This window comes from Borostomias antarcticus (assembly GCF_949987555.1).
Source record: "Borostomias antarcticus genome assembly, chromosome: 21".
Classification (NCBI taxonomy): Eukaryota; Metazoa; Chordata; class Actinopteri; order Stomiiformes; family Stomiidae; genus Borostomias; species Borostomias antarcticus.
Window position 1 is genome coordinate 6501214 of NC_140254.1, and position 110641 is coordinate 6611854.

A 110641-nucleotide genomic window follows, 5' to 3' on the forward strand; every position below is an offset into this window, starting at 1 on the left:
TAATCCCCTCTGGAGGACACTAATCCCCTCTGGAGGACACTGTAGACTAGATGCTTGAGAGGGTAAATGATTGCAGACAAACTAAACCTGCATAATCTAGAAGTTTTGTTGCAGCATAGTTTTCCACTTTGGTGGAATAGCGTAGACACCGTAAGCATCAGCTCTTGGGTATTAAGACTCCTTGCAGACGGGCCATGTTTTTTTTAAATATATATAGAGCGTATGATACTTTGATTGTCCTCGCAAAAACATGGCATCTGATCTGTGTTTGAAGCACACTAAGAGAGATCATGAAAACCCTTGTCTATACATGAACAATAAAGATCTGTCATCTGGCTTTGGTGCTTTATATTGTTTTAGTGAGTTAAAGCACATGCAAAATAGCATTGTGAGACCATCCTAATGTTGCGAGCTCAATTCAGTCTGGATACTCTTTTGAGCCTGATCGGAAAACAACCCTTTACCAAACAGTTTCCAACAGAGGGATCACAGATAGCTATGCATAGCAAACATGCCTTTCAGTGATACCAGAGAGCAGTATGAAGTATTGATATAATCCCTATATCAATCCAGATCTTGTAAAGACTGTACACACTATATTCACTCTCAATAATGGGCAGAGGGTGGTACCTGTGCCTAATTAAAGGTCAAGTTAACAGTGGTTACAACAAACAGTGGTTACAATCAGCCAGAGAAGACTGACGCCATTCAGCATACTCAAAGTGATTGATTGGCTTGGACCCTATTTCCGCCTCTCTTTTGTCAGATACTGTAGACAAAGAGGGGGAGAGGGTGTGTGACACATCCAACGAAAAACTTGAATGGTTTGTTTCCGATGATGGCGGAATTATTGTTGAAAATCAATGCGTACTTGAAAGGGGCTTATTGAATCAGCTTGACAGAAGGGGGCGGGCAGGGGTTAATGGCTCATGGTTCTGAAAAGGAGAACTTAGCTACACATCTATACCATGATTATTCTGCCAATTATGCCTGTCTGTATGGGAGAAATAAAAGCATAATTGCGCCTAGACAATACCTTTACTTCTCTGACTGACGAATGTCAATGGCGGCGGCTTAAGAACATGGTCTCTTGAGCTCAGTTCCCTGGAGGCTGTCAGCACTGGAGGAGGGCTTAATTGGCGCGACTATTGACAGCTAGAAGACCAGTGATGGGTGTCGATGGAAAAGCTCATGAGGAATTGTTTCATTCAATAGCTGTTCAAACTACTACAAGGATACACAGAGGTAGATGAATGATTGACTGAATGAGGAGATTTTCCAGTGGTGGGACATTTCCATTAGTTTAGTTGTGTCACTGAATCCCAAAAACACCTGCCACTCTCTAGGTCGTCCTCGGGCGAATCCTCCATTGGTGTTTCCAGTCATCCCGATCCTCCATGCTTAGTGTAGGACGCCCTTGTGATCGATGTCCATGTGTTGGTTCCCACAGTACCAGTTTGCTGGCTGGCAGCTCCTGGTGTCTCTGGCAGTGGCCAGCCAGTCTCATTCTTCTGGATGCTATTTTCTCACTCACTCTTGGTAACCCCCCATACAGATGCTTGTTGGTTGGTTGATACAGATGCTCGTTCTGGTTGATGTTTAGTACTGCATGTAGCATTCTGGTGTAACACCCAGCAGGGTGGGCTTTAAGGTCCAGCATTCACAGCCATATAGGAGAACTTCATTTGTCAAGGGAGGCTGGATTTCCACACACGGGCCATGCTGTTCAGAGCTTTCCATGCACATTAAGTAACAAAATCCTTGAACCTGGAGGTGTCCTAACTACACGACCACGGCACAGGGGCAAGGGGGGGCTGCCTCGGCACAATCAGAAAGTCCCAGGGACAGAGAGGGGCAAGGACCAGGATTAGAGATAGGCTCCGGCAAAGGCTGAGGTTGGGCAGCTAGGTGTGGATGTGCAATCCCGTGGGCAGGAGCAGGCTGTCTTCCAGTCCTGGTAGGCACGTAAGGGGGGGTAGGAGGGCAACAGGGCAAGGCTCCAGATAATGCAGTGAAAGGGAGTAAGCTAGGGGCTCCAGCGCTATAACGATCAACCTGCGCCAGTGACTGGGGAGAGTCGGCAGGTAGTGAGCCTTTGAGTCTGATAGTGAGCCTTTGTACGTCTTCAGGCAATTGTGGTGAACAACCCACTTTCGTGACTGAGCCCTGCTTGGGTCTGTGATCTCATAGGTCACACCTGGACTGTCGTCCTTGTCCATCCATTGTACTGAACCAACATGCACCCGACAAGCTACCCAATGCCTCTGCTGGGCGTACCCAATGCCTCTACTGGCCTGACAGTGACTGCATTCAGTTTCCTAAAGTCCACACAGTCTGTAACTGTTGTCTTTCTTTTTAACTAAAACGACAGGGGCGACCATGGGCTACAACTTTCTTCAATGAGGTCTTGAGAAAGGAGCTGTTCAACTTGCCTGTCTAGTTCAGCTTTCATGCGGGGCGATGTTCGGTAAGCACGTTGTTTGATAGGCTGAGCATCTCCTGTACAAATGCTATGCTTGACTACATCAGTATGGCCATAATCCTGGTCATGGGCACTGGACACATCAGAATACTGGCAAATCAGAGTTTCCGACTGTTGTCGTTGTTCACTGTCCAGCACTGACTTAAATCCACCTTAGGTAGTGACTGGGGCTCCCTCTGTGTCTGCACTTGAGCTACTGTAGGCTCCACCATAGAGAACTCCTCACCTTCCTGACTGACTAACAAATGAACCTCTCCTAGCCTAGTGTGACATGGCACATGACAATCAGCATTTGTGGGATTCATGACACGAATATAAACTAGACATTTCTTTACAGGGATCACTGTGCGTGCTACAAGAAGACCGGGCACAGTTTGGGTTTCAGGCTCTAGGAGACCAGTGTAGTTGCATGTGAGCTCTGGCTCACCAACAGGGGACTGAACTTTGGCCACAATGTTCATCAGGGACATGAATGGGTGCTAATGTCACAGCGCTACATTTCAGTGGGGCAGTGTGCTGTAAGCATAACAGGGGGACAGTCCAGTTCCAAAGTTTCAGATGCTTCTCTCTTAGGTCGATTACAGCATGATGTTTGTGGAGAAAATCCCAACCTAGGATAAATGACTGAGTAGCATTCCAAACTACATGGACATCATGGTTAAAGACTTCTTCCCCAAGTCTAACGGTAATGGTAAGCATACCAAGAGTGTCAAGATATTCACCAGTGACTGACTTTGCTAGGAGGTAAGACTTTTGAATGGGCTTGTTCATGAGGGAAGAGATTGACATTCACTTATCAATGAAATTCCTGAGCCTGTGTCTAGGAAAGCTTGGACTGCAGTATTCTCAATGACAGCAAATACATAGGATACAGCAGTGTCAGTAGTTACCAGTTCAGTATGTTGTTTGGGCAAGTTCTCAGAAGCAGCAGACACTTGGCCCTCAGTACCTGCTACCAGTCGTTTCCCTCCTCATCATGGAAGCTGACATGATGAGGCAGCCACTCTCGCGAAGAACCAGTGCTGTGTGATCTGCAGGCATGCTGGTGTGGCGGGGTGCCTGTCGATGATCTGGATGACGGTAGGAAGAGCTGTCATCATAGACATTATAAAGAACTAGACTGGCCACGTCCCCTTTAGACTCGTCCGACGAGACCGCCATGTTATGCAGGGCGTCATTTGGAACATGTTGCTGTTGGGCTTCAGAGCTGCTCATCGTTTTGTTCGGTAAGTGACTAGTGACTCTTATTATATTTTAGTATCAGCCTAAATACAGTTAGACTAGCCTTTTAAGGTTTTATGAATACTCAGGCGTTTGCGGGAAGAGAATGGTAGCCTAATATGAGTATTGTAATGGTAATTATTTACTTATCTCACAATTAAATTGCATAGTTAACTGGTTAGGATAACAGACTAGTCTAGCTGCCCTAAGCTAACATTACACGGATAACGTAATTTATTCCACTCACATCGACTATTAACAGTTTTATATAATGTAGTATCTTGACTTGTTTTATGTGGGTATATAGAGATAGTTCCTCATATAATTAGCTAATTGTCAAACTTGTATTTTGCGGCTTAAGTCACTTGTTTAGAAGTTATTAAGTCAAGTTAGAATATATTAGTCAAGACCACTCTATATTATTCACAACATCTACAGTACTAGCCCTAAATCACTAGATGCTTTCATAGAATCACAACACTGAGAAACTCATTCCTTCCTCTAAAAAAGCACTGTCACCCAGTTAGTTTAATGGGCTTTACAATAAATTGCTTGTTGAGTTCTCTCTTGGTTTCAAACATCTAGAATCAAATGACGTACAGAGATGGTGTAATAATAATCAAGTGTTTGACCCTGGTTCGCAGGTGAGGAGACCCAGCATCCACCTCAAGTCTAAGACACTGGTCTGATCTTCATGTTGACAGCTTTCAGAGAGTAGTGAAGACCCTTCCAGTGGTACCAGATAATACCAGTTCCATAGCGATCAGTTTGACCCCACAGATACAGTGCATTGATTCTGTTCACAACTTTGCGATCGTACAGCCAGGCTACAGAGCTCCAGAACCCCCTATGCCAAGCCGAGCTGCATCGCATTGTGGCCGGCCCAGAGAGCTCCTGTTGCGGGTACAAGCACAGGGCTAATAGCTCAGTTTGTGGTGCTATTTTCCATTCGCCCTTGATCAATCCTAACAGACTTATATCTATAACATATTCATTCTGATTTATGAATCCTAACACAGACCCATATCTATAACATATTCATTAGGTGGGATAGCTTGCAAAAGCTAGCCCAACTTGTGATATTCCCACTATTTCTTTCTTTCTTTCTTTATTATTATTCTCCCATTTTGTCTTCTTAACTACTTCTTCATACTTTGTGCTAGAAACTAACTCGTCACCATGCCTACAGTTTTTAAGCTACACGGACATATCATGACCTTTATACTTTTTGAGAGAGAGTTGTCTGAAGCCAACATGCCTTTCCATTGAAGTGAATGAGAGGATGCTCACAGTGTCAGTTGGGATTTGAATTTGGGGACACGTGCAGGCTCTCTGTACAGGCACCTTTTTATGACTACTGTTGTAGCATTCATATTAATTCCTTCCTTTTCTTTCTTTCTTTCTTTCTTTCTTTCTTTCTTTCTTTCTTTCTTTCTTTCTTTCTTTCTTTCTTTCTTTCTTTCTTTCTTTCTTTCCTTCCTTCCTTCCTGGGCAGCTGTCTGTGCACTGTATGGATTTCGAATTTATAGCATTTATTTAATCTATACAAACATTATATTGTGTATAATAATATATGTGTTGTGTGTAATAGTACATGTCACCACGCCACTGTCCCCACATCTCAGCCCCTGAGTGAACTACAGACACACGGTCTTCATTATTGGGTGCATGGAGATTGCCCGGATGTCAGTGCACTGTCCCCGACCTGCTCTGACCGGAGGGGGCGGAGTCTCGCCACGGTCTTCACTGGTGAAGGCAGGTGGATAGCCCGGTGCGGCCTACACTGTTAACGCCTGGCTCTGAACCAAGCGGGCGGAGTCTCGCCACCATGCCACAGACCCCACAACTCAGCCCCTGATTGAGCTAGAGACACACAGTCTTCACCAGTGGGTGCAAGGAGACTGCCCGGAGGTCTTCATGGTGGAGTCAGGTAGGTGGCCCGGAGAGGGGTACACTGTCCCCGACTGGCTCTGACCTGAGGGGGTGGAGTCTCACCACCACGCCACAATCCACGCCACGGGCCCCACAACTCAACCCCTGAGTGGGCTAGAGACACACAGTCTTCATTGGTGGATGCATGGAAATTGCCCAGAGGTCACTGTACTGTCCCCGATAGCTGTGACCCAAGGGGGCGGGGCCTAACCAGCACGCCACGGGCCCCACAACTCAGCCCCTGAGTGGGCTAGAGACACACGGTCTTCACCGGTTGAGTCAGGTAGGTGGCCCGGAGAGAGAGAGAGAGAGAGAGAGAGAGAGAGAGAGATAGATAGATAGATATCAACTTCATTTATCCCTTAATGGAAATTATTTTGTCGCAGCAAAAAATACACACAACACACAACTATAGGCCACAATACAAAACACTATTCTACATTTTACTCATACTGTTTGTATTCCTTGTTCTCGCTTATGTATATTCGCTCCTATGTTTACTCTTATTGTTCCAACCTATGCTGTCATTTCCCACTGCTGAAATGTCCAAATTTCCTCCCACAAGGTTTATTTAAGTACCTACCTACCTACCTACCTACCTAACAAAAGGAACGGTGGGTACATAAATCTAACTAATAACTGTCCTGGGAAGAAAACAATTGGCACCAGAGCATGCCGTCTTTGCTCCCTCCAAGCTGGCTCAGGTGAGGTCCATAGGGTCCAGCCAGTGAGGGGATGCATTGAGCAGTCTGATGGCGGCCGGTAGGTAGGACAGAAACATTAACCTATAACTCTAACCATACACGTTCTACCCTTTTAAAGTGGCTTCCATGTTCAATTGGATGTCTTATAAAAGAAAATGTTACTGGAGGGAAATATATATTACCATTTCAATACACTAGGCCTAAGACCTAGCCTACATACTGTATTAAGGCAGCATATAGATTAATGGATTGAACCTCTGCACATCACACAACACCTTGGTTTAAAAGCTCAATCAAAATCCTTCACCACAAGGCTGAAAGCACAAAGGTGAACATGCTTTTTAGACGAGAGGGTTGTTTCAAGCACTCAACGAGGCACACTGATGCACTGCAGAAAAGACCTTGATTATGAATGTTTCATAGAGCAAGCTGTAGCTGACTGCAGACTCAAATCCTGATAAGTAAAAGCTGACAATGCGAGGTTTTTTACCTTAAAATTAGATTCCATAAACCTCAAAAAAGAAGCACAACAATTGGAAAAAACAAACAAACAGACATATCTAATGCATTGAACTAGCCTCTGAGAGCAAATATCTCATACAGGGGTAAATTGTAGCTCATATTGAAAGCATGACCTTACTTTGTCTTTGCTCAGGTTTGTGCTGTTGCCAGGATACCATTTCCTATGGCAACACTTGAGCTGGCAAAGTGAACAGAGCAGACGCAGGTAACTGCTCCAGTCTCCTTCACACCGGAAGCCTATATATGTCCAGACACAGGAAAAAAGGAACAATTTGATCTCAAAGTTATTTAAGTATTCACTAGTTTGTAGCAACAGTGTAAGTTGCCATTTATTATAATAGATGGCCCAGAGACCTGTACATTCTCTGTTTTGTCCTGAAATTAATTAGCAATTAAATTATCTGTCTGAAAGTATCATTCTATTCATCACTAAGAGATGTACCATAACAAGAGTGTGACCATTGTCATGCCATTTCCTATTAATGAGGTATCATTAGTACAAACAAATAACCAAAACAAAGGAAAACATTGATAAAGATAAATTGATAAAGATGATTAGGCTATTAAAATATTGATGAGGGTAGTTGCATTTGATCCCAACTTCCGGTGTATCATAATTTAGATCACGTTGTTGTTTTGCTTGAGCTATGGAGTGGAAACATCCCCAAATACTCAGTCTGCCTGGTGACAACGCTTGTTGAATTGAATTTTGTTAAGTCGTACTGCCACCATTTGTTTCTTAGGTGTTACTGCAATTCTCTATTATCTAAACTTTAGATTAAAGGGGAATAGCAACATATGAAATAGAATAACATCATTCTGGAATAAAGCAATGCAAACATCAGCTTGCTTCTTGATAAAATTACAACTTCTACTACCTATTGATATGCTTCAACCGGGAAGGCATGGACCACCACCAGTCAAGGCAGGCTATTTTCCATTGATGAGATTAACCATATGACCATCTATCCTACATTGCTTCAAGGAAGGTTAGATATATAACCCCAGAAGCGTCATGCCTATAGAACTTGAGGGGGCATGTGCCCCCTCAGATTTGAGGGAGTTTTTTTAAATTTTTTTTACATTTCTGTTATTGTTTGTTTACCATTACATTTTACAATGCGAAGCTATGATTATTTTCTCTACTGAGCTGACTGTATTATTTTAATTATGTCACAGACCACCTCGAAAAGCCACCATTACCTCTTTCAAAAAGCCAAACACACTCTTTCCCGGTGGATTTGTTTTTTTTCCAAATCAACACTGGACCTGGAAGCCCCCCCCCCCCCCCCCCCCGCCTCGTCTCAGATAAACACATTTTCATGGTCTGCTTGCATACATTTAGATGAAGGTTGTCCTTAACTGATGAACAGGTCCTCCAAATATTAGGCTATTCAGTATATCAGATTCAATATACTTCATAAGTACTTCAGTATACAGTATATCATTCGGACGAATGCCAAGAGTAAAAAAAAGTAGATTTGTTTTCCCTTACTGTTATTTTTAAAGTCCTTGAAAGAACGCTACCGGTAAGTTTAATTTCACACCGCTTGAGTGGCAACTGGTAGTGTGCTGTGTCCTGATTTTAAACAGCGAAAATGCACACAAAAAATCGAATCTTATCTCGTGCCCCCTCGTTTTTTTTGGTTGCATGACGCCCCTGTATAACCCTACCCTAGATTTACTGATTTGAATGCTGTGTGTTGGCTTCTTTGTCTGGTTGGGTCTATTGTGTTGCCTCCTACAAATCATTGTAGAAAGTTTCGGATGGAGAGGAGGCATCACAATAGAGCCATGCTGATGATGAAGAGAGTGGGTTCACTCGGCACTGCTCTGCTATGAGCGTTGTCATTCAGAGACAGAGCTCTTTTCAGTGCTTCCATGACTCATCCTTGTGAAACACCCACCATCTCATGAACAATTTCCGATCATGCAGCTTCTCATCCAGCAGCTCAAGAAGAATACTATGTCCCATTTTTCTCAGAGTAAATGTCCTGGCCTCAATAGGAACTTCCGATTGTAGGCGGCCAATTAAATGTAACTACATCATGCTGTGGCCCTAGGTGATTGTACGGTGGTTGAATGGTTATTGTTGTGGAGTTTGTGAACTGAAAAATAAAGTTTTACAGGATCAAACATTTAGGCCAAGGAAGCTTGGTTCTATTTCGTGGAACTCCGCCCCACAGGGCTCTGCTCCTAATGGTTTTCCCTATCGTAGCTACGCCCACTGAAAGGGAAAAACAAGTTTACAGGTGCTAACACCGCTGTAGCCAGCGATCGTCTCACAAAAACCTTCATCTCGACAGCGACCTGAGGAAGAAGAACAAGAACGAAGATGAGAAAGTTCGCCAGAAAGACAGCGATCCCGGCAGTTTCTTTGCCCCGGCCAACCATTCACCTTCAAGACATCTGCTCTTATGATGACCTGGATGAAGGCAACGGTCACGACTTCTGCTTCACCTGCCTAGGGCAGCAGCATACCCATGAGGGCCTCCGTCCACCCCCACCTGCCCAGCGTGCGTGCAGCTGCCTGCAGCTGAGAGGATGTACTGGGCCCACTTCTTTGCCTGATTCTCTCTGCGCCTCGAAGACACCTTGTCCGTCCACGCTTCAGAGGATTTTGACTTCGCTGGAGAAGAAGACGGTGCTAGAGATGTTGCCAGCGGGTGATCCTTACGCCGAGATTTCCCAAGAATCCTGGAAAGATCTGCGCGGTGCCTGGAGGTTCCTATTCTGCCAGAGGAAGTCGAAGATGGCATCTCGACTTGGAACCATGGATGTTTCATTCGTCAGGCGAAAAAATCACAACGGATTCTCCCTGCCATGCCCAGCCTAGAGGACTACATGAAGGCATCATGGGAAGACCCAGTGTTTCCCACAGGATTTTGAGCAGCTATGGGGGGGTGGACCTCCAAGCCTCTAGGGGGATCGGGGGGCATGCCCCCCCGGGAGAAAATTTTTAACATTGTTAATTTAAATCAAGCCCCCAGGAATCGAAATCTAAAGTGAAGGCCTATTGAACCGCGCCATCTTGGCTAGATTTGTAGTCACTTGGCTATTTCCGGTTACTTTTGACTTGCGCAGTTGAGCTTCTCTGGCCGACGCGCGTCCACGAAAAAGTTCACATTTCTCTGAAATGTAGACGCGCGTTCCCGGCTCTCCCCGCTTTGATTTAGCAATGAAAACCGGCTTGCATATTAACCTGTTTTTGTCAAATATATCAATTGGAGAAATTATTTTTTGATCCTGGCATCTTAGTTTTAACAAGTTAAATATAATTGAACATGTTTTGTTTGCTAGTAGATGGTATTCATTCCGTTCGCGATAACGTTATTGCAGCCAGGCTAAATTCCTCCAGGGAGCCAGTGACAGGCGAGTTGAAGAGCTTCACTCCCCGCCAGCAGGAGCTCTGGCCGCGGCTACCGCATCTCGGAAAACCCGCTGAGTTCGTGGCTGCTATTTCACACTCGCCCATGATCAATCCCAATACCGATCCATGGTAATAATGAATCAATCGTTCAGATCAGATCGGCAGTGCTGCATGCATGTTACAACATCATTGTTAGCTTTATTAACATAACCATAGCCTACATTTATCTCTCTAACGTTAGGCTATCCATCACACCAGTCGGCCATTCGATAGCTGGAAGCGGTGAACGCCAACGTTGACTGAAAACACCCAAACTCAGTGTATCGTTTCATCTTCATGCTACACATCAACTCCTTTACATTGTATGTGAATAAATTCCTGTTATTCTAAAAATATCCCATTTCTGTCCATTCTTGGAAAAGGCTAATAATTGCTGTCAAATGATCACTCCAGTTTATCACCGTATCCCACTACCATTTCAACTATGCACAGGAGGTTGTCTTGTGGTCATTTTCATTAAAAAATGATTAGCCTGATCAGTTTTTTTTATGTATTAAGCCCTTTTTGAGCGGTATGCTTGTATTAATAGCTTATAGCTTGCCATACTCACCAACCTTGGGACCTCAGAAATAGGGAGCATTTCCAAACCAAATTGCGGGGGGGGGGGGCATTAAAAGCATTACAAATTAGACATTAAAAGCATTAAAACGAAATGTGAAACATTATATATATATATATATGTGTGTATGGAGCAATTGTTTTTAATGTCCGACTTTTGTCTGTGCTGTTCAGTAAATGTGCATCTGTCCTAATTTATTGTAGCCTATCTACTACACAACCTAGTTCAAATTTATGAATCTCCCGCGGAAGTCAGGAGGGTTGGCAAGTAGGCTATGGTCACTGCTCCCCAGTAAAATTGAATAATTGAGGGGTTACTTACAGTACAAAAAAGTACAGCATTTGTAGAACTCGGATGATACTACATAAATTGCCATGCAAAGCCAGAGACTGTTGCTTGTAGACGACAAGACTGCTGTAACCATTCAAATGTGGAGGCTACACTGCATTGAAGGTGGGTTGGCTTACTTGACACAGAACACAGAAAACGGACACCACAAAAAAGGGCTTAAAGCAGGTCCTAAACAGCAGCAGGTCTGGTTGAGGTGTGAACTGGTCTCCTAAAAATGGCTTGAGCTGTGAGGATAAGAGGAGGCACACTGTTTCTGTTATTACATTTCAATAATAGAATATGACACACAAAACACAAACCACATACATACACACATACACATACAAAGGCCCGTCTTGGTTTAAAGCCCACTCACCAACGTCAAGGTGCAAGCCTATCGAGTGGGAACACGAGACCAATCACGAACAGGACAAACTCAGACGGGACAACACAGCATACAAATAATCGAGGAATATACACAACATCTAAATATAAGACCAAATTTTCTTAAACTATTGGAGACTTGGAAATAACAACTAGGCCTACATGAAGACTTTCACAGTTTCAGACTGCTGTAACCATTAAAGTTTGGAGTAGGCTGCATAAGCTTACACTTAACAATGCACACACACAAAACGCTCAAAAAGGGCTTAATACATACAACAAACTGATCAGGCTAATCATTTTTTAATGAAAATGACCACAAGACAACCTCCTGTGCATAGTTGAAATGGTAGTGGGATACGGTGATAAACTGGAGTGATCTTTTGACAGCAATTATTAGCCTTTTCCAAGAATGGACAGAAATGGGATATTTTTAGAATAACAGGAATTTATTCACATACAATGTAAAGGAGTTGATGTGTAGCATGAAGATGAAACGATACACTGAGTTTGGGTGTTTTCAGTCAACGTTGGCGTTCACCGCTTCCAGCTATCGAATGGCCGACTGGTGTGATGGATAGCCTAACGTTAGAGAGATAAATGTAGGCTATGGTTATGTTAATAAAGCTAACAATGATGTTGTAACATGCATGCAGCACTGCCGATCTGATCTGAACGATTGATTCATTATTACCATGGATCGGTATTGGGATTGATCAAGGGCGAATGTGAAATAGCAGCCACGAACTCAGCGGGTTTTCCGAGATGCGGTAGCCGCGGCCAGAGCTCCTGCTGGCGGGGAGGGAAGCTCTTCAACTCGCCGGTCACTGACTCCCTGGAGGAATTTAGCCTGGCTGCAATAACGTTATCGCGAACGGAATGAATACCATCTACTAGCAAACAAAACATGTTAAATTATATTTAACCTGTTAAAACTAAGATGCCAGGATCAAAAAATAATTTCTCCAATTGATATATTTGACAAAAACAGGTTAATATGCAAGCCGGTTTTCATTGCTAAATCAAAGCGGGGAGAGCCGGGAACGCGCGTCTACATTTCAGAGAAATGTGAACTTTTTCGTGGACGCGCGTCGGCCAGAGAAGCTCAACTGCGCAAGTCAAAAGTAACCGGAAGGCCAGAAAAGCACAACTGCGCAAGTCAAAAGTAACCGGAAATAGTCAAATGACTACAAATTTTGCCAAGATGGCGCGGTTCAATAGGGCTTCATTGTTGATAGCGGCCAGTGAATGGAGTGGCTGTATCCAGTTTATATAATACATCCATGCAAAATTTGTAGTCATTTGACTATTTCCGGTTACTTTTGACTTGCGCAGTTGTGCTTTTCTGGCCTTCCGGTTACTTTTGACTTGCGCAGTTGAGCTTCTCTGGCCGACGCGCGTCCACGAAAAAGTTCACATTTCTCTGAAATGTAGACGCGCGTTCCCGGCTCTCCCCGCTTTGATTTAGCAATGAAAACCGGCTTGCATATTAACCTGTTTTTGTCAAATATATCAATTGGAGAAATTATTTTTTGATCCTGGCATCTTAGTTTTAACAGGTTAAATATAATTTAACATGTTTTGTTTGCTAGTAGATGGTATTCATTCCGTTCGCGATAACGTTATTGCAGCCAGGCTAAATTCCTCCAGGGAGTCAGTGACCGGCGAGTTGAAGAGCTTCCCTCCCCGCCAGCAGGAGCTCTGGCCGCGGCTACCGCATCTCGGAAAACCCGCTGAGTTCGTGGCTGCTATTTCACATTCGCCCTTGATCAATCCCAATACCGATCCATGGTAATAATGAATCAATCGTTCAGATCAGATCGGCAGTGCTGCATGCATGTTACAACATCATTGTTAGCTTTATTAACATAACCATAGCCTACATTTATCTCTCTAACGTTAGGCTATCCATCACACCAGTCGGCCATTCGATAGCTGGAAGCGGTGAACGCCAACGTTGACTGAAAACACCCAAACTCAGTGTATCGTTTCATCTTCATGCTACACATCAACTCCTTTACATTGTATGTGAATAAATTCCTGTTATTCTAAAAATATCCCATTTCTGTCCATTCTTGGAAAAGGCTAATAATTGCTGTCAAAAGATCACTCCAGTTTATCACCGTATCCCACTACCATTTCAACTATGCACAGGAGGTTGTCTTGTGGTCATTTTCATTAAAAAATGATTAGCCTGATCAGTTTGTTGTATGTATTAAGCCTTTTTTGAGCGTTTTGTGTGTGTGCATTGTTAAGTGTAAGCTTATGCAGCCTACTCCAAACTTTAATGGTTACAGCAGTCTGAAACTGTGAAAGTCTTCATGTAGGCCTAGTTGTTATTTCCAAGTCTCCAATAGTTTAAGAAAATTTGGTCTTATATTTAGATGTTGTGTATATTCCTCGATTATTTGTATGCTGTGTTGTCCCGTCTGAGTTTGTCCTGTTCGTGATTGGTCTCGTGTTCCCACTCGATAGGCTTGCACCTTGACGTTGGTGAGTGGGCTTTAAACCAAGACGGGCCTTTGTATGTGTATGTGTGTATGTATGTGGTTTGTGTTTTGTGTGTCATATTCTATTATTGAAATGTAATAACAGAAACAGTGTGCCTCCTCTTATCCTCACAGCTCAAGCCATTTTTAGGAGACCAGTTCACACCTCAACCAGACCTGCTGCTGTTTAGGACCTGCTTTAAGCCCTTTTTTGTGGTGTCCGTTTTCTGTGTTCTGTGTCAAGTAAGCCAACCCACCTTCAATGCAGTGTAGCCTCCACATTTGAATGGTTACAGCAGTCTTGTCGTCTACAAGCAACAGTCTCTGGCTTTGCATGGCAATTTATGTAGTATCATCCGAGTTCTACAAATGCTGTACTTTTTTGTACTGTAAGTAACCCCTCAATTATTCAATTTTACTGGGGAGCAGTGACCATAGCCTACTTGCCAACCCTCCTGACTTCCGCGGGAGATTCATAAATTTGAACTAGGTTGTGTAGTAGATAGGCTACAATAAATTAGGACAGATGCACATTTACTGAACAGCACAGACAAAAGTCGGACATTAAAAACAATTGCTCCATACACACATATATATATATATATAATGTTTCACATTTCGTTTTAATGCTTTTAATGTCTAATTTGTAATGCTTTTAATGCCCCCCCCCCCCCGCAATTTGGTTTGGAAATGCTCCCTATTTCTGAGGTCCCAAGGTTGGTGAGTATGGCAAGCTATAAGCTATTAATACAAGCATACCGCTCAAAAAGGGCTTAATACATACAACAAACTGATCAGGCTAATCATTTTTTAATGAAAATGACCACAAGACAACCTCCTGTGCATAGTTGAAATGGTAGTGGGATACGGTGATAAACTGGAGTGATCATTTGACAGCAATTATTAGCCTTTTCCAAGAATGGACAGAAATGGGATATTTTTAGAATAACAGGAATTTATTCACATACAATGTAAAGGAGTTGATGTGTAGCATGAAGATGAAACGATACACTGAGTTTGGGTGTTTTCAGTCAACGTTGGCGTTCACCGCTTCCAGCTATCGAATGGCCGACTGGTGTGATGGATAGCCTAACGTTAGAGAGATAAATGTAGGCTATGGTTATGTTAATAAAGCTAACAATGATGTTGTAACATGCATGCAGCACTGCCGATCTGATCTGAACGATTGATTCATTATTACCATGGATCGGTATTGGGATTGATCATGGGCGAGTGTGAAATAGCAGCCACGAACTCAGCGGGTTTTCCGAGATGCGGTAGCCGCGGCCAGAGCTCCTGCTGGCGGGGAGTGAAGCTCTTCAACTCGCCTGTCACTGGCTCCCTGGAGGAATTTAGCCTGGCTGCAATAACGTTATCGCGAACGGAATGAATACCATCTACTAGCAAACAAAACATGTTCAATTATATTTAACTTGTTAAAACTAAGATGCCAGGATCAAAAAATAATTTCTCCAATTGATATATTTGACAAAAACAGGTTAATATGCAAGCCGGTTTTCATTGCTAAATCAAAGCGGGGAGAGCCGGGAACGCGCGTCTACATTTCAGAGAAATGTGAACTTTTTCGTGGACGCGCGTCGGCCAGAGAAGCTCAACTGCGCAAGTCAAAAGTAACCGGAAATAGCCAAGTGACTACAAATCTAGCCAAGATGGCGCGGTTCAATAGGCCTTCACTTTAGATTTCGATTCCTGGGGGCTTGAAATTTTGCCAAGATGGCGCGGTTCAATAGGGCTTCATTGTTGATAGCGGCCAGTGAATGGAGTGGCTGTATCCAGTTTATATAATACATCCATGATTTAAATGCATCAATTTGGCGCACTTTGAGAGCAAAATCAAGAAGCCATAGCAATTTAATCATCAGACCACATTTGGTTATGAAAGGGGATGGCAAAGAAGTAGTCATACACAAAACCATGGTAAACGAGACGGCCTTTAATAAATATAAATCAATATTAAATAACATCCAGTGTCATGCCCAGTCTTTTTTTTTTATTAAAATACAGGTAACACCCTGACAAACAACTCAATGTGCCAAAGACCACATTTCCATCTACTGTACAAAAGACTTTAATGCAACACTGCAGAACATGAGTTCTGAAAAAGAAAAATCTGGGGGGGGAATGACTGCAGTTGCTAAAAAGAGCCAGCTGACCATCATCTAATTCAATTCAATATGCAAAGTGGCAATGCAATTTGAAAATGCATTTTACAATTTGCAATTCAATATGCAAAGTGCCAATGCAATCCTCAATTCACTTTGAAGAAAAAATAGAATGAAAACTGAATGAATTGCATGTCATATTGCAGTGGTTTTCACTTTGAAGAAAAAATAGAATGAAAGCTGAATCAATGGCATGTCATATTGCCGTGGTTTTTGGGTGTCTTTATTCAAATGACCATTCAGTGTGCAGACCCGCCCCATACTCTGCCCCTGATATATATTATATCTGTCTGTAACACGGCCTAGTAGTATATAAAAGCCTGCTGATTCACAATACAATAATATTGTGACACTTTGGTTGGTTTGGGGTGTTAGGGTTCTACCTGTAGACAATCTGTGGAAATATAAAGTAAATCCAACCAGTAGATGGGAAATGATGCAGGATTACCTTGGAACTCCTTTTTCAGGGCAGGCCTGGAGTATTTGGCTCTTTTTTGCAAATGTGGTGAATCACTTTATTGAAGAATTTCATGGCTTTTTCAAAACAAGTAAAAAGTCTGATCATTCATTTTATGAAGGGGATAAGTCAAAGTTATGAAAAAATAAGGTCAGGTTTTGTTCTATCCCTGCTAGAAGAGTAGGACCAGGATTAAAAGTGAATATTCCTCATACAAAATAACTTTTTGCTCTTTCCGCCTATAATAAGGCCTTTAATAGAAGGCTGCTGATTCAAAATAGAACCAAATATTGGCATCATGGTTGTTTTGGGATGTAGGGACACTACCTGTAGACCATCTTTGCAAGTATCATGTAAAAACAACCATCTGGTAGAAAATGACAATCTTGGAATTCCCTCTTTCAGGTTAGGTGTTTTTTTGCACTTTTTTGGCCTATGGGGTAAGTCACTTCATGGATGAATTTCATGACTTTTGCAGTAAAAGTAAAACTTGGGACAATCCATTTCATGAAGGGGACATATTAAAGATATGAAAAAACAATGTCCCGTTTTGTTCTACCCCGGGGAGGGGTATCTCAAAAACTAAGGCTCTCTAAAGGGGAGAGGAACTACTGAGTGACCCGGAAGGAGCTGCTGGCGGCAGTACGGGCGGTGAAACACTTCAAGTCCTACCTGTATGGGAAAGCCTTCCTACTGTAAACAGTCTTTATTGTCCTCAAACAATCAACTCTTTGTAAAGATATGTACAAAGTTGTCTTTTGGAGTTTAGCTATAGCTACACAAAATCATTGACATCAGACTGAGAAACACACGGAACTACAGTGGAACTTTGTGGGATACTGCAACAGCAGCAAAACAACAAGTCTTTGCAACCGCAGCAAAACACATGCCAGTAAATTGAGCAATGAGATGTTTCTCGGCTGGCTCTTACAACATGCACACGAAGCTTAAGCAAGGTGGAAAAAAACAATACAAAATGACAATAGAAAATAAGACGCTATATGGACTTTTAATACAAAATGCAAAATATATAGCCTACATGAAAGGGATGGTGTGTGCTGAGAGCAGATTCAATTGTACAGTTTAGTTAAATGCACAAATAGGCTATGTGTGGATCATGATAGGCCCTATCTATATTATGTAGGCCCATATGATATATTTTAGTTAGCCGATCACCCTCTCAGCGGAGCGGATGATGCTGATGGTGATTAGGAGCGGAGCCCTCTACTCCACTCATAGAACTGGGGTAACAATGTGTAACCATCGTTCTTTAGTGGTGCCAACTTGTGACAAGATAATCACCATTAAGCACTACATGACAAGGCTGTGGAATTAATCCTGCGTGGTTCTCATCAATGCCCTATTGTAATGCTCAGATACATCCCTCTTGTTTCACTGTGCACTCTCATAGTTGTGAGAATGAATTAAGTTAGGGTTTAGAGGATATTACACTCTGCCCCTTCAAATCAGGTCAAACTCGGATGGCATACATGGGAAAATAAAACTGTTCTTCTTCCTCAATACTGCAGAGGGCAGTAGAGAGTCATCAAACGCTGATCGATTTTTTTTCCCACACCCATGAAAATGCCCATTTCCGCATTCAAAAGTGCACAGAACCTCTGCACAACTTTGTAGCGTACACTCCGCTGAGTTAAAATCGAGAATGGCTAGGTTTCTAACTAGATACCACTTCAGGGGTTACTTTGCCAGCCAGATCAGGATGGCATCCGATCAGGTAGTGTGTGGCGACTAATTACATTTTAGTGCTGATAAGAAAGCAACCGTTTGAATCCGAGTCTGAGCAAGCTAATAACTAGCTAGTGCTAGCTAGCAAAGGCTAGAGCTGGCACGCCTTAGTTTTATCTGCTTCACTTCCCCCAACGAACACCAACCAACAACGTTGTACTGGTGCGCCATGTTTGTTGGTGACTGTTGCCCATGGATGTATTATTATTAGAACTGTTGCCGTTGGTTGGTCGATTTTTGGAGCACACTGCGCTCGGAGATCTCGAAAGTCTGGCATCGCGAGACTGACTGACCTAGGCTGTGTAGCATACATCTACTAGCTTTTCTGTTGACCTCTCTTTCTGTCTCCTTTTCATTCTCTCATAGCTTGGTGAACTGGGAAAAGGAGCAGGAAAAGGAGGAGGTGGAGGTGGTTCCGTGAGAGAGGCAGGTGGAGCCTTTGGGAAGAAGCAGGCTGCAGAAGAGGAGCGGTATTTCAAGTAAGTGTTCCTGTTATTTTATTAGGTGTTCAAAGGTTCCTGTCCCATTGAGCTTATTGCAGCTAGATGATAACATAGAAGAGTTCCAAATAACAAACCCCTGTATTTTATGCAAATGAATACAATTTATGGACATGTTACTTTATAATCCTCTTGCCTCTCTTTTTGAATTCTCAGACAGAAAGAGAAGGAGCAGTTGGCTGTCCTACGCAAGCACCATGAAGATGAGATAGACCACCACAAGAAAGAGATTGAGAGACTGCAGAAAGAGATTGATCGTCACAAGGGAAAGATCAGGAAACTGAAACATGACGACTGAGCTGATTCTTTCTTCCCAAACACAGCATTATCCTTGGCAAGCCAAATATAACATTGCCTAATATGCTACCTCTTGGCAGTTGTTGAATGATATTTGTATATGAGTATAATCAAATGATTAATAAATTTTAAAAAACTAAATGTTTTCTTGTAGTCTGTAGTTACTTAAGTTATATATCTTACTGAGGACAATTTTAAGTTTGTATTGTTTTTTTCTCTGTACACTAGGGTGGCAGTTACTTGCCTCACTTTTTTCATAGCATCAAATCCAATCCTCCTCCACAGTGGCCAGGATAACTCTAAGCTTGTTGCCATAATGTCTGAAATGTTACAATTTGAGCATTTCTGTCTGAACATGGTCTGAAAGCAAGAAGCTCTATTGGAGAAAAGTGATGTCAGTCACCTTTAAACCTGTTTGATTGGTTAAAATGATACGTACGCACTACATGGAGGCGTTTACCTCAGGATCTGGGTTCGTTGCCAAGCGGTGGCGTTGTGGCTATCGACTGGGCCGTCTCGAGATCTGTCTCGTGGGTAGACCCAAACATATTATTCATATCAGCAGTTTTGGACAAGTCTTACGGGTTACTTGTTAGGAAATATTATTACCGTCAGTGTTATTTTCCTGGAATAGATAGGTAAGCTCTTGATAACTATCTATGTGCACCCATTTGGGCGCGTACTTTATTGGAATTCTGGAAGGTGTGCACACAAGGCCTTGGTCCTGCGATTAGCTAGTTAACGTTAGCTGTCTAGATTTTGCATGATTTGAATCGTCGCCGCATTCGAAACCTTTCAATATTTGGCTTTTTTGCAGTTGTCTTGACGTTACGCTTAATGTAGTAGCACGATTTGTGTATTCAGTCTTGGTTTATGTACCTAGCAAGCTAGCGAAGTGATTTGATGTTAGCCATTTAGCAAGCTAGCTACATGCGAAGGGGGCGGGACGGTGCCGTTTTACCACGAGAGAAAGAAAGAACACAGTCGAGTTCGCTAATATTGAGCTCGCCGGTTACCAATAATCATGCAATAAAGGTTATTGATGATCAAGCTGTAGATAACTTCTGGCTGTTGTTGCACCTGTTTCCATAGCACTGAAATCGAACAAGGTTCATCATGGCTCTAACGTTACACTCATGAATGATGTGATAATGCCAGAATCTTTCATAAGATGCACTTTAACGTTGGTAAAACATATATCTCCCTTGTTGATCCTTGAGCGGAGAAGTTGATTCTATCTTATAACTGTATCTCTAGCCTACGTGTAGTCATTGAACCCTAATTTAACTCCTTTTGAGCGGTGCAGCCGCTTCTATATGTGACGTATCTGTGCGTGTCCGTTTGTAGCATGGATACCGTCGCAGACCAACAGGGGGCAGTAGAGCCTGCACCACTTACTTCATCATCTTGGTGTGATTTATTTCTATTCTTTTCTTCCTCATCTTCAGGAGAATGGCCACCGCCGAGGTGAATGGTAGTTCGGCCCCGGCGAAAGAGGAGGAAGAGCCGATGGACATCAGCACCACACACACAGAGAACTACCAGACACTCATTGACGCCGGACTGCCACAGAAGGTGGCCGAGAGCCTCGACAACATCTTCCAGACAGGTGGGGAACCACACCGTGGATCCAAATATACAAGCGTATATACCAGTAGATAACTTAGGGACGTTTTTTACTCAATCCAGGCATCCTAAAATGTGCTACATTGTAAGTGAGCAGCTCCTTGTTGGTAGTTAAACGAAGCGTTAAAATGTGCTGTCCAAAGAGTCCTGGCACCAGAGTCTTAGCACTCTCCAAGCTGGCTCAGGTCCATAGTGTCCAGCCCGTCACATATGCACGGTCAGCAGCTGTGCTGGAGCTTACCGAGTATCCAGACATGCTTAAGTGAGGTATTAGTTGGGCCCGGGCCAGATTATAATATGTGAGGTATGTGTCTGGCTGCCGTAGGCTTGGTGGCCTACGCTGACCTTGACGAGAGGGCCATTGACGCGTTGAGGGAGTTCAACGAGGAAGGGGCCCTGTCAGTGCTTCTACAATTCAAAGAGAGTGACCTGTCCCATGTGCAGGTGAGAAAATGTCTAAACGCATCAGTGTATAACCTAAATTAGACTAATTGAATGGTCTGGCAACCCAAAATAGGGGAGATTAAAGGTTTTGTGATGCGTTTCCCCAGAACAAAAGCGCTTTTCTTTGTGGAGTCATGAAGACGTATAGACAGAGGGAAAAGCAAGGAAGTAAAGTACAAGAATCCACCAAAGGTCCCGATGAGTCTAAAATAAAGGTAACATGTTGATTTAGTGGCTTAGTTGGAACCTGCTTTGTGGGAATATATGCCTGCCAAGGTGCAGTTGTGTTGACGGTTTTGCTGTCTAATCATGTTCCCCAGGCTTTGCTGGAGAGGACGGGATACACCTTGGACGTCACCACTGGACAGAGGAAGTACGGAGGGCCCCCACCTGAGGAGGTGTTCAAGGGAATACAGCCTGGAATCGGAACTGAGGTAAAGTTGGACGCCACTCTCTTCATCCCGAACAGCGCCAATCAGGGTTCGAAATTAACACCCACCAAGCACCAAATGCGGGTATATTTTTCATTTGACGTGTATGTTTTGGAAGCCACCTGACACTTTGGCAGGTGATGTTTTTTGCAACAAAATATCAGCATTGATGGTTCAGTGCTTAACAAAATATCAGCCTTTGTGGATCATAGCACGGACAACATTTTTGCAATAAATATCAGCATTGACGCAGCGCAAGTAAGATCAGCCTTGGTGGCTCATACAGCGCAGTGAGCGCACAAGTGAATGAACGACGCTTGAAAAGAGCACTCGGTGGATCTGCTTGTTGTGCATCGAATGAAACGAGCTGTAAAATTATTTCGGGGCCTATCTCTAGCCTGCAAGGTAAAGCTTCTAGGCTACTAATTGGCTAACATTTCTGTTTTGTTAACAGGTGAAGCAACGTACGTAGGCTATTCACAGCCAGCAAACTTGTCATCTAAAGCTATGCTACGTTAGCTGATTGGGACTGGCTTGTGACTAGCTAAAGTTAGCTAGCTAATGTAGCTAACTATATTGTGCCAGACAGCCAAAACAAGCGTCACATATATTTGACATTGCTGGCTAGAATAACCAGTGTTGTGAAATACGTTTTAACAACTGGTCAGTTGATATGTTGCACAGGAATCGAGCAGGACAATGTCATTAGGGCTAGGTTAGGTAGCTAGCAAAGTCAGCTTGCCCAGCTGGTATGGTTATAGGCTCATTCCTATGGAATAGCTTAGTAGTTTGTTATTTAACAATAGGTTGGCTACTCACTAGTGCTGTGGCACCAGGAATCTGCTCTGACCACTGTTTTATTTCACCACCATATCATGTTAATATGCAGATTAAATGTACTGTATGTCTACACGACATAAAAAGGCTTTATATAAATGTTATTTTTTGGCTGGTAAAAAAAAGGTTTGGCGGGTAAAATTTTTCTTCCACCATACAAAAATCCACCCCTGGCGCAAATTGATCACTGTGAAGAGGATGTCTTCAGAGCTTTTCGGCACTCGCCCTCCTACCATTTCCATGTGAGGAGCAGGTCCAAGCACTTGCATAGTGGTTCCCTCCCTGACCCATGTGCTGTTTCTACCCTCAGGTATTTGTGGGGAAGATCCCCAGAGACCTGTACGAGGACGAGCTGGTGCCACTGTTTGAAAAGGCAGGTCCGATCTGGGACCTGAGGCTAATGATGGACCCTCTGTCAGGCCAGAACCGGGGCTATGCCTTCATCACCTTCTGCAGCAAGGATGCGGCACAGGAGGCTGTCAAACTAGTAAGGCCCTGTTGTCTTTCTGGCGGGGGAGAAGCCTCTCTCCCCTCTCAGCAGCATAAGCTGTGTCAAAACTTACTCATGTCTTGGTAATGGATATTTGAGGCACTATTGATTGTCTGTTTCACATCTGTGTCTTGCACTTTCATGCCTGCCGGTTGACTGCGTACTAAAAATGTTTGCACCATTAAGCAATAATTTATTCATTCTCTTGTCTCCAGTGTGACAACTATGAAATCCGGGCAGGGAAGTACCTGGGAGTGTGCATATCTGTGGCAAACAACCGCCTGTTTGTCGGATCAATCCCAAAGAACAAGACCAGAGAGAGCATACTGGAGGACTTTGGCAAAGTCACAGGTGAGCTGAAAGTCCAGATGCCCTACTGTTAGTTTTCAAAGTTTCTCTGGTCCTTTGCAACAGTTACTCTACCTTGGGTCCGCAAAATCAAAATACAAGAAACAGGTCAAAATGCGTCAAACAAAAGACCAGATGCCGCTTCATGGCGCTTGCTGATCATCGTTCCCTTCTCTACCCCAGAGGGTCTCCAAGAGGTGATCCTGTACCACCAGCCTGACGACAAGAAGAAGAACCGAGGCTTCTGCTTCCTGGAGTACGAGGACCACAAGTCCGCCGCCCAGGCCCGCCGCCGCCTGATGAGCGGCAAGGTGAAGGTGTGGGGGAACCCCGTCACCGTGGAGTGGGCGGACCCCGTTGCCGAGCCCGACGCTGAGGTCATGGCCAAGGTCGGTCTTTATTCATTCCTCTGTCCCCTCACTCCCGATCCCCTCTTGGTGTGTTCTCACTTGTGCACGCTCTCTCTCTCTTTCTCCTCCTCCGGTGGAGAAACATGCCCACGGTCTATCCTTTTTGACGTCGCTCGAAAGGAACGTTTAATTTTCGTTTGTTTCTTTTCAGGTGAAGGTGCTGTTTGTGAGGAAGCTGGCCACCCCGGTCACAGAGGAACTCCTGGAGAAGACGTTCTCCCAGTTCGGGAAGCTGGAGCGAGTGAAGAAGCTGAAAGACTACGCTTTCGTTCACTTTGAGGAGAGGGACGCAGCGGTGAAGGTGGGTGATGACCCCCCCCCCCCCAGACTACTGTACACTTATTCACACCATTTTTTCCCCCCTTTAATTTTCTCTTTATCTTTCTCTTGAATATTTTGTGATGACCCTATTTGTGGTGCTTTGTTCAGGCCATGGCGGAGATGAATGGGAAGGAGCTGGGGGGAGAGGAGATTGAGATAGTCCTGGCCAAGCCTCCAGACAAGAAAAGGAAAGAGCGTCAGGCCCAAAGGCAGACCACCAGGAACACAGGGTGAGTCTGCAGAGAGAGAGAGAGAGAGAGAGAGAGAGAGACTAGGCTTGACTTGGATCCGGTAGATAGGAGAGACAAGAGACGGATGGAGAGATTAAACTCCCTGATAGACGGCTTATATTACTGAAAGTGCCTTTAAAGTTGACTTGTTTATTTGTTTCCTCGCTTGCTTTCTGCAGGTATGATGACTATTACTACTACCCGCCTCCACGCATGCCCCCGCCAGGTAGGGGGAGGGGCCGTGGCGGACGAGGGGGCTATGCCGCCTACCCCCCAGAGTACTACAGCTACGAGGACTACTACGATGATTACTACGGCGGCTACAGCGACTATCACGACTACCGCGGGGGTTACGAAGACCCTTACTACGGCTACGACGACATCTACACCATGAGGGGGCGTGGCAGCCGGCCCAGCAGGGGAGGCCCACCCCCGCCCAGGGCCCGTGGGGCACCGCCCACCCGAGGGCGGGGCGGCTATGCCCAGAGAGGGCCACCGATCGGAGGTCCGCGGGGTGGCCGAGGGGGCCGCGGTGCTCCCTTCCAGCCCCAGAGGGGGCGTGGTGCCCGGGGCACCAGGGGGAACCGTGGGGGCAACGTGGGCGGGAAGAGGAAGGCAGACGTGTTCAACCAGCCTGATTCCAAACGCCGGCAGACCAACAACCAACAGAACTGGGGGTCCCAGCCCATCGCCCAGCAGCCCCTGCAGCAAGGGGCCGACTATTCCGGTAACTATGGTTACAGTAATGACACCCTGGAGTTTTCACAGGATTCTTATGGGCAGCAGTGGAAGTAGACGCAACCAAAAGGTATTTGGCAGAAAGTAGAAAAAGAGAAAAAAAAAGAGAGGAAAAAAGGAGATTGGCTGCAATTTTTGATTGACTTTTTATTCATCACCTCTCATGAAACAAACAAAAAATAATGACACTGAAAAAAAAATGGACAGACCCCAGAATTGGCTGAAGTTGATTGGCTGGAATTTGCATTTTGGCTGAAGAAGTGAATGTAACCGTTATGCTGAATCATTTCTTACTCTTTACGGTTACATGGGACATATGTCTTAAAAAACACACACAAAACACTTTTACTCCTACTTTTTGTTTGTGATTCTTTTAAAGCCAACAATGAACATTTTAAAAAGTGGACATTCATTTTCAAAAGTCTGAGAGGACATTAAAATCATGAGATTGCCTTGCAGGAAGTTTGTGACCACCACCCCCTACCTGTACTCCCCCTATTCCTGGTTTCTACTAGTGGCTTAGGGACTTGCTTGTAAATATTTGCATATGGCTAGAGCTTCATATTCATTTTTTGCAGTGGTGGAGAAAAGAATCCACAGGAAGGAGGAAAAAAGTTTTGTAACGTTAAAAGTGTATGTCTAGCATTTCTAGAGGTAGATCGGTTGTGTTTTTTAAATCTGATATTATTATCATAACTTCCTATGTTTTCTTTGAACTTGCCCGTTAGAACAAGGTTGGCTTACCTTAAGAGCCATAGGAGTTTGTTCTTTGATGTTTGTATTTATAACTTTTACGTTTGTTCCGTTTCAATAAAACTCAGTTGAGCATCAATTCAATTGTCAGATACCTCAAATTCAATGGTGTCATTCAGTATTTTGAGTCAATTCCTACCTCAAATTTCACATTTGGGCTGCGATTTTTCAATTGTTATCAAACAAGATGAGACAGGACAAGAGAAAGTATATACTGGAGTGTTTGAATGATGAGTATTACTGAAAAAGGATTTTAACCCTTTATTTTCCAGGATATGTCACCCATAGTAACCACAGTAGCACTGTTTGGGCAATAATCCATTTCTCCCTTCACTATCATATGTATTCAACATTACAAACCAGTACAATAACATGCACTGGCTGAGTGGTAATTCACCTTTACTCTGTGGAACAATTGTGATTCTAGAGTCGAGAGAAACACTTGATGGAGGTGATCCATATGAAGACGTTGGATCAGTCTATCCCAAGGGTTAAAATTCTTAGCTGTGCTGTTGTCTCTTTTGTTGTAGCCATGAAGCTTCAAGACCCGTTTCCTTTTCCATAGCAAAGTGCTAAGAGCAGATAGGCTGTGGTCCCCTGATGCTGCTGTATGTTTCATGTTCTGTCCTTTTATTCCAACCTACCCAGGTGGTGGAGCAAGAGCAGCATCGCTTGAGTGAGGAACTCACCTGAACTGTGTTCTTGCAAGAGGGTGAGCTAGTTTACAGAGTACCGTCTCCTCAACGACTATCTGCTAATCAAGGGGAAATTTCCAGCCGCTATCATGCCATACCTGTGCTGTTCTAACTAATAGGCCTATACTATGAGCCAACGCTACATTGAAATTGATTCTTTTTATGGTTGGTCAGTGCAGAATGCCTTGAAGTCTCTGCAGATGCAATTTTAGTATTATATGTCTAGTTCTGTAAAATACTGTTCATCGTTATGAACTGTAGAGGATAAACCTCAAGTGTGAAGATTTGGAAGTTACTGTAACCAACCTGACTGGACGAAGTCAGTTGGTGACGCTCAGAAGCCGATTGTTCTCTATTTCAGTTTGGATTAAAGAGTCCACAACTCAGACAAGGATTTATTAAGGAAGTAAACCCCGCCCCCACCCCCCAACCCTGCAAACACCTGTCATTTTTGATCCCCGCTGTGTTAATCGCCTGCCTTGACGGTCACAATTCCCCTTGTCAAATCAAATCCTGTGAAAAGAAAACAATTCTCCTCTCTGACCACTAGAGAGAGACATTTCAAAAGGAGACGCTTAGAACATGGATTTAATCTTTTCCCTGAGAGGAAGGCAACGTTACTGTCTCATTGTCCATTATGAAACTGATAAATACTGACTGTGGTGGATGCCTGTAATTGTCATCATTATTTAGATTTACCCAGATTTTAGTGCTCTCATATATTACTATTCAAGCTTCAAGACGAGCAAATATTGTAACAAGGAGGTGCCTGGAAATTAATGTAATCTCTTTTAGACTCCACTAGATGGCAGAGTACATGGCAGAGTACATGATGTTCTTTTACAGGCATTTAGTTCTAAATGAGCTCTTTTATTGAACCAATCGACCACAATTTGGGTTTGTATTGATTTATTTGTGTCAAATTTAAGGTGCTATAGAAGATCATATAACTCTATCCAACGTCTCGATAAACACAATTGTGTGTGTTTTCACATGTTGCCTTTGTTACCAGACTGCAGCAGAACTGCCCTCAAGGTGGCGCCTGTCCTGCCCTCCATCCCTGTGAACAGTATGTGAGGCTCACAGATGGAGTGAACATATGGGTAAGGTTAAATCTTTCAACAAGTTTTCCTTACTGCCCGTTTTTTGCCCTTAGATCTGTGACACCTAGAATGTGTGAGAATCACACTTTGATGTGATATCCAACCACACTTTGTCATCATATTCATAGAACATACAAACAAAATTGTTCGCCTTGTCTGCTATTCTCCGCAATCAAAACACCATGATGGTGTTGCTGACAGACAAGATTTAACAGAGATTCTGAGTTGGAGATGATTGAAGTAACATGGCCCCGCCTGTATGGCCTTTTTCCAGCTCTCCCCCCAAGGAGACCTCCTCTCCTATCCTATCCTGTCCAAGCCAAGGTGCCTGTGTGGGCCACGGTAGGCATAGACATCCCCCATGAAGAGCTGCTGGCTTACCTGAGGACTCAGGCGGAGGAGAAGACTCCAGAACTGTCCCGCGTCGTTGTGGAGTTCCTGTTCCCAGTCGTTGCGTTGCTCCTCTTGGTCCTCCTGGTGGTGGCCGGCTACCATGCTTAGAGAAACACAGAAAAGAAAGGTAAACCAGTACGAGCAGCATCTTGATCTTTGGCACAAGTTTTGCCTCTGTGACACTTGAGATCAATTACATTACACAACCTCAATTTTAGTCCATCTCTGTATGTCACCGTAGAGTTCTCTAGTTTGTATTCTAGCTCTCTAGTGTCTTTTCTGGGTCCCTAATTCACTGTCTATAGCTAACACTGACACGATATCCATACCTGGATCAGACCTAGAATCAACTAGCTACCTCTCACATAACCTGCTGGCTTGTCTGGCTGACAGCAGTAGGGTGTCACTGACTTCAGTGGCTTGATTATCACCATCTGAGAAGTCCAAGTGTAAGATGTCAATGAATTTAACACATGAGTTGAAATGGGAAAGGACAGACACTTATAAAGCCAAATCATTTTATCAATGTAAAAAATATTAATTGCAGGATATCATTTGAGAAAACTAACTCTCAGCCTGGCCTCTCTCTTTGCTGTTAACTAGTCTTTACATGTTCGTTAGCTAGTTAGGAGTTATCATAGCCTCAAGCAAGCTAGCCTTACTTGAGTCCTGCACTCTAATAAGTGAATTGCTGCTTACTTTATCAACATTGATGCTCTTGTTAATGTTCTTAATGAAAGCGTATTAGCAATAACATATATTTTACTTAACCATTTTATACTTCATATCATTACCTAAGTTTATCCTAACTATTCTAAATCTAAAACTATCAAGTGTCAACTGATTCCAGGAAATGCTTTATAGTGGCACCTTTGTTCTCACTTGCTGCAGCAGTCTCCTGTCTGAAGAGCAGGTCCTGTGTTCCATCTGTCTGTCTGGATGTGTTCTTGGAACCTGTTTATTCCTTGTGAACACAACTACTGCAAGGCCTGTATGAGTAACAACTGGGGCAGCACTGACACTGACTGCCAGTGTCCCAGGTGTAAGGACAAGTTCGACAGAAGACCCAAGCTTTGTGCCAACATGACATTAAGAGATGTTGTTGAAAATGTTAAACGGTTGAAGGTCAGAGATGAAGAGGAGTCCCCTGCCAGACCTGGAGAAGTGCCCTGTGTTGTCTGCACAGGGAGGAAGCTCAAGGCCCTGATGTCCTGCCTGGTATGTCAGATCTCTTACTGTGAGACTTACCTGGAACCTCACCTGAGAGTCACAGCCACAGAGGACAGGATGTGTAAGAAGCATGACAAGCTGTTAGAGCTTTTCTGTAGGAAGGGGCAGATGTGTGTGCGTTTCATGTGCATGAACACAGACCATAAGAATCAAGATGCTGTCCATCCAAGAGGAGTGTGGACCGAGGAAGGCTTCACTGGGAAATATGATGGCTGATATTGATCAGATGATGAAAACTAGATCTACAAAGGCTCAGCAGATCTACAAAGGCTCAGCAGATCAAACTCTTAGTACAGATCAGCCAGAGAGATGAAGAGAGATACATGCATATCAGACAGTGTGGAGGTCTTCACTGCTCTGTTGTGCTCCATTGAGAGAAGCCAGGCTGAGCTTATTCCGGTGATTGAAGAGAAACAGAAGCAGAGAATCAAGCTCTGTGGTTCATTAAAGGGTTGGAAGAGGAAATCACTGAGCTGAAGAGGAGAAGTTCTTAGCTTTAGCAGCTCTCACACACTGAGAACCACCTCCATGTCCTTCAAAGCTATCCATCCCGGAGCACCCTTCAGTAAAACAAGGACTGGTCTCGGATCAGTGTCCATAGTGGTCTGAGTGTCTACCCTGAGAACATGTATTAATAAGCAATTATCTTACTATTTTCAACTTCAATTTAAGTGGTTGAAAGTTATACGTTCCTCGACTTTTAATGTTGAATTAATGTAGAACAACAAACACTTAAGCTAAGTTGCTTGTAAAATTAGGCTAGATGGCAAACTAGCTAGCTGCTAGACACATGCAATAAAAAGCAATCGACTAGTTGTAACTGGTTAAGGTAAAAATAAAAACTTAACAAAGACAAAGAGCCTTAATTTGAAACAATGTCCACTGCCAGGTGGGGTTTGATGGAGCTGTGAAAACATGTTATGAACATTTTCCCATGCAAACAGGAAACGGTAGTTTGCAAAATATTGTTGTGACTTAGTTCTCAAGAACTTAGAAATACCTGTATACTGTCGTGTTCTTACCTCAAAGGTGCACGAAGAACTGTCTTCATCAATGACACATTCAACGGCTTTTGTGTTCGAAGCACACAATGATTGACGTCACTAAGAGCCAATGAAAAGTGGGGAGGGGCAAACCTGGTGGCCCATCAGAGCATACGGGGGCGGGTGCCACCACGGTAAATACACCCCTGGTGCACAGAGACACGAAATGCATTTGCGGGTGGAGGTCTGTGCTCGCCGAGCACCAATTCTAGTTTACATTGTTATGAGAGGGGAAATGTTTGGAGGAAATATGATACATTTTATTGCTGTGATTAAGGAATATTTATATGATTTTTGTTAATTGAATCTGTATATTGCATTTTAAAGATTTAAACACCCCATGTTGTCCAGCAGCAGCGTTGTGTGACGGAGGCCCTGTCAGATTAGCAGGTGGCCCTGAAGGACAGAACTGAATTTTTATGTGTTCTCATTTTTCAGTAGGAGAAATCATATGTTATTTTGTCACGTAAGAGTTAACAGATTCTGTATCGTTCTTTGTGATTTCATAAGTCTGCTTTGGAATGAAATGTGGGATATGTTTCAACATTGTTTCGGAATTTGCTTTAGTAGGGGCAGAAGCAACCTGCTGTCAGTTCTGTTTAGATTGACCCACTGACTAGTATTTTTATTTGCACATGTCCATTAATTAACCCATCTTGTTAAGAAAGCTTTTTGTTTTTAAGAAATCCTTTTAAGACAGCTTTTTGTTAAGGTTCTTTGTATGCTAGCTGTAGCCCTATGAAGCATTATTTTTTTTCTAAATGTTTTTACGATCTGTAGCACTTTGAGATTGTTAATTTGATGTTAAGTGCCTTTACAAATAAAATGTATTATTATTAATAATTATTTGAATACATGTGTTCATATTCATAATATGTCTGATATTGCTCTATCCTGTAAAGCATTGTGACCTCTAACCTTACAGTATATGATATCTATGACATCACAATAGAGAATTGGAGAATATGTGTCTAGAACTGGTTTCTCCCAACTATACCGCAGACAAAAACAGACCAGAGGGAGAATTTATCAGAGATTTGTATGAAAGTCTGTGAAATGCAGACAATGAAGCCTTTATGGTCCCAGGTTGGAATAGAGTTCCCTCCTGCAGTAGGGGACCACACTGTGCCTTTCTATGGGGGTTACAGTGATCTGGTATACTGGATGCTAGTGTGGGCAACGGTCATCTGTGTACTGGTGGCCTTCTCCATCTTCCTTCACAGACTCAAGAAGAGGATCGAGGTAACCTACATTAGTTGTTCAATACTTTATTGAAATATTGTAGGGGGGAATACAAATATGTGTGCGTTAAAATATTAAAGTGATTTCTTTCTCAAAATAATGAATTGATGAATTTCCATAACTGCTCCTAAAATAGGCTACCCATCCAGCCGATGTGCCAACGGGGATTCTGCAGGAGACAATCCTGCAGAAGGTGAACGGCCTAGAAAGGAGGCTGACCATCCTTGAGGACTTTTACAGAATTGGGAAACACAAGGAAGGTTTGATCCCGGGATGTGAGGCAATTCTCAGATGTGTCCGATGCGAAAAACTAACCGGCCCATGATGGAAACTATATATTGCCAAGAGTAAAAGTGTTCTTAAGATCTGGTTGTGTTCAGCACTGTCTGTCATGATAGAGATCATGGCCTATTTTAAGTTCTGGTAGGCTATAACTGAATAATAAGCCCGATATTGGTTTTGGATGCTTATTTATTATGAACCTTTATACAGGCGTAGGTCAGTTGAGAACAATTTAATTTCACTTGGGCAAAAAACGGGGGGTTTAGTTAACTGTGAACTCACAAGATCAGGATGGTCTCACTTTATAGTAGCTATGGACCTATGATTTCTGCGAAGCGGATAACACGGACGGAATCACGGAAGACAACCAGGCCATGTCAAGCCTGGCTTATGTGTGTTGGCTGGCTTGTTTCTGTGTGGGACTGGTAGGATGGTAATGTCTGATAAATAAAGATGGGTCTTGTCACCTGGGCACATCAGTTCCAATGCTTCCAATGCTAATCCAGCACAATGAGAGCGGGATAGCCAGTAAGCTCATGGGCTCACAACAACTAGCAGCAGCTTCCATAACATTAATGGTAGCAGTCAGTGGCTAAATCAGTTACACTGATGAATCCTGTAATGTTAGCTATTTTGCTGCAATGGGTTCAACTTTTGTTTATGGAAAAGGTCATGACTTGCTGTTTTGCACTTCCCTTTAAGTGGTGAATAAGTAGACCCAGGACACGGTGGGTTATTTGGACATCTATACTAGGATCTTGATATTATATTGATATGAAAGTAAAGTATTTGCCCTTAAGTAAATTGTAATTAAAATGGTTCTTAGCTAAGTAACCTAAGTGTAGGCAGACTTGAAAGGTCAATTGTAATATCATGTATGAACAATTGTAAACATAGTACTCAACAGAATAGGTAATACTCAAGTCTTGATTTAAATTTTTCCTAAATGCTTTATTAAACATACATACATGCACATTAAAAGTAGTTATACGTTGTTATTTTGCATGTGCTCTCGGGACATGTTGTGGTTGTCAATCAATCAATGCTTTATTTGTATAGCACATTTCATACCCAGAGGCAACACAATGCGCTTTACAGAGAACAAGGTGTTCATAGGTGGGCATACGTCCCACCCCTACATATTCCAGAGGGAAGCAAAAAACAGTATCACCCAGGGGCCAGATAAGTGAGCTGTAAAAATTCTTCCCTGACCCCTCTCAACAAGGCGATCGAGCAAGCTCCTGGAGTATGTTTGTCTACCGGCTAAGAACATTTATAAAGCAATAAATGACATTAAATTACATTTACATTACAAATAACATTAAATTACATAAGACAGGCTAAAAACATCATAGGAGAGACATGGCAAACTGGTGTATGTCTGTGTGTGCGTGAATGTGTCTGGGCCCAGATAGAGGCAGGGGTTGGGGTAGGGAGGGGGTAGGAAAAGGATACGGACCCGGGTTAGGGTGAGGGGAAGGGGATCTGAGCCCAGGACTGGTGTATGTCTGTGTGTGGTTGAATGTGCCTGGGTCCAGGTAGAGGCAGGGGTCAGGGGTAGGGTGGGGGTAGGAAGAGGATACGGACCCGGATTAGGGTGAGGGGAAGGGGGGACTAGGTCCAGGCCTAAAGCCGGAAGTGGACTGGTGTATGTCTGTGTGTGTGTGTTTAACTAATTGCTACGACATCCACAGCAGACACAGGGGTATCTATCTATCTGTCTCTTTAACCATTTGCAGACACACAATGGGAGGTGTGACACGTCTTATTTGGTTGTGCTGAGGTGCTGGCCCGAGGAGTTGTGGATCTGGCCTGAGGAGCTGAGGTGCTGGTCTGAGGAGTTGTGGAGCTGGCCTGGGGAGCTGAGGTGCTGGTCTGAGGAGTTGTGGAGCTGGCCTGAGGAGCTGAGGTGCTGGTCTGAGGAGTTGTGGAGCTGGCCTGAGGTGCTGGTCTGAGGAGTTGTGGAGCTGGCCTGAGGAGCTGAGGTGCTGGTCTGAGGAGTTGTGGAGCTGGCCTGAGGTGCTGGTCTGAGGAGTTGTGGATCTGGCCTGAGGAGCTGAGGTGCTAGTCTGAGGAGTTGTGGAGCTGGCCTGAGGAGCTGAGGTGCTGGTCTGAGGAGTTGTGGAGCTGGCCTGAGGTGCTGGTCTGAGGAGTTGTGGAGCTGGCCCGAGGTGCTGGTCTGAGGAGTTGAGGTGCTAGCCTGTGATGCTGTGGTGTTGGCCTGAGGAGCTGAGGTGCTGGAGCTAGCCTGAGGAGCTGTGGTCAATTCAATTCAAACAACTTTATTAGTCCCACTAGAGGCAATTGGTTTAGAGCAGCATGTAAATATAAGAACATAACATCTCACCACATACACAATCAACAAAAAGTGGCCTACACCAGGAGCTAAGAAGGTCATTGATGATCTCGATCACCTTGAAAATAGTACGACAATTAATCAATAAATAACACCTACAGGGAGTTTAACAGTCTGAACGCCAAAGGGATAAAGGATTTGCTAGAGCAGTTCGTTCTTCGATGGCCTGAGGAGCTGAGGTGCTGGAGCTGGCCTGAGGAGCTGAGGTGCTGGAGTTGTGGTGCTGGTCTGAGGAGCTGTGGTGCTAAGCAGCTGTGGAGCATGTTATTAATTAATACAAATCTAAGGATAGAATGTTTACACTGAGAAGCGTTTTAAAATGTTAGATGATATTTATTCAGAGATATCAGTACTTACCAATGCCTGAGCTGTGATGGGCGAAGGCTCGGTAGGACAGCAGGTGGTGCACGGCTGTGGACCTGGACAACCGCTGCTGGATGAACGGAGCTGGACAGCTGTGGTTGTGGACAACAGTTGACTGGAGGTGGATGGCTGTAGAGTGGACATGCAGCCATAAATGACACTGCACTGCTTGTTGCTAGACACAGATATCAACCAATATATATAATATATCAATCAATATTAGTCTCTCATTAGTATGATCGAGTATGATAACTAGCAAACTTAGAAACATGACAACCAGGTAGCTATTCAGAAACAACCCAGCTGGCATTTCAATGTTGATTCACGGGTGATTCAACGTAATGTGACTGTGAATCAAAGTTGGATTAGGTTTTGATTTTGAAAGGTGAATTAACGTTGATATCGCGACGTTGTTCCAACATCTTACTCTTCAACATGGGTGAATTAAGGTCTTACAATCACTGCTGAATATGTGTTGAATTTGAAAGGTTAATCAACTTTGAAATCAACATGGGTAAATTAAGGTCTTTGAGTCAACTTTGCATCACTTTTGAAACTGCAACTTTGTTTCAACTTATTACTTTTCAATCATGTAGCCACAGATAAAGGCGTGAACTTTTTATAATTTTATTTTACATTAGAATCAAGATGCACATGTAGGCCTACAACAGCAGTGAATGGGGTTGCAACACTGACAACTGTGCAAATAGCAACAACATCAATCCAACAATAATGTGAAAAATAAGTGTTTGTGGCACACACACAAACACATTTTGTGACATACTTCTATACAGCAATGCTACAGAAAAAGGCTTTCACAGTCAATCTGCCGGCTGGTAACAGCTTTTAGCTTTCTGAACATACAACCTCTGCAGCACAATACGACCCAGGATGTAGCCTATGTTAAAACGTGAAAGCAAAACCAACTTAGTTAGCAAGCTAAACAATATATTAACCTTACAATCTACAAGTAGCGGCAAAAGTTGGACAACAAGGGAATGACTGGCATATTGCTCAGCTTGTATTTAAGTAGATACTAGCTACGTCCAGCTAGTGAGACAAACATTTCACACGATGCACCGCAACAAAATTTCCAAAGAAACTACGGTGTCCATAATAGGACATCCTCGGAGGTCCACAAAAAGAAATTCGAATCTCATTCTTTGTGCAAGCGCAAAATAAGGATTTGTGACCAATAAAATTAATATATTGCAAAGAAATATAAAGCAAAAACTTAGTTGGGCCACTTTTTACACATATTGTGCATTTAAGGGCTATAGGTTGAAGACATGTTGAGGTTGTTGTACATCAATGTACAGATCTTCAACAGAATTGCAACATTGATTTATAAGTATTTTATCAACCTTTTTCAACCATTGAGCATTCAATATTGTTTCAAGGTTGAAACGACGACTGACATTAATCCAACTATATTTCAAAGTTGAAGGTCGGTCGTGTGCCAGCTGGGAAGTCTCTCATCACAAAATCCGATCGCTAGCTTCGTTTTCTCAGTGTGCAAATCGTGATTGTAAACACATAACATTAAACACTTGTATGACAACTAGCTAGTATACTTCGAAAATATATTAAATGAGAAGTGATATCACCAGATTATGAACCGTGAAGTGGAATGGAGTGAATGCGGGCGACAATGACAAAAGACTAGCGGCGAAAAGAAGACAGTTGAGCCCACACGAATGCCGCGCGGAACGACGTTAGCTGAAGGGAGAAGCGGTGACTAGCGCTCGAATGCCGCGCACGCGCAGTTACGGGGACTTTCTCAGCAACGCCTGTCATTATGAAAAGAGTCAACATGAAATAAATAAATGTGACATGAAATAAAGTGTCCTTCGGAAAAGTACCATTATGAAATAAATAAAAAGGGCAATTTGAAAATAAAATGTGAAATATGAAATAAAACACATTATTAAATAATATTTAATATTAATTGTTTGCATTTTATGTAATTATTTAGCGATTTCACAATGTATCTATTTATTTATTTATATTCCTGTATTTATACATATGATTATTTATATAATGAAGGGATATTTATTTATTTAATATTGGCACATTTGGTATTCCATAGTAAAATGGTCTATAATTAACAAATATGACCCACGCTCGTTACATAACTTCTATAACATCCAGTGACAAAATATGTCATGGCACCTTTGTATGTCCACACCAAGGATTGAACTCACAACCTGATAGGCAGCGCACTATCCACTCGGCCACCACTGACCTTGGAAATCTGTGGAGTCTTTTTCTTTTGATGTTCTGGGACCATTGCCTCTTGTGGTAGCAACATAGAATTGCAGGTCAACAACTCGCCGGAAGTTGAGGCAGGAAGGGAGCGACAAAAAGGGATTCCCTCTTCTTGGTGTGTCGGCTTATGGTGCGTTCGTTTATAACTGGGAGGTGGCAAATTGCGACTTGCTACTATAGGAATTATTAAATAAAACACCGCATGAACTCGCACTTCCTCGTCGCAAATTCGGATATGTTTCTCAGCCCCCAGTTGCTCGAATGCACTAGATATAACTAGGTAACTGTGATATAATGGTATATAGCTCGAATGTACACAGGTCGGAGGTAGGTATTTTGCCACTTGCGACTTGCCACCTCAGACCACAAACGAACACACCATTACAGCCAACACACAAAAACGAAAGGATCTAATTCTGCGTTCTGTAAAGGTGCATTAAATTCTGTCATAATGCTAGCAATTTGAAGAATCATAAGACACCCTCGCGTTGCCACATAAATGTTGATTACTGACACATTAGCTTAAACTTTATGGTTATTAAAATTGTCTAAAATGCGTTTAGTCAATATAATTTATTTGGAGGCCACTGCATTGAGGATCACGTGGTAAAACACTGTGACGTCACGTCACGTAAGAACCCCGAGCCAAGATGGCGGCTGCAGGAGGAGAGCCTTCTTCCAAAAGTGGTTCAGAAGATTTATTCCAAAACTTCTACTCGGAGGTAAGCGAAATTTAGCTGACATATGTAAAAAGGATTCATCTTTAATCTACCGCAAACGATTGTCAAAGGCTGCTCAATTACTCTGGTCACGTCTTGTGGGGCCTAGCTAACATGAGCATCATCTTAGCTAGCTAGCCTGCTAACGTTAGCTGAAAACATAGTGTTAAGCTAACGCTATGTGTGTGTGTAAGAGAGGGGGGGGGTGCGTAATGTACAGTGCCTTGGCCGAGCTCCTCATGCTGTTGTCATAGCTAACTGTAATGTTTAGCATTTAAGAATTGATGCATCTGTGTTGCCTAGACCCTACCGGATTTAATGATCTAGCTAGCTATCTAGTTCCATGAATATGTTACAATGACTGGGTAGCTAATGTTCCCACAATACGACATTCTGCAATAGTCCTGGATCCAAGAAGAACAAGGCATACACATTAACGTTTTGGGTGGTTAGTTAAGTGATCACCAAATTTGATTATCTTAACTTGCGAGCATTGCAATGGTAACACTAGTATTATGGTTGACTCACGGTGACATGGAATATTGTCTTGTCCCACAGGTAAAGCAAATAGAGAAACGTGACTCAGTGTTGACCTCGAAGCAGCAGATTGACAGGTTGCTGAGACCAGGGTCTTCCTACTTCAATCTGAACCCATTTGAGGTAAGTGGCTCTCCTGTAACCCTGGTTGCCTGGCTGTCAGACATTGTCTCAGTTCAGGTCCACAGGTTTTGGACCTCTTTGATAGTGTCAAATTCATAGTTATTGTAGCCTTGTTATATCATTGTTTATACCAGCCGATCAACTGTTTAATGACAGTTAGCATTTGGGATATATTAGGTGTTGCAGATTGACCCGGAAGCCACAGACGAGGAGCTGAAGAAGAGGTTTCGACAGGTCAGCACTTTGCAGCCTGGTCTGAATACAGAACAAATGCCATTTAAGTTTTTTATTTATTTATTTATTTATTTAAAGGTGCAAGTCTTTCCCTCTCTCCCTCAGTTGTCCATCTTGGTCCATCCAGACAAGAACCAGGGTGATCCAGAGAGAGCACAGCTATCCTTTGAAGGTGCAAATTACGCCCCAAACTCCATAATTACTTCATACATTGAAAGTTTCAAGTCATTAATTTGTCACACTGTGTGTCTAGCTGTGGACAAAGCGTACAAGCTGCTACTGGATGGTGAGCAGAAAAAGAGAGCTGTGGATGTCATCCATGCGGGAAAGGAGTATGTTGAACATATGGTGAGTGATGCTTCTCACTGTTCCTCTTTACACACTCTGATTTGCTAGAACAGTGATTCTCAGACCTTTGTTGCTTTTTAGAGGGGTAGTGTGCTATTTTGGACATTTAGCCCTATTTGTGGTCTGTCTACCTGAAACATATTCTGATATTTTTACGTGCTTGGCATGACTTGCACATAGTCCTCCATGGGAGCAGTGAGAACAAGCGCCAGGGGATCGCTTATGGCCAAGCCATGCCAAGCACATAAAAATATTTGAATTGCGATAAATTTCACAGGAGAGCATACTGAGACTGGTAAGATTACACCCTGTGCTTACGATTACAAACTGCAGCTAGCCCAATACTGGAACGGTCAGTGAAATGTTGGCCTCTGTTTCACCTGCTGTCATCCCTCGCTTTATACAGATGAAAGAAAAGAGGAAACAGCTGAAGAAGGAAGGGAAGCCCCAGTTTGTTGAAGAAGATGACCCTGAAATGGTAGTTAGACTGCATCATCATCAGGCATGATCGAAGTAAACCCTGTTTAACAGAATACATTTTCATGCACAAGCTTCTTGTGGCAATATGAGGCGCATTGTCACTGATTCACCTAACATATCTTCTTGTCTTGATCTGGCCCCAGTTCAGGCAGGCAGTGTACAAGCAGACCATGAAGCTGTTTGCAGAGCTGGAAATCAAGAGGAAGGAGAGGGAAACCAAGGACATGCATGAAAGGTAAAGTTATTTCTCAGTCAACCATCTGATCCCTCAAGATTCTTCATGGACTTCGTGATGTCAGCAAAGTTAACTTGCTTGAAAGTTGCTTGCTTGCTTGCTTTATGGACATATCAACAAACAATTTCTTTCTCCTCAGGAAAAGGGCGAGAGAGGAAGAGATTGAGACTCACGAGAAAGCCAAGCGCGATAGGGAGTGGCAGAAAAACTTTGAGGTATGTGCCTTTTCAATGACTAAATGAGTCAGATTTGTAATTCCGGTTTGATTTATTAGGAAAAAAAAGTGCAGGTGATGCCAAATGTACCCTTTTCACTCCTTTCCAGGAAACAAGAGACGGGCGGGTGGACAGCTGGAGGAACTTCCAAGCCAAGGGCAAGACAAAGAAGGAGAAGAAGAACCGGTCGTTCCTCAAGCCCCCGAAAGTCAAGATGGAGCAGAGAGAGTGATCGGTCTGTTATGATGTGGTGGGACGTTGAAGGATTCTAACCCACAACTCCCTCCTCAGACAGCCCACCATCCCTCTGAGAAGTGTAGTTTTGTGTCCTTCATTTTTTTTATTAATGTACATATTTGTGGTCTGCATCTTCAACCTCTATGAGCCTCAATAAAAAATTAAAGCAAAAATGGGGGTATCTTCCATCTCTGTAAACGCCTTGGTTTGTCATGACTTTTTGTCCTGTAATTTTTTTGTATCTTTAAATAAAAGTTTTGTTCGTAACAAACCACTTTTGTTGTGGTCTACCAAGTCAACTTAGAACAAAGATCAAATGCCCACATTTTATCTAGAATATATGTCAACTGAAATGTCGTCACAACACACACACCTCTTTTGGGGGATTAGTCCAGAAAGCATGTCCTCTACCCCTGTGGCTATATCATCTCAGCTGCCTGAGCTTCCATTTCATCGCACTCCATCTCTACTGTAGCCAACCTACAATGTTGTAGGTTGGGGAGCCCCTACCTCAAGTTATTTATACAACAAACTGTCAACCCCACAGTACGGTGTAAATTAAAAATATTCTTAAATGGTATTTTGTATGTGTGTGTACTCATTGTCACTGTATGAATGTAAATGTAAAAAGAAAAAAGCCTTTTAACATTTAATAATTTTTTGGCAGAGGCAAATTTACAAATAGTGCAGATAATACCATGTACAAACTGTGCAAATGATACAATGTAATAGTTAAAGATCATGAGTGGTACACATCAAAAACAAGATGGCTTATGACATGCACACACTAATGAATTATTAATATAAATTATATATATATATATATTAATGAATATAGTATGACAGATCGAATACCTTGACATATACATCATACTATGTTAGGGAAAAACAACAAGCAAAGCACTAAGAACAAGACAGGTCTAATCTCATAGCAGCACTAGTAAGTAATGGTTGTGACCACAAGTTAAAAGATCGAGCAAGTACACTAGTAATTCTCTCATCTTTGACGTCAGTTCAACTTCAAGATCAACTTCATATCGTCATTATTATCACCAAAAGTGTTCTCCCCCCATGTCCTGTATGAAATGTATTGCTGTAACTTCACAGTGGTTTTCATTCTCACATGACTTTGCACTGGTCTGCACTGAAAGACACAGAGGCCTGGGTGCCTCCTGTCAGCCCATCCAGACTAAGCCCCTGGAAGGCACCAAATAAAGCGCTGTCCGCCGTCTTCCCTGCTGGCCTCCTGGCATGAGAAGTCTGTATAGACAGACAATGGGAATGTTAGATAACCTGTTACTTTGAAGTCTGTTTTGACAACACACATAAATACACACTCTCACTCTCTCTCACACACACACACACACACACACACACACACACACACACACACTTACACTACGGAGAAAGTCCTCTCCCTGGAAGGCACCAAATAAAGAGCAGTTCGCTGTCTTCCCTGCTGGTCTCCGGGCATTGGAAGTCTATATGGAGAGACAATGGGAATATTAGATGATTTGTCATCTAAGTTTGTTTTGACTACACAAACGCATAAACCTACAAACACACGCAAACTTACCCTACGGAGGCAGTGCTGGCTCCTGAAGTGCATCCTTCCGACTGCCCTCTCAGCATTCTTCTTGGCAAACCTGGCCTCTCTCAATTTCCTTTGGCACACAAGCACACACAAAAAGGCTTTAGACACGTGCAACATAATATGCTCAACCAGCTTGCCTTCAAGACTAATCCTTAGTCTGTTAGTGAAGACTACCAAAGATTATCTACGCAGGTGATGTATCCTTTATACCGCTCTGTTCAAAGAGCACCTTGTACACATTTCTATTCCCAGTTTTCTGCCTGTCAGATTTGGAACACACGAACACCTTTCCCCTAGTTTTTCCTATCTTTTACCCCACCTTTCCCTCTGAAGGTCAGCCTGGTAGACCCTGAGCCAAGAGTCGGGGACTTTCTGGCTGGTGCAGGGGGCACTCTTCCTCCGAACGATGCTCTTCCTCCTGACAACGCACTTCCTCCAGACCACGCTCTTCCTCCTCACTGCCTGGGTCTTCTTGTTGCCATCTCGCTTGGTGTCCTCGGTCCCAGAAACACAGCTGGTGAACTGCCTGATGGGAGCAGCCAGGGACTTTTTCATCATGGAATTCATCTCCGCTCCTTGTGTGTGTGTGTGTGTGTAAGAGAGCTTGTATGTGTCCGTCACCGATCTGCAAAGACAAAGAAATACAGTAGTAATGATCAGATTAACATGATTTCTCCTGAATATGAATGTCTTCACAGGCAAAAGCAAAGCACTATACTGCCTTGTCACAATCCTAGAGATTATAGTGAAACTCAATTCATCACCAAGTTCACAACAAAGTCAAAACAAAACCCTATGTAATGCAGTACCAGGTCCCACAGTGCACACCTGTCGATGGAAGCCGATGTGTCCCCGTCACTTGCTCAAACTAACCCTCACAGTTGGGAGAATGAATGCCATCAGTGTATTCCGAGTGCTGCTCCAGGTGCAGTGTTGCTTCAGGTACTCTGGCTGACGGACTAGTGTGTTTACCTGCTCAGTCTGAGGCTCCTGTAACGGGGGATGGGAGGGAGTGGTGACCCAACCCTCCTGCTCCTCCAGCAGATTAGCTGAAGACGCAAAAGCGCTGCTCATCTCATTATCGACCAGCGGGACACACACAAACCTGAAGGAGGAGATCCTTTTAGGATTAGTCCTGTCATGATTATTGGGATAATGTACTTGGCAGTCATTACAATAATGAGTTTGACTTTGTCATGAACAGACTTCATGAGAGTATTGATTTACACCTGACAGATGAGTCTGGGAAAGATGGCTAGACTGTTGCTGTTAACATTACCATGTCCAACATGCCTTCTTGTTCATTCAAACCAGTGCCAACACTACTAAAAGGCACAGCTGCAATCAAAATTATTCAACCACCATTGCAAATCAGGTGTATTGCTAAAATATACATTCATCTGTTTGCAATAAGGAAAATCTAACAAGAACAATTTAAATAGCTCAACAACTAATATTACAAGTGGTTTCTCCAAATTTTCTCCAAAAACATGCAGTCTACTACTACAACTACTGCAGTCTCAAAATTATTCAACCCCTTCGTGACAAGCGTCTTTAGTAGTAGAGCACCCTTTTGCTGTTATGACCTGCTGCAAACGTGATGCAGCCAGCCAGCTTCCGGCAGCGTTCCTGAGGAATCTTAGCCCATTCCTCATGGGCAATGGACCTTCTTCAAATCGCACCTCAGATTTTCTATGGGACTCGAAGTCAAAAGGTACTAATGGTGCTTGTCACTAAGGGGTTGAATAATTTTGAGACTGCAATAGTCATTAAAAGTGGCATTTTGTGTTGAATTTGGAGAACCCACTTGTAATATTAATTGGGTTGAGCTATTTAAATTGTTTGATTTGTTTATTGCAAATATCTGAAAGTTTGTACATTTTGCCAATAAACCTAATTCGTGATGGGGTTGAATGATTATGATTTCAACTGTAGTTCCATCATGCCCCCCTGAATAAGTGTCATATATAGTGGAGAAATCAGGGACTCAGACTGTCAGGGTATTTTAAAACAAACTGCCTCCCCTTAACTCTACCAGAGGCTAAAGCTGACGCTGATGGGGCTCTAAGCCTTGGCAGGGAGGACTTAACTTTAATTCTACACAAATCATACATATATACAGGTTTATACATTTGAATCCATACAAAACAATGTACAGGGGGGAGGAATGGCCAGCTGAAGCTTCTCATAATAAATACTGTAAACATGGGCTGTGCTGTGTGCCTGTGCCTTTTGAAGGGGTTTCCATTGCTACACTGTGTGCTTAATCTCAGACCACAGGCCTGATTCTTTCACACATGTAAAAAGGCAGTTTGCGTTGTGTTTTTGTTTGAGTTCCCAGGATGATTTAAGAGAAAGAACAGCTGAATTGTCAGTGAGCAATACATTAACATGGCAGCATCAACCCCCCCCCCACACACACAAAAAGCATAGCATAAAGTAACAGAAATTATATATATAGATCAATAAGGGGCTATACAGTCCAATATGCATGGAGTGTCAATCACTGACTAAACGTGTCATCTCATTGGCTTAAATCAGTCCACATGGGTGGGGCATGGGCCAGAGATTCCACATAAGGGCTGGTCTTTACATAGAACTAAGCACTTGAACACGACTCTACCCTCGAATACATCTTTCCTCAAGGCGAGACCACACGATCACACTTCCTCTAAAAGACAGTTCTGCCTTGCTCTTGCTATCGCGCTCCATTCGTTAGGAAAAGACTGTCCTTTCCTGTACATGCGGAAGACTGAAGCCAGTTATGGGCTTCATTATGGTTGAGCTAAAAATAATCCTTTCTTGGTCATTGTCCTCTTAACAGAGGGTGGAAAGGGACCGGACTTTATTCATATTCTGGCTGGTGACCCTCTGGACTCCTGGCTGCAGGCGCACACCTGTCTCTTCTCTGGGTGGAGAATGGCTGGGTGGGGCTGGGGGTATACTACTGGAAGCTGGAGGGAAGAGGTCCATGCTACGATGACCGGTGATTTCTTTTCAAAAGGACTCGAGACAGTGAGAGGCCCGCCAATTCAAACGGTTCCCCATAGTCCGTGGTTGGTTTCAGAGTCAGAGTGGGCGGAGTGTCACCGGCTGATGTCTCGGTTGCCCTCCCAGCTCTTCCCGCCCCCCTGCTCCCCCGACGGTCCGGCCTCGAAGAACGGGTGCTTGAGGGAGTCGGCCAGCGCCAGGCGCTTGGAGGGTTCGTACTCCAGCATGCTCTCTATCAGGTCAAACAGCTGGTGGTGCTCCTCTGCCTCCGACAGCAGGTACCTCTGATGGGAAGGGGGGGGGGGGGGGGGAGAGAAAGTGAAAGAGAGCGGTCAGTCTCAGTGGCGAAGGCGAAGATGATGTACTTTGTTCATCGTCGTCCTCCAGCCGTCTTACCCGCAGCGGCTTGCAGTTCTCCCTCACGTACTTCCCGGCAGACGAGCTCTCGTCCCAATCCAGACGGCAACGGTAGAAATACTTCTGCTTCCTGAAGGAGGGGTTCACACAGAGGAGTGTGTGTATGAGTAATGATGATATGTGTGACGTGTGAGAGTGATTCCCTGTGTGTTTGTGTGTCTCTCAATGTAAGCTCTGACCTTGTCTTGCGTATCATCCTGGAGGGTACAGGTCCCAGTATTCTCTCCATCATGGCCAGATGCTCTCTGTTGTCATGTGTCTGGCAGAGGGGGGACGTACAACAAAAGTTAGCCAAAGAGCATCTTGACAGTACAAATCATCAGTGGCATACACAGCATGCTATCACCTGCCCCCTACAACAACAACACTGATTGTTTCCTCTCTCATGTTGGTCTATAAAAGCAGAGGACTTTCAACATGGTGATGATGTGACATGATGAATGAGTGCCCAGCCTCCACATATGGTGTTACAGCTAACTAGCACACAGCCAGACCTCTTCTGGCAGGGTTCAGGGGACAGATTCAATTAAGGATTAATCCCCAATGGGGACAACAGCTGCTGCTGCTCTCTCTGTGTGCGTGTGCGATCTGTGTCAACACGTCTGCCTGTTTCTCCACTACCCGGACGGGTGAAAACAGAGTGCCTGTTCTCTGATACTCCCAGAATGAGCCATTCGGACCTGGAACAGGGTGAAGCCCAGGTAGTACTCGAACAGGATGCAGCCAATACTCCACACGTCACAGGGCTGGCTCCATCCCAGCTCTGCAGGACAAAGACAAAGCACACGGTGACTGGCGGGTAAACAAGACAAGCGGCAAGATGAACCTTGTGCTGGGAGGTGCTGCTCGACTCAGCTTAACTTTCAACAAGCAACAGCCACAAATCATCTCCTCTATGCCCTAACCAAGTGCCTGTAAACAGTATCAGCGCCACTTAGTGTAGCAGGTGTCAGAGTGTCGCTCGTCACTGTATTTCTTCCACTCTCACTTGGCCCACGCTGGGTCCAATCTCAGGTCCTCTGACTTGCCGGCGCACGACCACCTATCATAAAAAGCGCTTTAGCCAGCTACACCACCGTAAACCTAGCGATTCAATGGTGCAGGTGCAGTATTCATACTGAGGAGTTTAACAAATTCAGCTGCCCTCTGAAAGTCGACGACTCGAATCATCAATCGAAGACCCTTAAAGGAGAAGGCTCTTTTTCGACAACCTGGACCTTATTTACGACATATTATAAGAACTTTGCTCCGCCCCTGTGCCTTAAATGTACATATTATACATTTAGGCCTTCGAAATGGATTATTGCTGCTTTAAGTCGACTGTCGATTCGAGCCGTTGATTTTTGCTTTGTCATTCGTTTTAGAACCTACACATTAGTGTGTAACTGAGGAGTTGACTGGCTGGCTGGTGTGGTTCCTGTGCCAGGGACATGGTAGGATTATAACAATTGACATTCTAAATTTAGATGTTCTAGTGTTCTGGTGAAAGGATTACAATGCTCTAATGGAGGTGTTCCAACATTCTAATGGAGGTGTTCCAACGTTCTAATGGAGGTGTTCCAACGTTCTAATGGAGGTGTTCCACTGTTCTAATGGAGTTTTTCCACCATTCTAAAGGTGTTCCAGTGTTCCAGTCTGAATGGTTAAGAAGTGGGGTCACTCTGAGGGATGGTGACTGACCTAGTATGACCTCGGGGGCACGGTAGTGCCGCGTGGACACGATGGTGCTGTGGTGCTCGTGGTCGAAGGTGGCGCTGCCAAAGTCCACCATCCTCACAGCTGTATTCTTAACTGTCCGCTCATCACGCTTCTTACAGGAAGGAAGGAAATAAACAGGCTTAGGATGTTACATGGACATCAAAATAAAAGGACATACCAATAATGTGTTCTGTAAAAAATGCAAAATGGTAGCCTAGCTATTGTTGCTAGTGGCATTTGCGCAAGTCACCATTTTGAATGTGTTTGCATTCTTGCCTGCGATAGTTGCTATTTTATAAGCACCTTTGGTTCTACTTGCAAAGTAAACTTTGGCTGTAGCATTCATAATTGATTAACAATTGCACTTGGCAATAACAGAAACAATGTAAAACAGGCTTTTCAGAAAGCCTCCTGTCCTCTCCGGCCTGTGACTCTCACCTTCTCTACATTGTAGGTTATGGTGAAGTCAGAGTTTACAAACAGGATGTTCTCTGGCTTCAGGTCCGTGTGGGTCAGCTTGTTGTCGTGGAGAACTGTGGGCGAATAAAGATCACTGTAAGAAACCAAACAAATTACTCACATTCCCCAAAAAAACATAAGATAACCAGAGCAGTCATCTGACCAGTATTTGGGCCCATGATACCCTCAAGTGGCTGAAGCCTGGGTACTGCAGCAAACAATGGTGGCCTTTCATCACCCTGCCAGTCTCAAGGTCAGTGAGGGGTTGGGGCATTTAGAGACTACATAAACAGGGGTGAATGAATGAGGGTCTGTGTGTCAGCCAGAGGTTTTAGAGTGGCTACGTGGTTCAGTTGTGGTCAGGATAAAGGTTACAGAGACTCAGACCTGGGTCAAATACTATTTGGCAAATATGTTTAAATGAAAACAATTGAACGGCCTGAAACATAATATAAATAAAAACATAACATAAATCAAACGCACCTCCAATACTTTACAGGATTCGATCTATGCGCCTGACCCAGTGGGTCTATAGCGGATCTCTGAGAGAGAACTTACACTTGACGGCCAAGCAGATCTGGTAGGCCATGTGTCGGACCTGGCTGATGGAGTAAGGCAGGTAGTTGTTCTCCTTCAGGAAGTCAAAGGTGCTGAGGGCCATCAGCTCGAAGGAGATACACATGTGGCCGTGGTAATCGAACCAGTCGTACATCTGCACACACAGACTGAAGGACACAGAAGAAAAGAAGGCTTCTCAGATCAAATACTGAACAAAACTACAAAATAAATTGTGAAAAAATAAGGAGGATTAGTAATACATAATTAAATGGGTGGTGTATTGCCTACTCACTGTTTGTTCTCTGGGTCCTTCTCATTGATCCTCTCCAGAACATTGATCTCCAGACGAGCCGCCTCCTTGTACTTCTCTACATTTTTGATGATCTTCAGAGCAACGTTGGCCCCTCCCCTGTGAAACACACAATATACAACATTTAAGACAAAAACAGAAATAACACCCCTGCATGTGGGTGGTAACCCTCATATGCATCACACAGAAGGGGATTAAGCCCCCCCCAGCCCCATCAGTGCCCAGAGAGGGTAGCTAGGCTACACCTCTGTCACTCACAGGAGCTGGAAGTGAGTGATGCATCCCATATTCAACAACCTTACAAAAAAACAAACTAACAAAACAGATCATATCTGCATCTGGATAAGAAAAATGATAAAACATCAATAAAACATCCAATGGGACTTTAATCATGTGATGTATCAGTAAGGCATCAGGCAACCGTGGTGCCAGAGGGACATAATTAGAAAGGTATTTGCATCTGTGGTATCATTTGCTAAAAGCCCTAACCGCAGCGGGGCTGAACTCAAGCGGCTTGGTTTGCATTTCTAAAGCTGTCACAGCACCACAGTTCATCCATAATTGATGGGAGCCTGAGAGAGGGGCAGAGTTTACACAGGAGGCCTCAGTGAAGAGGTAATCTGCTGGGCAGCAAGCATCGAGATTGAGTTACTGTTGTCTCTTGTAACAATTTGTGAAATTTCTCCGCAGGGGATTAATAAAGCTACCTACCTACCTACCTAACAACAACAACAGCAGCTTCAGGAGCTGTTATGCAGCTAGTATGCTATGCTTGTTAGTATGCTATGGGGGATGTAGGACGCTTTTAACTACAGGAACTCAAAGTAAATCAAAGTACTGATACCAGCACTGGTGTACTGGTAGAAGCAAGATGCAGGCCAGTAGTGACTTCTATTGCAGAGGGCATTTTATGGGCATATTGCTCTACTATGTTTGAGGACAGTGGTGCTGATCTAGGCTCATGCTGCCCCCTTCTATATCCTAATTGTGTTCAAGGCAAAACTGGACCTCATACCCTGAGATGATCTATAAATACCAGGCCTGGTTTTAGTACTGAACAGCAGGATGACAGTTCATTAAAGGACAATGCTCAATGCCCGACAATGCTAGCGATTCATCAAGACAGATTGATGAAAACAACCGTTTCGCGGCAGAAAATAGATTTTTAGAAACTGCATTCTAAGTGCCCCGACCACCGCCATTACATGGATATACTGGCTCGCGCTTGATTTTTCAAAGTGATCTCGGTGAGTCAAACGTCTTATAATATGTCGTAAATAAGGTCCAGGTTGTCAAAAACGAGCATTGTCCTTTAATATTCCATTCTCTAACGGTGGCCTTATACTACAGACAAGATGGATTCCCCAGGGGGCTCTCACAAGATGAGGAACCAGCTATTGTTTAGAAGCCGTTATACACACCTGCGATGGTCAATGCATTGCATCACCCTCCCAAAGGTGCCTTCTCCCAGAGTGCTGACAATCTCATCTGCAAGACCGACATAGAGAAAGGGAGAGAAAGAGCAGGAGAAGGGAAGAGAAGAATTAGAGATGTGGACCCAACAGAGACACATAGAAACAAAGTGACAGGCGTTTCAATGCTAGCAGGGCCCATTCCCTTTTCAAGAAGCAGAGCAGACCTAAAGTGCTCTTTCTTGATAATCTATGATAATTCCAGTCCACGCACTATCAGTACACGTGGCAGAAACTATGAGAATACATTTTGAGAGAACATCCCTTGAGGTTCTTTGGCCAGCGTAAGCTGTAATATAGTGTGTGCAAAGAGTGGGTAGGGTGTTACTCGAGCGATCTAATACTAGATATTCTATGAGGCGAAGCATGAGAAAGGTGTGTGCAAACATTGAATTGATGCTCCCTATGTTGTGTTGGCTTTGAGGAGAAGGCTAACAAGGAGGGCTTGGTAGAACGTTATGCTTACAGAGGACGGGGAAACCATTGGGGGGGGGGGGGGGGGGGGATTCTAATACTATTCCTAGAATAGTATTTGAACAAATTTACTATTAAAAACTTAAAATCAAATTCTTCTGACAAAACATATCCCAGCTAAGAATCTTTCAAAACAAAATGCAGTAGTAGCCGATTAATCTAAAAAACATCTCCAACATTTCTTTGTGCAATCCACCCTGCTTTTTCAGCTAGAGCAAACAGCAATCCTAGCATGGCATCATCATCATCATCAGCATCATCATCAGGCACTCTCCCTGTCAGTGAAAGCTCTATAGTTTATACTCATATGGAGAAGGGTTACGATAGAGTAGTGGCAGTGAGTACATCTCTCTTGCAGGACGTCCCCACTCCGACAGATCAGGTGCCCTTCCTCGTCGTCCCTCACACTCAGTGCCCTCGTCCGGCTGTCGCTCCGCTGTTTTCAGCCCCCAACCGGCATCAGCAGGTCACGACACGACCGACAGGGGACAGGGGGTTTTCAGGGGCAGCCGTAGCCACGGCGACGGCGGCGGCGGGAGGCACAGGTAGAGGAGGAGGAGGGAGGAGGAGGGTGGTGTTGTAGTTGGCGTAGTGGTTGTAGGTGGGTTTGGTGGTCATAGGGCGGTTCGTATGACACCACGTGAGGAAATATATAACGATAGGGATATAGTGCAAGGGAACAAGTCAAAGATCACAATTTGTCCTCCGCTTCTCTCCCCCACTACCCTTAACCTCAGCTGCTTACAAACAGAGAAGCAACTTGCACATCCATTCATGAACGGAAAACCAGTTGATAAAGACAGTTAAAATAACTAACTCAAAAACTATCATGTTGCCCACTTAGATAAAGCAGAGTAGTACTATCCCAGGAAGCAAATGATAAAGTGAGAGGATGACAGGCAGTCAAGAAGTGAATAGTTCATGTTTATACCAGCAGAGATAAAAAAAAATCCCAGCCTCTCTCATTCATCTCTACTTAACGCAGAGAAAAAAAAAGTGTGGACAGTGCTTCAGCCACACTGTGCCCATAAGTCAGTCAATATCTCTCTACAAGACTACATTAATAAGGTGACTTGATTAAACTGAGCTTTGGCTAAGTCGTCTAGACAAAAAGAAAACAATTAAAATTCTGCAGACAGAACAAAAAAAAACAAAAAAGATTGTACTACTTACCAACCCCACGGGCTGTAAATAAGAGAATGTTAAAGAGAGGAATAGACAGAAAGACTTAGATGAAAGAGACAGAGAGAAAGAGAAAGAGAGAGATTGAGAGAGAAAGAGAGGAGCGGGAGGGTTAAACGACAAGCTCAGGTCAGGCTGTACTCACCGAGGATGATGGGCTATAGGACCTGGTTCTACGCCGCCTTCGTTTGTGCTTACGCCTGCTGCCCTTCCGCCGGTACGACTCCTCCCGTTCTCGCTCCCTCTCGCGGCCGCGCCGGTAGTCGTACATGCTCGGGGAGAAGTCGCGTGTGTAGTATCCTTGGCCTGCTCCGTGTTCCCTCTCCCGTTCACGGTCTCCTTCTCGGCTCTGTTCCAGTCGTCTGTAGCCCTCACAGAAGCGGCGGTCAAAGGGCCTGCGGTCTGCTGAGCGATTGTCGTAGCTGAAAACGAGAGATGGAAAACAAATGTACCGATCCAGGATACCATTTGGGTGTCAATGTTTTCAAACTCACTATCCACAAGATAGTAAGGCCACTAAAACAACAAGTCATTATGCAAGTCCACACACAAGCCCACCTCCTAGAGCGTGCATAGCTGCCCTCCTGTCTGTGTCCCCGTCCCCTGCGGTCTCTGTCTCTTTCCCGGTCACTGCTGGAGGAGAAGGAGGGCGATCTCCTGTGCCGCTGCTTGCGTCCCCGGTCTCTGTCCCGGTACCGGTCCTGGAAGCTGGTCCGGCTGGCCCGCTCCGAGGACGGGTACCGTCTTGAGTGAGGCATCTGTGACAAGGGATATAACAAAGACGGTTTTCATTCCAGTTGCTGTGGGGTTGGGATTGCACCTTAGGATGGGGCTTTGGTGCAGCTGCTTAGCAGAGAAATTAAGAAAATAAACTCAAACCTGTTGGGGAGAACAGCTGTTTTTTGTCTAAATTTAGCAGCAAGCAAGCTAGACGAACAACTGTACAGCAGCGAGCAGCTATGAAGTCAAATTTGTAGTCACAACAACATAAATGTAGCCAGCCATCTTGCTAGCTATAGTTAGTGCTACCTACTAGCCTAGTAGCGCTAACTACCTTGCCTGTGAGTTTTAAGTTTTGTGTATGGACTGTGTAAGCTGCAAATCAATGAACTGCCCTTCTTGGGATCAAAATTGTCTGAATCTGAATTCATCTAACGTTAGCTAGCGTTACCTAGCGAACGCACTAACTAGCTAACTAAAACAGAAGAAATTGATTCGCATTAGCTAACAAAGTTAGCTCCCTAGCAAAAAGCCAAGGGACATTGTTTGCCTGTCGCGAAAACATTAAGTCGTTTTCTACATGGTAACGTTACAATTTAGCGAAGCAGCTAGGTAGGTGCGTAACGTTAGCCAGCTACAGCCATCTGGCTAACTGGAGTGCTATCTAACCAGCAAGCTACATCGACTGTTTACGTCACCTCATTAAATCTTAGGGTGACAAAAATAATAATGCAAATTTAACTAGGCATTTCTAATACAGAGACATTGCATTCAGAAGACGGGCTGTGTGTATTCTGCGATCTAGCTAACGTCATAGCTAACTAGCTAGCTCGTCAGTGTCGACTTCAAGCTTTTGACCGCCATCTTAGCTGTGGTTCACTAGCTAGCTAACGTTACCTAGCTGGCTGCTAGGTAGCAAGCTGACAAGAATGTGATTTAGCTACTAGCTACAGGTTCTGTACAACCATCACTGAAAACCGAAGTTATTTTTACCGTTCTAGCAGCGAGGCCCGTGCGTTTGTCCCACAAGAAATCCGTGTTGGCGCTTCAATTCTTCTTTCTTTACGCTAGATAGCCAAATGTTCTCCCAATCCTAGCTAGCAAGCTAGCTGGCTGATCTACAGCGCATAGACCCTGCTTGCCTGCTCCTCCCCCGTCATAGAAAATGTGCCCTCCATGTACGTAAACAACCAACCAGCCTTCAGAAGCGCGTTTTTTGAATGAGATTATCAGCAAAATTAGTTGTTGATAAATTGCTGATATGGAACCATGAGGTATAACTCATTTCAGAATACTTATTTATTTGGGACAGTAAATGTTAAACTGGGATAAAATGCCAATTAATTTAAATATGAATGCACATATATTGATCAAGACAACCATGTTTAATTATTTTTATTTAACTGCAAAAATGAAATATAAAATCAGTACAACATTATAATTTTAATGCATTTATAGTCTAGTGTATGCTGGACCTCATAATGTGCCTATGCACACTGAAGCGCCACAGCAACAAGTAAAACATGTTGTATCTCCTTCCAGGGTGTTAATCTCTGATCTGTAGTTCCATGTCAGCTCTGTGCCAGCCCTGATCAGGCTGTAAGACAAAAAAGACAGACATAAGCAAACAGCCATAACTATGCCATACTCTCTATATGGACCATCAAGAGCAAGAATAACTTAATATGCACCTGTACGAGTCAAAGCCTTAAAGTAATAGATATCCCCTACGGCTATTTGGCTTGACAGAGGATTGCTTACTGTTTGGCAAAGAATGCAACCCAGGGGAAACGATGATCATGTGTGTCCACAAAGATTTTCTGCACAAACAGGTTTGGAGAGCAGCTGTGCTGTAAGGGAGAAGGGAGACAGGATAGGAAGGCAGTAGAGAGGGAGAGTCATATTACCATTGCTCCAAAGTAAAATGCAATCAAAACTGAACCCTGTCATTGATTCTAGGCTATGAAGTGCTGCTTTTCTTTGAGGGGTCAAGTGCAGCTTGGCCGGAACCGTATAAGCTTTACTCCCAACTGGCTATGCTGCCAAAGGCCTGTCATTGTTGAAAAGGACAGGGAACAGATACAATGCGCTGTTCCCATGATGCTCACATTGAGGTAGCGAGCCACATTCCCCTCCTCCGATGAGTCGATGATATAGAACAGCCTCTTGTTATCGAGGGACTGCTGGGTGGTCACTGGGTCTTCTTTGTTCTTTCCTTTTCTTCTGTCTTTGTCTTCAGTAGGGGCGTTAGAAGATTTGTTGTCAGAGCCTATGCACAATAAGCATATCATTCTATGAGCCTGTGAACCAATGTCCTTTCATTTATGAACATTCATGAGGGGGAAGTTTAGTTTAATTGTTGTGGTCTGAGGGGAAGGCGGCTCTCGGTCTCCATGTTGGTTGTGAAGTGTGTTTGTGTGTCTTTTTCATCCATCTCACCCTTCTGCAGAAGTTTGGATTTCCTGCTTGTGACACAGCTCCTCTCGAGGGAGGAGCTGCCCTTGTCCTCAATCTGTGGTTTGCTCTTGTTTTCTCCGTGATTCATTTTGACACAGTACTCGTTTCCATCTAGAGTCGTTTTGTCACTGGTCACAATCCTACCTGAGGAGACAAAGAGGAAAGGGTTTTAAGAACACTAGCCAGTGTAACAGGAAAGACGTCATGGCAACCGATGACCAAGAGCTTGAATTGGGAGGAAATGAAGGCGGAAGAGTATTAATGACGGTGTCCCGGATGGAGACTAGAGTCAGGGGTGTGTAATCCGCATTTGTAGTAGTGTCCCACCAACATAGCAGCAGATGAAGGAGCCCCTGGCCACGTCGTCCAGACAGCGGACACCCCAGCCCTTTTTCTGAGTCATGAAGACCTGCAGGCGCAGCTGGATCCCATGCTGCACCACTCGATTGGAGCAGACGCGAGGGTCACAGTTACACTGATCGTTACACTCGTACAGCCTGTGGGGAAGCAGAGAGGGGAGGAAAACAGCTCAAACGTATGCATAGTATAATATGTAGGTGAATGTGTGTGCGACGTGATATGTGAGTGCGGTGCATCCTATACATGCACATGTGCAAGTGTTTGTCGATAGATTGCACCCTGTCCAATGTTGTCTTTGTTATGCACCTAGCCCAAAAGCAAATTTCTAGTACGTTGTAAAACTGCATGGCAATAAACGGATTCTGATTCTGACAATGCAGAGAACCAGTTCTTTAATAGCAAGTGGTAGCTAGTAAGAATAAACCAGAGTAAAATGTCCACACCCTGAGGGCAGTTGCTTTTCAAGTCTCTTGTAGGAGTAGCCAGTGTTGATGGCTCCTGACCCCTGCGCTGTGCTGTGAATGGTCAGCTGGTGACAGGAGCACCTTGACCTGCAATGAAAATAACACACACTCAGTACATAATATCTGAATATCCAGCATGCAAATGTCTCCTATATTTCCTGATTCAGATATCATGAAGTGAGACTGAGTGGATTGTGTATTTACTACTGTAGGTTAATTTATGTAAAAACGCGGACGCACGCACACACCTGTTCGTGCAGCCGGTGGTGCAGTCACAGCCCACCATGAAGTCCAGACTGGTGTTGATACTGACCATGCTGCTCCCCGCGCGTTCCCTGCTGTATCTGAAGCTCCCACTGAGCCGGACGTCATTGACCTCGTTGATGCACGAGATGAGCTGGTCCTCTCTGCCCTGGCTTAGGTCGGGAATGAGGATATTGGAGGGCATGGGCTGGCTCGTCACAGAAACACAGGCATCCAGACAAAACATGTCCATGGAGAGGAAGTCACAGCGTGTCCGCCAGAGGTAATCCTGAACCGCCCCCATAGAGGTCAGGTTCAGGCCACACGGGGAACTGTACATGATGCGGAATGACCCCTATGAGGAACCCACAGCGGAACCAGAAACAGGAGAAATACAAAAGGGAAAAATAAAAATACATTACTAGCACTAAGATACATTAAGAGTTACATTGTCCAGTGTTGAGTATAGGTCTTTGACGAGTGCCCAAGTCGCTTAATGCAAACACATACGTGGTTCGTGGTGCTTAGGTTAACAGGCCAATAAAACCAAGAAGCTGCACCAAGTGCTGTTTCAGTAGTTGGCTACCTCTGCCAGACATCCAGGGTCTTTACCTTGCCATCACTCCGCATGCAGGACCTCCTCCGGATGAAGCCATAAAGCATCGGGATGAGCAAAGGGTTGCGTCCGCGGCGCTCCACATCAGGCGTGGGCCTCAGGGGCTTCAGGCAGACAGGCAAGCACTGGTGGGGGGTGTAGGTGACGACTGAGGCCTCAGGGGCGGCGCTGGACTGGTCACTGCTGTGAGGGGGGCAGAGAGAGAGGGTTTGGGTGTTTAGGATGAGACGACAAGAGAGGGAAGAATATGGTCGTTATTAATTTATTTTTATTGCTTTTTCAAACATACTTAGCAGATTTACAAATAAACAAAATGTTTTTTTTTTAAAGGAAGAACAGAAAAAAGAACATGCACATTCCTCTTTGCAGTGTGTAATACAGATCACTATACAAGAGTCATTCATTTTATATTATGGATGAAAGATGGCATTCCGTTTTATGTTGAGAGATGCACTTTGTGAGCATTTCGAATTGCCACAGCTGAACAGACAGACACTAGGACCTAACGTCTACTGACTCTGAAGGCGCTGACTGTTCGTCAGGTTCTGACTGAGCCCGGCACGAGTTGCTGGATGTGACTTTGGATGTTGTGGCTGTTGAGGATTCACCGGTCTTACACACACTGGCACGGACGCTGTCCCGTTCTGACACTGGGTGGGACAAAGGGGAGAACATGATTCAAATGCAAAACCCCTGACGGTAGACACACACCAGAAACAGACGTCCATTCCCGAAAACCGGTGCAAAGTTGGAGAGAGATGAAGACCCACCAGTCTTCCTCATGTTGGCCATGTGTTGCAGACGCATAGAGCCTCTGTAGACCCACTCCTTGTGCTGGTCATCCTGAGGTGAAACGACAAACCCATATTGAATCCATCACATCTTGAAACACAACCACAACCGTGTAAAAAATAAACGGCTTCTCACCTGGAAGAGAACATGCACCAAGTTGCCGTCAGTGGCCTCTACTCGGCATCTCTTCTGCAAACCGTTGTACTCCACGTTGATCTGCTGTCCGACGGTGTAGTGAGCCATGGGCTGGTTGGGCCACTTGTCCAGATAGTACAGGAGGCAGTCCCTGAACCTCTTGTCTTCAATGTCCTCCTCCCACCCATGCTGCACTGCAGGCCATACAGGGACAGAGGACTTGGCTTAGCAATGGTTGTGTGTGTGTGTGTGTGTGTGTGTGGAGACAGAGAGATAGAGAGTGTGTGCGCAAAAATGTGCGTGTGCGGTGTGTTCCTATCAGAATTGATAGGAATTGTGTCTTACGAGGTCTGCAAACCAGGTGAAGGACTGGTAGGGGCAAATAGGAAGGGGTTCCATCATCAAAGAAGACCATGAACCTGAAATATAGGGAGTGTTATCGGTAGGTATAGGTACATTATGTGGGTACTTTATTGACCTCTGGGGAGAGATCATTTAAGTTTTTACAGACATTTACTGTCTTACAGAACCTTACTGAAACAGCCACAGGAAATCTACAAAAGCACTTTCATAATTCATCAGTCGATAACGCAAACCAATCCCTACACACCTCATTTGATTTCTCCTGTTTGGAAGTTCTGCCAGGGTACCAGAGTAGAACCAGGATTGGTCACCTTCCGGCTCTTTGTACATGGCCACCACTCGCGCGCCCACATACAGGCGCTCCAACAAGGGTGGTGGGTGAAAAGCAATGTGGTGTCCAGACAGCCAGCTCCTCCCCTGGTCTTCAAAGTCCACCTTATACTTATGTCCCTTCTCTGTGGCAAATTCAATGCAAAAACTGTTTAATGAAGATACACAATATGGACACAGGTATTGGGACACCTATCTCTTTAATGAAAATACACTATATGGACAAAAGTATTGGGAGACCTACAGTTAGGTCCAATTTTAATCATTTTGGCTCTGTACACCACCACAATGGATTTGAAATGAACTAGAAAAAACGCGTCTAACAGCGGCTAAATGCCTCCGCCCAACAATACAAGTTGCAGTTAACCTAACTAAGCCTAACCCTAACTAACTGCTAACCTAACGCTAATGCTAGCTAGCATTAACATTAGCTAGCTAGCGTTAGCATTCAAAAGGGCCTTTTGTGATGTCACGTGACCTTGACCTTTTACATTTGAATACCAAAATCTAATCCAATTAATCTAATTAAGTCCAACTGGACATTTTGGCCAAATATGTACACATTTTGTCAAGCCGTTCTTGAGATATCGTGTTCAGCAGGCCAAAAACACCTTTTGTGAGGTCAGTGACCCTTGACCTTTGACCCCCACAATGTAATCAGGTAATCCTCGAGTCCAACTGGACATTTTACCCAAATATGAACAAATTCCGTTAAGCCTTTTTTTTAAATATTTTGTTAATCAGGCCAAAAACACATTTTGTGAGGTCACAGTGACCTTGAACTTTGACCCCCATGATCTAAGCAGTTCATCCTTGAGTGCTAGTGAACATTTGTACCAAAGGGGAAGAAATTCCATCAATGCGTTCCCAGGATATTGCATTAACAAATATCGGACGGACGGCTGTACGGACGGACGGACAACCCGAAACCATACCTATCGCCTGGCGGAGGCATTAAAAATGTGCTTTAAGTGCAGACTTTCAGCTTTAATATGAGGGTATTTACATCCAAATCAGGTGAACGGTGTAGGAATTACAAACAATTTTATATGTGGTCCCCCCCCTTTAAAAGTAAGTGGACAATTGGCTGCTCAGCTGTTCTATGGCCAAGTGTGTGTGTTATTCCCTCGTTATTTTATTTACAAGGAGCAGATAAAAGGTATAGTTTATAGAGTTTATTTCAAGTGTGATACTTGCATTGGGAATCTGTTGCTGTCAACTCTTAGTATGAAATCCAAATAGCTGTCACTATCAGTGAGGCAAGCCATCATTAGGCTGAAAAATTGAAATAAACCCATCAGAGAGATGGCAAATACATTAGGTGTGGACAAATCAACTGTTTGGTACATTCTTATAAAGAAAGAATGCACTGGTGAGCTCAGCAACACCAAAAGATGCGGAAGACCACGGAAAACAACTGTGGTGGATGAGAGAAGAATTATTTTCCTGGTGAAGAAATACCCCTTTACAACAGTTGGCCAGATCAAGAACACTCCCCAGGAGGAAGGTGTATCAGTGTCAAAGTCAACAATCATGAAAAGCCTTCACCAGAGTAAATACAGATGGTTCACCACAAGATGTAAACCGTTAGTTAACCTCAAAAACAGGAAGACCAGATTAGAGTTTGCCAAAACATCTACAAACATCTGTTGTTCCAGACTGTACAGGAACAATATCCTATGGACAGATGAGACAAAGATCAAATTGTACCACAATTATGGGAAGAGAAGAGTATGGAGAAGGGAAGGAACTGCTCATGATCCAAAGTATACAGTACCACCTCATCAGTGAAGAATGGTGGTGGTAGTGTTATGGAATGGGCATGTATGGCTGCCAATGGAACTGGTTCCCTTGTATTTATTGATGATGTGAATGCTGAAAAAAGCAGCAAGATGAATTCTTAAGTGTTTCAGGCAATATTATCTGCTCATATTCAGCCAAATGCTTCAGAACTCATTGGATGGCGCTTCACAGTGCAGATGGACAATGACCCGAAGTATACTGCGAAAGCAACCAGAGTTTTCCAAGGCAAAGAAGTGGAATGTTCTGCAATGGCCAAGTCATGCTCCAATTGAGCATGCATTCACTTGCAGGAGACAAAATTGAAGGGAAACCGCCCAAAGAACAAGCAGGAACTAAAGTTGCAGTAGAGGCCTGGTAGAGCATCACCAGGGACGAAACCCGGCGTTACAGACTTCAGGCTGTCATTGACTGCAAAGGATTTTTAACCAAATATTAAAAATGACAATTTGGTTTATGATTATTTTAGTTTGTCCAATTACTTTTGGTCCCTTAAAAATGGGAGTACCACATATAAAATGTGTTGTTATTCCTATTCCGTTCACTTGATTCGGATGTAAATACCCTCACATTAAAGCTGAAAGTCTGCACTTAAACCACATATTAAATGTTTCATTTCAAATCCATTGTGGTGGTGTACAGAGTCAAAATGATGAAAATTGTGTTTATGTCTAAATATTTATGGACCTAACTGTACATATTACACTTACAGGAGCTTTTATGACTTCCCATTCTAAATTCATAGGCATTAATATGGAGTTGGTCCCCCCTTTGCAGCTACAGTATAACAGCTTCCACTCTTCTGGGAAGGCTTTCTACAAGATTCTGGAGTGTCTGTGGGAATTGTTGCCCATTCATCCAGAAGAGCATTTGTGAGGACAGACACTGATGTTGGACGAGAGGGCCTAGCTTACAATCTCTCTTCTGGTTTATCCCAAAGGTGTTTGATGAGGTGAAGGCCAGGGCTGTGTGGGCCAGTTAAGTTCTTCCACACCAACCTCCCCTCAATTCATTTTTTGGACTAGGATTACACAAAAACTACCAGACCGATTTTCATCAGACTTGGTGGAGGGATGTAGTATGGGTCAACTTAGAACACATTAAATGTTGGAGTGGATCTGAATCACAGGGAGGGTTCACAAGCTGCGCTTTCATTTTTAGGACTTGGGTTCGAGCAAAATATCTCGACATAGGACGGTCACAGAGACACAGGGTTTGGATGTGCATAAAGCTCTCGACCTAACGAATGCAGCAATACCAAATATGTGCGCGCGCACTGAACCATGCGATGCATTCATGGGCGGAGGTCTGTGCTCTCCAAGCACCATTTGTAGTTCTTTTGTATTTTTAAATTGTGCAAAATAAGTGAAAGCGGGACAACTGTGTGTGAGTGTATTTGTGTGTGTGTTTGGAGGATGTGTTTGTGTTGGAAAGGGGGGCTAAGTGCCTTGGTAAGCTGGTTATTTTTACAACCAGGGTGGTATGGTAAGGGCATCCCAATGATCTGTGTCCTGGGAACTTTACAACATATACCTGGGACTGGGAGGGTCCAGATGTCTAGGTTTCAAGTCTTTTATTACATCCAGATTTATGGACAGGAAAGGGGGAGTTGCACATCTTCTAGTTAAAGCGCGAGACACAGATTGCATTGGGCGCTCTCTCAACTGACCAGCCTTGCTGCAGGTTGCTTGACAAGAAGCAACACTTGAGTGTTTGTAACAATCCTTGGATGAATAAACTCTGGTAACTCTGTTGAACTGTTTTGCTTCTAACCCATATTGAACGAGAAATTCTACAACAGTTCTCACCCACTGGTTTTATCTCCACTATCTTGCCCTGGTGCCAGGTGCCGATTCTCCTCCTAGCAAGGACCACCATGCCCACTTTGACCACCTCCTCAGGGAGTCCGGCTGGAGGCTGGGTGGCCGGGTTAGGAGCTGGGGGTCCGGCTGGACTCTGGGTGGCCGGGGTAGGAGCCGGGGGTCTAGACGGAGGCTGGGGGGCCGGGGTAGGAGCCGGGGGTCCAGCTGGAGGCTGGGTGGCCCTGTTCGAAGTTGGGGGCACAACACAGGAACTCCCTGGCAGGGAGGGAAACATGCTAATTATAATATGGGATCATGTGTTGTCTACACTAGCTCAAAAACATTGTACTAAATCACTTTGGATTAAATCGTCTGCTAAATGGCCAACAAATACTAATTGTAGTATCTCCTGCATAAACAACTGCTAATAGGCATCCAATTAAACAAATACATGACCCATACTGACTGACATGCCCTCTCAGAGGTACAAAGAGAGAAACATTAGTGTACGTGCCGAGAAATGTTCCTCTCTTGGTACAGTTAAGTATAGATATGGATCATTTTTTGTTTGGAGAAAAAATGTGGTGGGAAACACAAGATTTACCTTTAGGCTTAATAGTAATAACTGGTGAGGCACTATAACTCACCTTTGTTTGCCTCTTGTGGTTTTGTGGAAGAAGTTGAGCTGTTTCTACTTGCAGCTGGTGAGGTAGAGCCGGTCTCATGGCTGAGCCGTTTGAACATCGCTTTCATCTCCATGTTGCCTTTCTGTGGTTTTGCTGAGGTTGGACCTTTATCAGAACTCTGATGTTGCTTTGGTGCATCTTTTCCTCTGGTCCGGCGCTTGGCCCTGGGACTTGAGTCTTGGTCACTGTCAGACGGCTCCCACGATGCATCCGAGTAATCGCTGCTGGACATCTCCTCCGCGCTCAGTCTTCTCCCAGGTTTGGTTTGGCCAATGGTGGCAGCGGACTCAGGGAGTTGTCTCAGGACCACAACCTCAAATTGCGTCATCTTTGAAAGCCTTGCTGCAAGCCGCGCCGACCCTTTCCTCTGGGGTCCGATTTCCTCGCTCGACGCATCCGAGTCATTGGGCTCCTTAGCCGCTGTGCTCGGGTTGTCAGCCGTCTCAATGTGGGTAGCTGGACCTCTACTAGTGCTAGCGGTCACTTCAGTAGGGGTGGTGTTCACAGCGGAAGTGGCCTCAGACAGCGGGATGTGTATGTTGTGGGGGTCAATGTCCATCGCACCACACTGAGGGAGAGTCAGAGAGGAGAATGTCAGAGCTGGAGACAATAATAATAATAATAATAATTTTATTTATACAGCGCTTTCAATCAAAGTGCTTTACAGAGCAGCTAGGCAAGTGTAAACACTCAACACTAAAAAACAACACAACACAATAAAAACACAATATCAATAAAACAACACAACACACTCTAAGACACATATACAACAGAAAACAGGTGGGTCTTTAGCTTAGCCTTAAACACCTCCACTGAGCACGCCTGTCTAATGTCAATTGGAAGACGGTTCCAGAGGGTCGGTGCACGGAAAGAAAAAGCCCGCTCACCCACCGTCTTCTTTTTGACTTTGGGGACAGTGAGCAGACCAGTCCCCTGGGAGCGCAATGACCTTGAGGGGACATATGGGATCAAAAGGTCCTTTAGGTAGGATGGCGCAGTACCATTCATAGCTTTGTAAGCTAGCAGCAACATCTTAAAGTCTGCTCTAACATGAACCGGGAGCCAATGAAGGGCAGCAAGCACTGGTGAGATGTGAGGATATTTGTTTGACCCAGTCAGAAAACGAGCTGCAGCATTTTGGACCATTTGTAGACCATGGAAACTCTTCTTAGGCAACCCTGACAGAAGGGCGTTACAATAGTCCAAACGGGAGGTCACAAAAGAATGAATAAGCACTTCTGCATCTTCAGATGACGAGTGATCTAATCTTGGCGATTCTCCTGAGATGAAAGAAGGCAATTTTGGTCACCTCCTTGACATGAGCTTCTTCGTCCGGCTTTCGTCCAGAGCAGACGTTTTTTTTGCTTGCTCCTGCTCTTGTATTTTTCTATCTCCTCTTACTTTGTAGTTCTTGTTTTTTCTGTGTATTTTCAAATCTAAACATGGAATTGATAAGCTGGTCTCTCGACGCAATCGACAAAATCTTTTCAACACGAAACTCAGGAGCGGGGGAACCTATGTGCCCAGACGGGACATTTGCCGCGGGCTACACCAAGGACGCGTGGGACAAGTGGCAGGTTCTGTGCCTTGCGCTCCTTTCTATAGAGGACATTGAAGACATTTACCTATTTGTCTTAATGATAACAGGACATCTGCTCCTCGGACTGAGCATTGCCCTGGTCTATCGAAGAATTGTGAAGACGGCAGCCACTCTAGCCCAAAGGGTGCACGTCATGCTTACGGAGCTGGGCAGAGCAGTGAGTAATCCACCTATGGTGATTTCTGAACTGAACCGTAAGATTGATACCATGTTGGAGAAACTCACGGCTATGCAAGGCGACGTGGCAGAGCTGAGGACCAGGCTCTATAAAGAGACCCGTTACAGAGAGGAATGACCATTGGAATCTGTTGTTCTTCTCCCTAACCCAAACATCTAATCAACTTTCTGGCTCCCACCCGGCCGTCAAGGCCGTCCCAAACTCCCCTGAAGATTCACAGGCTAAAGAGGCGCTGCACCCCCCCCCTCCTCCCTTCCCTCCCCATGGACTCCTGTTGACTTTTGGTCTTGAGGCGGGTTCGAGGACGTCTCCATAGCAACCTGCTGTTATCGCTAAGACATTCCGTCCGAGTCTCCTCAGCCAGAGGCCTTCAGGCATACACACACACACACACACGGACTGAACTCACGGACTCAGAAACACACACACACAAACACGCACATCCCCCCCCCCCTTTCCCTCTCATTGTAATTGCCTTGTACTGTATTTTGTATGTCGTAATTGTCGTATTGCATTTTGTATGTCGCTCTTTCTTCCTTTTTATCTGTTATTTGTATTGTGAAGCGCTTTGTTAGGAAGCACAACCCCAAAAGAACGGAAGATCTGACCCAATGATGCCAGGTACAGTGAAAACAACAGAGGGCACAGCACGGACCCCTGTGGGACCCCATACTTGACTGGTCGAGATGCAGAAAACACATTGTTGTGTTGGACACGTTGAGATCGATCAGACAAATAAGAGTTCAACCAGTGAAACACCTGACCTGAGATACCATATAGGCTCCTAAGCCTATCCAGCAATATACAATGATCCACAGTATCAAAAGAAGCGCTTAGGTCCAGCAATAAAAGAACAGATGTTGAGCTTGAGTCAGCAGCCAGTAACAGGTCGTTCACCACCTTTGTGAGTGCTGTTTCCGTAGAGTGGTTAGCCCTAAACGCAGATTGAAGTGGCTCAAAAACATTATGTGAAGACAGGAATTTTAAGAGCTGTTTTGTGTATACAATAGTGGGCCAATCACCTTTTTAACGGTATTCGATTATCTCCAAGATCGGCCAATACTGATACCAAACATTTTGGCTGCTCGGTGTGCATATACACTGCTCAAAGAAATTAAGGGAACACTTAAATCATCAATCATTATCGCGGATCTCAAACTAAATATTCAAGTTGAAGATCTTTATTGATGACATTGTGTAATTTGTTGAGAACAATGGAAACCAAAATCATTAACCCATTGAGGGCTGGATGTGATGATTAAGTGTTCCCTTACTTTTTTTGAGCAGTGTATGTTTCGACAACCGCAAACCTATGGATGTAGTTCAGGCTATTTGCCTTGGTACCATTCCAAATCAATACTCGAACCAGAACCCTACATTAGCCTACTTAGTTGGTACTTTCCATTTCACTTATAGTTCCAGACCCATGTTAATTATTGTTATTGACGTTTTTTGTGTCACAGATCGGTTCTCACCGACATTTTAAAGGAATATCCTGATGACAACTTCTTCGACTTTGATCGCTGGCTGAAAAATGCCATGAATAAAGGCATTTCTGTATGTGTGTATGCTGATCATTTAATACAGAACATCACACCATATATGAACAGTGTCCTACTCACTGACAGGTGGGTTTGAAGAGAGCTCTGGTGCAGGCCGCCTGCCCCCTTCTCCTCTGGACCAGACTGTTCATCTGGGCTACCTGGGTTTCTTTCAGGCACACCGGGTCGTTGCTGCTCTCCACCTGCTGTCAAATCCAGCTCTCCGTCACTTTCACTGCTGGTGACAATTTTAGGAGCTACAACTGGAAGAGGAGTGAGAGAGGCCGATACCCAAGACAGACTGGAAAGAATGACTTCCCAACACAGATCTCCCTCCTCCTCACCATTGTCCACAGGCATGGCGTCATCGTTAGGGTCAGTGGCATCATCTCTGTCGTTGTCTATCTCTATAACGCAGGAGCTTGTGTTCTCATCGGCCTTAGGGTCTGCATACCTGTAGTCCATGCCCAGCTGATGGTACAAGTCCTTTACTGCGGTCTCACACTCCACCACAGACCTGGAGTAACCAGCGCCACCGTTAGGGGCGGCGGCTGCATCGTCGCTGCTGTCTATCTCTATGACGTCGGAAGTGGAGTTCTCATCACCCTCAGAGTCTGTGTCCCTGTAGTCCATGCCCAGCTCACAGTACAAGTCCTTTAATGAGTTCTCACACTCCACCACAGCCCTGAAGCAACCAGACAACAGACAGGTGGTGAGGCAAAATAAAGGTGCAGTCTATACAGAGCGGAGATAATAACTGGTCAGTCTTCGATAAATCTGTCATCAGATATGTTAGGATTCGGTATAATATTGCAATGTATAAAGATATTTCTGTACGTGTGTATGTTGAGTATCATTCAATAGAACGCCACAGTAAATATGACCCGTATCCTACTCACTGGCAGGTGCGTTTGAAGAGAGCCCTGGTGCTGGCCGCCTGCAACTCTCTCCTCTCCACCAGACTCTTCACCTGGGCTAGCTGGGTTTGCCTCAGGCGCAGCAGCTCGTTGTTCTCCACCTGCAGTCGAATCCAGCTCTGGAGCTCCCCCACAGTCATCTCCACCTCATCCTCCTCGTCCAGGTCAACAGGCTCCATCACCACGGAGCAGCCAGGTAGCTCTACTCTCACTGGCAGCTGGCTACTACTTCATGTAGTCGCACTGTGGAAGACATTAATCCAATCTTGAAATTGTTGAAGAAATTAACCTAATCGTCTCTAATAATCAGTCAATAAGGAGAGCTTGCACGCCTGCACGGAGATACAAAGGGATAGCAAAGTTCCTCTCTGACTAGGACGGTCCCAGTCAGAGACATACTGTAGCCTACACAATTTTACAAAGCAGTATCAAAAATACTTTATTCGTGATTAGTGCAAAAGGAATCTGCGTAAAGGGGGTCAGTTTGTCCTGTTTTGGTCACAGAAGATAAAAACAACACGGAGTAGCCTACTTCATTACAGGCCACATTAACGTTACCCTTATCAAGCGCAGAAAGGAGACAGCTGGAGGCACAGCCATGGCAACGCCTAACTGTAATAACCATAGGCAAAAGCAATATAACGTTGACAAAAGGCGCAGTCAGGTCCTCAAATAAAGGGGTTTATTAGACAAACGAAAGGTAAAGAAGACACGACAAATGGCACTAGACACGGGGAAAGAGTGAGACACGAGTGGACGAGCCACTAGCCACTACGACTGCCAGGTCGCAAACTACAATACGTTATTTGAAAGCAGGCATCATCATGTAATCTTAAAAGCGAGCGCAATCACATTGTAGCATCGTGTGTAAGATGATGTACTTTTTAAGATGCTGGACTACGGTACATGTAATATCAGACGATAACGTTAATCTGTGGAAGATCAGCTAACGTTACTAAAAACGTGCATATCGGTATCCATTTTCTCACCTGTTTTTCAGTCTTCGCGCAAAATCCAAAATGTTTCCACACTTATTTTGTTTAATAAAGATCTCACCACGATGATCTGTATACGTGTTGTTCTCCTATCTTCCACTGTTTATCTGGAGTAGTAATCACTATTGTGTAACACAACTTGAACCCTCTACTTAATAGCCTGGTTTCGCCAGACCAAATTCGAAAAAATGTGAATGGGTCTGGAACATGGAGGTATAATATAAACTGGAGACGGCATTGAACATGGCTGCCTATTCATTTCAATGGAAGTTGCTCACAGGCGCATGAAGCCATTTGACGTAGTGGCCAAAGCTCGGTATTGCAAGTCACGTGACGGCATGCGGCCCAAGACCCTTGTCTCCCATGATTTGTGGATTATGGATTATGATAGATAGGGCTAGAAAAGGAAAACAACATTTTTCTGGGTATCATTCAGCATCAGAGACAAATCTAATCAGTATAAACTTTTCACTCAATTTGTTTTTTTGTTTTTGAAGCCCCCAATACCTGTATCGAGCCCATTTGAGAAATATATTTTACATATACATATATTTTACACATATATGCTGTGAACGAGGCTCGGGGACGCTGGGCGCGCGTTCATGAGTCCTGCAAACTCAGCGGAAAACTAGCCTCGAGTCACCAGTCTCTCCTCGGGGAGAAGAGCCTGGGCTGCGTTCCGAATAGCATACTACCTTACTATATAGTATGCCAAAACAGGATGTAGTATGTCCCAATACATAGTATGCCACATGCAGTATGGCAAAAATACCAGGATGTCCTACTACATCCGGTCGTATTTTGCAGTATGCAAGCCAGCAGGCTTTTCTGGCTATTCTGACCCACAATCCTGTGCACAGCGGAAATGTGCGTCACATGTGCGAGTCGTGACAACTTTAGACGAATGTTGCGTTATGGACAGCGACGGATGTGGCCGAAAGAACGAGATCACGGATACAAGCGGCCAAAATGAGTTTTCTCCAGAGGGTGGCTGGGGTCTCCATGAGAGATCGGGTGAGAAGTTCAGTCATCCGGGAGAGACTTGGAGTAGAGCCGCTGCTCCTTTGCGTCGAAAGGAGCCAGTTGAGGTGGTTCGGGCATCTAGTGAGGATGCCTCCTGGGCGCCTCTCTAGGGGGGTGTTCCAGGCATGTCCGGCTGGGAGGAGGCCGCGGGGTAGACCCAGGACCAGGTGGCGGGACTACATCTCCGCACTGGCCTGTGAGCGGCTAAAGATTCCCCAGGCAGAGCTGGTTGATGCTGCTAGGGAAAGGGATGTCTGGGGCCCCCTGCTGGAACTGCTGCCTCCGCGACCTGACCCCGGATAAGCGGAGGACGATGGATGGATGGATGGATGCTCCTGTAAAAGGATTTCGCTGTGGAACTTCAATAAAGCGTCTTTTTTGATATCCTTTTTACATCAGAGTCCCGTGGAAGTTTTTTCCTTCAGAAGAATGCACTACACGAGTAGCTAACTTAAGCTGTGGAACGAACTGTCAGCCTTTACACTAACTTCTTAGCTTTAGTTGGCAAACAGTCCACAATTAAACGTACAGCAAACACAAAGGACAAATCAAACCAAGTTAGAAAATTACACTTCTTATGGGTTGGCTGAGGCTCACGTTAAAAGTAAGGCAGTGAGAGAACGACAGCAATATCCAATAACTTAGATTGCTAGTGTGCATACACAAATACTTTTACGGAACCAGCTCGAGGCTTTTGGATAAAAGATGACCCAGATTGACACAGAAACAAAACAAGGCAAACTCCACTTAAAAATCCAAATAGGATTCTTTCAAACGTACCGTGAGTTCAGGAGGCCAGTGGAAGAACGGGAGAATAATCTCAATTTCATGCACTCTGGCGCAAGAGAGAAGATTGGTTTTCCAAAATCCACTAAAGGATTCAGCACGTCTGCCAACCCATTCGTCCACTTGAACCGAAACAGCACAGCAGTTCTCCCTTTAACAGCCCCGTCGCCAATTGTAATAGATAAATTTGATGTAACTATCAAAGTATGAATCAAGAGTAAGAAGTTTTGCCGTGGTTCTTACCAACCGTTCAAAGACTGGTTCTTTATTCCGAAATACATACAGTTGCAACCGGACTTCAGAATGGAACACAAGAAACAGCGTTTCACCCAAAGAAGTAAAGTCACTCTGTTTTGCGCGGTCTTATATTCAAGGTTAGGCCCAGATATGACGTTTCTAAGATCTGATTGGCTAACTCATCATTTACACATCATCAGTAATGGCGAACGTCATCAACAGTGGCGAAACTACACAGGTTGAGAGTTCAAACACTTGGAAGAACAGGGCGGTATGATCAAATGGTTCTGCAAAGACAATGACACAATGGGAGATCACAGTTAGCAAACACTAGGCTCAGACAACAAGGCCAGAGGGTGCCCCCTGGAGATGTTATCCTGTCAAAAATGAAGAAAAGCACAGTCAGGGGTCTTGGCTTCAAAAGGTTGTCAGTAGGTTGTAAACAAAAGGCTGCAAACAAAAAGTCAGGCCAATAATCTCTGAAAAGCCTATAATTCTATTACAGTATCGATATATCTCGCTTGGGTCATTGAATTAATTATTAAAATTTAGCTAAAAGGTCTTACAGCAGGGCGATTGGGCCCGCCAGCCCAGGCCAGGAGAGAGTCTGGTTTGGGCCTTTCCTCCGAAGAGGGGGGCTGAAGAGGAATGCATGTCTGTGAGTTGACACTGAGGAGTTGACCTTTGCGCTGTAAGCACAAACTAAATCAAGTGGCACCACTCTCACAGAGGAGAGCGCATTGGGAGCACACACATTTGGGAGAGAGAATTGGGAGAAGCATTTTAAGAGAGGCTGTGACTGATTGACTCATGTGATGGTAGTTTAACAACTTCAAAATGACAACTTGACCGCTGATTGGCAATCAAAATAAGTTAAATCAGTAATGTTTCAGGACTCTGGCAGGTGCCACGTAGTCTGGCATCGGTGTGACGTGATATTGGCTCCTCTAAATTATCTTTGCCAGCAGGTGTCAGTAGTGTACAAAGCATTTAATGGGGCCTCGAGCAATAAATCTATTAGCAATACAATGTGCTTTGAAGCCTCCGTGTTTCAGAAAGCCTCATTTCGCCTATCACTCTACCAAACATTTCCGACACGAAAACAGTGTGCACCTGCCCCCGTATAACGTGTCGCCTAGAGCCTTCTGCAATAAAATCATGGCCAACACATAGATATGAAAACAAAAGTTTGATATAGGCTATAATAATAATAATCCTATAATTAGGAGACAAGTGTAGTCTATTTTATTAGGTGTTAGCCTATTTTTTGTCTAACAAGCTTTCTGAGTGCTCGACCAATAGAATCTTGGTCGGACTAGAGTATTTTGACCAAGTCAGCCCTACATTTATTCCTGTAGTAGGCCTAGTCTATTCTTTATAGCCTCTGTCTATCATTATTTCAGTAAGCCAAGTGTTAAGAGGCCGACTTTGCAGGCGAGGGAGAGGCTGCGCTCCTGTGTGTGTAGGACTCGGTGCCAGACTGAAGGAGCAGGTAGAGAGAGAGCCCAGCACTCGAATTCTACAATCATATTCAGGACTGCAATATGATGTTGTGTTGAGGTCATTTGTAGACAAAGAGTCACTTGATAGTCTCAGTAACAGGTGTGTAGGCGGAATACATATAATGAAGGAAACAGAAGCACCCAGACACTCACTTGCTCAATGGAATCCATTTACCAGTACACGTTTTGGCCAGTGACCTTCTTCAGGTATAGTTCAGGTGTTTAGTTAATTTAAAGGGGTAGTGTGCCGTCTGTCTACCGTAAACCTGAAACATAGAGACCATCATTTCACTGATCGTTCCAGTATTGAGCTAGCTGCAGTTTATATGGGCTACAATGGAAGTCAATGGGGCATACGTAAATGCATTGAAAAACAAGTACTGTACACATGTAAACATGTTGTCCCCCACCCATTATGCATGTTCCCTTGTGGTATCAAGCCACCTGCTTCTCATTAGCCGTTTTTATACAGAGATCCCACTATATTTCCCTATAGAAGACCACTAAATTTTCTGGCTTTGTTTGTTTATAATGAACCAATGAAAGACAGCATATGATTTTATATAGCATGCCGGCAATCTGGAATCGAGAGGCATGATCCTTGGACGCAACATTCACTAGTTGTTAAACAAGTCCATGCACCTGTATGGTCAAAAGTCCTATAATGAATGTTGAAATTCTGACATATCTAGTGCTACTAATGTCACATCATGTGTATCAATGATTGACCAAAGTAAGCTCTCTACAAACCATGGTAGACTGAATAAGAGTACAATAACGTCTCCATCTAGTGGGCAAACAAGTCCATGCACCTGTATGGTCTAAAGTCCTATAATCAGGGTTGGGGAGTAACGGATTACATGTAACGCCGTTACGTAATCAGATTACAAAAAAACAGTAACTGTAATCCGTTACAGTACAATTTAAAATATGTTATCTAGATTACAGTTACATTTGCATAGTAACGGGGATTACAGGCGTGATTACAATCACCCCTCGCCTCCTCATCAGTTTTACAAAATAGCTTTAAAAAAAAAAAAAGAAGTAGGCTAGTAATACCAATTGCGCGCAGCGCGCCAACAAGATTCCCACTGATGTGCTCGTTGGACCACAGCTGCCAGACAGACAGCGAGCAGCACGGGCATCATGGCAGAAATACCGCAATGTGCATTAAAATCCTGGAAATACCAGCATTTTTTTTATTTACCTGTCACAGAACCACAACAATATTACAGCACAGTGTAAACTATGCTTCCCAGCCACCTGCCTCGACGGCCAAGGACTCAATGTCCAACCTGAAAAAACATTTGCCGGTAAGTTAACGTTAGCTTATGTCAAACGTTAGGGTAGCTAACGTTAACCTTACTTCCACTGACAGCTAAATTAGCTAGCAGTAGGCTTTTACAGTATAGCACTAATGTTCAACCAGAAAACCAGACCCAAGCGCCCATTCTGATTATTTTCACTCAATAGTGCCTGTAGGTGTTATGGTGCGTTCGTTTGTGGTCGGAGGTGGCAAGTCGCAAGTGGCAAAATACCTACCTCCGACCTGTGTGCATTCGAGCTATAGCGAATGATACGATGATCATTGGCGATTTTATAGGGGGGGCAGGGGGGGCAAGTGCCCCCCCTGATTGGACAGCCCAACTCTGCTCATATTCTTAAAAAAAAAAAAAAAAAAAAACTTTTTTCTTTTTTACTAATTAACACAATTATTAAATACATAATTGTGGTTTGTACCAGTTTGTGTTAGATCATCATTAATTTTAAAATTGTATTTATTACTTAAACTAGGCTACCTTTAAAAATATATATATATTCATAATCCACTAATGGCACAACTCGTCCGTCGAAAAAAATGAGATCTGACTGTACTGCTCAGTGCTCAACAAGCTACAACTAGCCAACCTGCTCATAATGGCAAAAAGAGCTATAAAAACAATTTACCACTTCTTCATAAAATAAAATCAGGCAATGCTAATGAAGAAGCTACCACTTGAAATGACAGCGCAGCAGGTGCAATCGAATGCAGAAGTGCTCCAGAGGCTATCGGAGCTAGCACTAGCACTAGCAACAACACCATCGGCGAGGAAGCTAGCACCAGCAGGCAGTTGCAGTTTGATGTTGTGATGTTGGGTATGGCCTAGTGCTCGGTCATAAAGTCATATTGACATGCTCGTGGTGTCTAGATGAAGTTTGATGCGTTGTACATATTGAATTGTCATACGGATTTCTCATTAGCATACTGTTCACAACTGGTATTCTTTGTAAATAGATGGGACGAGACGGCAGAACTGTTTGTTTTTTTTTCTCACGTCAAAATGTTGCCCCCCCTACTCTCAGAGGGTAAAATCGCCTATGACGATGATGATATATGATATTGACATCAGCCGGCAACTGGAGGCTTAGAAACATATCCGAATTTGCGACGAGGAAGTGCAAGTTCATGCAGCGTTTTATTTAATCATTCCTAGTAGCAAGTCGCAATTTGCCACCTCCCAGTTATAAACGAACGCACCGTTATTCAAGAGCTATAACTAACTGCCTGGGAAAACTGGTCAGTGGGTGCTTTATCCATAATATAAGGCTGTGTCCACTGGCAAGCTGAATAGCGCCAATCACAGCTGCTTAGAATGCATTAGAGCTGGAGTCTAGAGCTGGCTCCGACGTTTACACCTAACGTTAGCTACATTAGCAACGAGTGTCGTGTTTTGCAGACTGCAATTAACTAGCCAAGGCAAAATGACACGCACCCTAACCTCTTGGCATTAACACTTGCTCTAACTGGGCGGGCGCTGGGCAACTGCTGTTTAGCTATGTTGTCAGCTCTAGAACACAGAAAAAGAATAAATAATGTAGGATTTCTGGTGAAATACACAGTACATTTTATATCTGGTGAAATACACAGTACATTTTATTTAAAGTAATCCAAAAGTAACTGAAAGTAATCCCTTACTTTACTTTTAAATTGTGGTAATCGGATTACGTTACAGACTACAATTTTTCACAAGTAACTTGTAACTGTAAGGGATAACTTTTTAAAAGTAACCTTCCCAACCCTGCCTATAATGAATGTTAAAATACAGACATATCTAGCTCTACTAAACACCTCAACCTCTACTCTCTGCGGATGTAGAAAGTACATGGTTTCCCGAGTAAACTTGTCTGAGACTATACTGAGACACCAAGCATAGTTTTTGATGAAAATCTAAATGTACTTGTCAATGGAAAAATGCATTAGAAAGGCACCCCTTTTGTAGCGGGTTCTGGTAGTACGGGGGGACTGACAGACTCACTCACTCATGACATGACACCAGGCAACCTAAAGTCCCCCCCTTCGGCTAACGCCGGGTGAGGGACAAACTATGATGAATGTGCTTTTTTGAGATAGGAAGCACAGGGTGTAATCTTACCCGTCACAGTATGTTCTCCTGTGAAATGTATCACAATCCAAATTTTAATTGTTTGGCATGACTTGCACATAGTCCTCAGTAGGAACAGTGAAAACAAGCGCCCAGGGAATGCTTATGTCCATGCCATGCCAAACATGTAAAAACATTGGGTTTGTGAGACATTTCACAGGAGAGCATACTGAGACTGATAAGATTACACCCTGTACTTCCCGTCTCGGAAAACCACTTGATCATAGTTTTTCCAACGTATTTACGTATGCCCCATTGACGTCCCTAGTAGCCCAGTGAGAGCCTTTATAAAAACTGCACCTAGCTCAATACTGGAATGATCAGTGAAATTATGGTCTCTATGTTTCAAGTTCATGGTAGACAGACCACAAATAGGGCTAAATTTCCAAAATAGCACACTACCCCTTTAACTGTACAATAGCCTGCGTTATCGTGCTCAAAACGCTCCCGTTTTGCCTGTTCACACAACGGAATCCACGAAAAGCACCCCTTGCAGCAGTCCTCAAAAACGCTGTGGATGCAAGGTGCAAACTGCAACGTAGCCAAAAAGATCAGAAAATTGTGTTGTGTAACCCAAGCCAGTCATTCATTTATTTTTTGCGATATAAAATGTTTGCTTTTTTAGCATTGAGATTCAGACAACTTTATTTATCCCAGAGGGCAATTCATTTACAGCCCATGAATCTCACCCAGAGATAAAAACAAAGCAAAACATACTTAACAGATTTACAAAAAATATATTTACAAAAAATACACTTAAAAAAAAAGACTGAAAAGAAAAAAAATAGAAAAATGAAAAGAAAAAAGAACATGGACATTCAGTGTAATAGATTATCATACAAGAGTCATTAATTTAACATTATCAATGTAAGATGGCGTTCCATTTTACGTTGATGAATGCACTTTGCGAACTTCTCGAATTGCCCCAACAGACAGACAGTAGGATATAACGTCTACTGACTCTGAAGGCGCTGACTGTCAGGACTGAGCCCGGCTTGAGCTGCTGGATGTGACTTTGCCTGTTGTGGTTCTTGAGGATTCACCGGTCTTACACACACTGGCACGGACGCTCTTCCGTTTTGACACTGGGTGGGACAAAGGGGAAAACATGATTCAAATGCAAAACCCCTGAGGGTAGACACACACCAGAAACAGACGTCCATTCCCGAAAACCGGTGCAAAGTTGGAGAGAGATGAAGACCCACCAGTCTTCCTCATGTTGGCCATGTGTTGCAGACGCATAGAGCCTCTGTAGACCCACTCCTTGTGCTGGTCATCCTGAGGTGAAACGACAAACCCATATTGAATCCATCTTGAAACACTGCTAGAAATGCAACAAAAATGTGTAATAAATACAATGTGTAATAAAAACGTGTGATAAATAAAAGGCTTCTCACCGGGAAGAGAACGTGCAACAAACTGCAGTCAGTGGCCTCCACTCGGCATTTCTTCTGCATACCGTTGTACTCCACGTTGATCTGCTGTCCGATGTTGTAGTGAGCCATGGGCTGGTTTGGCAACTCGTTCAGGTAGTACAGAAGGAAGTCCCTGAAGCTCTTGTCTTCAATGTCTTCCTCCCAGGAAGGGGTTCCATGCTGTACTGCAGGCCATACAAGGGGAGAGGGACAGATAACTTAGCTTAGCAGTGGTTGTGTGTGTCTTTGTGTCTGTGTGTGGAGACAGAGAAAAAGAGGGTGTGTGCAAGAATGTGTGTTTCCGGTGTGTTCCTGTCAGAATTGAGTGTAGGAGGAAGACATTTTGAGGAAGACATTTTGATGTCTTACAAGGTCTGCAAACCAGGTGAAGGACAGGTAGGCGCACATAGGAAGGGTTTCCATCATCAAAGAAAACCAGGAACCTGGAATATAGTCATTGTTATAGGTAGGTAGGTACTTTATTGACCAGGGGGAAATTACAAAAAGTTTATTAATTACTTACTTATTTACATAAAGTTTTACAGACATTTGCTGTTATCACAGAACCTTACTGAAACAGCCACAGGAAATCTACAAAAACACTTTCATAATTTATCAGTCAATAACGCGGACCAATCTCCTTCCCCATACCTCGATTGATTTCTCCTGTTTGGAAGTTCTGCCAGGGTACCAGAGTAGAACCAGGATTGGTCACCTTCCGGCTCTTTGTACATGGCCACCACTCGCGCACCCTCATAGAGGTGCTCCAATAAGGGTGGTGGGTGAAAAGCAATGTGGTGTCCAGACAGCCAGCTCCTCCCATGCTCTTCAAAGTCCACCTTATACTTATGTCCTTTCTCTGTGGCAAATTGAATGCAAAGACTGATTAACGAAAATATGAAGGCTTACAGAAGCCTATAGATAAACTACAAAACTCTCTCAAGCTCTATTGAGCTTGTCAAGATTCCCACTCTATTCTAGAGATTTTTCCAGTACATTTTCAGTGATGATCTAGCTGGTATGACAGACAGGGATCGCGCTATACACTAATATGTTCCATCTTCTGATACTTCCCCTAACCTGCCCTGAACTCAGGGTCTTCTTTCCTCTCATTCTTGAACTTGGGTGGCATGTGGCTCAGGAGGTAGAGCAGGTCGGCCAATGATCATAAGGTTGGCAGTTCGAATCCTGGCTCCTCCTGTTCACATGTTGAAGTGTCACTGAACCCCAAATTGCTCCCATTGAGCAGGCTAGCACCTTACATGGCAGCTGCCGCCATTGGTGTGTGAATCTGTGTCTAAATGAGTGAATGAGAGGCCATTGTAAAGCGCAGTACTATATAAGTGCAGTCTATTAACCATTTAATTTTCACTGTCTTCCTGATATTCTGTTCTGTCACTCACTCCGGTAATTAGAAGTGTTATAGAAACATTTCAGACCTTTAGATGTTTTAATGTCACTACTTTTACTATCTCTTCTTACTTTAGTTTTTTATTTTATTTCTTGCTTTCTTTTTTAATCTCTTGTTTTTGTGCTGTTTTAATATTGTTATTGAAATCATTTTCCAGGACAAGATTTTCTAGGACACTTTTTCTAGGTTACTTTTTCTCTTTTTCCATGTATGTTGCATGACTGGAAAATTGGTCAAATGTTTTCCAAGTTTTCCAGGACACATGGGAATCCTGCTTCTGTTGTTTCTAATGCGTGGCGGTGTGTATGTCACCAAATCACCACAGTGAGAGAGAGCAAGAGGAGAATATACATTTTATTATCTTTGTTATTCTTGGTTATTTTTATTTTTAAATTGTGCAAAATAAAGTGAAGTGAAAGCAGGACAACTGTGTGTGTGTGTGTGTGTTTGTGTGTGTGTGTGTGTGTGTGTGTGTTTGTGTGTGTGTGTGTGTACTGTACTGTATGTGCGTGCGTGTTCTCACCCACTGGTTTTATCTCCACTATCTTGCCCTGGTGCCAGGTGCCGATTCTCCTCCTAGCAAGGACCACCATGCCCACTCTGACCACCTCCTCAGGGAGTCCGGCTGGAGGCTGGGTGGCCGGGTTAGGAGCCGGGGGTCCGGCTGGACGCTGGGTGGCCGGGGTAGGAGCCGGGGGTCTAGGCGTAGGATGGGTGGCCTTGTTCGAAGCCAGGGGCATAACACAGGAACTCCCTGGCAGGGAGGGAAACATGCTGATTATAACATGGGATCATGTGTTGTGCCTCCTACACTAGCTCAAAAACATTGTACTAAATCGCTTTGGATTAAATCGTCTGCTAAATGGCCAATTTGTCAATCTTCTGTATAAGCAACCGCTAATAGGCATCCAACTAAACAAATAAGTGATCCATACTGACATGTCTCAGAGATACAAAGACATTGCACAAAAACATTTGTGTACGTGCTAGGGATGCAAACAATTAATTGAAAATCGATTCATTGATCGTTAAGGATTTGTTCGAGCATGTGAAATTCACTCAATCTACTATCAAATAGGGTTGCAAATTGTAGGCACGTCCCTGAATCAATCATTGGTAATGTTAACGATCAATCAATCGATTTCCAAACAAATACCAAATCAACGCTTCATTACGGACGGACTGGGTTATTTTTTTCTGCTTGTTGCATGTCAAAGCTCCTCGCAAACACTGAGCCGATGGTGGATTTGCTGCAGGTGAGACGAGGAGAAGAGCCAACTTATCCGAATGAAAACTCTTTAAGTGATAGAGCACTGCTGTTGTCGTCATGTTGTATGTTGGCTGCGAGATGGCTGCTTCGCTACCACGTTGTTTGATAGTAGATCGAGTAAATTTCACATGCTCAAACAAATCCTTAATGAGCAATGAGTGGATTTTCGATTAATTGTTTGCATCCCTACTATCAAACAACATGATGGCGAAGCAGCCAACTCAGGAGAAATGCAGAAAAAACAACAGCGGCATATTTTGAAAAATGAAGCGGGCCAAGCAAAGCATTGTGTGGAACCACTTCGAAAAGAACGGACAAGAAGCCACTTGCAAATATTGTGATGCCGTGTACACGTACAACATAACGACAATAGCAATGCTCTATCACTTGAAGAACATTCACTCGGATAAGTTGGCTCTTCTTTTTGTCTCACCTGCAAGCCCACCATCGGCTCAGTGTTTGCGAGGAGGAGCTGCAACGCGCAGCAGGTAGAAAAAAATAACCCAGTCCGTCCGTAATAAAGCGTTGATTAAGAAAAATGAAGTCTCCGATGCAACTTCAGGCGAGGCACGGACGTCAACGCCGGGTTAGTCGGCAGCGGCTTAATCAGTCACACCCCGTAATGCAACGCAACCTACCAGCTGACGTCAGCTGTCTTAGCATGTCCAGCACGTTAGAGTACATGTATTAACCCTCTTGGCGCCAGGTTTTTTTTTTTTTTAAACAATATTTTGACATCTAAATTTCAAAAGAGTGTGGCTTTAAAGTGGTTAGAGATAGAGACTCACTGTAAATGAGACAAATGTTGAGAATGATCCAAAGTTTATGTTGGGTCTAAATTTATCCAACTAATTTGCATATTATGATGTCATAGGGTGGCGGCCAACTTGAATTATGCCATTTTTCAAGGAAATATGGGATATTTTGAATCAATTTGAACTTATTTCAACAAATTTCCCCACCTCTGTCCATTTGTTATGTTATCCAAATATCAAATGAACAGGAAAACAGTAAATGGTAAACCAACAGTAGTAAACAAACTAATTACTATGCCACATAGTAGCATCACTCACGTAAACAGAAGGCGTCTCTTAGCCGCAGAGGCCTGTGTACCTATCTATCCAGTGTACCTATCTATCCAAGTGACACTGTTTAGTTTTTCAGAGTGTGGTACCTCTCATTGCAAGGCACAGCACACAGAGCCACCCCACACTGCCCCTGCTGTCCCCTCTCAACATAGGCCTACTCATCATTGTTTACAAAATGCAGAAATGACAGGATGATTTCAAATCTGTTCCTAGATCACCTTGCCAAATCCAGGTGTAAAAGTTGGTCAAAACTGTGCCCAGTAGTCCTCAATCTCTGATTTCTCTACCAGCCCCATGGACAAATATCATCCAAAACTTGCTCACAATTGAACCTTATGGCAGCCATTTGGCGTTTTTCCAACGCAATAATCTACTCAATTCTGCTGACTCGCTCTCTCAATAACTCTGCTCCGCTCAACCCACAACTGAATGAACAGTCATCGTGTGTATTTATAGTAAACGTGAGAGGACAAAAACATATCTATAAATATACTGTGCTTACTGTAACTGTACAAAATCATTGTTGTGATTGGTCATAAATTGTGCGCGCGCGATTCATTTGCAGGCTGCTCTTCCTCAGAGCGGCCGCGGTGTCTGAGCTGGGAACATGACGCTATCTAGTCAGACTGGCCGAGTGTCATGGAGAGAGACTTACCCTCAGCTCTGGTGAAATCTGTTGTAAAGTGAACCACGGAATGCGCAGGGCTTTGTCATCTCAATCATTCCCAAATGACCAGGAAAAGTCGCTAGATTTGTCGAGATTATTTTGTTGTACGTGGGATGTCTTATTTGTACAAACACGACGCAAAATCTCAACTTTAGATGGTAGGCTATCTTGCAATCGAACTCTCCATCCTGGTATTTTCGAGTAGTTGTAGATCCCCATCCACAGGGATAGACAAAGTAGGCTACTGCACCAGGCAAAACAACCTATCCCCATAGTTTACAACTTTGTGGTTTTGTGGTTGGACGTAAATACGGAAGTCGGCTACACAAATGGATAAACCGAAGCTTGCCAGACAGCGCAATTTGTCTACTTTTACAGGTAAAAAACCGCTTGTCTCTAGGTCAAACAGTTTCAGAAATATGCCGTCCTAAAGAACATATGGTATTTAGGAGCGCTGGCGCGCCCTGTGTATAAAATAGGGAACTCGTAATGAGATTTTCTCAAATATATTGCATTGAAAGATGGTGTCATACTGAATCGTGAGCAAAGTTATATATGTCTGCCATCTAGTGGTGGCAGGAAAACCGAGGTTTCAGCGTGTAAATATCATAAAATCACTGTTTTACTCAGTAACGCAGCTTGTCGCAGAAATGCGACTTTGGCGCTAAGAGGGTTAAAGCTATCAAAACATGTTATTGTGCGCTTATGCCATTATTGCTGCGATCTCTTGCTATCTGCGTGCTCGCCCCACCTCCTCCCCTGCTCCACCGTGTTACTGTCGATGTCATCTCTGTTGTCGTCGTTGCTCTCTGTTCTGGGGGTATTTACTGCATTCTTCTGGTATTCCGCTATGCGTCGGCTAGTGGAAACCGGGGAACTCGACTTGCTTAGTCTCTGTGGCTCTCCATGGTGATCGTGGGTCTAAACATCTCCGAAGGGCCATCCTAGCGGTCCCTCCGGTCGCCATGGAGGCAGAGGCTTTAGGCTGTACTCCCTCAGAACTCCACGAAGCGCTGGCCCGTGGAGGCCAGGGACTATAATGTACAGCAGTCCCCATGTGGCTGTCTATGGCGGTCTTAGTGGGCTGAGTTACCTCCGAGCGACTACCCGATCGCAGCCCACTCTGATCGGCAGGGGGCTAAATCGATGCTGTTCCCTCTTCCGGCACTCTGGGCCAAGCTGGCCCAGAGGGGGAGAACATCTAAATTATCGCCCCACCCCCTACGATCGCGCTTTCCACTACGCAGTGGAAGGCAGGGGGCCCCCCGAACAGAGCACACCGCCAAAATTCCATATGCTGTATTTGCTGCATGCAAAATAAATGGGTCAATCTTGACTCAAGTGATCTTGACTGAAAAATGCTTTTGGTATTGTTTGGAAATGTTGGTATTTTAATTACAATTAATCGTTGACATTACCAATGATCAATTCGGGGGATGTGCCTACAATTTGCAACCCTAGTACGTGCAGATAAATATTTATGCCTTTGTTACAGTTAAGAGTCCATCTCAGTATATGGATACTTTTTTGTTTGGAGAAGAAATGGGGCGGGAAACATTTTTATGTTTAAAAAACAAACTACCTTTAGGCTTAAAAGTATACATTGATAAGGCTCTAACTCACCTTTGTTTGCCTCTTGTGGTTTTGTGGAAGAATTTGAGCTGTTTCTACTTGCAGCTGGTGAGGTAGAGTCGGTCTCATGGCTGAGCCGTTTGGACATCGCTTTCATCTCCATGTTGCCTTTCTGTGGTTTTGCTGAGGTTGGACCTTTATCAGAACTCTGATGTTTCTTTGGTGCATCTTTTCCTCTGGTCCGGCGCTTGGCCCTGGGACTTGAGTCTTGCTCACTGTCAGACGGCTCCCACGATGCATCCGAGTTATCGCTGCTGGACATCTCCTCCGCGCTCAGTCTTCTCCCAGGTTTGGTTTGGCCAATGGTGGCAGAAGAGATAACGGACTCAGGGAGTTTTCTCAGGACCACAACCTCACATTGCGTCTTCATCTTTGAAAGCCTTGCTGAAAGCCGCGCCGACCCTTTCCTCTGGGGTCGGATTTCCTCGCTCGACGCATCCGAGTCATTGGGCTCCTTAGCCGCTGTGCTCGGGTTGTCAGCCGTCTCAATGTGGGTAGCTGGACCTCTACTAGTGCTAGCGGTCACTTCAGTAGGGGTGGTGTTCACAGCAGATGTGGCCTCAGACAGCGGGATGTGTATGTTGTGGGGGTCAATGTCCATCGCACCACACTGAGGGAGAGTCAGAGAGGCGAATGTCAGAGCTGGAGACAACAATGGGCCAGCTTTTTAACGGTATTCGATTTTCTCCAAGATCTGCCAATACTGATACCAAACATTTTGGCTGCTCGGTGTGCATATACACTGCTCAAAAAAAATTCTTCTTCTTCTAATTATTCTTATTAAGTGTACATGAACGATTTATCTGACCAGCTAAGAGACGGTAAAACAGGATGTATGATTGGTAACACCCTGATAAACCATCTTATGTATGCCGATGATCTGGCTATCTTCTCTCCTAGCAGTGCTGGGTTTCAACAGATGTTGAATATATGCTCTGAGTATGGTGTCCAATTTGACATGAAATACAATGCTAAAAAGAGCATTGTCATGATTTGTAAAACAAAAGGGGACAAAGATCTAATCTTCCCATCATTTTACCTGTCAGGGCAAGTTCTATCTGTCTGCTGTAAAGATAAGTATTTGGGACATGTCATCACAGATCAAATGTCTGATGATGATGACTTATATAGACAGCGCTGCATGTTATATGCACGAGCTACAGTAACATGTTGGTAAGGAAATTCCACTGGTGCTCAGATAATGTCAAGATCAGCCTGTTTAGAGCATAGTGTACCCCTCTTTACACTGCTCCCTTGTGGATAAAGTTTAAAAAGGCTAGCATCCATAAGCTTAAGGTTGCCTATAATGACTGCATGTGCATATTGCTTAGAAAGCCAAGGCGGTGCAGTGCATGTGAACTGTTTTGTAGTGCAGGAGTCAACACATTTCATGCGCTGTTGAGGAATCTGATGTATACATTTATATGCCGATTGAATGGTTCTCAGAATTCCACATTGTGCTGCTGTAGAATCCTGGTTTCAGTGCTGTGAGATACCAGTCACCTATGTGGAAAGTGGAAACACTGGTATTGTTTCCTTTTTTTTATTTATTTGTTGTATGTGTATTGTAATGAACCATGAATCTGCATAATAAAGTTGATTGATTGATTGATTGATTAAGAGAACACTTACATCATCAATCATCATCGCGGATCTCTAACTAAATATTCCAGTTGAAGAACGTTATTGATTACATTGTGCATTTGAGCAGTGTGTTTAGACAACCACAAACCTATGGATGTAGTTCATGCTGTTTGCCTTGTTACCATTCCAAATCAATAGTCGAATCAGAACCCTACATTAGCCTACTTAGTTAGTTAGTACTTTCCATTTTACTTAAGAGTTTCAAACCCATGTTAATTACTGAATGTCATTACTGTTCTTCCAAGAAATATCCCCGCCACTTGAACAGAGAAATTTGGCTGACGGGTTTTGTGTCATAGATCGGTTCTCACCGACACTTTAAAGGAATATCCTGATCACAACTTCTTCGACTTTGATCGCAGGCTGAAAAATGCCACGAATAAAGGCATTTCTGTATGTGTGTATGCTGATCATTCAATACAGAACATCACACCTGATATGAACAGTGTCCTACTCACTGACAGGTGGGTTTGAAGAGAGCTCTGGTGCAGGCCGCCTGCCCCCTTCTCCTCTGGACCAGACTGTTCATCTGGGCTACCTGGGTTTCTTTCAGGCACACCGGGTCGTTGCTGCTCTCCACCTGCTGTCAAATCCAGCTCTCCGTCACTTTCACTGGTGGTGACAATTTCAGGATCTGCAACTGGAAGAGGAGTGAGAGAGGCCGATACCCAAGACAGACTGGAAAGAATGACTTCCCAACACAGATCCCCCTCCTCCTCACCATTGTCCACAGGCATGGCGTCATCAGTAGGGTCAGTGGCATCATCTCTGTCGTTGACGCAGGAGCTTGTGTTCTCATCGCCGTTAGGGTCTGCATACCTGTAGTCTATGCCCAGCTGATGGTACAAGTCCTTTACTGCGGTCTCACACTTCACCACAGACCTGGAGTAACCAGCGCCACCGTTTGGGGCGGCGGCAGCATCGTCACCGCCGTCTATCACTATGACGTCGGAAGTGGAGTTCTCATCACCCTCAGAGTCTGTGTCCCTGTAGTCCATGCCCAGCTCACAGTACAAGTCCTTTAATGAGTTCTCACACTCCACCACAGCCCTGAAGCAACCAGACAACAGACAGGTAGTGAGGCAAAATAAAGGTGCAGTCTACACAGAGCGGAGATAATGACTGGTCAGTCTTCGATAAATCTGTCGTCAGATATGTTAGGATCCTCTGTACGTTGAGTATCATTCAATACAGAACACCACACTAAATATGACCCATATCCTACTCACTGGCAGGTGCGTTTGAAGAGAGCCCTGGTGCTGGCCACCTGCAACTCTCTCCTCTCCAACAGACTCTTCACCTGGGCAAGCTGGGTTTGCCTCAGGCGCATCAGCTCGTTGTTCTCCACCTGCTGTCGAATCCAGCTCTGGAGCTCCCCCACAGTCATCTCCACCTCATCCTCCTCGTCCAGGTCAACAGGCTCCATCACCACAGAGCAGCCAGGTAGCTGGCTACTATTTCATGTCGCACTGTAGAAGAAATTAATAATCCAATCTTAAAATTGTTGAAGAAACTAATCTAATCATCTTTAAGAATCTTTAGGAGAACTCTCAGACATTTATTTCCAGTTTATTTTATGTGCACGGAGAGACAATAGGATAACGTTTTTCTCTTGACTAGGACAGTCCCAGTCAGAGACAAAGGCCCTCATTTACCAAGCGACTGTACGACAGAAAACTTGGCGCACGATCATTTCCACGCCAAGTTGGGCATTTATCAATTTGGACCAAGGTTATTATAGTTAACGAAAACTAACTAAAAAATGAAAACTAGGTGTGAAAATTTTTTTTAGTTAACTGAAATAAAAATAAAAACGAAGCTTTACAAAAAAACGATAACTAACTAAAACTGTATTGTGTGTTTACAAAACTAACTAAAATAAACTAAAATTGTAGAGAAAATGTCATTAGTTTTAGTCTTTTTCATTTCATACATAAGCCTAGTATTTTGGGTGGATATTAAATCTATCCTCCATTATTTCTTTAGCTGTGCCCCTGCGCAGAAGTAACCTGACGTGCGCCAGATGGTTTGCACAGAGTGAAACAACATGAGCTCACGAGATCAGGATGGTCTCACGAGGCTAGCGCAGAAAAAAAAAACTAAAACTAATACTGAAACTAATAAAAACTAAACTAAAACTAAGCATTATCAAAAGATAAAAACTAAACTAAACTAGCAAATCTGCTTTAAAAACTAATTAAAACTAAACTGAAATTGAACACAAAAAGTTAAAACGACATAAAAATAAAAACTAATGAAAAAAGCAAAACTATTATAACCCTGATTTGGACGTGAGCGGACATTGCGATCAAATCTCACATCAAGTCTCAGACTGTGTACGCAAGTTTCAGACTGATCCTGGCTGGCTTCTAAGCGCAGCCACATAGGCCTGTTCATCACTTTTAAATAAGTAGCCTTCCCTATGGCAAATTATGATATTTTGTTAAGGCCTCGTCACGCATCCCTAAAATAAATTGGTATTTTCCAATTCTTTTCAATTGACGGGGTAACCAGGTTTTTGGTCAAAGAATAATTTCGCTTTCATTTTGAGATAGTCGTATACTTCTTAGACTATAGCCTACAACTATCCGAGGAGAGAGGAGCTAGCCTCTAAACCTACCGGACTCGATCACGCAAATCAGAGAATACTGAAATTATAATCTGACTGGCATCTAAGACTGCGTAGTCAGCAGTCCAAAAATGCAGACTATGGCAAAATATTATATATTCTAAAGGCCTCGACATTGTGGCATATATCGTTACATAAATAGGTATTTCCAAAGTGTTTGCCATCAACGCCTTTTGTTGCTGTGGGCCTAAAATCAAGTTAACTTACATTACACACTCACTTACACACAAACTACTTGTTAGGCTAGGCTACTGGTGACGGTCTGCAGCATCATTCTGTCCTGTGCGCTTCTGCACAATATTGCGCAGGACAACAGAGTTCCTCTTCACGTCCCCGTGCAGCCAGACGAGCCCATGCCCAGAGAGCCGTGCCCAGCGCAGCCCCAGCTGGGGGCTATCCGAAGGAGACAGGACCTCATCAGTCGCTTTTAAATGTAGGCTATTACTCATGTTTGGCTGCAAGCTATTCCATTCAAGAAAGTCAGACAACGCACAACATTCAAATAGCCCATTTTATTTCTGAGATTTCAGAGTTTCGTTAATCTCGTTCAAGCCCTCTCTCAGGGTTTCATTTATGAGCGCTGTAACACGCTTTTTGGTGGCGAGTTTCAAATCGGACCATTTTTTCTTCACCTTCATGTAAAACGATTGGGACATGAGCAATCATGATACTATATTATATAGGCCATAGCCTACTGTCATGTAAAGATGTAGGATAAATTACAAATTCACACCTCTGTTGGAGTTCGATTGGCCACAGAAACGCTGTTCACCGCAGCAGTGATTTCTCTCCATACCACATTTTTCCTGCTTCCTTTGATGCCACTTTTGAGGCTACCAAATAGCACCAGTTGGTTAGATTGCACTTGAGAGGTTAAAACCTCTATTTCAGCCTCAGAGAAGTTTCTCTTTTTGATCGTATTCTGCTTGTCCATGTCGTGACTCTAGGGGTGAGGCCTCTGAACCCAGAATATATAGAGGCACGATATTCTAATTACGATAGATTCCAGCCGCCACATTTATCAACGCTCGATCATTCGTACGATGGGATTGGTGGCATATGATTGTTTGATAGATCACACGTGGACGCAGTCGTACCATCATTTGTGTGATGGAATGTGCGATAGAATGAGAACAAGCTTCTTATAAGTGCTTATAAATGTCTTATAATCTAACAATAAACATGTTTATTATGCTATTATTAACCACTTGTAGTCTTATTTACGCATAATAATGTCTTATAAGCATGTTAATGATTTATAAGGTCCTTATTACCTATTGACTAATGCTTATTATCTATCAATAAGCGTGTTTATTATGCTATTATAAAACATTAATATAGTCTTATTAACACAATGTCTTATAAGCATCTTATAAGGACTTATAAGGTCCTTATTATCTATTAATTAACGCTTATTACGGATGGTTACTATATGTGATGACGCTAGGACGTGATCAAAGCTTAATAATATTTATTGAAGTTATACTAATCAATGATCAAAATAACATGAAAACACAATTCAATAATAGATGGAAAACAAATATGGCAATATGAAAACGGCAGAAATGAAAACGATGTAATAGATTATCACAGCCTATCCTAAATTCTCTAAGCTTAAGGCTAACCTCTGCTCTCGCCAGAGAAGAGTTTGTGGAAATTCCTAAGACCCTGGTGTTGACTACACAGAGAGCTTAGATGTAGGTAGCGGTTCGCAATTCCACGGATACAGATAGGATTTTCATCAATCAGGCACAAGCTCGGATCCTGGAGTTACATGTTACTTGGAGAAATCAGAACCTGAGAGACTTGAGAGAAATATTGAGAGAAACATTGCTTAGCAGCATAGAACCAGTTATTTACAACACACAGTAACACTTGGTTACAAATTCAATGCATCAATGCCCATACTTTATTCCTAGCGCTTATTCTCATGGTGGTTCCATCACAGAGTTGGGAGAAAGTAATTGCACTTTATTAACTAAACAAGACAAAGAATGCTCATATTCCTTTGTTTAACAGTGTCTTCTTGGAGAGAGCTTCATTGGAATGTCCTGCCCTGAGTTTATTACCGTGAGGCGGGTAGGAGGACCATGGCAAAGGGAGAAAGAGTTAATGCTAATGGGTTTTGTCAGATTTACTGTGACTTTGACAGGAAACCGTCTAAACAAAATGGGTTCCACCCTACATGACCTCTCATTGATTAGTCACTGGGTAGGGGAGAGCCGGATGTCCCGGGCTGGCCAGATCTTCATCAGGCATCACCAACATTCCATTCAGTGAGATGGTCTCACAATATGGTCTGTAGAACATTTGTCCATAATAATAAAGAAATTGAGAGTTTAACATGTTTTTTGAATGATTTTTCACAGTGCCCACCCACATCCATTGTATGACCAAAACAGTGGTAGAGCAATTATCAGACTTTCTCAAAAGTGCTAGTTTTGTCAACGTTTTCAGATTGTGGTGGCCATGCCTCCAAATCACGCCCCTCCAAGTTTCTCCATCATTGCCCATGTATGCATTGAAGTCTCCCAATAGGACAGTGGAGTCCCCTGCAGGAGCCCCAAATAGGACTCCACTCAGGGTCTGCAGGAAGGCTGAGTACTCTGAACTGCTGTTCGGTGCATAAACACAAACCACGGCCAGAGTCCCCCCCCCCCCCCCCCCCCATAGTCCTAAGGCGCAGGGAGGCGACCCTCTCGTCCACCGGGGTGAACTCAGCTGGGGGCTAGCTAGTATAGCCACACCTGCCTTACGCCTCATACCGTGAGCAACTCCGGAGAAGAACAGGGTCCAACCCCTATCCAGGAGTTTGGTTGCGGTGCCGGTGCTGTGCGTGGAGGTTAGCCCCACCAGGTGTAATTGGTATCGCTCCACCTCCTTCACAAGCTCCGGCTCCTTCCCCCCCAGCGAGGTCACGTTCCATGACCCCAGAGCCAGCCTCTGCCGCTCAGGTGTGGTCCGTCGGTGCCCACCGCTTTCATTGCCACCTAGTTGGCAGCGCACCCGACCCCGACAGTGGGTGGTGGGTCCACGGGACGGAGGAGATGGTGTTTCCACGTAGCTCTATCGGGCTGGGCCCGGCCGGGCTCCATGGTAAGCCCGGCCACTAGGCGCTCGCAGGCGGGCCCTCTGTCTGGGCCTGGCTCCAGACAAGGGCCCCGGGCTTCCTCCGGGCTGGGTCTCTCTTCCTCTTAGTTCTTTATCCATCGGGTTTTTACCTGTAACCCCTGGTAGGGGGCTAGGGGGTACTACCACTTGCCCAAGGTGGACCCCCAGACTAGTGGAGGGAAGGAGACGTCTTACTTCTCCATTCTAGTTCGCACTGGAACTAGCCACTGCCCAACCACCCAAAAACAATTGACCATAATAAAAGCGTGGAAATGTGGACCCGGACCCGTACGGGTCCCGGGTCGGGTTCCGGTCCTCTCGGATTTACCCGACCTGTGAAGACCTCTAGTGAGAGCATTGGACTCCCACCCGGGACACCAGGGTTCAAGACCTGGTGGGGATGACTTAATGGGACTATACCCCAAACCATCATCCTTTCACTCCAACCTTTACCCCTTGCCTTATAGAGTAGAGCCTGTCCCAACCCTTATTCTAACCCCAACCCACACTAGGGACTGGAGAAGGACACCAAAACCAACTCATCGATCTCTACAGCATGAGTAGTGGTGAGAGCATTGGACTCCCACCTGGGAGACCAGGGTTCAAGACCCAGTGGGGATGACTGTTATCAGTGTAACTGCTTTAGCCACTGACTGCTACCATTAATGTTATGGAAGCTGCTGCTAGTTGTTGTGAGCTCATGAGCTAACTGGCTATCCCACTCTTATTGTGCTGGATTAACATTGGAAGCATTGGAATTGATGTGTACAGGCGACAAGACCTATCTTAATTTATCAGACATTATTTCATGTCATTTCAATTCACAGCTATTTCAGTGTGGCTAGTGGACCTACAGTACAGCGGGTCCCCGATGGACCAGCTGGGAGACCTCTGGCCGAATCCGCTGGCGGGTTCCTGGCCATTTTCACATCGAATGGCAAGCAGACCTCTGGCAGATTATTAGCGTCAGGGACAGCGGTCCGCTAGTAATCCGACAAATCACAATTCTCATATTTATTAAAATGCTTTGAATTATATTAATTATAACTGGATCCAATCAGGAATCTAGGAGTGGGACCAAGAACAGGAGGAGCAGAAAACAAAACACAGAGAAACATAACAGTAAGCACAAGTCTAGTATATCAATCAGACTTGTAATTGGTCACTTAATTGGTCACAGTTTCTTCAATCAGTTTGACACAGTTAATTCATCTGCAAAACAGACTGTACATTTCCTTAAAAAAACAACAACAAAAAAACGTTTTGTTCCCATGGGATCTCTCTTGTCCGTCTGAAAAAAAGGGGCAGACAGGAGAGGAAGAAAGATTGTGGCTAAAGTTAGGAATCAAACAGGTTCGTCCTCAACCGGGGATCGAACCCCTGATCTCCCGTATGGGAGTTGGACGCTTTATCCACTACACTACCGAGGAACTTGAAAGTGTGGGTTGTCTAGTGTTTTTGTTCATATGGAATCTCTCCTGTACATCCAAAAAAAGGGGAAAGGAGAGTGAAAGGAGGGAGGGGGAGGGATGGAAAGGCCGAAAGTAAACGTAGGAATAAACCCGCAGGCTCAGAGGGTGTGGATATTATTTCCCAAAATCTTCCCCACCAGGGCCTTGAACCCCTGATCCACCGTATGGGAGTCAGACGCTTAATCCACTACACTATCGAGGAACTTGAAAGTGTGGGATGTCATAGTGTATTTATTTTGGTGTGCTGGGACTACTGCCTCTTGTGGTGGCAACATAGAAATGCAGGTCAACAACAGAATGGAGTAAGTGAGGGAGGGAGTGATAACCCGACAAACGCTATCTATGGTGCGCTGGCTTACAGCCACGCTACTTTTGCGCCATACTGCATGCTGCACCTTTAATTCATTCCAAAAGCGGAGTCAGATCCTCAAATAATAAAGGGGTTTATTAGACAAACAAAAAGTAAAGAAAACACGACAAAACACGCTCTCAAATAGACACGGAATAAGAGAGAGACACACACAAGGGGAGATTCTGTAGGCCTACTGTACGGTCAACGATGAATGGTGCTCTCCGGCAAACGACCAGCCCCCCTAACAGTTCCAGGGCTCAAAATTGCAACGGTTTAGGTTGAATATGCTCCCGAAATGTAATCGGTGCGACCTTGAAATATAATTGGGAACATTTGTGCGAGTGCACATAAATTATGGTGCAACCTTTTTCCATTCGGACGTCCCTTTCTCTGTTGTAATACATTCACGTGCGGTGTTGTGCATCCAAGGTAGGCTAGCGGTGAAGACTCAAGACTCAAGATGTTTGCCATGTAGGCTACAGTGTAGTCTATGGTTCACACATACTAGGAATTTGACTAGGGTTAGGCATATGCTGCTTCCTCTATGGCAGAGGTTGGCAACCTTTACTATCAAAAGAGCCATTTTTGGCCAAAAAAAATATACAAAATCTGACTGGAGCCGCAAAAGATATTTGAGCTCAAAATGAAGGTAATGCTTCCCCTTAGATTTATTTTCAAGCGTGATGGTATATGCAGGGGTGTCTGGGGGTCCAAGAGGGAATTTTTGAGCACCAAACACTACATTTCCTGCATTCTGGTGAATTTCTCTGCAGTCTGCTGCTATCTAACCTGATGCGCCAGATAGTTTGCTTCGCATAATCATCTGGGAAATTGGTATTGCTTGGAAAATGGCGGACACTTTCAAAATTACTTGGCAGGTGATTGGATGAACCATAGTGTATCAACATCTATCACTTGCCAACTTCAACCACTCCTCACTGTTGTCACACTTAAACCCACCCTGCCTGTTTGTATTTCAAATTCCTCACAACCAACGCTGATTGGCGAGATCGTTTTCTGATCTGGCAAAAACTGATCTTTATGGAGAGTATCCAGACTGATTTGCGAAAGAAACAGAATGTGAGCTCACAAAATCAGGATGGTCTCACCAGGCTAGCTGCTATCTAGCTAGTTAGCTAACTTGAATGCCAACATGACCATTTATTTTAGTAATAAATACATTTATTTAATAGTAATATATTTATTTAGTTATTAATTTCCATATAATGTTTGTCAAACAGGTTGCAGACCCCTGCTCTATGGGAATGTGGAGCCTCTTCTCCATTCATTGACATAAAACCTGATAGAAAGCTAGTCTACAGTAGCCTACATGTTTGGTCTGACCACCTACATTTTAGGTCACGTGCCCTCACAAATGTTCTAGGCTGTTTATTTTAAAATAAAATGGCCTACATTTTGTGTTTCTATTAAAGACAGGCCGATTGATGACTGCGGTCAAGCCAGCCTTCAATTCGGAAATACAAGTCATGTGGGCCAGAGCCAATTCCCCTTTGCGCAAACATTAGTGTCATTACGGTAACTCGTTTTTTCTCTTGGAAGGACTTATCACCGTCGCATTCACCGACTAGTAGTGAAGTCAAATAACGATGGATTGATTAAAGAAGTGAAAGGCGGTTGTGATGTGGCATTTCAAAATAAAGGACCTCTAAATTGTCATAACTATATTTCCTTAATATTCAGATTAGAAATAAAAGGAAATCGCCCATAATACTGCACCTACTCCAATCCAGAGAGCTAGCAGACCACCCCTGGCTCTGGGTATATCCCAGTGATTTTCAGGACATTCTGATGTGGCATTTAAAAATAAAGGCCCTCTAAACTGTTCTATACGACCTACTGTTTCCTGCAATTTCAGATTAGGATTAAAAGGAGACCGCCCATAATGCATCAACACTTCCACTTCAGAGTACTAGTAGACCACCTCAGGGTGTCACCCAGTGATGTTCAGGATATTCTGATGTGGCATTTCAAAATAAAGGCCCTCTAAACTGTCCTATATGACCCACTGTTTCCTGCAATTTCAGATTAGGATTAAAAGGAGACCGCCCATAATGCATCAACAATTCCACTTCAGAGTACTAGTAGACCACCTCAGGGTGTCACCCAGTGATGTTCAGGACATTCTGATGTGGCATTTCAAAATAAAGGCCCTCTAAACTGTCCTATACGACCTACTGTTTCCTGCAATTTCAGATTAGGATTAAAAGGAGACCGCCCATAATGCATCAACACTTACACTTCAGAGTAGTAGTAGACCACCTCAGGGTGTCACCCAGTGATGTTCAGGACATTCTGATGTGGCATTTCAAAATAAAGGCCCTCTAAACTGTCCTATACGACCTACTGTTTCCTGCAATTTCAGATTAAGATTAAAAGGAGACCGCCCATAATGCATCAACACTTCCACTTCAGAGTACTAGTAGACCACCTCAGGGTGTCACCCTGTGATTTTCAGGACATTCTGATGTGGCATTTCAAAATAAAGGCCCTCTAAACTGTCCTATACGACCTACTGTTTCCTGCAATTTCAGATTAGGATTAAAAGGAGACCGCCCATAATGCATCAACACTTCCACTTCAGAGTACTAGAAGACCACCTCAGGGTGTCACGCAGTGATCTTCAGGACATTCTGATGTGGCATTTCAAAATAAAGGCCCTCTAAACTGTCCTATACGACCTACTGTTTCCTGCAATTTCAGATTAGGATTAAAAGGAGACCGCCCATAATGCATCAACACTTCCACTTCAGAGTACTAGTAGACCACCTCAGGGTGGCACCCAGTGATCTTCAGGACATTCTGATGTGGCATTTCAAAATAAAAGCCCTCTAAACTGTCCTATGCGACCTACTGTTTCCTGCAAATTCAGATTAGGATTAAAAGGAGACCGCCCATAATGCATCAACACTTCCACTTCACAGTACTAGTAGACCACCTGAGGGTGTCACCCAGTGATTTTCAGGACGTTCTGAGGTGGAATTTCAAAATAAAGGCCCTCTAAATTGTGCTATACGAACTACTGTTTCCTGCAATTTCAGATTATGATTAAAAGGAGACCGCCCATAATGCCTCAACACTTCCACTTCAGAGTACTAGTAGACCACCTCAGGGTGTCACCCAGTTATTTTCAGGACACATATGCCATTTCAAAATAAAAGCCTTCTAAATTCTAAAAAACAGCAGTTTTTGACACTTTAAAAGGCTTTTATTTTGAAATGGCACATCAGAATCTCGTGAATCTCCATTAATCAGACCGTGAATGTGTATACTACCACTGTGTAGTATAGAACCCGTTGCATTATGAGTAGTTTTCTATTAATCCTGATTTAATCCTGATTTAAGCAGGTTTTTTTGAATTTAGAAGGCTTTTCTTTTGAAATGGCACATCAGAATCTCGTGAAACTTACTGAGTCAGACCGGGATGGGGCATACTACCATTGTGTAGTATAGAACCTGTTGCATTATGAGTAGTTTTCTATTAATCCTGATTTAATCCTGATTTAAGCAGGTTTTTTTAGATTTTCGAAGGCTTTTATTTTGAAATAGCACATCAGAATAGAAAGGGCAGTGGCTAGTTTTCAGTGCAAAACTAGAATGGAGAAGTAAGATGCCTCCTTCCCTCCACTAGTCTGGGGGTCCACCTTGGGCAAGTGGTAGTACCCCCTAGCCCCCCTACCTGGGGTTACAGGTAAAAAACCCCTGATGACAGAACATCTAAAAGGAAGAGAGATCCGGCCCGGAGGAAGCCCGGGGCCCTCATCTGGAGCCAGGCCCAGACGGAGGGCCCACCTGCGAGCGCCTGGTGGCCGGGCTTACCACGGAGCCCGGCCGGGCCCAGCCCGAACAAGCAACATGGCAACAACATCTCATCCTCCATTGTCCCGTGGGCCCACCACACGCGGGAGGAATTGTCGGGGTCGGGTGCGCTGCCAACTAGGTAGCGGTGAAGGCGGGGGGCACCGACAGACCGGACCCGGGCAGGCTGGCTCTGGGGACATGGAACGTGACCTCGCTAGGGGGGAATTAACCGGAGCTTGTGAGGGAGGTGGAACGATACCAATTACACCTGGTGGGGCTAACCTCCACGCACAGCACAGGCGCCGGAACCAAACTCCTGGATAGGGGTTGGACCCTGTTCTTGCTCACGGTATGAGGCGTAAGGCAGGTGTGGCTATACTAGCTAGCCACCAGCTGAGCGCCTCTGTGCTGGAGTTCACCCCAGAGGACGAGAGGGTCGCCTCCCTGCGCCTTAGGACTGTGGGGGGGGGACTCTGACTGTGGTTTGTGCTTAATCACCGAACAGTAGTTCAGAGTACTCGGCCTTCCTGCAGACCCTAAGTGGAGTCCTATTTGGGGCTTCTGCAGGGGACTCCACTGTCCTATTGGGGGACTTCAATGCACACGTGGGCAATGATGGAGAAACTTGGAGGGGCGTGATTGGGAGGCATGGCCACCACGATCTGAACCCGAGTGGTGTTTCGTTGTTGGACTTCTGTGCTAGTCACAGTTTGTCCATAACAAACACCATGTTCAAACACCAGGATGCCCACAAGTACACCTGGCATCAGAACACCTTAGGCCGTAGGTCGATGATCGATTTCGTTATCGTATCATCTGATCTGAGGCCATGTGTTTTGGACACTCGGGTAAAGAGAGGGGCAAAGCTGTCCACTGATCACCATCTGGTGGTGAGCTGGTTTCGATGGCGGGGGAAGCTTCTGGACAGACCTGGAAAACCCAAGCGTGTAGTGAGGGTGAACTGGGAACATCTGGAGGAAGAGCCTGTCCGGAGAGATTTCAATTGCCACCACCGGCTGAGCTTCTCAGGCATCCCTGTGGAGGTTGGGGACATCGATCATGAGTGGTCTGTGTTCAAAGCCTCCATTGCTGAAGCTGCGGCTGGGAGCTGTGGCCTGAGGGCCATAGGTACCTCAAGGGGCGGTAACCCTCGGACACCGTGGAGGACAGCGGTGGTCAGGGAAGCCGTCCGACTGAAGAAGGAGGCCTTCCGGGATATGTTAGCCCGGGAGACCCCAGAAGCAGTTGCAGGGTATCGACTCGCCCAGAGGGCTGCGGTTTCGGCCGTGACCAAGGCAAAGCAGCGGGTGTGGGAGGAGTTCGGAGAAACCATGGAGAAGGACTTTCGATCGGCACCAAAGTGTTTCTGGAAGACCATCAGACACCTCAGGAAGGGAAAGCGGGGGACCATCCAAGCTGTATACAGCAAGGAGTGGACACTGCTGACCTCAACTGAGGAGGTTGTTGGGCGTTGGAAGGAGCACTTTGAGGAACTCCTGAACCCGACTAATCCACCCTCCATCGAGCCGGAAGATGATGGAGGGCCATCAATTTCCTTGGAGGAGGTCACTGAGGTAGTCAAACAACTCCACAGTGGCAAAACCCCAGGGACTGATGAGATCCGTCCAGAAATGCTGAAGGCGCTGGGTGTTGAGGGGCTGTCTTGGTTGACACGCCTCTTTAACATTGCGTGGAAGTCTGGGTCAGTGCCGAAGGAGAGGCAGACTGGGGTGGTGGTCCCAATATTCAAAAAAGGGGACCAGAGGGTGTGTGCCAATTATATCGCATTACTCAGCCTCCCAGGGAAAGTGTACTCTAAGGTGCTGGAAAGGAGGGTCCGGCTGATAGTCGAACCTCAGATCGAAGAGGAACAATGCAGATTTCGTCCTTTTCGTGGAACCACCGACCAGCTCTTCACTCTTGCGAGGATCTTGGAGGCGGCTTGGGAGTTTGACCAACCTGTCTACATGTGTTTTGTGGACTTGGAGAAGGCTTACGACTGGGTCCCTCAAGAGGTCTTGTGGAGGGTTATGCGGGAGTATGGGGTGAAGGGGTCCCTACTTAGGGCTATCCAATCCCTGTACACCCAGAGCGAGAACTGTGTCCGGGTCCTCGGCAGTAAGTCGTCTTCCTTTCCGGTGGGGTTTGGCCTCCGCCAGGGCTGCGCTTTGTCACCAATCCTGTTTGTGATTTTCATGGACAGGATATCGAGGCATAGCCGTGGGGAGGTGGGTTTGCAGTTCCGTGAGCTGGGGATTGCGTCGCTGCTATTTGCAGATGATGTGGTCCTGATGGCATCATCTGCCTGCGACCTCCAGCACTCTCTGGATAGGTTCGCAACTGAGTGTGAAGTGGCTGGGATGGGAATCAGCACTTCTAAATCTGAGGCCATGGTTCTCAGCAGGAAACCGGTGGCCTGTCCGCTCAGAGTAGGAATTGAGTCCTTACCCCAAGTGAAGGAGTTCAAGTATCTGGGGGTCTTGTTCACGAGTAAGGGAACCATGGAGAGGGAGTTTGGCCGGAGAATCGGAGCAGCTGGTGCGGTTCTGCAGTAGCTTTACCGCACTGTTGTGACGAAAAGAGAGCTAAGCCAAAAGGCAAAGCTCTCGATCTACCGGTCTATCTTCGTCCCCACCCTGACCTATGGTCATGAAGGATGGGTCATGACCGAAAGAATGAGATCACAGATACAAGCGGACGAAATTAGTTTTCTCCGGAGGGTTGCTGGGGTCTCCCTGAGAGATCGGGTGAGAAATTAAGTCATCCGGGAGAGACTCGGAGTAGAGCCGCTGCTCCTCTGCGTCGAAAGGAGCCAGTTGAGGTGGTTCGGGCATCTAGTGAGGATGCCTCCTGGGCGCCTCGCCTCCCAGGAGGTGTTCCAGGCGTGTCCAGCTGGGAGGAGGCCGTGGGGTAGACCCAGGACTAGGTGGCGGGACTACATCTCCGCACTGGCCTGTGAGTGCCTAAAGATTCCCCAGGCGGAGCTGGTTGATGCTGCTAGGGAAAGGGATGTCTGGGGCCCCCTGCTGGAGCTGCTGCCTCCGCAAACCGACCCCGGATAAGCGGATGAAGATGGATGGATGGACATCAGAATCTTGTGAACCTTCATGAGTCAGACTGGGATGAGGCCTACTACCACTTTGTAGTATAGAACCCGGTAGTTATCTTTTAAGTCTGATTTTATCTTGATTTAAGCAGTTTTTTAGAATTTAGAAGGCAGTTATTTTGAAATGGCACATCAGAATCTCGTGAAACTTCATGATTCATACCAAGACGGGGCCTACCACCACTGTGTAGTATAGAACCCGTTGCATTATTGGTAGTTTTCTTTTAATCCTGATTTAATCCTGATTTAAGCAGTTTTGACACTTTAAAAGGCTTTTATAGTAAGTAAGTAAAAGTTTATTTGTATAGCACCCCTCTCAGCACGAATGCACAGATTGCTTCACATAAGGTGCAGGTGACAAAAGGTGCATAGTAAAATAAACTAGAAAGTACATTTCCTGGAGAAAATGTGAGGTGGGCTACCTGCTGCAGTTGTATGTAACAGCTACTGCTAGTACTACTGCAGACCGGCCAATCTCCATGCACCCACCGGCGAAGACCGTGCATCTCTAGCCCACTCAGGGGGGTCTGTGGCGTGGTGGCGAGACTCCGAAGTGGGTTCTGTGTTAAATTACTAAAAAACTATTAAAAAATAAATTAAAAAAATCTGAATACATCCGGGAAACAGCTAAAGACATTTTAAAGTTTGAATGAAGTTTCTAGCACAAAGTATGAAGAAGTAGTTAAGGGCCAAAACACAGGAGAATAATAAGAAAGAAAGAAATAGTGGGAATATCACAAGTTGGGCTAGCTTTTACAAGCTAGACCACCTAATAACATAACAAAAAGTATACAAAGAGTGGGCAAATTCAAAGGCATTATGCCTTTGCCGTTGCATTATGGGTGTTTTTCTTTTAATCCTGATTTAACCATGATTTAAGCAGTTTTTAACACTTTAAAAGGCTTTTATTTTGAGATCATACATCAGAATGTCCTGAAGATCACTGGGTGACACCGTGAGGTGGTCTACTAGCACTATGATGTGGAAGTGTTGAGGCATTATGGGCGGTCTCCTTTTAATCCTAATCTGAGATTGCAGGAAACAGTAGGTCGTATAGCAGTTTAGAGGGCTTTTATTTTGAAATGCCATATCAGAATGTCGTGAAAATCACTGTGTGACACCTAAAGGTGGTCTACTGGTACTCTAAAGTGGAAGTGTTGATGCATTATGGGCGGTCTCCTTTTAATCCTAATCTGAAATTGCAGGAAACAATAGGTCGTATAGCACAGTTTAGAGGGCCTTTATTTTGAAATGCCACATCAGAATGTCCTGAAAATCACTGGGTGACACCCTGAGATGGTCTACTAGTAGTCTGAAGTGGAAGTGTTGATGCATTATGGGCGGTCTCCTTTTAATCCTAATCTGAATTTGCAGGAAACAGTAGGTTGTATAGGACAGTTTAGAGAGCCTTTATTTTGAAATGCCATATCAGAATGTCCTGAAAATCACTGGGTGACACCGTGAGGTGGTCTACTAGTACTGTGAAGTGGAAGTGTTGAGGCATTATGGGCGGTCTCCTTTTAATCCTAATCTGAGATTGCAGGAAACAGTAGGTCGTATAGCACAGTTTAGAGGGCCTTTATTTTGAAATGCCACATCAGAATGTCCTGAAAATCACTGGGTGACACCCTGAGGTGGTCTACTAGTACTGTGAAGTGGAAGTGTTGATGCATTATGGGCGGTCTCCTTTTAATCTTAATCTGAATTTGCAGGAAACAGTAGGTTGTATAGGACAGTTTAGAGAGCCTTTATTTTGAAATGCCACATCAGAATGTCCTGAAAATCACTGGGTGACACCCTGAGGTGGTCTACTAGTACTGTGAAGTGGAAGTGTTGATGCATTATGGGCGGTCTCCTTTTAATCCTAATCTGAATTTGCAGGAAACAGTAGGTTGTATAGGACAGTTTAGAGAGCCTTTATTTTGAAATGCCATATCAGAATGTCCTGAAAATCACTGGGTGACACCGTGTTATGTTATGTTATTTTTATTTATAATGCGCACCCTCAACCAACTGTTACATCAGCCCGGGGCGCAGGCATGTAACAGTAAACCGTGAGGTGGTCTACTAGTACTGTGAAGTGGAAGTGTTGAGGCATTATGGGCGGTCTCCTTTTAATCCTAATCTGAGATTGCAGGAAACAGTAGGTCGTATAGCACAGTTTAGAGGGCCTTTATTTTGGAATGCCACATCAGAATGTCCTGAAAATCACGGTGACACCCTGAGGTGGTCTAGTAGTACTGTGAAGTGGAAGTGTTGATGCATTATGGGCGGTCTCCTTTTAATCTTAATCTGAATTTGCAGGAAACAGTAGGTTGTATAGGACAGTTTAGAGAGCCTTTATTTTGAAATGCCACATCAGAATGTCCTGAAAATCACTGGGTGACACCCTGAGATGGTCTACTAGTACTGTGAAGTGGAAGTGTTGATGCATTATGGGCGGTCTCCTTTTAATCCTAATCTGAAATTGCAGGAAACAGTAGGTCATATAGCACAGTTTAGAGGGCCTTTATTTTGAAATGTCACATCAGAATGTCCTGAGGATCACTGGGTGACACCCTGAGGTGGTCTACTACTACTGTGAAGTGGAAGTGTTGATGCATTATGGACGGTCTCCTTTTAATCCTAATCTGAAATTGCAGGAAACAGTAGGTCGTATAGGACAGTTTAAAGGGCCTTTTATTTTAAATGCCACATCAGAATGTCCTGAAAATCACTGGGTGACACCCTGAGGTGGTCTACTAGTACTGTGAAGTGGAAGTCTTGATGCATTATGGGCGGTCTCCTTTTAATCCTAATTTGCAGGAAACAGTAGGTCATATAGGACAGTTTAGAGGGCCTTTATTTTGAAATGCCACATCAGAATGTCCTGAAAATCACTGGGTGACATCCTCAGGTGGTCTACTAGTACTGTGAAGTGGAAGTGTTGATGCATTATGGGCGGTCTCCTTTTAATCCTAACCTGAAATTGCAGGAAACAGTAGGTTGTATAGAACAGTTTAGAGAGCCTTTATTCTGAAATGCCACATCAGAATGTCCTGAAAATCACTGGGATATACCCAGAGCCAGGGGTCTGTTAGCTCTCTGGATTTGAGTAGGTGCGGCATTATGGGCGATTTCCTTTTATTTCCAATCTGAATATTAAGGAAATATAGTTATGACAATTTAGAGGTCCTTTATTTTGAAATGCCACACCACAACCGCCTTTCACTTCTTTAATCAAACCATAGTTATTTGACTTCACTACTTGTCGGTGAATGCGACGGTGGTAAGTCCTTACAAGAGAAAAAACGATGTACCGTAATGACGCTAATGTTTGCGCAAAGGGGAATTGGCTGTGGCCCACATGACTTGTATTTCCAAATTGAAGGCTGGCTTGACCGCAGTGATTGACGGGTGCTTCTACATTTTTGCTGGATCTCCTAACTTTTGAAGTTGGGAGCACCAGTGCTACCAAGTAAAAAGGTTAATTTTGAGCCCTGCAACGACTCCTGTCTTTGCGAATCAAGCAAGCATGAGCAATATTGTAGCATCGTTCCTGTGTAAGGGTTTATGTACTTTTTAAGATGTTGGGCTGGCTAACATTACCATTATAGTCGTTAACCATATTTGCGGGACGATAATCTCTGTGGAAAACAGGACTAGCAAACCCATAAAAACGTAAAAATCGGCATCAATTTTCTCACCGGTTTTTCACAGCCTTCCCGTAAAATCCAAATTGTTTCCGCTCAGCACACTTTTGTTTAGGAAAGGAAGATTTCCATGGATCTCACGATGATGTTACGTGTTGTTCTCCCAGCGTTCGCTGCTTTCAGCAAAGAGTATGGAATGCTAAGAGGGGACACTCCATTGATTCTGCTATGGAACCAATACGCTCAGCTACTGAGCCAAGCAGGTGCCATTTTGGACTGTCAAGTTCATTGCGCAACCTGTTAGTTGCACTGTTAGTTGTCAGTGTCATGCTTGCCTAGGGCCTATTTGCTTTGCAGTTGTGGTTTCCTCTATATGTCGATACTGTCCAAAAACAGGCCTACCCTATGACGCGATGCGGCAAGAATTTCTTCTTGAATAGGCTACTTTGTTTGTTCTTTTCTTTCCATTCTTTTCAATGTTTTATTTTTATTCATGGCGACTGGCAAGTCTAGACTGCTCGATTCGGCATTTTTGTGACAGGATACCAGCAGGCTCTGGACCGGAAACCAAGCAAATAGAAACCAGGCTCTTCCTAAAGGAGATCCATAAAGGAGATCCCTAAAGGAGATCCCTAAAGGAGAGCCCTAAAGGAGATCCCTAAAGGAGAGCCCTAAAGGAGATCCCTAAAGGAGATCCCTAAAGGAGAGCCCTAAAGGAGATCCCTAAAGGAGAGCCCTAAAGGAGATCCTGGCGATGCGAGACTAGTGTCATGCACTCACTTTTTCATGTTGACAAGTGCGTTTACTAAATAAAGCATCAGGAATTCCAACTATTACGATCTCACTCTTTTTATTTTATCTATTTATTTATTTTATTTATTAAAATATACAATTAAATCTGCACAAATACTATACAAGTTTATGGTGTTTTTGAGGGATTTTATCTATGCACCTATGGTATACTTTTTTTATCGGCAATTGTATATGATCATAAATAACCTTTTAATATACCGTATAATGCAGAATTCTGAACCTGTCCTTTAATGGCAGTTTGTATCCTCTTCATTGCATTACTGCCTCCTTCTGGTCATGTGTCGCCAAATATCCGCTACATCATCTATTTTGTCTTGTTGTCCTTTCCCTAACAGCTAAAATCTATGTATCAGCTTTGTGTTGCAGAGATACTGGAATAAAGCCCAGCACACTGAACTTGCTCCTGTTTATTTCCACACTCCAGCAGACCTTCTGTACCTTCTCTACATTTCCTTCTCAAGCTCTCCACCTCATCCTTTAGTTTTCATTTAACTTTCTACATTGCATCAATGCATGTTCCACAGATTCTGTGCAATGACAGACTTCGCATTCTGCTGATTCTACCTTTCCCATAATAAACAGATGATCATTAAGTCCCCCAGTATGCCCTAGTCTTAATCTGGACCATGCAACATATTTTTTTCTGCATAAAGGCCTACTTCACATACTTCTAACTGTAACAGATGTTTGAATCGTATAATAATGCCTTCCATGAATCTCATGGTCCCACACATCCCGCCAGGATTTCATTATTCATTGTAATATTAGTGACTTGACTTCTCTATCAACAGGTCTTCTCTGGCCGTTTGTCCTGATTTTATACTTTGTAACGCTGCTGCTGAGTCTGAACATATTACTTTCATAGGTTTGACCTCCTCAACCCATTGTAGGCCGATGATAATAGATAACAGCTCTGCTGTATATATACTGACAAGGTCTGTATATATAGCAGTTGTCTGTTGTGGCAGCATCAAAGCGGATCAGGTCAGGATGTCAGGACAGCGTAGCCAATGAAAACTAAGTGGGGCGTGGTTTCATCTAAAACTGGGTTGCGAACACGATAGATGCCTCCCCTCTTGGCATTCCATACTCCTTGGTTTCAGTAGCCTAGTTCTTCTTCTTCCTTGGGTTCTAACGGCGCCTTGCATCCAATTTGTTGCACTGCTGCCATCTAATGGAGCTAGATAGCTCCTACAATGCACTGTCCATTTCGTCAGTCAGATTTTTTATACCTCCATGGATTCTACCCATCAGTCCAGAGGAGAGCCTGGTGACGCGAGGCTAGTGTCATGCACTCACTTTTTCATGTTGACACTTGCATTTACTAAATAATGAATCATCAGGAATTCCAATTATTACAATCTCAATCTTTTTATTTTATCTTCAGGAAAATATAGTTAAATCGCCACAAATACTATACAAGTTACTCATACAATATAGACTGATACAGCTTTTTACTGGATTTAAATTCCACAGAAATTCTTGTTACGTATCGAAATCTATGTTCATATACATATTTACATACCTACATGTCTATTTCATCAATGTTTTTACCATATTTACATCCCAGCTACACTTCTATTACATTCATGTTCATACCCATATTTACATACAAGCTATAACTTGGATAGATTAGCCATCTTCAGTAATACCAAGGAGCTGTGTCTGGGAGGTAGGATTGGAGCATGCAGCATAGGGCCTGCCTTCAAGCCTACTATCAAGAAGGGGCAAGAAGTGGAAGGGGCCACTCACTTTAAATACATGGGAATAATTATTGACAATAAACTCACCTTTCAGACAAATGCAGACTACATCAATAAAAAGACAAGGCAGCGTCTCTCTCTCCTCAGGAAACACCAGCATACATACCCTGACCATGGTCTACAGGTCACTACCTGAGTGTTCTCAACTTCAACATTGTCTCCTAGTATGGGAAACTCTCAGTTAGACACAGGAACAAGCTGACTCAGGTGGTCAACCAGGCCAGCAAGATCACCAACAACTGCAACTCCAGAACCTATACAATCAGCCCATAACAAAACCAGGCCAGGTCAAGCCTGGCTTAAGTGTATTTCCGTCTGTAACTCTGTGTTTGGATTGCACTGCTGCCTATCTTGGCCAGGTCTCTCTTGAAAGAGAGATTTTTAATCTCAATGGGACTTTTCCTGGTTAAATAAAGGCTAAATAAAATGTTTAAAAAATAAAATAAAAATAAAAAGTGCATGGCTGGCTTGTTTCTGTTCAGGACTGGTAGGGCGGAAGCTAGTCATGCCACTGAAATAGCTGCGAGTTGAAATGACATGTAATAATGTCGGATAAATTAAGATAGGTCTTGCCGCCTGGACACATCAGTTCCAATGCTTCCAATGCTAATCCAGCACAATAAGAGCGGGTTAGCCAGTAAGCTCATGAGCTCGCAACAACTAGCAGCAGCTTCCATAACATTAATGGTAGAGTTCAGTGGCTAAAGCAGTTACACTGATGATAACATAAAGTCATTGAACCCTGGTCTCCCAGGTGGGAGTCCAATGCTCTCACCACTACTCTACTACTCTACTTGTGGAGTGGAGATCAATGGGTTGGTTTTGGTGTCCTTCATCCAGTCCCTAGTGTGGGTTGGGGTTAGAATAAGGGTTGGGGTTCGGACAGGATCTGACCTATAAGGCAAAGGCTAAAGGTCGGAGTGAAAGGATGAACATGTGGAGGTTTGGGGTATAGTCCCATAAAATCATCCCCATCGGGTCTTGAACCCCAATCTCCCGGGTAGGAGTCCAATGCTCTCACCATTACATTACATTACATTACATTACAGTCATTTAGCAGACGCTTTTATCCAAAGTGACTCACAATAATTGCATTTAACATAGGAAAAGCCAATGTACTACTACTTGCCAGAACTCACAAGTGCATCTTCTTTCTAAAACAAGTGATTAAGAGCATAATCTAGTGCTGAAGGCAAAGTGCAAGAATAGCAATCTAAAGTACAGTGCAATACAATACAATACAATAAGTGCTTAGGAGGGAGGATTGTTGTAGTACTTCTTGAAGAGATGAGTTTTGAGCCTGCGACGAAAGATGGGCAGCGACTCTGCTGTCCTGACATCAGTGGGCAGTTCATTCCACCACTGCGGGGCCAGGACAGAGAAGAGCCGTGACCGTGTCGATCGACCGCAGGGGCCTCGGAGTGACGGGGCAACCAGTCGCCCCGAGGTAGCAGAGCGTAGTGGTCGGGAGGGGGTGTAGGGTTTGACCATGGCCTGGAGGTAGGAGGGGGCTGTTCCTTTCATTGCCCTGTAGGTTAGCGCCAGAGTTTTAAACTGGATGCGAGCCGCTACAGGGAGCCAATGTAGGGAACGGAGGAGGGAAGTTGTGTGGGAGAACTTGGGGTGGTTGAACACCTGGCGAGCTGCGGCTTTCTTGACAAGTTCCAGAGGTTTAATGGCTGACGCTGGGGCCCCAGCAAGGAGGGAGTTGCAGTAGTCCAGGCGGGAGATAACCAGGGCCTGGATGAGTACCTGCGCCGTTTCATCAGTGAGGAAAGGGCGAATCCTCCTGATGTTGTAGAGCATGAATCTGCAGGAGCGTGTGACGGATGTGACATGTGCGGAAAACAACAGTTGGTCATCCAGTGTCACACCCAGATTCCTTGCAGTCCGAGTCGGGGTCACCACTGTGTCTTCAATGGTGATGGCCAGGTCCCGGTGCGGGCAGCCCTTCCCCGGGAGGAACAACAGCTCAGTCTTGTCCAGATTGAGCTTGAGTTGATGTGTCGTCATCCACTCCGAGATGTCAGCCAAGCACACAGCTATGCGTGTCTCCACTTGTGTATCAGAAGGGGGAAATGACAGGACCAGTTGGGTGTCATCGGCATAGCAGTGATAGGAGAAGCCATGCGAGCGAATGACAGAGCCCAGAGATGTAGTGTAGAGGGAAAACAGGACAGACCCTTGTGGAACCCCCGTAGTCAGACTACGCGGTTCCGACATCGACCCTCTCCATGTCACCTGGTAGGAGCGGCCCGTCAGGTAGGATGCAAACAGGGAGTGTGCAGAGCCAGTTTTGGTGTCCTTCTTCATTTTGGTGTGCTGGGACTATTGCCTCTTGTGGTGCCAACAGAGAAATGCAGGTCAACATTGTCCAGAGTGACAGAGGGAGTGAGGGAGGGAGCGATAACCGGATAAACGCTATTCTAAGTGCGCTGGCTTACAGCCACGTACAAAAAGCAATCCAGATCTATAATGACCCACCCACCCCCATTATTCCAGCTGTTGCCATCTGGCAGTAGACTAAAAGTCCCACTAGCCAGGAAGAATGGATGCAAGAAATCATGTGTGCCCTCTGCTGTGGCCATTCTAGGCTCACGACCGACTCTCTGCACTCCCCTGCACTCCTCATTCCTTCCGTCAAGTCCCTTCTCTCCAATATATACTTACTACAGCTAACCAGCACATGCTCCACAGTTTCTGGCTCTTGGCAGTGCTCACACAATCCTATCGGATGTTACCCTATGCCCAGTTTAGGCTACAATTGACATTTGTATGTCCTAGGCTGCATTCTGAATCGGATACTTCCATACTATATACTATGCCCAAAAGGATGTATGTCTCAATACCACATGCACTATGGCAAAAAATACCAGGATGTCCTACTACCATCCGGTCATATTTTGCAGTATATTTTACCCATGTTTCACCCTGTTCTATGTCATCTTCATCAGTGTATGCCAATACTATAGTCAAATTCCTAGTATGTGTAAACAATGTACATGGCGAATAAACATATCTTGAATCTTGAAAACGTAACCACATGGAAAACAACAAAACGTAAACGCATGAGCCCACACCAAAGAGTGTAGAATGCTAAGAGGGCACACTCCATTCATTCTGCTATGGAACCTAATCACCCAGGGGCTGAGCCGGGCCGCCGCCATTTTGGACTGTCAAGTTGATTGCGCAACCCGTGCTGCACTGTTAGCTGTCAGTGAGATTCTGACCAAAATAAGCTCTTAGCCGCTCCACTACAGCTCCCATTGTTCACTTGGAACCGGCTCATAGAGTTGACTCGTTCACGACAATCATGCAGGATTTAGGCTAGCCTATTTTTTGGCTGATGGGCGGAGCCCGCAGCACAATATTAGCGATTGTTCCTTTATCACATGCTCCCTCCCTCCTTCCCTCTGTCCCTGTCGGTCTTTGTTGCTCCACAAGCCACCCTAACGTAGAACAGAATAAGAATAGAATGTTTATTTGCCATGTGTAACATGAGCAGGTACAGGTACATTGGAATTCTTGTCATCGCTTGTTCTTACAGTGTTTTATCAGCTTATCAGTCAGCTTATCATGTCAACACAATGCATATGTTGCATGAAGCACATTAAGAATTACCACATTGTCATGCTAAGCGAGTTAAGTGTATTGCCGATAGTCCGACCTCAATGTGGGGCAGGAATAAATTGTTTGTGGTCAGAGCGGAGAGAGAATGGTGTCTTGGCGCCTTGCCACGTCAGCCTGGTAAACGGGGGTGCCCCTTTACATGCCCATATTTATCGGGTTGCCACTTTATTTTCTATTATGTTATAAGTTGAACTTAAGTTGACTTTGCTTTTTGTATCCGAATATTATTATTACTATTATCATTATCATTATTATTATTGATTAATTCTTATTTTTGTATTATTCACTGGCTGGAATAAACCCTTCACTTTTTGGGCACCTTACCAGGCATTGGATCTCTGTCCTTCTCCACCCATGCAACCCCCCACCAGTATTGGCTGTGCAGACTGTCCATTTTAGTGGGGGTAACATGATCAACCCCACAATCCCTTTGACATTCTACTTAATATGCATACTCCCTAAGGGTGAATGACCACAATTTAACATGGCCGCCTCTCAACATCAGCGCAACGCCATGTAAACAGGAGGTGAGGTCTCATTGCTGTCAATGCTACACATCGGGCATAGCAATGACATTTGTCCAGAACTATCAAAAGAACAACTGTATGTATACCCATCAGCCATAAGCCAGGCTGGACATGGCCTGGTTTTTTGCTTCTTTTGTTTGGATCACGCTGTAGAAAAGGTACCCAATTGCATTTTTTTTTCGGTCATTGCATAACCAGTGTCATTACAAGATTAAAGCTACGCATTTAGCACACTGTCTTTTTCATCTTTGATGAGGAAGATGGCATTATGAATAATCTTTTAAAATGGGCCAGCTCATTAAAGTCAAATTTCTATGAAAACACAGTCTGTCATAACATTGACACCAGGAAAGAGACAGAAACCTCAGACACCCTTTAGGCATTATGTACAAATACTTTTAAAATTACAGTAAAGGAAGGCTTCAAATATCAAATTATATTCTTGCTAATTTATTCAGCCAAGAGCATACAATAATGAAACATTCCATAAGACTCATCATCATGTGGGAATGAATTCATCCTTCAGTGATTCATAGACACCAGACAGCTAGAATTTCAGCATGAACCAAGTCCCAAACTCTTACGGATAAGCAGCAGTCTAGCACTGACTTAAAGTTGGTAAAGGCTTTGTGCTAAAATCAAATTAGATGCCACTGTACTGATTTTACATCAGTGGTGTTTGAGAAGTGAGTGTATATTGTATGTCCATGGGAAAACAATCTGTATACTCTACGAAGTATACCCTCCACTACCATGGCTGTACGTGAAATGTCCTCAGTTGGTGATCTGCTCCTCCTGGTAGGTGGAGGTGGAAAAGGCACCATAGGGGTCCACTACGGTCTGGGCACAGCGCACCACCGTCACAAACAGGAAGAAGCAGAGTAGGAAGAGGAAGAAAAGGGCGAAGCCCAGGTCCACGTCCACCTCCAGCCTGCTGACAGGGGGGGCTGCCTGGTCCATGTAGAGGGGTAGCTGGTGAAAATACTAGTGGAATGGGTCAGAATGAGTTAGTATTGGAACCTTACAGGGACCCTACTATAAGCTTACAGTATAGGTGGGTTGGGATGGGAGTCAGCCGATCAGATAGACGGGCAGCTGAAGACTGGTACGCTAGCTGGGCAGCTGGCAGTGGTACTGGTGACTTTAGCAGCATCCGTACCTCTCATGGTGAGCCATGGTAATGCACTGTTTAGAGAAACATTGAGCCAGTGTTACTATATTGTATCTTCATTTGCCAAAACAATTACACATTGCTCTGGTAAAGATTAAGTGACATCAAAATTGATCTTAAGACAGTAGATGAAGAAGTAATAATTAAAATAATCTTTATTTTAGCATCTTGTGTCTGGATTGACAATTAATGCAATACACTTTCAAAACAGTGTTAATAAAGTTCTTAAGGAGTGAGCTGTTAAATAAAAGGTGAAAGTTCACTGACATATAATAGGTAGACCATGAAGAAAGGCATACAACTATTTATGAATATTTCAGCAACATTTCTAACTACTATAATCCTAATGATAAATCATTTCAAACTCACCTCTTGCCTCTCATTGAGTATGTTAAAATGACACAGGTCAGTGTCTCCCTGTTGCTTCACAGAGCTCCTTGTGCCGAAGACAATCCTCCGATCACACTCTGCATCTGTCTGTCTCAGCTCCCTGAAGTCCTTGTTGCTTTATCTACACACAATCCAGTTCTGCTACCTCCTCCCTCTCCCATCAGAGGAAAAATGAGCGGCCCACAAAATAACAACCTACATACACACACACATACACATGACAAACACACACGCACGACAAACACACTGAAAGACCCTTGCACCCTATGCAACCTCCCGCTGGCGCTTAAAGCCATTATTAATAGTTAAGCAGGAATTGAATAACAGCCCCCACAGTTCACATGTGACTCAAACACCCCTCGCCTTTGTGGTCCTGTCAAGAAGACCTCAGGTCTCATCACCTGCCAGATTAAACAACACCGTAGCTCAGGCACATGGGCGTCGGCCAGCATCTTCTTCACACAAGACTGACAGGGGAGCTAATGAGGGAGGGAAAAGCTGAGGTGAAGAAGAGGAAGATTAAGGAGGAGAAAGGAAAAACAGCAGAGAGGCAGCCAGGGGGAGGGTGGAGGGGGTGGAAAGGCGAGTCTGATACACAGGGAAAGATGATACACATTAGCAATTAAATTTGGCAACCAGGGGAAGGATCTGGAGGAAATTGACCCCATCAATTTAAAATGGAGATTGGTAGTTAGTCTGCCAGGGAAGTGAGTCACAGGCTGAGGGTGCTGGAGTAAAGTGATCCCCATCCCTATGCAATTACCTGAGGAGGCCTTTAAGCCCCCGGACAAACTGAGGGGGTGAGGGGAGAGAGATGAACTACAATGTAACCGAGATCATTCGATCTGGTTTCATTGATGTGCGGATGCAAATAAATGAAGAAGTGTTCGTCTCTACACTTGAGTAGCCTAGACCAACTGTCTTTCCACTTGAGTAACCTAGACCTGCCGTCTCTCCACTTGAGGAGCCTAGACCTGCCGTCTCTCCACTTGAGTAGCCTAGACCTGC

General features: G+C 44.2%; 6 protein-coding genes across 9 annotated transcripts; 3 read left to right on the forward strand and 3 right to left on the reverse strand.

Moving 5' to 3' along the window:
* The first annotated feature begins 18302 nt into the window (after nucleotides 1–18302).
* Nucleotides 18303–19329, forward strand: atp5if1a (ATP synthase inhibitory factor subunit 1a). The gene is made up of 3 exons (XM_084454833.1): nucleotides 18303–18428; nucleotides 18806–18918; nucleotides 19096–19329. Exons 1-3 carry the CDS (start codon nucleotides 18357–18359, stop codon nucleotides 19235–19237), a joined length of 327 nt encoding a protein of 108 aa, XP_084310959.1. The 5' UTR covers nucleotides 18303–18356; the 3' UTR covers nucleotides 19238–19329.
* A 414-nt stretch (nucleotides 19330–19743) lies between these two features.
* Nucleotides 19744–28032, forward strand: LOC311323169 (heterogeneous nuclear ribonucleoprotein R-like). Of its 2 annotated transcripts, XM_084455337.1 has the most exons (14): nucleotides 19744–19874; nucleotides 20685–20845; nucleotides 21188–21306; nucleotides 21414–21521; nucleotides 21627–21740; nucleotides 22885–23061; nucleotides 23280–23415; nucleotides 23596–23801; nucleotides 23974–24123; nucleotides 24252–24373; nucleotides 24553–25100; nucleotides 26513–26576; nucleotides 27572–27662; nucleotides 27937–28032. In XM_084455337.1, the coding sequence occupies exons 2-12, from the start codon at nucleotides 20689–20691 to the stop codon at nucleotides 26542–26544; spliced, it is 1869 nt and encodes a 622-aa protein (XP_084311463.1). In that variant the 5' UTR covers nucleotides 19744–19874; nucleotides 20685–20688; the 3' UTR covers nucleotides 26545–26576; nucleotides 27572–27662; nucleotides 27937–28032. The 2 variants fall into 2 exon arrangements, with proteins under 2 accessions (XP_084311463.1, XP_084311462.1); XM_084455336.1 differs by lacking the exons at nucleotides 26513–26576; nucleotides 27572–27662; nucleotides 27937–28032 and having other exon boundaries at nucleotides 24553–25926.
* Nucleotides 28033–37240: 9208 nt separating this feature from the next.
* On the forward strand, nucleotides 37241–40174 carry dnajc8 (DnaJ (Hsp40) homolog, subfamily C, member 8). Its single transcript, XM_084455250.1, has 9 exons — nucleotides 37241–37561; nucleotides 38117–38218; nucleotides 38396–38452; nucleotides 38558–38624; nucleotides 38706–38800; nucleotides 39207–39278; nucleotides 39424–39515; nucleotides 39655–39730; nucleotides 39840–40174. The coding sequence occupies exons 1-9, from the start codon at nucleotides 37490–37492 to the stop codon at nucleotides 39960–39962; spliced, it is 756 nt and encodes a 251-aa protein (XP_084311376.1). The 5' UTR covers nucleotides 37241–37489; the 3' UTR covers nucleotides 39963–40174.
* Nucleotides 40175–43596: 3422 nt separating this feature from the next.
* On the reverse strand, nucleotides 43597–52969 carry clk2a (CDC-like kinase 2a). 2 transcript variants are annotated; one of them, XM_084455758.1, is made up of 13 exons: nucleotides 52836–52969; nucleotides 51681–51880; nucleotides 51268–51544; nucleotides 50286–50376; nucleotides 49416–49482; nucleotides 47977–48093; nucleotides 47685–47851; nucleotides 47106–47200; nucleotides 46650–46776; nucleotides 45650–45732; nucleotides 45149–45228; nucleotides 44949–45039; nucleotides 43597–44836 (listed from the first exon to the last, which is right to left on the reverse strand). In XM_084455758.1, the coding sequence occupies exons 2-13, from the start codon at nucleotides 51878–51880 to the stop codon at nucleotides 44648–44650; spliced, it is 1584 nt and encodes a 527-aa protein (XP_084311884.1). In that variant the 5' UTR covers nucleotides 52836–52969; the 3' UTR covers nucleotides 43597–44647. The 2 variants fall into 2 exon arrangements, with proteins under 2 accessions (XP_084311884.1, XP_084311883.1); XM_084455757.1 differs by having other exon boundaries at nucleotides 46650–46779.
* Nucleotides 52970–53299: 330 nt separating this feature from the next.
* LOC311323096 (histone-lysine N-methyltransferase SETDB1-B-like) lies at nucleotides 53300–67260 on the reverse strand. 2 transcript variants are annotated; one of them, XM_084455244.1, is made up of 18 exons: nucleotides 67116–67260; nucleotides 66109–66369; nucleotides 65291–65894; nucleotides 61852–62458; nucleotides 61211–61480; nucleotides 57520–57727; nucleotides 57255–57328; nucleotides 56910–57103; nucleotides 56753–56825; nucleotides 56515–56632; nucleotides 55979–56165; nucleotides 55372–55721; nucleotides 55103–55210; nucleotides 54627–54796; nucleotides 54282–54443; nucleotides 53951–54111; nucleotides 53604–53692; nucleotides 53300–53439 (listed from the first exon to the last, which is right to left on the reverse strand). In XM_084455244.1, the coding sequence occupies exons 2-18, from the start codon at nucleotides 66303–66305 to the stop codon at nucleotides 53319–53321; spliced, it is 3693 nt and encodes a 1230-aa protein (XP_084311370.1). In that variant the 5' UTR covers nucleotides 66306–66369; nucleotides 67116–67260; the 3' UTR covers nucleotides 53300–53318. The 2 variants fall into 2 exon arrangements, with proteins under 2 accessions (XP_084311370.1, XP_084311369.1); XM_084455243.1 differs by having other exon boundaries at nucleotides 56500–56632.
* Nucleotides 67261–74872: 7612 nt separating this feature from the next.
* LOC311323542 (histone-lysine N-methyltransferase SETDB1-B-like) lies at nucleotides 74873–81696 on the reverse strand. Its single transcript, XM_084455788.1, has 7 exons — nucleotides 81566–81696; nucleotides 77441–77671; nucleotides 76158–76365; nucleotides 75876–75949; nucleotides 75489–75691; nucleotides 75297–75369; nucleotides 74873–75176 (listed from the first exon to the last, which is right to left on the reverse strand). The coding sequence occupies exons 1-7, from the start codon at nucleotides 81675–81677 to the stop codon at nucleotides 75070–75072; spliced, it is 1008 nt and encodes a 335-aa protein (XP_084311914.1). The 5' UTR covers nucleotides 81678–81696; the 3' UTR covers nucleotides 74873–75069.
* Between the last annotated feature and the right edge of the window lie 28945 nt (nucleotides 81697–110641).

Excerpts from the sequence above, each read along its gene's own strand:
- atp5if1a (XM_084454833.1), top strand. The coding sequence starts at position 18,357 with ATGGCTAGGTTTCTAACTAGATACCACTTCAGGGGTTACTTTGCCAGC. Across the intron at positions 18,429-18,805 it reads TCAGGATGGCATCCGATCAG|CTTGGTGAACTGGGAAAAGG; the intron begins GTAGTGTGTGGC and ends ATTCTCTCATAG. Across the intron at positions 18,919-19,095 it reads GAAGAGGAGCGGTATTTCAA|ACAGAAAGAGAAGGAGCAGT; the intron begins GTAAGTGTTCCT and ends TTGAATTCTCAG.
- LOC311323169 (XM_084455336.1), top strand. The coding sequence starts at position 20,689 with ATGGCCACCGCCGAGGTGAATGGTAGTTCGGCCCCGGCGAAAGAGGAG. Across the intron at positions 21,307-21,413 it reads GTGACCTGTCCCATGTGCAG|AACAAAAGCGCTTTTCTTTG; the intron begins GTGAGAAAATGT and ends GCGTTTCCCCAG. Across the intron at positions 24,374-24,552 it reads CAGACCACCAGGAACACAGG|GTATGATGACTATTACTACT; the intron begins GTGAGTCTGCAG and ends TGCTTTCTGCAG.
- dnajc8 (XM_084455250.1), top strand. The coding sequence starts at position 37,490 with ATGGCGGCTGCAGGAGGAGAGCCTTCTTCCAAAAGTGGTTCAGAAGAT. Across the intron at positions 39,516-39,654 it reads ACCAAGGACATGCATGAAAG|GAAAAGGGCGAGAGAGGAAG; the intron begins GTAAAGTTATTT and ends CTTTCTCCTCAG. Across the intron at positions 39,731-39,839 it reads AGTGGCAGAAAAACTTTGAG|GAAACAAGAGACGGGCGGGT; the intron begins GTATGTGCCTTT and ends ACTCCTTTCCAG.
- clk2a (XM_084455757.1), bottom strand. The coding sequence starts at position 51,880 with ATGCCTCACTCAAGACGGTACCCGTCCTCGGAGCGGGCCAGCCGGACC. Across the intron at positions 46,780-47,105 it reads TAACCTACAATGTAGAGAAG|AAGCGTGATGAGCGGACAGT; the intron begins GTGAGAGTCACA and ends CCTTCCTGTAAG. Across the intron at positions 44,837-44,948 it reads AGAACTGCAAGCCGCTGCGG|AGGTACCTGCTGTCGGAGGC; the intron begins GTAAGACGGCTG and ends CCTTCCCATCAG.
- LOC311323096 (XM_084455243.1), bottom strand. The coding sequence starts at position 66,305 with ATGGAGCCTGTTGACCTGGACGAGGAGGATGAGGTGGAGATGACTGTG. Across the intron at positions 61,481-61,851 it reads ACCACAAGAGGCAAACAAAG|GGAGTTCCTGTGTTGTGCCC; the intron begins GTGAGTTATAGT and ends CCTCCCTGCCAG. Across the intron at positions 54,112-54,281 it reads ATCCAAACTTCTGCAGAAGG|GCTCTGACAACAAATCTTCT; the intron begins GTGAGATGGATG and ends TATTGTGCATAG.
- LOC311323542 (XM_084455788.1), bottom strand. The coding sequence starts at position 81,677 with ATGGAGATGAAAGCGATGTCCAAACGGCTCAGCCATGAGACCGACTCT. Across the intron at positions 77,672-81,565 it reads ACCACAAGAGGCAAACAAAG|GGAGTTCCTGTGTTATGCCC; the intron begins GTGAGTTAGAGC and ends CCTCCCTGCCAG. Across the intron at positions 75,692-75,875 it reads TCACCTGGTTTGCAGACCTT|TACAGCATGGAACCCCTTCC; the intron begins GTAAGACATCAA and ends TATGGCCTGCAG.